General features: G+C 45.2%; 1 protein-coding gene across 1 annotated transcript; it reads right to left on the bottom strand.

Annotated features, from left to right (window-relative positions):
* Window positions 1-62,059: 62,059 nt before the first annotated feature.
* On the bottom strand, window positions 62,060-117,066 carry LOC129384720 (uncharacterized). The gene is made up of 5 exons (XM_072288543.1): window positions 116,959-117,066; window positions 74,889-75,040; window positions 74,290-74,357; window positions 73,267-73,350; window positions 62,060-62,832 (listed from the first exon to the last, which is right to left on the bottom strand). Exons 2-5 carry the CDS (start codon window positions 74,945-74,947, stop codon window positions 62,705-62,707), a joined length of 339 nt encoding a protein of 112 aa, XP_072144644.1. The 5' UTR covers window positions 74,948-75,040; window positions 116,959-117,066; the 3' UTR covers window positions 62,060-62,704.
* Between the last annotated feature and the right edge of the window lie 27,113 nt (window positions 117,067-144,179).

The following is a 144,179-nucleotide window of genomic DNA, read 5'->3' on the forward strand; positions in this document are numbered from 1 at the left end:
TACGGACTGGAGCGCTTTTCAAGAGGCATGCGATGGGAATCTCGCCGAGAACGGGATCCAATCGATAGAAGAGTGGGGAAATATGCTCAATGGAAAACAGCGCAAGTACATTAAAGAAATCGCGCTTATGGCGCAGACGCCCGCGGAAGACGCCCTGATGCTCAAGCTGTAGGAAGCTAGACGCGGGGGCTCACCAAGACGTGGAAGAAACAAAAATACAACAGGAAGCTAAAGCTTAAGATCGCAGAAGTCACAGCGAAAGAAGAGGAGTACGCGGCGCCATCGGCAAGGCAAAGTTGGCAGCAATTCAGCGTATCCCTCAACGAAACCTTGAGCACAGCGAGGACGTGGCATATCCTCAAGGCTCTCATAGATCCGACCAAGACCAAGGCAGAAAACAACAAAGCCATCTACCAGTTCATCCACCAGTTCGAGGGACCAGACTCGGAACTCCTCGAGAAGGTACGCGTTAAGTGCTTCGGGGACACAAACCCACCAGCTTACGTAGAGCGCTACCGGGGAAGAGGTGGAGGAAATAACTTTATTGAGTCCTGAGGAACCCCTCCCCATCCACTCTTGGTTTAGTAGTTGGCAGGGGTCGCGGGCCACACCCACGTTGGGACGGGAAGCCCGTGAGCTTCCGCCCTTTCGTGAGCCCTCTGGACGACCCGGAGCTGGGCCTGGTGGTCGTCGCTTCCCAGGAAGTCCACCCAGTCAGTCTTCTTTGCTTAACACGGTGCCGCTTAACACGGAGGATTGCCAAAGCATGTGTGCTAGCGAGCAGCAAGATTCACCGCAATCCGGACATTGCGGCTCTACGTCCGGTGAATAAAGACTGAGTCTGCCTGTCGAGGGGAACGACCTTGTTTGAAGCATTCTGAGTATAGATGACTGTGGTCTAGTTAGTTTAGCGTGGGGGAGCGGGAAGGTCCTCCTCGACAGCTCATAGGGCGTTTTTACTTCGGTGAAGGTGAGCAGCGGGTCTCGGTGCTCTCCTCCCTCCCTGCCACTTCGCTGGCCACGATCGCCACGGTGCGTGAGTCCTCGCGCGCTTCCGTGTGCCAGCTCGTTGGCGTTGGGAAAGTCGGGGAGCACGTCGGCCCCCATGTGGGCTCGAAACTATTTGAGGATGTGATGACCCGCGGCTCCCTCGCTGCCGAGGACGGCCGCCGCTTCCCGCGATATCAAGCCCGAGGCGAATCTCCTGGCCGCCGATCGCGAATCTGCGTACACGTAAGGACGCTCGGGGTCCCTCATTCCCATGGCTATTGCCACCTCTGCCACCTCGGTCTTTACCCCCTTGACCGATGCTGCGTTAGATATCGTACCATCCCAGCGTATCGAGACGGCCGCGTACCGGTCGCTGCGCCCGTACTGGGCCATGTCTACAAATGCCGCCCGTCCCGGGCAGTTGGCGGTCGATTTCAGCAGTGCTCGGGCCCTCGCCTTTCGGCACCCCTCGTTGAATTGCAGGTGGACGTTTCTCAGAAGCGGTTCTACATTGAAAGTGTCCCTGACCGCCGCGCTGAGCGCGACCTTGCGTGAGTTGCACTCTGCCTCTGCATTTATCCCTGCTTCTTCTAGGATGCGTCTGCCGGCCCTGGTGGTCGACAGCTGCACGACCTGTGCCTTGGTCTGTACTTCGATGATTTCTGCTAGCGAATTGTGGAACCCTTACCGATCGAGCCGCTCCGTCCTTATAGTGACTGGAAGACCTAGCACCCTCTTGATGCTCTTGCGCATCAGTGTCTCTATCTTGGTCGCGTCTCTCTTGGTTCATTTTAGCGCCGAGGCTACGCTATTTGTAGCGTAGCTCCTCATGAGTCACGTATTTACGTGACTCATGAGGAAGGCATGGTAAAGTCTGACGAGATTGCTCTCGCTGAGCCCTCCCCTGCGGTTCGTCACCCTGAAGATCAGCTGGAGCATGTGCTCCGTTTTGGACGTCACTCTCATGACCGTTTGCGTGTTACCGCCTTTAGCCTCAATTAGCAGCCCCAGGATTCTTATGGTGTCCACTCTGGTGATCGGCTGGCCGGCACCCGTGTGTAATTTGGCCAGTTTTTGATAGATCGGCGTCAAATTCCTCATGCCTTGTTTCTAGGGCCTGTACAGCAACCTTTGATTGTGATTTCGGCTGCGACTTTCGCTTGGCCCGGCCCGCCCAGGTCGGCCCCTCTTGAATGCGCACTTGGGAGCGAGAGCTCCCCCTGGAGCGGGAAGGGTCTCTCGATCGGCTGCGCTGTCGTAGTGTCGGCGTTATCGAACGTCCCCGTCTGGGGGCGCTTGCCACGCTGGAATCGCGTGATCTACTCTCCATCTGTAGCGGCTGGCTCTGCAGCTGCGATTTCTTCGCATTTCTGCGTCGGCGCCTCCTGCGCAGCATGACGTAAAGGATTTCGTATCGTTGCTTGCACTTGCCCTCCGCCGTCGGGTGTTGGCCTCCGCAGAGGGCGCACTTGGGCGAGCACTGGTGGTCTTCAGCCGGGTCGTTGACTCTGGAGCCGCGGCACCTCTTGTCAGGATTTGGACAAACGTCGACTCTGTGGCCCAAGTCACCGCACCCGTTGCACACGTCGTTTTGCCGCCTGTATAGCGTGAAGCGTATTAGGCTTACGCCACGCATGACGTAGTTCGGCACTTTCTTGCCGTGGAAGAGCACTACCACCGTCGTTTTTGATCCGCTTAGCTTCCAAGGCCTTGGGATTTCTTTGGTACACGATCACGGCCTGAAGCTGAGCCTCGTTGATTTCGGGGTCCACTCCTCCGATGACCCCATTGCACGTGTTGTCCGGCGCCGCCATGTATGCGGCCACCGGGGAAGAGAAAACGATAACCTGGACATACCCATCACGCGAGAAGAGTTTTACGCAGAGATTCGGAACACAACCAGAAACAATTCCGCGGGTGCAGACAAGATCAATAACGCACTCATCCGCAACCTCAGTGATGAGTTAGTCACAGAGTTAACCGACTTTCTCAACAAACACTGGCAAGCGGAGACCGTCCCCGAGGAGTGGAAGCATGCGGGGGTAGTCATGATTCCTAAGCCGGCCAAGAAACTGCAAATTGAAAACCTCAGATAGATCTCGCTCACGTCGTGCCTGGGAAAACTGTACCAATGAGTGGTGACGCTAAGACTACTACAGTACATGGTGGACAACGAACTGTTTCCCCACGAAATGTTCGCCTTCAGAGCAAAATGATTTACCTAAGACCTACTGCTTCATATCAAACAATTACTCGGGAACGTCCCCAGGAGCAGGGCGAATATAATAATGGCATTGGATATCAAGGGGGCTTTTGACAATGTAAGCCACGAGGCTATTCTCTGGGGCATGAACAACCTGAACAGCGGGAGGAGAGTCTACGGCTACGTCAAAGCCTTCCTTTCAAACAGAACGTGAACGATTGGCCTGGGAGAGCTCCGATCAGAGAAGTTCCTTACTCGAAACAAAGGGACGCCTCAAGGGTCGGTCATCTCTTCCACGCTTTTCAACATAGCCATGATTGGCTTGGCAAAACAGTTAAAAGAAATCGATGGTATACACCATGCCATGTATGCCGACGACATCACCATCTGGGTTAACACAGGCGCGCTCAGAGAGACAGAAGAAAAGTTACAAGAGGCACCCATCTGCGTAGAGGACTACGTCGGAGCAAGAGGGCTAGCGTGCTCCACTGAGAAGCCCGAGCTCCTGAGAGTTTAGAGGGGAAAGCAAAACCACACAGTCCCCACCAGCGACGAGTTAAAGCTCAACGTCTACCTCGAGGGGAAGCCGATACCCGAAAAGACGCTCATCAGAATCCTTGGGATGTCATCATCATCATCATCATCAGCCTGGTTACGCCCACTGCAGGGCAAAGGCCTCTCCCATACTTCTCCAACAACCCCGGTCATGTACTAATTGTGGCCATGTTGTCCCTGCAAACTTCTTAATCTCATCCGCCCATCTAACTTTCTGCCGCCCTCTGCTACGCTTTCCTTCCCTTGGAATCCATTCCGTAACTCTTAATGACCATCGGTTATCTTCCCGCCTCATTACGTGTCCTGCCCATGCCCATTTCTTTTTCTTGATTTCAACTAAGATATCATTAACTCGCGTTTGTTCCCTCACCCAATCTGCTCTTTTCTTATCCCTTAATGTTACACCTATCATTCTTCTTTCCATAGCTCGTTGCGTCGTCCTCAATTTAAGTAGAGCCCTTTTCGTAAGCCTCCAGGTTTCTGCCCCGTACGTGAGTACTGGTAAGACACAGCTGTTATAAACTTTCCTCTTGAGGGATAATGGCAACCTGCTGTTCATGATCTGAGAATGCCTGCCAAACGCACCCCAGCCCATTCTTATTCTTCTGATTATTTCAGTCTCATGATCCGGATCCGCAGTCACTACCTGTCCTAAGTAGATGTATTCCCTTACCACTTCCAGTGCCTCACTACCTATTGTAAACTGCTGTTCCCTTCCGAGGCTGTTAAACATTACTTTAGTTTTCTGCAGATTAATTTTTAGACCCACCCTTCGGCTTTGCTTCTCCAGGTCAGTGAGCATGCATTGCAGTTGGTCCTCTGAGTTACTAAGCAAGGCAATATCATCAGCGAATCGCAAGTTACTAAGGTATTCTCCATTAACTCTTATCCCCAATTCTTCCCAATCCAGGTCTCTGAATACCCCCTGTAAACACGCTGTGAATAGCATCGGAGAGATCGTATCTCCCTGCCTGACGCCTTTCTTTATTGGGATTTTGTTGCTTTCTTTATGGAGGACTACGGTGGCTGTGGAGCCGCTATAGATATCTTTCAGTATTTTTACATACGGCTCGTCTACACCCTGATTCCGCAATGCCTCCATGACTGCTGAGGTTTCGACTGAATCAAACGCTTTCTCGTAATCAATGAAAGCTATATATAAAGGTTGGTTATATTTCGCACATTTTTCTATCACCTGATTGATAGTGTGAATATGGTCTATTGTTGAGTAGCCTTGGGATGTGGATACAGTCAAACCAACAAAGGAGAAACGACGGTGGCCGGTCATACGGTGCTGTCGGCACACATACACTGTCAGCGATTCGTGGACACACGATTGCATAGACACACCACATATTTCGGAGTGTTCGCATTCCTGCATTTTTAGTAAGCTTCTAAATGCACACGCGGGGCAGGGAATACACAGGGGACCTACAAAAACCTGTCGGGGCGCCGCGGTCGCGTCGATGACAGAAAACCGATAACCCCTAAACCTACCTTCGAATTCTTTCGGCTGCTTGCCCGAGTGGCCGGCAATAACTGTCTTGCCCCTATTTCCACAACCTTTTGGCGCCCGTTGATCGGTGCTTCGCCGAATAGAATAATACCGCACCGTGACACAGGGACACTCACACACATAATGTGGGAAGGCTCCTCGCTCCCGTTTTCGTTTTCCCCGGTCAGCGCACCGCCGTCAGTCAGCGCACGTGGGCGCACCGCCTCCGCCGCTGCCGATGTTTCTTGTCGGCGAGATCGGCGTGCCATTTAAATAGGAATAAAGTACTTCTTTAAGCCGAACCAGCTTCGTTCGAGATTTTGTGTTACCTTGTTTAATTCTTTTGCCTGTCTCAAGCATAGTATTACGTCGAGCAGGGCAGCAATGAAGCAACACAACCCTGCTCTCCACGCGTCTTCGCATGCGTGTCGTCACAAATCAGCGCAACGTGGGATTTCGAAACTTCTTCAAAAGCGCAATATGGCGCAGTGTGAATAAACAGCGGCCTCCTAACGTCGCAATTACGGCTTGAGGGTCGTGGTCACTGTAGTTGTGGGTAGAATCGGCGGTATATCTGACAGCGGCATCAACGCGAGACATGCAACTTATAGCAAGATAGAAATTTCTCTCATTGATATGTTTAAGATGCCTGATGGAAGTTCTTGCAATATGGCGGCCGTTGCATTCGAAGGAGTTTCTCTGCGTTTCTACTTGTTAAAAGGAATATTTTTACATGTCTACTGCATGGTGTTGTTTCTTCGTAGCATTCATTATAAAAAAAACTGAATGTAACTTACACCGATTTCGACATGCAGGTTCGAGAAGAACAGTTTTTTTTAGAAATAATTGCGCGTCCGAGCACTGCCTGCGTTTTTACTAATCCACAATTCGTTCGTTCACTCTCGTGATGAGAAGTCAACGAATTGAACATATTTGTTTTCAACCACATAGTAACATATCTCCGCTAAAAAAAATCATTTTCACCTGCTACAGAAAAAAGTAGCATTTTGATTGAACCTATTCAGGGAAACAGGACGTTATAAGAAAGTTACAAAAGCAAAAGGTGGCTAATATCTAGAACAAGTCATTTCACCTATTGTCCCGACGGGAATGCGCGTTATAACATGTGCTGATTGGTTGACAACAGCTTAAGGGCTGAACCCAGCAAAAGTTGGTCATAGATGAGGTCTTTTTTCCGTAGAGCATATGGTATATACGGAATCCTATTCAGAACAGGAGGAAGGAAGTATCTAGAGAGTGACACGTGCGCCGCCGCTGGCTTAGCAATTTCAGACGAATTCACTGACTATTTGCTTAACAAAAAAATCTCACATAAGCAAATACATACAGCAAAAGTAAACATTTGCGAGTACGACGCAAAAGACAGCAAGATTCTGCATATTTGTGGAGAAAGGAATATACAAACACACTTAACATAGAGACTTTTAGACACGTGCCCTATTTCTTTTGTCGTCTGGAAAGCAAAAGACCTACCAAACGTTTTGTATTTCTCTCACTTTCAACACCCCTGTATTCGTTCATCTCAGCCTTTAGTATGAAAAAGCCAGGATTTCTACCAGTTTAGCGAATAAGGATGTAGCGAAATAGCTTTTCAAATTTGTGGTTTCGGTTTCCTCGCCGCAAACGAAATATGGCTTGAGCCGCTCCCGCCGATGAATAAACCAACGCCAAGCCGATGACGCCGCCGCGCCGACTAGAAACCACCACCACGCCGCCGCCGGTGCCAACGGACACGGCGCACACCTCTAGTTCGAGATTGCTCCACGCATACTCCGAAAAGAGCAGCCGGCGGTACTGCCATCGCAGTATACAGGGGATGGCATTTAGGTTCGCTCAACGCAAGCGGCGTAACCTGCATTGAAGAAGGATAAATTAGGAAGAAGACTCACGCAACAGGATTCGGTTCAACACGTGATCGCACGTCAAAGTGCGCCGTTGGTTTTAGCCGACAGTTTTAGAATAGCGTTTGTCGCCTTACGTACTTTAAACGTGAGCAACTTTCCGGGACGTTACGGTGCGCGTCCTTTCAAGTCCTTTAGTTTACCGTACGGAAACGCAAACGTAAAGCAGACGTTCTAGAAGAGGGCGCCGTCTGGTTCCGCGTACCAAACGTACCCAAGCCTAGACGATCCATTAGCTATCATCCTGCTGTTGCTCTGCGGATGCATCTCTTAAGGCCTACGGGCGCCAGAATCACCGAATTATCTCAGAAAATGGATGCGCAATGTGCTCATAACTAACTTTTCAGGTGAGCTTAGAGAAAGCGAAAGCTCATTATAACAGTTACTGGCCATCAACGCGAGTGGAAGAGGAAGACGGACGTAAGCGCTAGGGTTCCATCTCGGCTCCTGCTCTCTTGAATGATTTCGGCAAAATTTTCGCCTCTAATCTCCATCATGTTGTTACCAACGCACGTCTAAGGGGAAGAGGATCACATCGATATCGGACTTTCTCCGGTGGATGGCCTCTTTTCCATTTTATGAAACTTTTTGTGCTCGGACCACGCCGCCACCTTTCTGGCCCTAACGACAAGCCTTGCTCGGCGTAGCGCCGATCGGCGCCACCAAGTGTAGCTGGAGCAACATTCCTGAGCTCTCAGTGACTATGCAGATGACGGTTGAAGGGGGGATCTTCCGCCTGAATAATTTTCAGCAGAAGCTGGATGGCAATCGGCAGTTTAGAAACGTATGTCCGCTAAGGCGGACTTTGCCAACCGCCCTACCGACGGCAAATGGGGGAATAGGCCTAACGCCGGCGCCTCATTCGGAACTCAGGAAAATGGAGATAAGCTCAAGAGCAATATCATCAGGGCGACACGGATGTCTCTCATGCTCAAGAAAGATGCCGAAATTATCATGCGACCCCGCGGAGGGCTGAATATTGCCAAGACAGGACCGACCATGATCGGTAAGGCGATTGTGGAAGCGGCGGGTCTTACCCTTATGCAGATAAGCTCGGACATGATTTGTCCTAACATACAACAAAACATTCTGGTGGCCAGCACGCCCAACCGAGACAACGCTTCAAAGTACACAAGAATCAGGGCAATTGATGGGGCTGGAAGAATGTTTGAAGTCAATGCATACGAGGGCGCCCACCCACCACGTCTAAAGGGGTAATCAGACACATCGACCTCAAGGACAGTCCATCGGACCCGGAGCGTAACATCGTCAACGGGAGAAACCCGCTGGCCTTGGCGGTCAAGAGAATTAAGAACACAGGCACAATCATCATTGCTTTCGACAGACTCAAGGTTCCGAACTTCGTACGCTATGGCCTAGTCCTTGTGAAATGGTTTCTTTATCGCAAACAAGTCGATATCTGCTACGCGTGCGGCAAACTCGGCCATCGTGCCGACGTTTGCCCGACTCCCGAAGAGTCCACCTGCAGAGGATGTGGGGCAGTCAACCCGGACGATCAACACCAGTGCACGCCAAAGTGTGCGTTGTGTGGGGGCCCACACCCTACGGCGGACAAAACGTGCAAGAAGAGATTCCAGATCCCGTACGTCGTCAGAAGGAGACGATTGGAGAGTGCGACAGTGGAAGCTTCGACAAATGGGGCTTCGTCAACACCATATAGCAGCGACAGCAAAAATCACTTCGAGCAACCTCCACCGCAAGAGCCTAGGGGGCGCTCCCGATCCAGGGGACGCTCTTGTTCCAGAACCAGGACCAGATCACGCTCTAGGGGTCGCTCCGGATCCCGGCGCCGAGGCAGTCAAGTCCAGTTCAAGTCCTGCTCGAGGTCCTGCTCCAGGGATCACCCACCCGAGTGCTACCCAACCTGGGCCGAACGAGTTCGAGGAACGCCGGAAAAGGTAACACGGGGCTCACCACCAGAGCATAATAGAGGTAACAACAGACTAGCACAACTTGAGCGCGAAAACGAGATAATAAAGAACACAATAGCTCGACTGATGACAGAAATTGCCGAGATTAAGAAGAGCAGTCAACTCGGCATGGTTGACAAGCAGCCAGCCACTTCCCAGCCAATGGAAATCCCTATGGTTGAGAAGAGCGATATGGACAAGCAACCGGCCGCTCCCCAGCCAATGAAGTCCCCATGGTAGAGAAGATCGATACAGAGAGGCCCGCTAAAAAGAAGGCAATCGCTAACGAGCAAGAAAGCGCACCAGGCAGGGCCAAATCGGAGATTCGCGAGTTGCTCTGCGCTCTCAGTGACAGCATTAAGCAGATAAATGAAAAGTTCTCGCTCCTCCAAAGCAACGTGGCTTCCATGGAGGAGCGCACTAATCAGCGGATCAGCTAAATTGAATCCTTCTTAGAAAAAGTTGTAGCACCTGTGCTGGTACCTAAAGCTCCTACACCCCCAGCAACAGCATCGACTAGTAACAGCTCGAGGGCGATTGGCCCTCCGAAGGTTAGCATAGCAACTCAAGAGTAATACGATGACCACTCAAACTAGCTCATTCAAGATGTGGCAATGGAATTGCAGGGGTTTCCTTCCCAAGAGGGCTCCCCTGCAACAATATATTCGCTCACACGCAGAGAAGCCAAATGTTATCATTTTACAAGAAACATTAACATCTAACGTCACGCTGTCTGGCTACAGGCCCGTAGCAAAGCCTGAAGAAGGACGGGGGATCGCCGTACTGGTTAGCAAAAAGCTGACCCACATCACTCACGACCTTAATATGACCGCAAGTAAAGCCCTAATCATCAAGGCCACGCAACTAGCGCGCGACTCCCCTCTGATCATAGCTGGTGACTTCAACGCGCAGTACCACAACTGGGGCTAGCCATATAACACTAACAAGGGGAAGGACCTCTGGCGTGAGGCTATAAACCTAAACTTTATGCTAGTCACGGACCCAGCGTTCCCCACCAGATGCGTAACATCGTCGAGCCGTGACACGACAACGGATCTCACCTTTGTCAGGAGCATTGCAGCGGTCAAGTGGACGAACCTCTGGGCACACTTTGGTAGCGACCATTATATCTTGGCCACGCACCTCCAAGTCGAGCAGAAGAGACAGCGCATGCTCCTCCAGTACACAGACTGGGACAAATTACGCAAAATTAGGGAAGAGTGAACGGAGAATGAGGACAAGCATAGCCTCGAAAAATTGGTTGTACAGGTTAGACACGACATCAAAGCTACCACCAAAGAGGTTTCTACCGACCTCCCAGTGGAAAAGATGGACAGCCGTCTGGCTCACCTGTTGGAGGCCAAGCAGTCCCTACTTTCCAGGTGGAAAGGACAACGGCTCAACCGCAGGCTCAGAAAAAAGATATCGGAAATCAACAGAACTATAGAGTAGCACTGCAGAGCCCTCTCTAAACAGCAACGGGAGAAGGTGTGTAACTCGATCGACGGGCAGTTGCGCACCGGGGGCACCTGGAACCTCCTAAAGCACCTCCTCGACGAGACGAACACTAAAACCAACCAACGCAACACACTGACGCGCACTCTACACAGAGCCAAGCGAGAATATTCGAGCAAGGAAATTGTATCCAAACTCGTGAAGTACCTATAAGTCACATCGGGCCAAACACCACCTTCCCCTGACTACGAAGGCTCCGAGAACCCTGAGCTCGACGCAGAATTCGGGACTGAGGAGATCAGGCAGGCGCTCCACGCCCTCAACGGCAGATCGGCACCGGGTCCGGACAAGATCACAAACAAAGCTCTACGGAACCTGGACGAGAAGTCCATTGAATACCCAACGGACATCATTAAACAAGCATGAAGCAGTGGTAAACTCCCGGAAATGTGGAAATCGGCCAACACCATTCTCCTTTCCAAGCCAGGCAAGCCGCCTAGCTTTGATAACCTCCGCCCAAATTCGCTGACATCGTGCGTGGGGAAGGTTGCTGAGCACGCAATCTTAAACAGCCTTTCACGCTACCTGGAGGACCACGACATTTACCCACACAACATGATCGGCTTCAGGGTCAGACTCTCGATGTAGGACGCGACGAAGATCATGAAAGCATCAAATTATTGACAGTAATACGCGGGGCACGAGAGCCATACTAGGTCTCGATCTGGAAAAGGCATTTGATAACATTCTTCACTCGTGCATTTTAAACACAATCTCGAGCCTTAACCTGGGGAAGCACTTTCATTCCTACACGAGATCTTTCCAGTCAGGCAGAGAAGCCACCCTTAAGATCCGGAACCTCACTTCAGACATGGTCAAGCTGGGGTCTAAGGGGACGCCACAAGGGGCAGTCATATCCCCAACCCTCTTTAACCTCATCCGGATTGGTCTATCCAGGACACTCTCTGCTATCGACGGTATCAATCACACCATATACGCAGATGACGTTACCATCTGGTGTACGGGATGTAGTGACGGACAGGTAGAGACGGCCCTGCAGCAGGCGATTGATGCTACCGAGAGATACCTTGAGTCCACGGGCCTTCGGTGCTCACCGCACAAGCCGGAACTGCTACTTTATCGACCCAAGCGCAGAGGCCCGAAACCAAAGGGATGGAAGCCCCTCGTCGAATGCGACATATAACTGCGCAACAAACGACGGATGCTATGTTCCGAGGGTGTATCCTATGCAGATTCTCGGCATGATGGTAGAGTCGAGTGGTTCAAACAAACAGACAGTGCTGCGACTCACTAAGAAGACGGACAATGACATCAGACTAATCAGAAGAGTGGCCAACCGACAGCAAGGCCTCGGAGAAGATAACCCTGTGAGATTGGTACATGCATTCATAATGTGTCATTTCACTTATGTCGCGGCCATGTACAGCTGGCAAAGATCGGAGCGGGATAAGATCAACGCATTATTCAGGAAGGCAATCAAGGGAGCTCTTGGCCTCCCCATATACACTCACACGGAAGGTTTACTTCAACTTGGCATGCATAACATGCTAGAGGAAATAGTGGAAGCACAGGAGAGAGCCCAGCTCGTCCGACTATCTGCCACACAAGCTGGAAGACACATCTTACAGGAGCTGCGCGTTCCCCCCAAAGTAATAAAAAACGTTTTGCAGCATCCTTCGAGAGCAGCGGGACCGCATCACTGTCGCCCCGATCCCAGGAAACGTCCATCCAGAACACAACGTGAGAAGACGTCGGGCGCGCACGAAGGCTCTCCTGGAAAAGGCTCGTGAACGGGCTTCGGAGAACAGTTTCTTAGACGCAGCGCGCTACGCCGACGGACAGGCCTTCGCTGTAGTTAGTGTAGATCATGGAAGGCAAATAACTAACGCAATCTCGATCCTCACGACGTCCTCTGAGATCGCAGGGCAGGCTGCAATAGCGATGGCCTTATTGGACGACAAGAGGACATTAATCTACAGTGACTCGATATCAGCTGTTAGGGGATTTGCCGAAGGCACCATATCCGAGCTGGCCCTAGGGATACTAGGAAGCAAGGATATCAAGCCACACACATTGATCTCGTTTCCAGCCCATATGGGACAGATCGAGGCTGCCCCACCTAACCTCAATGAGTCGGCACACGGAGCTGCGCAAGGGATCAACAAACGCGTAGCTACCGGGCAGCTTGACGCTGGGGGTACTCACAATCGGGACTCTCCTTCCTCGTACATCGAAATTACTAAGCACTTTTACTTGGCTCGGAGGATCTACCCTTCCCACATTGCAAACTCAATAGACCTCAGGCTTTGACACGGAGGCTTCTACAGACGGGGGCATACCCAAAACCCCTACTTCTTCACAAGATGTACCCCGAAATTCAGACAACAAATGCATGTGCACTATGCAATGACTTAGCGAACTTACCTCACATGCTCTGGCGATGTCCCGCGTTACGCGGCGTTGAAAGCAACACTTCTTCACGCTGGGATGCTCTCCAACACAGCCCCAACCTCGAAGAATAGTTAGGGGTTTGCCTATGGGCCCGTGACGCGTCGGAGAGGCTCGGCCTCTCTGTCTGGACGTAGGAGCGGCCCGCTGCGCGCTAGTGCGCGCCCTAAAGGACCCTAGTAAAGTTCTTCATCCATCCATCCATCAAAGCGAGTGAGAGCGTAGCCATCACAAGAATTCAAGCATCACAAGCTGGAGCCATGGGTGCGCCATGTACGACAGCGCTATTTCCTAGCGTCCGTAAACATTACAAACGATAAACTCGCAAAATAACGTACGTTATCACACCGCACATAATACATAGAAACGCAATAGCGTTCGAAGCATGCGCAGTGGGGACCACGCTAGCTCTTTACGTACGTGAACTCTAAACTAAACCTGTCTAGTGTTCCCGCTCTGTACACTCTTTAAAAAAGAGTCAAAATAGAGTCACGACTACCTCAAATCTCTTTTTTCAGTCACTGACTACCTTTTTTTCCAATGGGAGTCGCAAAACGAAGCCAGGGCTAACGCATGAAATTGATGACTCCCATGCTGCTTGAAGGGAGTCAATGAAAGGCATACGTGATGTTATAGGTTGCAACTAATGTAGATTCATTCGTTAACTCAATCAAATAACTGATTGACTAAAGCAAAGAAAACAGCATAATATTTAACTCCCCGAGTTCAACTATATAGCCGCCAAAAAGTAAAATGTGTTTCATGCAGTGCTGCAGTACTGAGTACTCAGCATAGCAAGAAATACAAATAGTTTTTTTTTTCATTAGTCAGTTAACAATAATCGAAGCAGGATGGTACAACACCAAACTCCAAAAGTGAGAACACTGGATGATATTTATATACAACACACTGTAGATGAATATATATTTGGTATATAAAAATATCTTCAACTGGGAGAGAGTACATAAATTTTCATTGAACATGCACAGAATAGAACAAAAAGAAATTAAAATATAACATGAATATACACACAATGTCAATAGAACACAAACTGTAAAGTGCACTTCGTAGAGTCATCATGACATAAGGCTAAGCAAATAATACTATATTTATAGAAATAACACCAATTCACATCCGAGGACCACCTCCCCTGCCAGATAAAGATCCAGGCACTCTGGCAATACCTCATCTCCTGGCCGCGTCGCACAGACTACATTGCCTTTAGATGCCTAAATGCATATCTATGTATCCTGAATTCAACAAGTCCCATCTTGTCTAACAAGAAGAGACCCTCGTCCTGAGCAGCAAAAATACCGACAATCTGTGGAAATTGCGGGTCGTCTCCCTTGGCCATTACAAGCACATCTCCCACATGGTATGCCATATGGTCAATAGTGACTGACTTTGCTTGCACCTGCAGGCAGACGTTCCTATATGCATGTATGCAAAACAGATCTTCGCACAGGTTTGAGGCCTGACATGTGGCGTCGGTTGAAGACAATCTCACTAAATTCACTGCTTTGCAAAAGTTGGTGACGCTCTCCAAGTGTCTTGTGTATGATATTGAAGTTGTTTGTCTTGGATGCCACATTATTAAAGTACTGGTGTTTAGCCTCGAACCTCAACACCACATTTGTTTGAGTGGTCCGAAAAGATATATTATACGTGGGTAGTACGCATGGTAATGTAACTTTGGGATTATGCGGGCTCCTGAGTAGCGGGTAACGAATGAACGGAGAGATTCCTGAATTTTCATCTCCATATACACAAGAGACTGTGAGGGATGATCATCAGACAAAAGCACATCTACAACTTCTCTGAATAAGAGGTAACCTCCCAGTCTTCGTTTCCCTCTGGAATTTTAGAAGGTAGAATCTGAGGCAAAAGGCTCAAAAGGCACCACTTCTGTGAAGCAGTGCCCTTTAGGCGTTGCCTCGTACGAAGGTTTCCGTGGGCTGTGGTGGTCGGTTTGTACTATCATTGCGGCCATAGTGGAATGTGCAGACTTCGCCTAAGTCCGATAGCTCAAGAACATTCTCTTGGGGCAGCCCTTTGAGTACATGCTGCACCTTCAAAGATATCATGCATAATGTCAGGTGGAAACTGTGATGTGACATCAAAGTCTGGAAGGCAGTCCATCGCTGAGATCTCGTTTACGCCATCAAGTTTCTTGTACAGAAGTGGATTTATTTTAACAGCTGAGAGGTGGCTTTCATGGAGCTGTTTTGTTCTTATTAGGAGATGCAAGATTTCTCATTTGTGCCATGCAAAAGCGACAAACTCCACCTCGTGAAAAATAACAAGTAAAGCCCCCAAGCCTGTTCATGGAAACGTTATCTCCACAGCATGCTAGAACTAAAACCACCAAGGACACTTCGTATTTCCTTATTCGAACCGTTATGCCTCTCTCTAGCAGCGCCTTTAGTTCATGAAGCAATGGCCGCAGAACAGCCTCCAAGCCCTATTTCTGTACATCAGTATACTTCGCAAGAATGGCAAGATGCATAAATTTCAATTTAGAACGCTATTGACACGTGTACTTATCTTTATATGGCGACCACGTTTCGCCGCCTAACAAATGTAATCGCACAGCGCGGGACGCGCCTGCATGTATCCGAAGTTTCTGGAAAGTTATCGATGCTTCTACCCGCTGTCTGTTGTCGCCGAACCTTGTGTTATCTGATTTCATCGCGTGACGCGAATGGTGTAGAACTTTGTGGAAGGCACGCGGGTCCGAACGATTAGTCTGGAACATTCGACGAGTTCCGTATAAAAGCCGACGCGCCTGACCCGCTGATCAGATTTTCGACGATCGCCGACTGTGCTCGCCGCGCTCGTTGTGCTTTAAGTGTAGCCTGTTTTGTGGGCACAGGTTCGCCCAATAAAAGCTAGTTTTGCCTTTCACAGTGCTGCTACTGTGTTCTTTGACGTCACGACCACGCGACATCTGGTGGAGGTGCTTTTCGTTCATGTACCGTACGCCCCCGACAAGACGTGATCCAAGCCCGGACCGCAAAGAGAACACCAAAGTATTCCTGGACCATCGAGCAAGCCGCCGTCTTCAACAGCTGCCCCCGGAGCACGGACTTCTACATGAGATGACCAAGAAGATTGTGGCCAAGGCAATCCCAATGGCAGTCCCAGCGACCCCCATTGTGCTGCAGCAGCCCAGGGAGCCTCCGACGTTCCGCGGTTCAACATTCGAGGACCCGGAAACCTGGCTTGAGACGTATGAGAGGGTCGCTGCATTTAACAGCTGGAACAGCGACGACAAAGTGCGACATGTTTTCTTCGCATTGGAAGACTCTGCCAGGACGTGATTCGAGAACCGAGAAGCCAGCCGACGTGGGACCTATTCCGAACCGGCTTCCTGCAGACTTTCACAAGCGTCGTACGCCGAGAACGAGCACAAGCACTACTAGAAACCCGAGTGCAGCTGCCTAATGAAACCAGCGCGATCTTTACAGAAGATATGAGCCGTCTGTTCCACCACGCCGACCCAGAAATGTCCGAGGAGAAGAAAGTCCGCCTGCTGATGCGTGGTGTGAAGGACCAACTTTTTGCCGGAATGGTACGAAGCCCACCGAAGACCGTCGATGAGTTTCTTCGCGAGGCCACAAGTATGGAGAAGACACTCGAGATGCGAAACCGGCAATTCGATTGCCGCACGAACTCGACAAACTACGCCGGAGTTCAGTCACTGGCCATCGACGACCTACGCGAGACTATCCGAGCTGTCGTGCGGGAGGAGCTACGAAAGCTGTTCCCATCATCACAGCCTCACGTGGCTTCGATTGCCGACGCCGTGCGTGAGGAGCTCCAACAACCACTTGGAGTAGCCCCTGAATCGCCGCAGCCTGAGCCGCAAGCGATGACCTACGCCGCCGTCGCACGCCGTCAAGGTCCCCCTCCGCGACCGCGCCAGGGCCCTGTCACGCCGCAGTTCCGTCGTCCGCCGCCGCCGCCGCCAGCACGACCACCCATCGCCCAGCGCACCTACGTGAGGAAGACGGACATTTGGCGCGCTCCCGACCACCGCCCGCTCGGCTATGACTGCGGAGAAGCGGGTCACGTCTACCGACGATGTCCATACCGGGAGATGGGACTGCGAGGCTTCGCCGTGAACGCTCCGCGCCCGCAGCAAGGTGAACGCCCCCGCGATATCGCCGACTACCTCGCCGCTACTCAGTGGAGCTCTCGACGACCGTCTCGTTCGCCATCACCAGGCCGCTACCTGTCACTGCAGCGCCGACCATACACTGGCCCAGCCCGGGGCCGGTCAGCGAGCCCATATCTGGAAAACTAAAAGCAGCAACCGATGGAGGTGCGGTTGCTGTTCGTCGAACTTGTGAAGATCCTCCGCCGCCGACGAAGACACCCAAGAAACTACCTCGACGACATAAGGACACGCCGACGTCCCGACGAAATCAGGAAGCCAAGATTACACCGACGAAAGACGACTTGACGACGCGATGTTCCAACTTCAGTTCAACACGGCGCAGCCGTGATCCGACGCCAAGACCTAACTGTAACGCAAGACAAAGAACCACCGACCTTGACGTGCTTCTCGACGGCCACGCAGTCACCGCCTTAGTAGACACAGGAGCCGATTACTCCGTCATGAGTGGACCCATCGCCGCCCAGTTGAGGAAAGTTGAGACTGCATGGGAAGGCCCTCAAATTCGCACCGCTGGAGGACACCTGATTACGCCGACTGGGATCTGCACGGCAAGAATTACCGTTCATGACCGGACTTACCCTGCCACCTTCGTTATCCTCCAACAGTGTTCACGAGACGTCATTCTCGGCATGGACTTCCTGAATCAACATGGCGCAGTCATCGACCTAAAATCGAAATTGATAACGCTGTCGCAAGTTCAAGCGACACCGCCGGAGAGTTGTCGTAGCCACCACGCCTTGAGTGTGCTCGAAGATCAAGTGAGCATCCCGCCGCGCTCCAGCATTATTATTTCCGTCTGCACCGAAACACCCGCTGACGTAGAAGGCGTCATCGAGGGCGACCAACATCTACTGCTCGACCGCGAAATTCCGTCGCAAGAGGCATCGCTCGACTCCAGGGAGGGAAAGCGGTAGTTATACTAACCAACTTCAGCCAACAGTTCAAGCACGTCAACAAGGGCACGACAATCGCATATCTCGAGGAAATTGTGGAAACCAGCAATGCCTTTGTCCTCTCGGATTCAGCCGCATCTACCCCGATGAGCATAGTCCCCGAACCAGACTTTGACGTGAATCCAAGTATTCCTATGTGTAAGCAGCAACAGATCAGAAGTCTTCTCCGACGATACAAAGACTGCTTTTCGACGTCATCGAGGATTCGACAAACACCAGTTGCAAAGCATCTCATAATAACCGAAGAGAGCGCTCGACCACTCCGCCAGAGCCCTTACCGAGTTTCGACGCCAGAACGTGAAGCTATTAGGCAACAAGTCGACGAAATGCTGCGCGACGACATCATCCAGCCGTCGAAAAGCCCGTGGGCCTCTCCTGTAGTCCGGGTGAAGAAAAACGACGGAACCCTACGCTTCTGCGTCGATTATCGTCGACTGAACAAAATCACGAAGAAGGATGTGTACCCCCTTCCACGGATAGACGACGCATTGGATCGGCTCTGCAATGCTAAATACTTCTCGTCGATGGACCTCAAGTCTGGCTACTGGCAAATAGAAGTCGACGAGAGAGATCGTGAAAAGACTGCCTTCATCACGCCAGACTGCCTCTACGAGTTCAAGGTCATGCCATTCGGACTGTGCTCGGCGCCTGCAACGTTTCAGCGCGTCATAGACACGGTGTTAGCCGGACTAAAGTGGCAGACGTGCCTTGTTTACTTGGATGACGTCTTTGTCTTCGCCGGAAATTTCGACGATCACCTTAGGCGGCTTGCGCCAGTATTAGAGGCCATTAAGTCATCAGGGCTCACTCTGAAGCCGGAAAAGTGCCGCTTCGCTTACGATGAGCTTTTGTTCCTAGGCCACGTCATCAGCAAATCAGGAGTACGCCCCGACCCACAGAAGACAGCTGCCATCGAAAATTCCCGCAGCCAAACGACAAGAAGGCAGTGCGCAGATTCCTTGGCATGTGTGGCTACTATAGGGGCTTTGTCAAGGACTTTTCACGCATCGCGGAGCCGCTAACACATCTAACCAAATGTGATGTCGAGTTCAAGTGGGAAACGCCGCAGGCCAAGGCATTTCAAGAGCTCAAACGACGCATGCAGTCGCCGCTGGTACTTGCACACTTCGACGACGACGCCGATACCGAAATCCACACTGACGCCAGTAGCCTAGGCCTCGGTGCCGTCCTAGTCCAGAGGAAAGAACGACTTGAACGGGTGATATCGCATGCTAGCCGGTCGCTGTCCAAAGCGGAAAGCAGTTATTCTACGACTCAAAAGGAATGCCTCGCCATCATTTGGGCTACAGCTAAATTCCGCCCTTACCTCTATGCGAGGCCATTCAGTCGTCAGTGACCATCACGCGTTGTGTTGGCTAGCTAACTTAAAGGACCCTTCAGGACGGCTGGCGCGGTGGAGCCTGAGACTGCAAGAATATGACGTCACGGTAATATACAAGTCCGGAAGAAAACACTCCGACGCCGACTGCTTATCGCGCGCCCACATCGATCCCCCGCCGCAAGACGACGAGGATGACGATGCCTTCCTTGGGATAATAAGCGCGGAAGACTTCACTAAACAGCAACGAGCTGACCCGGAGCTAAAAGGCCTCGTCGAGTACTTGGAAGGGAACACCGACGTTGTCCCTACGGCAATCAAGCGCGGGTTGTCTTCGTTCATGCTACAAAACAACCTGCTCGTGAAGAAGAACTTCTCACCAGTCCGCGCCAGCTACCTTCTTGTTGTACCGTCAGCGCTGCGTCCAGAAATACTGCACGCCCTACATGACGATCCAGCCGCTGGGCACCTCGGATTCTCCCGGACGCTGTCGAGAATACAGGAAAGGTATTACTGGCCGCGTCTGACCGCCGACGTCGCCCGTTACGTCAAGACATGCCGAGACTGTCAACGACGCAAGACACCACCAACAAGGCCAGGAGGATTACTACAGCCGATCGAACCTCCTCGCCGACCATTCCAGCAGATTGGGATGGATTTGTTGGGGCCGTTTCCGACGTCAACATCCGGGAATATGTGGATCGTCGTGGCGACGGACTATGTCACCCGCTTTGCTGAAACTAAAGCTTTACCAAAAGGCAGCGCAGCTGAAGTGGCGAAATTTTTCGTCGAGAACATCCTGCTGCGACATGGTGCCCCAGAAGTGCTCATCACCGACAGAGGAACGGCTTTTACAGCAGAGCTCATCCAAGCAATTCTGCAGTACAGCCAGACAAGTCACAGGAGGACAACTGCCTACCATCCGCAGACGAATGGTCTCACGGAGCGCCTGAACAAGACCCTCGCCGACATGCTAGCAATGTACGTCGACGTCGAGCACAAGACCTGGGATGAGGTCCAGACGCCGCTTAAGCTGGTTTACGGCAGGAACCCGACGACAACGCTCGACGCCATGCTGCCCCACGTCACTGACGAAGAGAATGTTGACGTCGCTAGCTATCTCCAGCGCACCGAAGAAGCTCGACAGCTCGCCCGCCTACTGTTTAAGAACCAACAGAGGACCGACAGTTGACACTACAACATCCGACGACGCTTCCTCGAGTACCAGCCCGGCGACCGTGTTTGGGTTTGGACACCGATACGCCAACGGGGACTGAGTGAGAAACTATTGCGCCGCTATTTCGGACCCTACAAAGTCATTCGACGTATTGGCGCACTGGACTATGAGGTCGTGCCAGACGGAATTTCGCATTCAAAGCGGCGCCGCGCACGATCTGAAGTGGTCCACGTGGCGCGTCTGAAACCCTTTTTTCGGACGCTGACGAACTTCCTTACCTTTGTTTTCTTTGCTACGGGTGTTTTTCTTTATTACTTTCATTTGTATGCAGCATCGGGCCAATGCTTTTTAAGAGGGGGGTGTTGACACGTGTACTTATCTTTACCTGGCGACCACGTTTCGCCGCCTAACAATTGTAATCGCACAGCCCGGGACGCGCCTGCATGTATCCGATGTTTCTGGAAAGTTATCGATGATTCTATCCGCTGTCTGTTGTCGCGGAACCTTGTGTTATCTGATTTCATCGCGTGACGCGAATGGTGCAGAACTTTGTGGAAGGCACGCCGGTCCGAACGATTAGTCTGGAACATTCGACGAGTGCTGCATAAAAGCTGACGCGCTTGACCCGCTGATCAGATTTTCGACGATCGCCGACTGTGTTCGCCGCCCTCGTTGTGCTTTAAGTGTAGCCTGTTTTGTGGGCACAGGTTCGCCCAATAAAAGCTAGTTTTGCCTTTCACAGTGCTGCTACTGTGTTCTTTGACGTCACGACCACGTGACAGTATTCTAGGTGTGCATTCAGAAGTGTATAGTACACAGCCAGAAGCTTGTGCACACCCCTGGCAGAGCCGATTGGGTTAGCTATTTCCACTTCATCCATGTACAGAAGTATGTGAAGTATCTTAGCATTTGTGCAGGAGAGCACAGTGTTTAGCTGCTGTTTCTAAGCTGAACCATCCCGAAAAGTACGAAGTGTAGCACTGCCACCAACTTCAGTCCTCATTAGGTGTTCAAAAACATGTTCACACTGTACAAATTGACATGTGACACTGCCAACTGAAATGTACTGATATGAGGCTCGGTCATCACCTTTATAGGCGCGCTGCTGTGCCTCTGTATATGGAAAGTTGGCTTGAGTTAGCGGAATCGTTGGCACTGAGATCGAATCTCATCAAAGAAGCCAACAAGAAAGTTGCAGTCGAGAACCCGTGTCAAACTTTCTGGCACAACACAGCCACATTCGATGAGTACCTGTTTCATGTACCCGGAAAAATTTTGCAAGAGTGAGTGCACCAGAGATTGCCCTTTCTGAAACAAGCTGTCCAAGACTGAATACGGTATTTTTCGGCTTTCGGATATGTTAAACATCTTTGCCAGGCTTCGCAGTAAAGCCGTTGCGAAGCACTGCAAAGTTGGCGGATCCAATTCTTGGCCAGACGTCCCAGGTTGCGGAGGTGGCTCACATTGCAGACCAGGGGAAGAGGGGCCCTCACTGTCTCCGTCCTCCGGACAAGGTCTGGCAGCTAAATCAGAGGCATCATTGGCATCCCACAATTCTTCTGAAGCTTCCATTGCTGAATCACCGTCACATGCTAAAAGCCATCGCTGGTGTTGACGGTAGACGTGTTTCCGAAAGTTTCCAACGATTTTGTGTTTTGGCAGCCTTCGATGCCACAAGTTATCTTGAAGTCGGGGTCCGACGCGTTTACTTTTCCTAGATGCCAAATCACACGTGTGAATTTCTGTGCAAAATATGGGCATCGCGGGCACATAAAGTTGTAGATGGAACTCATCATTCACTGAAGCTGATGAAGCGTACCCGAGCAGAAAGGCGCAGCCATTTGCGTCGTCTGATAGTAATCACGACTAATGTGAATTTGCAAATTTGTCAGCGCCCATGGGCAGCAAGCAGCTACCGCGATGGCGCAAACAAACTTGTTTCACCGCCTGCCATCAGCTGCAGAAAGTTGCGTCTCATGGCGGGCAGTCGCCTATTTCAGGAGCGGGAAACACATGGCTGCCGTCCCTAAAGTTGAGCTTAGCCAAAATGCGATCGTTCTGCAAAATTTGAGTGATAAGAGTGCAGCGTGGAGTACAAAATCTTTTTTTTCGAATACGCACAGCGAACTATTCAGGACACTGTACAGTGGCTGACTTACGGCTTCCCTATTTACTTCGACAGGATTCACAACTGTGAAAAGCGCGGCAACAGCTCCTTGGAATCGCAAACCACGGCGACAAAAATGCTATTGAAGCACGAGTGGCATTTTTCTCTAAAACCTGGCAGTGGTGGCAGCATGTCGTCCGATCCGCCTTCAGCAAACTGCTCGCCGACTAATGCGGAAGAAGCGGTTTGCCTCGTTTCGCACGGGCCGTCAAAGAAAATTTTGACGCTCACAGGCGCCCGGAAACTCGCCGACTTTCACGAAAACGTGGGACGGGTGGGTTCGCGCACCTGATGACAGGCAGCCATCTTCTAATACAGGTGAGCATAAATGTTCTGCGCGTTATGGAGCGCAAGGAGGGTTTGGCCACTGTTTAATTCATATGGGCAAAACAGCAACACTATGCGTAGCGGAAATGTCGAGCATGATTAGTAACTGTCGGGTTGCCGCGCGTTGAACTGACAGATCGAGTATTAAGAAATTGTCCTGTGTCACTTCACTGTGCTGCCAACTACAAATATTTTTGTCTCGTCAGAGCCAGTACGCTTGAGCTTAAATTGACAAGTGCAGCGCACACATGCCTGTACGAACACAACGTTGCTCAATTATAATATTGCCATGTCGAGAAGCCGCAAGGAAATTAGCCTTTCTCACGGCTTCCATCCTCTGAAAACTTGCGCGGTTGGTTTACTACAAATATTGAGGTCAGGTGTGCAGTCGTACCCTATTCGGTGGGGGAAAATGAAGTACTAACAGCTTCAGTCAATGTAATGGTGCTTTAGTTAGCGTAACCGGTCGTAATATGCCATATTCTGCAAATTTCTTCAACGTTTATCTTGTAAATAGGAAAGACGAGGAAAACAGACTTGTTGTCTCCCTATTCAATCTTTGTCTGTTGTCATTTGTGTGCTGCAGCAATCACGCAGAATTGAAGTTAAACTGAACCCACTGACGAAAAAGATTGTTGGCATTTTCAGCAATAGGACTCTCAAAACCTTGTGCAATCAGCAACGTGGTTCTGTCTGTGAAATCATCTGTTCTTATGCACTGATGTTTGCTGACATTGGTAAATAAGCTCAGCCTTGTATGCTTAATGCGTCCTGTAGTTAGCTCACATATGGGCAGCGGGATTACTGTCGTGCTGTGCTGTGATGGCTCTAAATAACAAACATGTTTGGGACAGTACAACAACCATAGAAAAAGGCTGTTTAAATAATCAATTCAGTGTCCACTGCTTCACACTTAATGTGCCAAACTATCGATAAACCATCTGGCGTTGCTTTCAGATCTTCAACTACCGGTTCCAGTGCTACGTCGACATGGATGAAAGCACCACAGTGCATGATGGAGCACTGATTAATTGGGTTGTCTCCCAAGGAACTCCGAAGCATCAGAGGCACCAAGAAAGCCGTATGCGCCCTGTCTTATGCAATCAGTACTCATGCATTAACTCTGTACAACATTAAAATCTGTCGTACGTTGGAAGGCTAAAATGCCGGTATTTGAGCAATACCTTTAGGGCCCCTCACCCGGCTACGTAAGCAATTTGTTTATATACTGGAAGTTGTTACGTGCCCTCTTGGGGCGTTCTACTGCAAAAATTTTCAAACTGGTTCATTAACAGCTTATTGTAGTGCCACGAACCCATGATTTCAGGAGGCGAGCGTCACCGCCAGAAAGTCACTTGCCAAGCCACTAGTGGAGAAAAGGCTGCATGTTGTTCCATACATACAGAAAGGGGTCCACGATATAAAGAAAGAGGCCAGCAAGTACAAAGTACCTATTATTATTTTTCTTCGCTCCACAGAAGCTTAATGGCCTGTGCTCATGCATCTGAGACCCACAGAAGCTGACCCTCCATGGTAGAAATTATACAAGGCCACATGTGACTTGCACGGTCGGTGTGGTGTACGAAATTCCACCTAATCACAGCTGGGTGCATATTGGCCAGATAGGACACTGCATAACGATTTGGCAAGGGTACATGAGCTGTCTCTCAAGAATAAGATTAATGCACAATTGCCTTTGCGCCGTGATTCCCGCACGTGTGAGCTAGATCCTTTCCATACACGCATTCCTGGTAAAGCAGGTTCTCTGGCATGGAAATTAATGGAGGCCTGTTTCATCAACATTAAATGTGACGTCTGTGTCAACGATACATCTGTGGCTTTACACAGCACTGAACGACAGTTTCTGCGCTGTATGATTGGATAATAATGCAAACTTGTTTGAGTATTGTGTGCAAACATATGTGCGCTTTCATCTGCTTTCAATAAAGTAGTAGCAAGTGACACTCATACCTGTACTAAAGCTTTTCTCTGCCCTTGGTTGCATCTTAACTTCAGGGAATGAGCTCACGGGAATTTAGTAAAGAAATAAACGCATGCCATAGGGGAAATTTCAGTATGTAAATACAAAAGCTTTTTCTCCTAATATTGTTATGTATTTGTATAGTCCTAGTTCCTCTTGTGTAGCATGCCACTGTCCTTGTTCAAAATTCGAATGCTCTGCTACTAATAGATGTGACAAATGAGGTGTATTTGTGAAAACATAAAAACAAATAGTTTCAATACATTTTAAAAAATTTCGCGCGGTCTAGACAGCCCAAATATAACATGCTATATGAAGAGCATAAGAAGCACACTCATGTTAGTGACTCCTCAATCGTTCCATACCACCTTTCAAAGTCTTACCAGACCTTAATGTTTGCATCTATCTCAGTAGCTCAGATTTATGTAATGCTGAGCGAAAAGTCATCTTCCTGTTTGAAATAATGGCCACGTTTCAAAAAAAGGAATTTATAATAGATAACATGAACTTTCAAAGGCGCCAACAACTTAGGAAAAATACATTGATTGTGGTATTCATTCATTAGCCACCAGAAATGCTATATGAAGTTAATGTTTGGATAAACACAAGCAGTATACTTTGTGTATTCGAAAACCAGAATGTTCCAGTATACTTTTGTTTTATCATATCATCCTTGGCTTTTTTCTGGCCTACTTTTGTTGTCTCTTTATGTTCCCAAGACTTAATGCTAGTCTGGACTTGGCACTTTATGACCCAGTTTTTGTCCTTCGCAATGCAATACCTCTGTAGTCACCTATAGGTCGACAATGTAGCTAGCAACAAGTTTCCCTCAAAAGGAATGTTTGTAGGCGCATCATTCTGATTGCTTTTTTCACTTTGGTGGGGGAGCTTTTTGCTCATGATACCCATGTTTGTGAAGGGACCAGTAATGCGCCTTTCTTGTGCTTGGTACCAATGCGAAGACGGGAGAGGGGGGTCATGGTGTGCTGGTAAGGCGGTGTTTGTGTTGGGGAGTGTAAAATTCATCGCCAAATTTAACAACCCATTCATTCTGTAATCAGTCTTCGTTGTCAGTGATTTCTGCTGCTTGTACATCATTATCCCTGAACAGCAATGGGGTCCATTTGCCGCTGGCAAATGTGCCCATATTTGGCTTGTCACTAACTATAGTAGGTAAATTTGAGCGCGTGGAGTGATAGTCTGCGATACCATATCTTTCGGTTTTCTAGCTCTGTATTTGCTTGTTGATTTCAATGAATACTTCTCTTTTTAAGGCTGGCTGGTAGTGCAGTTGAACATGTGAAGAATGCACTCAAAGGACAGTACAACGAATCAACGTATACACTGCGTCTGATACCCATTGACATTGCTGCACACCTCCGGAATGTAACAGCAGGAGATGTGTCACATAATCTCCGAAAGAAAATAATTGAATGGATTGCCTACCATTTGTCTTCGCAGTCAATGTAACTTACAACACTTACCTGAATGCATAGGTCAGGAAAACAATGAGAACTCACTCACACTCACCAAAATTGGACTCAACCGGGCTCATTAGGGCTAAGACTCACCGAAATTTGACTCAGGCGGGCTCGCTGAGACTCACATTCAGAGATCAGTCTGAGCGAGTCGACTTGTGAGTCAGTTTGCCGACCTATGCCCAGATGTAAATATAGTTGGGATTGATTGTACATAATGAGAATTCCTTCCACAGTAAATGTCTCATAATTATGTTTGGTCACACATTTTTCTCAACCTCGTATTGCAACATGAATGTTAAGCAAATGTTAATTGGAAGGGGCATCGCCCTCCGTTCTCATGTGGTTACGTCACTAAGGCAAGTGGAAGGTGTCTGTAGCGAAAACACGTGTTTGTTGTCTAATTCATGACTATAACATAGTTGCTGCACAGTTCCCCTTGCAAACTCTCAATAAGTGAGGGGAAAAATTGATTCTCTAAAGCTTTGCATTGGGGCAGTGAGCAATATCCAAATTGTCTAGTGCCTTTTAAGCGTGCAGCAGTGTGTACGCCATTGTTGGCAGAAAATATTTTTATCACTGACAATTTGTTGACTAGTCTTCAATTATAGTTCACTCGTTTTCTAACCCGCGAAACTTAAATATTCAATGGCTATGTTGACATTGCAGCCCTGCGCCCATTTTTTTTTTAAATTCCAGCTAACAATACGAACCCTAACATTTCCAGCGCTACATTTGATGCATGTATACAAACACCAAGTGAATTAGATGGCAAGACAGTTGTGGCTAGCTGAATTCATACAGCACTGCGTGTGTCATGTGGAATTTGCGGGTTTGGTTACCACCGGCAGCATTTATTCTACTTACATTCCTCCTTATCCACAAAAAACAGTCACGAAAACTACAGAAAGGTTAACACTCAGTCATAATTAATGTTGTGCTTGAATATAGCAATATCCTCCATGGTTTCATTGCCATGGGTCTTGGGTTAATGAGGGGGCTAGAATGATGCATTGGCTAAAACTTCCTTAGCTCCTGGTTACAGTTCTTGTAGGTAGTGTACATCACAAAAGTAAACGAGTACATAAACAGAAGTGCCGACTGTAAACTGAGATGCTATTGTCCTATGTGCCGAATTTACACAAGCGAGTGAAACAGCTATCTGAAAAACTGCTGGAGATAGAAGCAAGAAAAACAGACAAGTGGGTAGAAAATGGTGAACAATGCAGAACATCGAGGTTCACAAACAAATTTAAAGTTGCATCACAAATGCCAGCCATACGTGTGGCTTCCAGAAAAACTTTAGCTCTTTTTCTGATAGGGCAATAAGAAAGGCATCTGCAAGGTCAGGCTTAAGATTTGGTATCTTCACTCCACATAAGAGGTTGCGTACGAAATTTCTTTCATGCGGTGCTTGTCACATGGGGCAGACTGCCAGATACCTTCATGAGAGGTTGTGTGAACATGCATATAATCTGTCCATGGCAGAGTAGGCTTTTTGGCACATCATACTAGCATGTGTGGCTGCACTCCTTGGTTCGAAAGAATGTCAGAAAGAATGTCAGTTATTCACAAGCACAGGGATTGTCGTACCCATATCATAGTTGAAGTAGCACAATTGGTGTGGGAACAGAGTGCATGCATCAGCAAGCCATTCATTGCCGTATGAGAAAAGGAGTTCAAGTTTCTGAGAAGTGAAACCTATGGCCAGCATTTTTTATGCAACTACATTTCTTTGTGTGTCCCTTAATGGTCTGCTTTGTTCACCTTTTTAGTAATTATTTTTCACATAGCTACATGACTATATTGTGTAAATTCGTCAATAAAACCTCTATTGGTAGTAAGTGCTTGCGTCTACGTCCTCGTTTAACCTTTGTACTGTACACGCAGGATAATGGATTGACAAGTATCTCAATAAGCTGTCCTGCTAAATTCTTATAGGAGACGCTCTTTCAAGCTTGTATTCATGGCTGATTTTCCCTTGTGTGCATGTTTTAGTAATAGCTCATTTGAAATATTAATTAAAACATTTCATAAGATCTTATTTTGTGAAAGTATTTTAAGAGTTTCTGAACTCTGGTCATGATTATCAGTGTATCTTGGCTATTGCGGGACAAATTGATTAAATGTTACCCCTGTCCTTTCTCGAATCCATCCGATCAATGCTCTAACCTCATTCTCGTCACGCCCCTAATGCTTTCATGGTGGAGTTTACTTAAGCTCTTCCGTCTTATGGATCACAGTTCAACTGTTTGATATTATTTCATGGGAATTGTTGTGCTACAGTGCTGTTGCATCTTTTATTTCTTGTGTATTGTTTTATGTAGAAAGCTGATGCATGCTTTTGTAAACATCAGGTACCCAAATAATTTGTACAATGTTGCTGCAAGGAGCCTCCTCGACTAGTGCCCAGCACTGATGGACACATCGGACTCTGGCCATGTAAGAGCATTTTCTCGTAACTTTCCTTCATTTTGATTTCTTTTGCACTTTTATATGTTAAGCATATCCTGGTCGCGGCGGCCGCATTTTCATGAAGGTGTAATGCAAAAACACCTGTTTATTTAGATTTAGGTGCACATTGAAGAACCCCAGGATGTCCAAATATGCGGAGGCCCCCACTACGGCGTGCCTCTTAATCACTCAATGGTTTTGGCACGTAAAACCCCATAATTTTTTTCTTTACGTTAAGTGTGCTGCCAAAGCCTTTCTTAGTACTTTGTAACGTTTATGACCATCCTTGCTTGCGGCTGTTCAGGTCTGTGTGCTTGTGATTGAGTAGAGATGGGGTGGTTTTAAAGCTTTGTAGCTTAACTAAATAATAAGGTGCCAACAGCACCTCTGCATTTGGTATGTAAATTGCATGCTCAGCTAAATATATATTTGGTTAAATATTGTTTGTGTACGTGTAGCCGTTTCCATGCATTAAAGTTTTCACCAACACCAATACTGAAAGAAATTATCAGCTATTTTGTTTAAAGGTGTGCTAAAATAGCTCAGTTGGTACATTTTGGAACATGAAGGAAATAGTGCTAAAAGCAAGCTAAGATTAGGGCAACTCCATGCTTGATTATGTACTGTCTTTGCAGTTTCGTTCATAATCTGAAAACTGGAAGTCATTTAACTGTTGTTTAGGCATGTAAATTCAAATGCTTTTATTTAATTCCAGTTCACGTGGTATATGAGCCTAAGGAACAAATACAAAAATATGCCAGAGCGAATGCCACCAGGATGCCCTGAAGTCGATGCGGAAAAAGCAAAAGCGAAGGCAAGAAAGGCCGGCGAAAGTTCTGGCTCATGCTCAACATCTAAATTTTGAAGACAGGTGATAAGCTGCACGTTTGCATGCATATTTTATTCATTAGGTCAACTGACTCTCCCTTCTTCGTGATGTGACTTAGTTGAAACATTTAGTTGCTTCTTTTGATGTACTTGTTCATATCATTTACATTTTTTCTTTAACAAATGCAAATATGCAATCAGGCTGTAGCAGCTATATCTGAAATGATGTTATCTGAGATTTTATAGGTGATCAAAGGAGCAATATATGATATCGCATTCCCGCCTTGAACCTAGAGTGAAACATTGGTTCAAGATGTTGTCGTAGATGCATTTCCAGACCACTAATACAGCATCCGTACTGTAATATATGTTGATATACTTGCTAAGATGTAGTGCAAGGTGGGTGGCTATGCTACTCTGACACTTGAGTTGTTTTAACCCTTTATTGATGAATGCTGCATACAGCATACCAAAAAAATATTTATTTTTCTTGCTGATTTTTGGCACTGAGTAAGAAGTTTCTTGTTAAATGTCTTGAGCCAACACTGAATGGCTGAGAGCAAGTGTCATTTGTTGGTTTAGAGCAGGAACACAGGATGGGAAGGAAGTTAGACATGCGACTCGCTTTCTTTTGAAAGCACGGTCAGAGGAGACAGATCGGCATGAGATCTCCGGCTGTAGTGATGTCAGACACACAATGTGAAGAAATGTGCACCTATAGTATACATATGCAAAGAGCTCTCTGTACAAATTCCAAACGCAGCCAGCAATATGTGGCTTGGGGAAAAGCCCACTTCCAGTTTTATTCCCCCATATTGCTAAAGGAATTTCTGCAAAATATTATTTCTTTTCGTTGATTATGCTTATTCTCGATGTCTTTTGCACATTTAAGTATAAAATAATTTGTTTTGTATTTATATGTGCAGTAATTAAAGGGTTAAAACTGAAGTGCTTCCAGTGAATGTGAATGTATAACTTTACGGACTCTTGTTGCAATGTGTTGATCATTCCACAGTCTTTGTGTGACCACGAAATAGGAACTAGGTAGAATGAAAATCACTCAGCAGTACCAAGAAAGAACCTTCAGCACTTATACGGTACCGCAGAATGCACTTCATCGACGCTGTGGCTGTGGTGTCCTTTTTATTATGTGGTCGTGATCCGACAATGGAGAAATATTTCTGCTTTGCAAGTGCGTTGCAGTATTTCAGTATTATAATTTCTTGCTGCAAAAGGAAAGTCCAAGTAATACGTTAGGATCATGTGTTATGAGGCAGTCGATAGATGTGGTATGTCACAACACTGAGTTGCCTGTAGCCACTGTTTTTCGCTATTTTGTGTGGCGTTGTTAACTTTACAGAAGATAGTGGCCGTTATTTGATCAATAAAGAATACTACTTAATTCTGGCCCTTATTTAGAACTTTGTATCATCTTTGTCAAGCGCGCAACTCGCTTTTGATGTTACTGAGATGGAGTGACTCCCTGCAAAGCAGCAGGGTAGTCCTGGTAATGATGCTGTCACTCACACTTACGCAGATTGTTTAATAGGCAGTAGCTCAGTGCCATTCCCCCATAGAATCACAGCTTGCATTTCATTCATGTATAATAGAAACATTCTGCACATTTCATGTGAAAATGTGACATTGCAGGGCATTATGCTTTAAGTTCACAGCAGTGAGCCCCATTATTTGGAGACAGTTGTCTCAAATTACAGCGAAGTGAAGCCATGTACATTTAAATCGGTTCTGCCTACTGCGTATCCACACTAACCCAGTGTTGGTGTTGTCAGTTGTTGCATGATCTTGGGTGAATATGCTGGGCTTCTTTTCTTTCTTTGTCTTTTTCCTGCTTTTCTTTTCATCAATGATTTTTTGCAAGTAATTTACTCATCACCTCTGTAGCACGCATAGAGGCCTTTGGGTGTGATTATAGACAAATACTTAGAAAAACCTTTAGGTTTCCTGTTTTATGCAGAGGATTACTACTTTTCTTGTGCATTTACACTAGTAGTACAAAATTACTGGGTGACATTACTCACGTTCTAGAAGTATAGGAAGTTCTTTTAAATGATAACATGCAGTGCATATGTTGCTGATGCATAAGTATGGTAAATGTTTTTCTCCTTCCCTTTAATTTTCCCACTGTTATGAAACCAAACTTTGTTATACTGTTTCTGTTATCTCGCACTTTCAGGCTGCTGTGAAGCCAGCATTTGAAGTAGATGAGGTCTTCATCTCCGAGACAACAAATTTTATGAAAAAAGAACTCAAGAAGGGAAACCCCAACATGGACAAAATAGAGGACGCCATGAACAGGACCACAGCTGCTAGGAGAGCAAACATAGAACAAGAGGGCATGAGTCTTGCCGGTCTTCTAGAGCTCTATCCAGCTTTAAAGCTAGAAAAGGAAGTGAGTGTACCTAATTGTTCAGCACTATATAGTTTGTATTGTGAAATTTCTTCAATTGCCTCATTGGTAATCTTTATCTTGCATTATCATAGCTGGTTAGTTCAACTACCTTAATAATAGCTTTAGTCCTACTGGAGAACCATTACCTGAGCCTTCTCTAAGCAAAAGTCAACACCAGAAAACATATATCCAAACATGTTCTTTACCCTTAGGTTATCTGTCTAAAAATAATTATTTCTATATACAGTAAACAAGGTTTCTTCACACTCTACTATAATGATAAAGCACATTGAGAAATGCAGACGTGTAAATTAAGAAACTGCTGGCACAAACTGTTATTCTCACTCTGTTCCTTGCTGTTCCTTACTGTATGTGATCACAGCTCGACCCAAGAAATTGTCACCATTGCTGCCTACTCTTCCCATTTTGCTGTCTTGTGGCAGCTTAAATCTCCTAATTTATTTAAACTGCACTCTTTTTTACACTTGCTGCTACATAGCAGTCAACTGCCTCAGAGCTGCTCTTGTAAAATCTTCTGAGCACTAAGTGTTACAAGCATTCCTGAATGGCAATCACTTACATACCAGGAAGTAACAGCAAATAACTGCATGCTCCTGCTCCAGCGAAGCTACTTCAATCGAATTAAAAAGCTTTGTGACACTAACTTTGTAACAGTCGTGCCACCACTCACAGCACACAGCATTTCTTTTTTAATCCTCATGGAATGTCAAGTTATCAAAGTTACATTTCTTGATGTTCAGCTTTCGATGATTTGTTATCCAGAGGAGCCAGCCAGCAACTTCACATTTCTCAACAACTGTCCTTTACTCTTCTGCAAGACTGTACTTCACTCATTGTGGCCCCAAATAATCACATTGTCCTAGCACTGATGTCTGCAAACTGACAGTACCTTGGTACTTTTGACCATGTTCCACATTGTTTCCATGAACTGGTTTCAAGCTATGTTTTAATTCTTACAGATCTGCAATGAATGCTGTCGCCTAACCGGTGTACCACCTGAGTACGCATTGCTAAAAGCACTGAACGAGCATGGCGACCATATTGTAAATGCAGCCAGGCTCAAGTGAGCAGCGCAGTCACCTCTGTGCACTGTGCTGGCAGAAATGGCTGTGGAGAACAGAATTGCGAGAAACTGTAAGTCTTTGTGGTTCAAGGTCATGCGTTCTTCTAGCGGGCCAAGCGTACAAATTCTTTTCCTGCAGTGTATTTTAGTGAGTGCATTGCCAGTGTTTTTAAGCAGCTTTGGACAAATAGAAGTTTCAGGAGTCCAGGGATATATGTGCCATATTAAAATTCTTCTGCATCAGCACACCTCATAATGTAGGGGCATAGTCAGATCGAGCACATTTTGGCTCCTATTACACTGTTAATCGCTTTGCCATATAAAGTTCGGCTAGCTGTGTTCACTGGCAATCACCCTTTCAGCCATAATGCTGTCTTATCAATATGCAGCTCTTAAATATCCTGATAACAACTAAGTTACAAATATAGAATATGGCACTGATTATGAATGTAAGCTTCTACTAATGCTAAACGGACAATCATTGTAAGGCAAATAATGCCAAAGAACAGTATCTTAAAAACATGACACCATGTTTCACAAAAAGGCAGAAGTGTTGCTCTGTATCATCGCTGTTATTTAGTGGTTTTGTTTTCATTAGAATGACCTTAGATCAATAACAGTGTCACCTACTTCTCTAACAATTTTTATTTATTTTCGTGAAATAATGCAATTAAACTAATAAATTTCACATTCAACTTTTTGTGTAAGGGTGATGACTGGCCTGACGTCACTTAAATATCTTCCTACAGGCTGAGATTTCTTCTGAGTTTGCTTTGTATTTGCAGAAAATTTTGTGCATATTGAGGCCACACACAGTCATGGCTGAAGGGATGTTATGTGTTGTTCCTGAGCTATATTTCAGCTTTAGTTAAGGAAGCCACAAAGCTATTTGAACATAAAACCTATTTTCATTGAATAGCTTCTGCTGACTGCTAAGGAACCGTAGAGGGCATTATAGCTGCAGTATGGTACGCAGCATAAGATTCACTCTCAACTGCTTGTTTACATGACACTAAAGTGAAACGCACTACTGGTCACCAGGAAGCGTGGCAGAAAGGACAGACATGATACCATTCATTGTTTGTTATTGTAGCTTAATAATGCATTTCACTTCAAGATGTATAACAAGCTAGCCCCGTATTAAGGTAAGAACAGCGCTAAGGACACAAATTGAAGGCAAACAAGAAAATGACACATTGTGATCTAACATTTTTTTCTATGCGTCCTCACGTAATCCATGTCCTTAGTGCTGTGTCTGCCTGAATAGGAGTAAAAAACTAGCTGATGTGTTCGTATGAACTAGCCCTATCCTTAAGCTTTCCAAAATTAGGATTACATATTTCTATGAATACTATGGTAATTTGAATCAGTGTCTGTATTTTGTGCCTTTGAAGTACATAGTTATTGCTAAAGTTTGCCTAAAACAAGAAAAACAAAGAGCAATGTGAAATAAATAAGGAAGGTTTTCATGTTCGATCCAACCATAGAAAGCCTATGGTTCAACAAACATGTTTCACGGTCAACCATTGCCAAGGGTGGTGTTAGTTAACACTCCCAAGGTCATATCTAATAAACGTACATAAATGCTGAGCGAGGTGAATAGGAGAAAATAGCCTCCACCGTAGCCTAATTGATCTAACATCACATGTATAAGGCAGGTTACGTGGCAAATTGTTTGTTTGTCGACTTTTCCATTTTCTTAATTAGTTGTGCATTTCAAAAAATTATATTTAATTTTCCCTGTGCTTTCATTTGGTCTAGATATTCGTTGGCTTTATACAGTCTTGATTAACAAAGTCTGGCCCCTTCGTTCCCCTTATTTATGTTTGAACCACTTGCAGTACACTTCCAGAACTGAGCATCATACATCAAATGGCTAAACAACACATCTTGCAAGTATCCTTATTGTAGACAGCTATATTGAGTTACTATTTGTTCACTGCCCATTTAGTACTGGATGGTGCCACCGAGATTCCTGAAGTGTACTGCTGTATGACTGTACGAATCTTATAAACTGTTAAAGCTTGCAGTTTTGTTGCACTTGCTAATTTACTGAATAATTACAAGAAGCGAAATTGGTCAGCAACTGCAGCACTTTCACTGGTGTCATTTTTCTCTTCAGATGCAAGAGGCGTGGGCGCTCTGATGGTTCTACCATTCCTTGTCAATGAGCGAGTGGACGACATCTTCACAAAAATGGTTAGAACCTTGAGCTATCAGCATGACTAAGTACATAATATCCACATGGGGCCACAAAAATGATGTAGAACTGCGGGGAAATTTGGGAGCTAGAAAACCACTAAGATAAACAATTGAAGTCTAGCCTTAAATTGAAATTGCCTAATTTTGTTAAACTTAATTATTAAGGCATAAGAAGTATCAAGTAATTTATCCTCGTGCGCAGGCACTTTATCTATGCCATTCTATGTACTAGGATTATTAGGGTGACCTTTTGCTGGGCTTTGAAAACATTGAAAGTAACTAGGCAAACCATTCATGCTCTCTACCTAATAGACATTATCAAAGAAATTATATTTTGTTGTGCGCTCCTTCCATGGATACACATATGATCTTGCAAAATTAAGTTATAGAAATTGAACTCCAGCATATTGCATTTTTTGCAGCACACTAATATGGGCACTTCGGCTTTTGAAGTAAATGCTTAGAACTGTTCTGTGCTAATTTCTTGTAATACCGTATTTTACTTGCATAATTATCTACTTCCATAATCATCGCAGCCATGAATTTTGTCCTCAAAGTTCGATTTTGTTCCTTTCCTATGTAATGATCGCACCCCGAACTTTCCGCAGCGATATGTCATGCGCCAAGTCCAGCTAATGATCATCGCGCTTAACATCTGTCGAATGCTGTCGAATGCTACGCGAACAACTCTTCAAGACATACCTAACAGTCTGCACGCCCGAACATTCTTAAGCAGATGCCCCGTTTCGTTCCTTTTATCACTTTCCGCACTTGCATGAAAAAAAAGCTACAACCAAGCTCGCCTTGGCTTTATTATTTTTAGGATTCATAATGGTTGTGGTCAACGACAACCAAAAAATTTTCTTTTGAATTCTTCTCACCTGCACTCGTGGGCACTCAACAAATCGCGAGTGGCAACGAAAGTAGCCATATTACACTCATACGTTAGAAGAGTACCCTATTCATATGCCGATGCTTGTAACACAGCTACGATATTCACCCACCCATAGTGGAAGCATGCCGTATCAAGATAGTAGTGAAGACAAATGCCGCAGTTTCTTCAGGGTGCCCACCATGCGTTTATGTCACTGGCAGCTAAGCGCGCCCATCTCTGTTTCTGTCCCCTCAAAGAGGTCATGGCTATGTTATTGCCGCAAACTTGCCGATAGTAACAATATTATGCATTACTGATACGGAAGAAACTGTGTCAATGCGAATAATGTACTCACGAGAAGAAGAAAAAATCGCATTCGGCGTGTCTGGCTTGCTCCGCAAGCCACCATTTTTGTTCTGGTGTCCCGTACTGTTACAGTGGCAGCCGCCTATTTGTTGACCTGCTGTCATCCCGCAGCAAATGCGGGATGAAAAAAAATGCTTTCTTTTTGCTGGAAATTTAACCCGCGTAATGATCGCACCCTTGAATTTGCAGCAATGTTTTGGGCAAAAAAGTGCGACCATTATGCAAGTAAATACACTATAACAAACCATTTCTCCCTACTTCAAACAAAAACTTACACTTTTGATCTTTTGCACTGCTTAAGTTTTCATTTGGACAACCCTTAACTAAAATAAAAGTCAGTTTTTGATATGTCACTGAGCAACCCCATTTCTTTTTGAGCACCAAGAATTTACGTTATTTATATGTTTGTTTTGCAGACACCAGGACAGGAGTTTGCCCACCCCAGATTGCTGTACACTGGCGACAGCCCCATGTCTTCCGAGGCCATGTGTGTAAAGTGTGAGGATGTATGTGTTGATGTACTTGACTTCACTGCTGGTGTAGTACTGTTATTTTCTATGTACTGGGCGTTCAACATCGAATGCAGATGCTCTCATTGCTAGAGCACATGATGCAAATAAAAAAAAAAGCTAGGCACCAAAGCACTTAAAGTCCTAACAACATTGAAAGCACGGTCAGCTGCAGCAACTAAAGAAACAGCAGCCAGTGTTGCGCAGGCTGAGAAAGCTCACTAAGTCACCAAAGTCTGAGTGTTCTTGGGATGCACCTTGCTGTATCCACGTAGCCTCTTTTTTTTTTTTAATAGTCAGGCTGTCTCCCTGTTCTTAGCCTTGGATTATACAGCTGAGGAGTGCAGTAGCCAGCCAAACCTAAAACTTTCTCTTGCATTAATGTTGTTCATAGTTAGTTTTTATTATGGGGACATAAAGCACATACTCACCAGTTATATTTTTTTATAAACAAAATTACTTCTGGGTCAGTATGCGTTCCTTGTTTGCAAATGACAGGAGAGGCAGTGGCTTGGTTCTGTGCAGGTGAGGTGGCGGAGAGCGCATGCATGGATGTCAAGCAGGCTGTCGTGTCACTTCTAACGCTTAGCGTATCATCTGAAGATGCAGTGATTTTAGTAGTAGTTGCGTTGGGAATATAGTAGCTATAATGAATGCCTAGTCTTAGTCTATAGAATTACCGATCGTCTCCTGGTGTTTGGAGTGTTATCAAGGCCAGTGACATTTCAGCAGAACCGGAACGTTTCTTTTGTGAGCTATACATACTTGCAATTGTATAAATATATGCATTTTCTGCCGGTTTTAGTTCTGTTTTAGTTCTTTTTTTTGTTGAAAATTGCTTCTCCATTGTGTTAGCGTTACTTTTGCTTGTTTTCTAATTTATTACTGGTATTTATTGTTTGTCATTACGAAAATGCCTCTCCTGCTAGTATGCCTGCAGTATGGTTAAAGAAATAAATAAATAATGTCTTGGAAACAGGGTTGCGTTTGGCGACTTCGTGCTGATGCTGCTTTAGAGACTTTTCGAAGTTTTCAGATTTGCCAGTGTACAGTGAATCTCATTTTTTGCATAGCAATTTATACACGACACCAACGAAGTTCTTCACGTGCACTATTTCATCACTTAGCTTGCTGGAAAGGACATGCGCTACACAAACACTGCAGTCATTCAACACTCTGGTAAAGGTCCCGCTCATGCCACCTGCATACAGGATGGTAGCACGCTTGCTTTTCTTTGCCACCATTTGGCGGATGGGCGCCAAGGCATAACATTCTTGCTCACTTAGCAGTTACAGAAGCTGGCCGTTACTTGCAATGTCATTTCGCACCAAGATCAACTCTGCTTTCTGCCTTTAGGGCTCGACCGAAAATAGAAAAGCAAGGTTCCTAGCTATGAGGCGACCGAGCATGTGGTCGCCCTTAAGGTTTACAGAATCTTGGGAGAACGCTAACATAACCCCAGTCCATAAGAAAGGGGACGCCAAGGACTAGAAAAATTATGGACCGATCAGCTTACTGTCCGTTGCCTTCAAAGTATTTACTAAGGTAATCGCAAATAGAATCAGGAACACCTTAGACTTCTGTCAAGCAAAGGTCCAGGCAGGATTCCGTAAAGGCTACTCAAAAATAGACCATATTCACACTATCAATCAGGTGATACAGAAATGTGCGGAATATAACCAACCCTTATATATAGCTATCATTGATTATGAGAAACCGTTTGATTCAGTCGGAACCTCAACAGTCATGGAGGCATTACGGAAGCAGGGTGTAGAGACGCCGTATGTAAAAATACTGAAGTATATCTATAGCGGCTCCACAGCCACCGTAGTCCTTCATAAAGAAAGCAACAAAATCCCAATAAAGAAAGGCGTCAAGCAAGGAGATACGACCTCTCCAATGCTATTCACGTGTTTACAGGAGGTATTTACAGACCAGGATTGGGAAGAATTAGGGATAAGAAGTAACGGAGAATACCTTCGTAACTTGCAATTTGCTGATGATATTGCCTTGCTCAGTAACTCGGGGGACCGACTGCAATGCATGCTCACTGACCTGGAGAGGCAAAGTAGAAGGGTGGGCCTAAAAATTAATCTGCAGGAAACTAAAGTAACGTTTACCAGTCTCGGAAGTAAACAGCAGTTTACGATAGGTAGCGAGGCACTGGAAGTGATAAGGGAGTACATCTACTTAGGGCAGGTAATAACCGCGGATCAGGATCATGAGACTGAAATAATGAAAAGAATAAGAATGTGCTGGTGTGCGTTTGGCAGGCATTCTGAGATCATGAACAGCAGGTTGCCATTATCCCTCAAGAGAAGAGTGTATAACAGCTGTGTCTTACCAGTACTCACCTACGGGGCAGAAACCTCGAGGCTTACGAAAAGGGTTCTACTTAAATTGAGGACGACGCAACGAGCTATGGAAAGAAGAATGATGGGTGTAACGTTAACGGATGATAAAAGGGCAGATTGGGTGAGGGAAAAAACGCGAGTTAATGACATCTTAGTTGAATTAAAGAAAAAGGAATGGGCATGGACAGGACATGTAATAAGGAGGGACGATAACCGATGGTCATTAAGGGTTGCGGACTGGATTCCAAGGGAAGGGAAGCGTAGCAGGGCGCGGCAGAAAGTTAGGTGGGCAGATGAGATTAAGAAGTTTGCAGGGACGACATGGCCACAATTAGTACATGACCGGGGTTGTTGGAGAAATATGGGAGAGGCCTTTGCCCTGCAGTGGGCGTAACCAGGCTGATGATGATGATGATGATGATGATGATGATGATGATGATGATGAAGTACCAGGAGGTAGTTTCACCAACTCTTGCCATGGTAGTCATGTACACCACCATTGTCAGTCTTCAAATGACTAACCTAGGAAGGGTAATTGTTGCCATTCAAAAGGGGTACCGCTGACTACCAAGGGGTACTTACATGGACCACTGAGGTAGTCACATCAACTCCTGCTTTGGGAGTAATGCATACACCTCAGTAGTTCTTGCGGGAGCGTCACCGGTACTAAGGGAGTCGCCTGCACTGTATTTCCAAAAGAGTACGTGTTACCACCCAAAAGGTCATCCTATGTGCGACGAGCAGATACACCCCGAAAAGAGTCAGTGGAGACTACTTTTTTCAAGAGTGATAAATTAGACGTTATAAGACAGCGTGCCGTCTAGGGCATCGTGCCAAACATATCCAAGCCAAAGCAATCGATTAGTGACCAACCTGTGGTTTGACCATCATCTCACCCGCAAAAAGACGGCGCGCTTCGGCGCCGCCTTCCTCCCTCGCGCGCGCGATGTAGCGCCGCAATCGTCGGCTCACCCTCGCAAGCTGTCACTTGTACAACCAGCGTACGGTGCACAGTGACGATGTTAGCGTGCTTGAAGTTTATACTGAACTTCATGGTGACGGCAGAAACGCGATTGGTGTGTGTTTATAATTGCTATCACAATAAAATTAAATTGTGGGCCTGTAGTGCCCAAACCTTTATCCGATTACAAGAAATTCACGCGGAGTGGAAGACTCTGAGTTAATTTTGTCCACCTGAGTCTCTTTATCGAGCAATTAACTATATGTGCAGGACATTCTTGCGTTTCGCTTGCATCAAAATGTCACCACCGTGGGCTCTATTGAACCACCGACCTGGGGCTCAGCACCGCAACGGCATAGCTACGGCGCTTCTTTGTTGGGAGAGAAAAAAGACGTTGAGAGTTACTTATATTTTTTTTGGCGACGGCATTACGACTTATCTTATAATTTGTTGCGTCCGGATACATAACTTCATATATATTCACGTGTCTTTCACAACTCTACCTTAACCAAACTTGCTCTAAGTTGTACTAATCATAATCCACTTTATTCCACTTTAAGGCAGGTTAATCCGCCATAATTCACCTTGCTCCCATTTGTAACACTGTTAGTCCCCCATGCTCTCAATTGTACCAACCTTAATCCCCCTTAATCCCCTTAACTTCGCCTTCATTTGCTTTACTTCAAGTTAAGTCATTGTATTTAGTTATTTATGTATTTATTTATATATCTAGGAAATACCATCGACCTATATTAGAGGCCTTGGGCTGGAGTGGGGTGCAGAAATAATAAAAACAGAGAAAACGTACATTGCAACACGAGAACCAAACAACGAGGCTCCACCAGAGTCCAAAACACAGTAGAATCGAGTACTTTACCCTGACTTGTTCTATCTTACAAGATGCTCATGATTTTTTTTTACTATTAGTTCACCACAACGCCAGCTTTGCAGCCTTATGGCAAAAACAATGCTCTAGCGTTAATACGGGCCGATCTTTTAGAGAGTGGAGTAAAACGCCACGCCTCAAAGCTCTAGCTGTCACCAGGGAATTGAGAATTTGACAAGCTGGCACGTGACAAACACGACAGATATTTCAAAGGGCAACTTTGGTGCGAGAGAAAGATGCATGCGTTCGCGACCGGATGGTTCCAGCTTTGGGCGTACGCGAGTGCGGGCAAATTTGTCAGATATGATGTATAGAAACGTCGCTCTGATAACTCCGGGGTGAACAAGGGCCCCCGTGACGTGAATGCGCGAAGTTGTCGAGACGCCACAACCATCACATTATCAGCATTTTTTCGCAAAGTTAGTGGTGCGAAGAATTGGCATGGGTTTAGAGCGTTCCTTCATGTCATGTGTCCCAAATCGCTGTATGCTGCCGCCGGGACCCCGACACGCCGTACGACGCACCGCACGCATTTTCGCACCACGTGCCTCTCGCCTAATACAGTGGCAAAAACCACACTGGTGCTCTACGACAGCACGATGATGCCCGATATCAGGAGTGCTCCTTCGCATTGTTCTCTTGTGACAGCTAGCGTTTTGCGGGGCTGTCGTTGATGGCGGCCGGATGCCATAGGTGTAGGAATTGGCGCTGTCCTTTTAGATTCGATGGGTAGGTCGTCATTTTATGCGCAAGCCAGACTCTCACTGACGCCGAGATGAACTACCTATTTATATGCATATATCATGAGAAGCCAACGGAGACGCCAAGGACAGCATAGGGTAAATTACTTGTGCTTACTAATTGAATTAAAGAAACGATCAATTATTTGCAATGAAATGGGTGAAAAAAAACTTCAATGTAGCCACAATTGCTGCCTTGGACAGGTAAGCCCAGATATATGTACTGGTGCTCCATTTTGCCGAAGTAGACACATTGATGCACTACGCTGGTAGCTGAAATGTTTTGAATGCACAAGCATTGGTTTTACCAGAAAGACTTGCCCACATACCACCGCTGGCATATATATGCACTTGCTCTTTATTCAGTAGCATTGAACTTAAAGTGTTCCCTATGTTGGAGCGATGTGTAATACCAGTGTCACACAACCACGCTTGATCGCGATTAAGCCCGATCCGGATCGAAATTATCGATGCGATTCCCTCAGCCGCGCAGCTTGCGCAAAGGAGCCAATCACGACCGAGAAATTCGATTTGTAACGGACTGGATCGCGGTCAAAAGGGCCCCGTGTGAAACCGGCATCAAATAATGCACAGACGTACGCTAGGAAAATGTTTTGCACAAGGACAAAGAACTGCGGCATGCCCTGTTGTGCGAAGCGCGCGAACAGAAGACAAATCGGAAAAAAAAAACAAAAAAAACCGCGCGACCTCTTCGAAAACTCCATGCGCACACATGGCACCCGCACGAACTCGGCAGGCGGCCGACTAAGTAAAGCACGAAGGGCGCACAGCGTACAGTCCGACACATGTCCCAAACTGCAAACAATCGTACTACCTGGAGCATGCAAGTTATTTTATACCAAGGGCGCACCCGACTCACGTACGCAGTATCCACAAGCGAGTTATGCAGCGTACATGCTGTATCCATTAGCCGAGTAGAAAAATTGATAACAAGCAGAAAGCTACAAGGGGCTCAATATATTACTACAATTTGAGGCGTGAAACAAAATTGAATTTGGCCGTTTCATATATTGGACACAAGTTTCCCGTAAGACCATGAAATACCCATCACCTGGGTAAAGGGAGCGAAAACACAATCGAGAAACTGAAGCGCAAACGACGCGCACTGACAGAATTTTGCGTGCACCATATATACCGTATATGGTGCACGCAAAATTTTGTCACTGCGCTGAAGCGCGAGGGAATAGGGCGGTCACTTCACCTCACCTTTTGGGATACCGTACTAGTACTGAATCATTAAAAAAAGTCCCTTTGTGCAAGTTCTCTTGTCTGCAACACTCTTGCTAAACGGGCGACTAAAATACCACGATGACGGCTCTATTGCGGAGATCGGCAAGGTGCGCAGAGACAGCAATTTTGCCGCCTTTCTTCGCATTCTGCAAAATGCGACTTTCTTGTTAGGATCACGCATAGCGGCCCATCCCGACGCTAGGGACACACAAGCACGATTTCTTCCCTCTAACTTTCGTCTTTATACTGCCCTTAACTCCGTAATTACAGCGTTATTGAACAGGCGCCTCACATAACATGACAATGAACTTGAAGAGCTCATTAGTGTCCTCCACTCGGCGCCCTCCAATTGAATACACTACTGATTTCCAAATGAAAACCATACAAACAGATCACAGAACCATACTAATCACAGAATGGCGTTTTCTTGACAGCAATACACTGCAACACTTACATGACAAAGGGCAGTGGCAGCACATTCAGAACAGCCGCAAACATGCCTCAGCGCCATGCGAGTGCGATAACGCAACTATGCCCGGCTTCACGAATAACGTGGCCGCATTGGTCCCATGCCAAATGAAAACACTACCGATTTCCAAATTAAAACCATGCAAACAGATCGCACAACCAAACTAATCACAGAATGTCGTTTTCTTGACAGCAAAACACTGCAACCCTTACATGACAAAGGGCAGCGGCAGCACATTCAGAACAGCCGCAAATACATCACAGCGATATGCGAGTACAGTGACGCAACTATGCCCGGCTCGCCCAGCCGCCCGGCATGCTGCCCGGCATCCCGAATCACTTGGCCGCTTTGGTCACATGATGTGACGACGGTAACGCCACCTTGCGCAAGGTTAGATCGCGTTGATGGGTTGATGAATATTGTACAAGCCGCTAAAGAGGCTGACGTCCCGTGGTGTGGCGCCTTGGTGTGCGCGTCTTGCGTGTCGTGCGCGTTGCGCTTTTGTAGTTCTCGACCAGTGAATCATGTTGCGCAGAGCCAGACTCCGCGCGCTCTTCCATTGTTTTTTAGCCACTCCATCTGCAGCAAGAGTGGCGAGCTGGAAGCTGCCACTGGGCGGTCCGCAAGGCCTCATTTCGGACGCTTTCAGTGCCGCGTCATTGTGGTTACAGCATGGTAAAAAACAATCGCCGCTTCTATATAGGTGCAATCACACCACCCTCTGCGCCCAAGCGTGGCGAGCCTATAACGACGAGTTTCAGAAATATTAAAGCGAATAGCTTTCTGCCCCTGTACGTCGGATGTTTTCGTAGTTCAGGCGTCGGTGGTCGGTCGTCGGACTGTTGATCTGCAAGGAAAACGCTCGCGCGTTCGTTCGTTCGCTCTCACGCTTACTATATTTTGCTCTCTCGCTCGCTTTCTCTAGCGTTCTTTTTTTCGCTCACTCGTTGGGACTAATCGCTTGCATTAACAATCATGGACGATGGTTTCTGCAAATTTTTTTATGTACATTTTGCTCACAGTATAGAATTCGTTGCCACACTTCCTACGAAGCACCGTTACCAGAAACGACTGTACCGATTTGACCCTCCGTTGGCACCAAAAGTGATGTTCGCTTATTAACTCGATGCTTTTATTTATGCTGCATGTGACTTGCATGATTTAGCGCTCTGGAGCCAAGCTCCAAGTTCTTCATGGGTCTCACGGGGCAGCGCGTCGTTTGATTATTAATGTACGCTTACTGCATTGCATATGCATAAGATATCACCTAAAATTTCATATGGAGTTAAACACACTCATTATACACATATATATATATATATATATATATATATATATATATATATATATATATATATATATATCCAAGTGCTCGGACTGTTTATAATAAAACAACAGTTCTCATCATTCAGACGACTGGGCAAAAAATGTTACCTTTATACGCACGAAAACTGTACAGCACTCGTGCATCAGCAGTAAAAAAACATTGAGCCGTTCAGCGGTAAGGTATTCACACCACTGCACTGTGAATAAGAGGAAACACGGCAAAGCTGCCTTGGCCAGCGGGAATTTTGAAGCATTTGCATGTGACGCTGCTCATTTTCCAGGAGCTCGTTGTCACATTTAGTGATGACACCTCTGATATGCAAACACGCTGGAAGGAACCGGGTAGTCATACAGATCTTTCTTCCTGTTGAAGGCTCGGCCGGTTACCATTGCCGTAAGGGCGGCTTCGATGTTTCTGTACTCGCGCTCTACTTCCTCCTGGCGCAAAACACTTTCGCTTGGGATGCCACGTTCACTTGCCATACTTCGTCTCTTCTGACGTGAGGTTAACACCACAAAAGAATTTCTTTTTCTTGCCGCACTCATTCTGATGTAGGTCGAATAGAGGAGCAATTGACACGACGAGTGCTGTTTGACAAGCGAGGAATTCTCCCGCCAAAAACGGCACTGTCGAAAACGTACCCGGTACGCTTGATAGCTAAACAGATAGAGCGAGTTATGTGAAGTCGTTTTCAAAACGTATTCACTCCTCGTTTTTAAGTTGTTTGGCTTTCAACGTTTTCGAAACGTATTCACCCCTCGTTTTTAAGCTGTCTTGTTTGGAACGTCTTTGATGCGTCGATTTTGGTCAAAAATCTGTTTCAGACGTTGAATCCCTTATTACGACGTTTTCAAGACTTTGTGTGCTACCTGGGTTGGTTCGTCAGCCAGTTGCCGGGCCCTCTGAATTGGTTGTCGCATCGAGGCTCCTTTAGTACGGCGTCGAGTGAAGCCACCACACTTGCGGAACGATGATCGAAGATAGTGCAGTCCACGGTATCACTGCCGCGAGGCACTTGGAAGAAAGTCAGTGGTCCCTTGGTCGTTGTTGTGGCGGTGAAAATCCACGGCAATACCTGCAAAAGCAGTAGCAGTGGCTTAGGCATCTTGTTCGTCAGGCAGTTGCCGTGCCCCCTCTTGGCGGATAATGGCAGATTTCTGTCCATGACCTGGATCTCGAAAACACCGTATTTACTAAACCCGCCGGTTTGTTCATATGTATAGTTACGCCTTTCGGCTTGTGTAATGCCCCCCCCCCCCCCCCCCCCCACGTTTTAATATTTGATGCACTCTTTGCTTTGTGGCGTCAAATGGTCGATATACCTCTGTTATGCGGCTGATGTGATGGTTTTTTCACCGACATTTGGAAGCCAGTTCACTCAGCTATCTGCAGCTCTTGACGTTTTTCAACGGGCTTGCCTTCAGTTGAACTCTTAGGAATGCAGCTTCGACCTTCGAGAAATACTGTTTTAGTACTTCTCCTGGCGTCCAACATGATCCTCACAAAATGGGTGTCGTGAGTTGAGTTGAGTTGTTGTAGGCTACCGGTGGGATTAGCCTTGCAGTTGCTGCCGGCAATTCCTCCACCGTAGCGACACTTAAAATAAATAAATCGCATAATCAAACACAGACCTCATAATCACAAATGTTCACTCCTCAGTTCCCCATGCGGAGGTCAAGTCCGTGTCCTGTAGGTAATTAAAAAGAAGGCGAGAGACATCCTTCCTACGCAACGGGTTACCGCGCGGGAAAACAATGTCCTGAAGAGAGCTGTGAGGAACTCCTGTCTTCTTGAGGGACCCGAATAACACCCTCCTTTCCGCGATATACACAGTACAGCACATTAGGTAATGTTCTATGTCACCGCACACACCACACGTTGAACATAATGGTGATAACGTCAGGCCAGTCTTATACATTCACGCAGGGGTACGACCAGAGCCTGTGCGAATGCGGAGCAGTAAGGTGGCTTGGTGTTTTTTGAGACCCTTAATCACACATGGCTTGTGAGGTGAGCTCCACAAAGAACTGATGTGGCACAACACTGCTTCTCTGAAGAGTCTGTTGTCGTCTTGAGGCACTCTTCTGAATGGATTCCCAGATAGGGTTCTATGGGCTAGGCTGTCCGCCATCTCGTTGCCTATGACACCTATGCGCGAGGACACCGATTGGAAACGTACTGAGAAGCCTTTGATATGGCGATTGTCCACCGAGCGTAGGGAGCTAAGACACAAGGCATCAGTAGGGAACCCGTGCTCTAACCTTTGAAGGGCAGATTTTGAATCTGTAATAATGGCAACAGGTTGAGGCGTACAAAACCGTAGTTTCTTTAGAGCTGCCTCAATGGCAACGCTTTTGGCCGTTGTGGAGGACACAACTGCAGTGAAGCGAACAGACCAATCATACTTCAAAGAGGGAATGTGAAAAGCAGCTGCAATAAATCCTTTAGCCTTCTCCACAGAGCCATCAGTAAAGATTTGAAGATGACGTGCACATTCAGTCTCAAGATGTTCCAGTACCAGCGAACGCGTTGCCGCATGAGGAGAAATCCGCTTAGCGCATACGTGAGGAATTGTTAACGAACAATCGAGGCTTGCGAATGACCAAGGTGATTTCAACCTCCTAGTTCGACCTCTAGCGTCAAGCCCCAGGTAACCAAGAGTATTTAGTGCCAAGTACGCTCGGGACTCAGAACACTTTCGAAGGCGCTGTAGAAGGGCTCGGCCGGCTGCCGTCTGTTTGAGGCGGCCATTTTGTATCAATATCCTTTGTGAAGCGACTAGGCTAAGAGGTCTCGATAGAGATTCATAAAGTGCTGCATTGTTAGGAGCAGCCTGCGGAACGCCAAGAGCCCTTCTGAGGCCCTTTCTGTGCAGAACCTCAAGTCGTTCCAGCTGTGATATCGAGGGGAAAATAAAGGGAGCTGATACATTATTCGACTTCTCACTAGTGCATCGTGCAACCTGATCATTGAAGAAGGGTGATTTCCCCATTGTTCACTTGCGACTCTACGGATCATATTGAGACGCGAAGATATCGATGTCACAACCGAGTCCACAGCACGTCGCCACTGTAGGCGGTAGTCAATAATGACGCCCAAAAAGCGCTTGTGTTTCAATTGTCGAAGCCAAGATTGTTCAAGGTCTATCTTCAGCCGCGCGCACCTTCTTCCTCTTACTGGAAACAAGATGAAGCAAGATTTTTCCACCGAGAGAGTCAAACCATCACCTTGAAGGTAATTTTGAAATGCCTGTCGAGCTATCACAGCTAAACGCTTGTGTTGATATCCGGTTAACCAAAGACAAATGTCGTCGACGTATATCGACATATGGACATGCTTGCAATGTTTTGCACTTCAGCGGGAAGACCAGCCATTACAACGTTATAGAGCGTTGTGGAAAGAACACTTCCCTGAGGCACACCACGCGATACCGCCCTTTCGGTGCTTGTGGTATTTCCTAACCGCACTTGAATTTTACGATCACTGATAAATGAGTGAATGAATCGCAGAAGATAACCCTGTACCGCCGTGGCCTGGAAACTATTTAGTATTAGGCTCTGAAGGACGCTATCATAAGCATTTGATACGTCTAGGAAAATAACTAGTGTTGAAAGGCCGAAAGCTCTAGCACTGCGGCATGCCCTGTTGTGCGAAGCGCGCGAACAGAAGACAAATCGGAAAAAAAAACAAAAAAAAACCGCGCGAGCTCTTCGAAAACTCCATGCGCACACATGGCACCCACACGAACTCGGCAGGCGGCCGACTAAGTAAAGCACGAAGGGCGCACAGCGTACAGTCCGACACATGTCCCAAACTGCAAACAATCGTACTACCTGGAGCATACAAGTTATTTTATACCAAGGGCGCACCCGACTCACGTACGCAGTATCCACAAGCGAGTTATGCAGCGTACATGCTGTATCCATTAGCCGAGTAGAAAAATTGATAACAAGCAGAAAGCTACAAGGGGCTCAATATATTACTACAATTTGAGGCGTCAAACAAAACTGAATTTGGCCGTTTCATATATTAGACACAAGTTTCCCGTAAGACCATGAAATACCCATCACCTGGGTAAAGTGAGCGAAAACACAATCGAGAAACTGAAGCGCAAACGAAGCGCACTGACAGAATTTTGCGTGCACCATATATACCGTATATGGTGCACGCAAAATTTTGTCAGTGCGCTGAAGCGCGAGGGAATAGGGCGGTCACTTGACCTCACCTTTTGGGATACCGTACTAGTACTGAATCATTAAAAAATGTCCCTTTGTGCAAGTTCTCTTGTCTGCAACACTCTTGCTAAACGGGCGACTAAAATACCACGATGACGGCTCTATTGCGGAGATCGGCAAGGTGCGCAGAGACAGCAATTTTGCCGCCTTCTGGAGGCAAGCGAATGCATCCTATGCAGGTATCGATGGGATCAGCCACATGGGTGGCGACTTCGTAAAGTTTACCCTTGGATTGCAGACTCTGGATGTTGTGGTTGAGATCTGCACGACCCATGTCTGGTGTGCTGATTGGAACGGTATTGTTGATAGTATTTACACGACAGTCCGGCAGCCGGCAGCAGTGCACTTTACATCGCACACTAAATCTACGCCTGTTTCAGATACGCCTACTGCCAGTACATCACTGATGCTGCCTGATATTCCGGAACTGGCATAGCGGGACGTGTTTCCTGCATCGACGACGAAAGCTGCGCATCACCAGAGGGCAACGGTTCACCGCTGCTACATAAAGACGCTGCAAGAAAGTCGTCGTCCGCGGTCCGGCATTGCACACTAAATCTGCGCCTCTTTGAGGTGAGAAATTTCCAGCTGCATTTGCACTAGTTGAACTTCGCAAGCTATGCACTGCTGCCGGACGTACTGTTCTTGTCTTTGATGCTTTGCTAGTGATTTCATTTGTGTTGACTAACTTTGTCTAAAGATGCGCGCGATACCGCCAAAGCCATTGAAGTATTACGACCTGAATTGAGAAAGGAACTTCGAGAAATAAAAGATGCTTTGAAGGAAGTGAAAGATCTCAGAGAAGATATTCAGTCAGTAATGAGGCTAAACCAAGAACTCAGAGCTGAAAATGATAGACTGCACCGCAGGACAGAGGAGGTTGAGCAATATCAGCGCTCAAATAATCTGGAAAGTAAGGGTGTTCCGCCTGATGTTGAACCACTTGCCGCAGTTAAGAAAATCGGTGTTCTCATTCAAGAAGACATAACTGCCGATGACGTCGATATCTGTCTCAGAGTAGTGAGGGCTCGTCATGACCAAATTATCATAATTGTCCCATTTGTGCGCAGGACAATGAAGGCTGCTGTTTTAAGCAAGACAAAGAAAATCAGAATTGATTGCAAGGACTTGGACAGCCAGACGTCCTCTGCAGTATATGTCAATGAACATGTGAAGAAATACGGCAAACAGCTTCTCTGGTTAGCTACACAGAGAAAGAAGGAAATGCTGCGGAAATTTGTTTGTGCATCGGGGGGCAGTGTCTTCTCACGTAGAAACGAAGGCTGGCCTGTACTGCAAATCAGAAACGCTAACGACCTCGATAATATGAAAGGAAATTTCGTCTGCCATGTATCAGAGGTTAGTTTACCTTCTCTTACTAAATAATGCATTATTTCCTCTGCTAATGATGTTGTCCAGTGTATTTTTGTAATTTTGAGTTGCGTTTTATTTTAGGTTTTCAAGAAATGGTAACAGCCAGAAGAAATCACCATCTTATCCCACGCGTCATGGGTGAGAGAAATCTTAGCAGGCAATTTCGCATATCTCATCACCATACGATGCTCCTGTCCTTATTCATCTTATTATTATTGTTCGAAGGGTAATACCTTTACATAGAGACAGAGTAATCGCCCAAAGGCGAGACATGGCTGGAGGAGACAACACACACAAGCTTCCTTTGTCCGTATCGCACTGTTGCGCAGTTACTCTGTCGTTACCTACCAACAAGCCCAAGTTCCTCATCAGTTACATTTACTAATTATTTGGTATTAAAATTTCATTGACACAGCATTCAAAGTACAGAGGTCCACAGGAAGACAGAGACTTGAAATGATGAAGAGCCGTAGAACAAGGAGCATCGCTGGAGCCACTGTTTCCACAAAGAGAAGGAGATAAGTTTTTTGTCAAAACGTTGGCCCCAGTACAATTTCTTGTTCTATCACTATTTACGGTTAAAAGAAAGCATTAATGCTGCAGTATTGTGCATTATGGAATAAAAATTAGCAGGGTGAAATGTCAGGAATGTCAAAATTCTTGTGTATTCTAATGCTAGAGCGAACAAATGCCCATATATTTAGTCCTTGACAACATAACTAATAAGAGGAGTCAAACTTTTCCTGCCACTTATTTTCAACAAATAAATCCACGAACTTTATCGGCTTTCAGAGACGAAATTAGCACAATAAATTGGACTAACGTTCTATCTTGCTCCTCTTCTGATCTCGCCTATGATGGTTTAATTGATGCCCTATGTTCTGTGTATAAAAACATTTTACTTACAAAGTTTTTAAGAGACCGAGGCGGGCTCGCAAACCTTGGATTTCTTCCGCAATACTTCTTATGATAAAAGAAAAAAATAGGTTATATCGAGCGTTTCTGATAAAGCGAGACACGGATAAATTCAAAGCTTTCAAGGCATACAGAAACAAACTCACTAACATACAGAAACAAGCTAAACGTAATTATTACTTCATGATCTTTGATGGTGTCATTGATTCCAAACAAATGTGGAACAAACTAAATTCTATCATATCTGCTAGACAAGTTACTAATGATATTTGTGAGCTCTCTATCAACAATGAATTATATAAAGGAGCCGTTCTAGCAAACAAGTTCAATGAGTATTTCACCTCATTGGTTGACAGTACTCCAAATAGTGATACATTAGATTCTTTGCCTCCCCCACTGACGGATTCTTTGTTTGCGAATCCCACAGATGCGCAGGAAGTCATCAGTGTTTTTCGCAACTTCAAAATGAGTAAAAGCGAGGACATAGATGGCCTAAAATTGGAACCTATAATATTTGTCCTTGATCTTATATGTGCCTGCTTAGTTCACATTTATAACCTCGTGCTTACCAAAGGAGTGTTTCCGCAGAGAATGAAAAGCGCTAAGGTAACGGTTATATATAAAGGCAGAGACAAGGACGTTTTAGGTAATTATAGACCCATATCAATTTTGACATTTTTTCTAGGGGCTGCGAAAAACTTATTTTCATTCGACTGTCTAAGTTTTTCAATAGACATAAGGTTATTACGTCGTCACAGTTCGGCTTTCAGCCAGGCCTGTCTACCGAAAGTGCCTTACTTTACCAAAAGGAATTGATTCTAAGGAATATGGAAGCAAGGAAACTTACCCTAGGAATATTCCTAGATTTCTCGAAGGCATTTGACAGGATAAATCATTCTACTATGTTAGAAAAACTGCAATGTTATGGAGTCCGTGGTGTCATTTTAACTTTAATCAAAAGCTATTTATCTAATCGGCAACAGTGCGTCTCAGTCAACCGATAGCTATCATCACCCATGAAAGTTAAAAATGGGGTACCTCAAGGAAGCATATTGGGACCCCTGTTGTTTAATATTTTTATTAACGATATTGTACAAATTGACAGCTCTGTAGATTATGTAATCTACGCGGATGATACTAGTCTACTTTTTTCTGGTGAAATGGCTGATGACCTCATCGTGTCTGCAAATGAAGTGCTAAATAAAATATATGCCGAGACTATAGCAAATTCACTACATATTAACTGCTCTAAAACCAAAGCTGTATTGTTCCGTGCGAAATACAAATTATACGACACGACTCTCAAGCTAACCCATAATAATACCGAAATTGAATTTTCCCAAACTGTTAAAACTCTCGGTGTTCTCTTCCATTAACATATGGCATGTAATCACCATACGGAATACATTAGCCATAATCTTTGCAGAGTTTTAGGCGTGTTGCGTCGGTGTCACAATATATTACCTGTAAAACAAGAACTATTATTATATAACGCTCTTTTTTCTTCGCATTTACACTAATGTCATCTGGTTTGGTCCACAGGCTCTAAAGCATCATTAAATAATCTGGTCCTGTTGCAAAAAAATGCCCTGAGGTGTATTGAAGGTGTATCGTATAACGCACACACCGCTTCATTATTTATAAAGTATAAAATTCTTCGAGTGAGCAGTTATTACGAATACAAGCTCTTGACAACCTTTAAATCAGAAATACGCAGAGGAGGTACCCTCTTACATATGTTGGCCGATTTGCGACCAAATCCGGCCAGTCGCCTCACCCGACATACAGAGAATTGATATGTACCATGTCCTCGTACTAATTATGGACTGCAAGCATTACATTTCTGCCTTCCGAGTTTACTGAACAAATAGAAATTGACAATTGAAAGTTTACGTAATTTGCCCAATACTGATATACTACATAGAATGTCCTGAAAGTCCTATTCATGAAATATCAGGTCACTTTTGTGATGGTTAATTAATGTCATGCAATTATCTCTTGCGTTGTTATTTAATGTTTTTTATATATTTCAGAGTTTTATTTCGCTTTTGCTGTGACGGCCCACATGTGTGTTCCCTTTGTATTGTCGCTCCCCGTTGCCTGTAATTTTGTAATGAAATGTTGTTTTCCGGGTGATGGGGCCAGTCAAGCTGTTAAAGGCAGCTTTTTTCCCATCACACCTAACCACGTCCATGTGCACTTTCATGTACTTGCCATGTGGTTGAATAAACTCAAACTCTAAATCTAACTCTAACTCTAAAGGCACAGAAACAAGATGTAGAGAACCAGATTGTTATTTTTCACTACCCAGTTTGGCCAGCTTCATTCCGAGCTTGCACTTTGTTGCATTAACGACAACTGGAATTCGTTAATTGAAGCAGCTTGGTGATTTACTTATGCTAAGCGATGTTGAAGTTGTATTAATGCAGCTTAATATGATGCATGTAAAAATATACAATGACATTTTAAGATGGCTGGCTTGCAGTTGACTAGCAGATCACTTGATGGTATGAATTCAGGTTTCAACCAAGCTTCCATGTACAAATCAGTTGCACATTATTTTTTGTCATTGCTTGGATTTTCATAAACATAAGTACTGTTTCTTTTTCGTCGGGCTTCTAGTTGTGTTGTAGGACCTAACTGTTTACTTTTATTTGTATTAGTAGCCATGATACATAGACAGCTCAATATTTATTGTAGATCGTGACATGATAGGACTAAGAACATTTGTGCAAATTCGTTGTAGGTACGCCTTCGCGGCTCCTACCCCTGCCTCCTACCACCACCCTGTCCTAGCTACGTCCACTAGGCAGTTGGAAGCCTTTGCCGGCTACTGCCACTGCATCCTGCCACCACCGTATACCTACTATGTCCACTAGGGAGTTGGCAGCCTTAGAGATGATGCCAAGCAGTCTGACAGCCGACAGAAAGATTCAGGTAAATACCTGTAACTAAGCGGCGTCTTTCTGAGTGAAGTGGCTTGTAGCCAATGAGCAATGAAAGAATTAACTTCGAAGTAGTTTAGACTCTCTGCTATTGGGGCAGGAATGCTCAAGTCCATGCATTTTCTCTTAGCCGCCAAGATGCCATGTCTATTAGACGAAACGCGATGTAAATTTTGAAACTAGAAAGGACTATTTGTACAATTTTTTTTCTTGCTTAACACACAAAATACTATGGTAAAGCTTTACCAATTTAAAAACAATACAATGTACTCTCATACATGGTATTTGGCATAAATGTACTAGGGCTGCCTCAATGGTAAGTATGCCAATAAGCGTACACCAAAACTGACTTCTTTTCCAAGTTCATCCTCCTCTCTCTGCACTGCAGTATAATGTATCTTTCTGAAACCAGTTCTTACCACGTGGTTTCCGTGGTAACCAGTCCTACACACGTGGATTACATAAATTTGCAGCTTTTGCTGTAGGCGAGTTCTTTTAAAATAAAGTTCATAGGTCTTTTTTTTCCATTTTTATTAAGGCATAATAAACTGAGCAGTGGCTAATAAGCAGTTCAGACTTCGGTGTAAGGCCTCTCTTCATTGTCCTTAAAAATTTGGCCCTCTTAATGAAGGAACCAATTTTTTGGCTATGTGATTTATGATGCATAGCTTGGTGCTTTACACAAAATTTGACACAGTGTTTACACAAGTAAAAATTTGTTTGCTTTGTGTGTTGGCTGAAATTGAGATTTGTTCTATATTGAAGGGCCTCCAGTTCTGAAAAAGAAATTCGAAGTGGTCGTGTGTCAGGTTGGGACAACTGGCATGGAATATTCTACTTACACAAATAGGGAGGGCCATGTACACTTGACTTTATGTTAAGATACTATTATTTATCCACAAACGACAAAATGAAGGTTTCCATCCTTTAAGCAGCTCTTCACATTTATTTACACTTTTGCACATATATATACCTTGAGTCTGGTGACTTGTGTCTGTTTTCATTATCTGCTACGTGCAGGTGGTAAACTTTATATTTGCCCTATGGTGCAGAATATTTTCGTGCTTATATATATGGACCTGTGTTTTTCAGTTTGCTTCGAAATCTTACCTAAGCCATACCACACACTTGGGCCAGGCCTCTTGCGAACGACGTATAACCAGGCTCAACGCATGAGTGTCGAGTGAGTCCTGAGATCAAGGCAACCTGCTGTGCAACCAGCGCGCTACATTTCGTGACCCCTTTACATGTTCCATCTATTTCACAGGTGTACTCAGCTCCATCTATCCAAACAGCATCACCAGCTGTGATCACTTTTCGAATTGTGGATGAATGTTGGGGTGGAGTGATTTGAACAGACATTCTATTTGTCTCTTCAAATTCTTTGCAAATACTTCTGGTATTATAATTCATATGTTTCTTTAGTCATTGCGCTATTCATTGCGCTACATCGGCGTAGCACCCAAGAACTGTTGACCCGGAGGAAATATTTACCCACGCTCTTGGTGACGTACTCGCAATCGACTTGAGACTCTATTATTCTAATTAGAGCGTTCTTCCCATTTTCTACGTACGCCTATAGTGCAGCTCCTTTCTACCATGCGATTGTCGTCATTTTTTAGGTACGTGAACCTGAATGATTTTTCACGCACAACGCTGCACTACCGTAATATAGAGACGCCTCTGAATTCACCCTTCTCCTTTTGAGAAGCTTCTCGGCACCCCAAAGAGAGCCATCAGCTGGCCCGTTTTTACAGCGAAGCTGTATAATGTTACCCTGGGGTGGTGCGCGATGTCCGGCCGTCTAGGTGTCGCGTCCAGAGGAAAAAGTTTTCGTCTCCAGTTTCTCCTGATTGCTCTGCAGCTGTCAATCATATCTAAGAAAATTATGCTGAAACTGGCCGCTTAGACGATTCTATTATTACTGCGAGTTTCATTTCTTTCCCATAAAGAGTTAGTTCACAGTCAAGTTGTAAACGTTACACAATTCCCATCTGCTGTCAATACATGACCGTTTACGAAGGAAGTATGGTTGTATGGTTGCATAAAGCAGCTCTAACCTTTGTTTTATCCAAATTATACCAAAACAAATTATGTGGCAATTAACCACTAGGAGGAATCTAAGTTTAAGCCGAGTTTCGTCTACTTTTCTTATTGTAGTAGTTCACAGGCAAGTTTTAAACATTGTGTAATTCCCGTCTGCAGTCAATACATGGGAATGCCCGTGTTTTTCCGTTAGAATAAATCTCTAGTACTTCCAAGTTTCGTTCAGTTTGTTAACTAGGAAGTATGCTCAATCGCAAATTACAAAGAAACGTGTTTTGTTTCTGGCGTTCCTTTGAACGCACCATGGTCAACGCATATTGTCGCACGCGAAAAGGCTCTTACAACCAATGGGCGTTGTGTGAGGTAGTTAACTCACGGTTGCCTACTCTAACTCATAATAATAATAATTATTGTAATAATAATAGTTATACCTGCATATACATAGATGCGTCGATGGAGGTAAAACACACGGCAGCTTGGCTGCTCGTCCTTCTTCACAGAGCGCTAGGGCTGGTGGATTTTTTTGATGACGTGGCAGTCTAATCTGTGACCACTTAGTCAATGCCTCCTTTTAACAGTAATATTGCAATAGCTTGTTAGCGCAGCTAAAGAACACCATTACCTGCAAGACATTGTAAACCTGTTGCGGAATAGAGCATGATGTTTTCAAATCTCGCTTTTTGTGTGCAGGATGGAGATACCATTTCGCTTGATGCCAGGAAATCATCCAGGAACAATGGTCTTCAACTTCATTTATTGAAACACTCATTAATTTATTTTAGTAAATTGCAAATGCGTTGCACTTTGACTCATTTGGAGAGCGATTGTCCCGTTAGAGATATGCAACAACGAATTGATGACCTGCCCTGCGCATGTTCTACGAGCAATCGTGTTCATGTCAATATACAAAAACTGCACGGCGCCAACAGGTTTATCAAGTGTAGTCCCGCTTTTCGCTGTGGAATATTTATTCTCAGAAGATGATCTGAGGCTGATATAAATTACGCAGCGTAACATCAAAACACTCATTACGTCATAAAAAAGGTCTTGTCAGGCCACTACATTCTTCATCCATACAAGCGCCTTGGCGCAAAATATTCCCCATTGTGGGGGTGCATTATTTCATGGTGGAGTAGAATGGCGAGCTGGCGTCACAGTGCATAAAATTGTCTTCAAACTAGTGGCATGCGTAAACCAGAAATAAAGTGAACTCTGTGTTTGCCTTGATTTTCGAATTGGTAAAATTTTCACGTGGCGAGACGCCTGCAGTTGAGTTCGCTATAGATTATGGCATTCTAATTTTTATAAAAGGTTGTTGCTCTGCTCTCCAGTGTAGAAGCATTGCAGAGTCACTGAAAACCATTCGTGATAATACTAAGTGGTGGGCCACAAAATGAAATATTCGTGTTGGTGTTGATGCCAATTTAAGGTTCAACTAGGTGTGTTTTGCTCACTAGACAGAGAAGCGGTCTGTCACACAGATTACGCGTTCTTGACGACATGAGGGGAAAAGGGATGATTCTGTCATGCTGAGGAACGGTTTGGGTTGAAACGCTCAATGTCATTTACCCGCACACCGATTGAGAGGTGCAACTGTTGAGGCGTTCTGTTTCGTGAGTTTCGGCTGATACATACCTACTTGCAATTCTACCAGCCTCATAAAACCAATACTGACTTCGCCTAAGGAATTAGACGAAAGGCTGGGGTAAGACTGAGGTGCAAGACTGAGGACATAACTGAGGATCGGCGGGGTCTAATGCATACACTCGTAAAGTTCAAGCGGTTGTCGAGAGATATTCACTACCAGCACTGCTTCTAAAATTAAAAACGTTTATATGCTAGTATCTTGAGTATGCTGGCAATTAAACAACTTTCTCTAGCGTCCATACCAAACGAGTAAATATTGAAATTTGTTATAACTTTTATATCAACAATTTTTTACTGTAATGTTTCGCGACACCGTATTTCCCATGAAGTAGTTTTAGTCCCCCGGAGGTCGAATAGAAGACGCCTAATTTTAGAAAGTTTAGGCTCATGGTCGTCAAGAAACGCTCACGTTTTTGAAAGCACTCTAACGTAACTGTATACGACACCCTTTATTTGTAGTTTGTCCAGTATTGACAAGTCCAATAATACAGTAACAATATACTGTTCACAACACTGCGCTGCTTCAAAGCGGGGTTGAGAAAGCTTGGGTAAATTCTCACAACCAGTCCAACTATCAACACGCATCTAACGCTGCATACGCACCCTTGCACTCATACAATTATTGCATAAGTTTACCTATGGTGGTTCAAATTCTTTTGCAGTACAAAACTCAATGATATTTGAAGCAGACGCTGCACCGCACCGACATGTAAAAGGTCATATTGCCAAACACTCAGATTCGTCGTTGCATTGTGTTCCTGTTTATCCTGAAAATAATGGCCAAGCAAAGATGAAAAGCAGTGACGAACGCGCTAAATACTTTCCACCGTATTGGTAATGGCTACACTTTCGTTTTCTTACGTACAGTACTCGAAACAAATCATTTCCTTATTTTGGTGCGAAATGTGGACTGTGGACCCGGAGAAAAGTAAAAGACTCCGTGCCAGAAGAGTGTATCGCCCAGTTTGTGGACACCTTTGGCGTAGTTTCAGCACAGAGTCCGAACCTTTGCCGCGACGGTGTTGGTGACTTGCAGTTCTAAGAACTATGATTTAGATGCGTTAATATATATCGTCAAACGTGATTTTCACGATATAAAAATACCATTATTGCAGTGAAGCATTCTTAAATTCTTGTTTTATGTTTCGATTTCTATATATACAATGTCTTTCTTCCTTGGAAAGAAAGTTCTAAAGATATAAAGTGGGGTACATCGCACATATCGTCACTTTAAGCTGAAAATATAAGGCAGTGAACATCATTAAACATAATATTAAAAACCTACTAAAAGGAGATATTCAATAGGAAACAGAGATACGGTTCAGGTGAATATGTCACTGGCTGCTTTTACCGCGCTACAGACCGCACCTACACCCTCTATTCCAGGCCTGGACACCATAGTAAAGTGCTGGCTACTGGTGATATCTTTCAATAGAGTTCAAAAACGGACATCGGGTGGCAGCGAGAACCACACAGGACAGCAGGCTAGTGTACGGCGACGTACGACATACGTTCAGTCTGATTAAACAGCGTTCTCTTCTCGCAGTCGCAGAGATGACAATGTTGCGAAAGGCTTTCTGCAAGGCAGCATAGTCGTGTGCGACAGCGATAACATTGCATTCAGTAATACCTCCACGAAGGTAATCACAGATCAATCTTAAAAGAAGGACACACCTGGGAAATTGCTTGTTTTATTCAGACTCACGTGCTGTCCCAAAAACACATGCGGACGTCTTTGGGGAAGGATACGGCCGTATACAAATGCAACACACACTGACATAGATCGCTTCCCAATAAACAAATTCTTGGAACCAATTCACTCTCAACATGTACGCGAAATGAGAAAGTGACTGTTTCGTTTAATTTTGAATGTGACATGTCATTTCAAAGCTGCTCTATATCGTCTATTTGAAACTCTTTTGCCATAATTGAACCTTACGCCATTAGCCGGCATATATTGACACCTGTAGTTACTTGTCAATTCCTCGGGGACTGCATTCGACCCACTAACAAGTTATCACATCAAGGCGCGCCTGTTTGATTTGTTACTGACTCGAATGATATCCTTAATTCCATGTGTTGTGTACGTTTTCCAGGAACTATCTATAATCAGATTGCATGCACGACACCACTTGTGCAGTACTTTCTTGAAGACACGCGGGCACTAGCGATTATGCTGAAACCTTCGACGACTCGTGTACATAAGCCGGCGAGTTTGACCCGCTGATCAGATTTCAACTATCGCCGACAGTTATGGCCACAATGCGCCGTTCAAAAAATAAGGAAGCCATTGCTTGCTTCCTCGGGAGGATATCGCCCACAGTGGTTGTTGTTATTGCGCGCAGAGTGGAAGGCACACACTGTCTTAACGTGGCCAGAAGATGGTTTCGGAGTTTGTTCCCAGCAGAATACAGTCTTCACTCCCGATAAATAAAACCACGCCAAATTGGCGTTAGCGGTTCGTGGGAGGAGCCTATAGGCAGCAATTTCAAATTGAAAATCCGAATGAAACGAGCGCTAAAAGTGCAGTTTTTTGTATGTCTAACCACAACGGTGAGAGTACCCGCAGTTACATTGATAAAAGAAAGAATTAGTCACCATGCCTTGGCCGTTTTATGCATCTGCGAACATCATACTGCCGAAGAAGAGTTTGCCCTGTATGTATATTGTAAGCACTATAATGTACTTCATCGTTTTCATGTGCACATAGCCACCATCATTACTGATCTTCAGGTGCTTCCTCGCGCTTGAGCTGGCGAGTTTCCTTTTTGGAATAAAAAGAGCTTTACAGTTTCGTCACTCCCGGTCTTCTTATATATTCATGCGTTGGTTTGTAGGTGACCAAATCTAGGTCTTGACGAATTTGACGTCTGGTCGGCAAAAGGCATGTAAAAAAAGGGAACACTGACCAAGGAAAATATTCGTGGAACATAAAAGGCATTTGGCTCGCCTTGTTCACCAGACGTCCTAAGTAAGCACAAGCACTTCACATAAGACAAAGGAAAGCGGATGAGCTCAACATAGAAATGCGAGACAATTCCCTGAACGTAGTCTCATATCGCTTTTCTGGACAAACTTTAAACAAGGCTCCCGTGTGGTAGCCAAAACATTGTTTAACTTTTCCAAAAGTTATTGACTTTGTCAGGGTTCCACTTTTTTCACCTTATTGAGGTGATGTATATTCTTCATTTTGGCACCATAGGATATGCCTTCCTTGATTGATAAAAAATCTGAGTTTCGTATAGATTTTCTCCTGTTATTGCATGTTCAACAGAGTGTCAATTTTCAAGGCCATTTCGCATCCATTCGTATTATACTTTAATTTGAACTTAAAATACCGCCCTATTTTTATATGACGACGACTTGAAAAAAATTTTACGTCAATCTGCTTTGTTTCTCACAATTGTCGCCTTGCTCTTACCCCATTCGCTGCCGCCCTCCGCGCGTGCGTGCGGGCCATCCGTACCGCGCATTTTTTTCACCGAAAGTGCGTGCGCGTGCCACACGCTCGCCTTTATGTGCGTCATGAGCGCCTTAGCAAAATATTTCCTCCATGGTTATGAAAATACATTTATTGACATTGGAGAAATATTTACACTACACTCGGGGAATTCTTTTCAAGCCACAGGCGTTTTACCGTGTGAAAAATCTTGAAGAACTCAGGCATGTGAAGAGCAGCACCGCATTTTTCGCACTCCCAGCGGCTTTCACATTCTTTTTTGCCTTTATCCTTACACACCTCACATTGGTTTGAGGAAGCTCATCCCTGTCGCTATCAAAGAAGATACCCAATATCTCAAGCTCGGAGAGAGCACGCTGTCCACTAGACGCTGCAATTCCTTCTGCCGCCAGATACAATAAAAAAAACAAAAACATAGCAAAGTGCGTTCAAACGACACAGCTTTGTACTGTAATCTATCGGTAATATATCCAAGCATCATCATAGAAGATGATAAGTACTGCCGTCTATCAACAGCTTCAGGACATTCTAAACTCGGCAACCCGGCGAATCGCCGGCTTCGGCAATACTGCCACTGCACGTATGCCCGTTCATTCTTCGGGTTTGACAGCAAATGGATTCAGCTAAAATGTGTGCTTGAAGAAGAGCGCTGCTGTATTAAAAGTGAATAACTGAGCTCCGGCGCAAGTAACAACCGAACTTGAGGACTTAACCCTACAAAGTGAGCTGCAGCACTCGAAATGTATTATTCGTCATCCGGACACAGCTCTTTGCTGTACAAGTTGCCTGCCACACCGCAGGTGTCTTCGAAATTTGCTAAGCAGGACTCTGGTACGTCTTCTGCCATATCCTTGGACACCAGTAGTAGGCACCCTGAAAGAAGAGGTAAATCAAGAACTTACATCTGGTAGGCAATAGATACGTTTAGGGGGGGATGAATGTATAAAGAGGGATTATGTTGCACTGAGTTCTGCACGAGCTTCGCTTCAAACAGTACGGTACTTTTACTGCTAGTGCATTTCAGAGCTTTCTCCAGCAGCTCGTGAGAAATCCAAGATAACTCGGATCCTAGCCTCTAATGCCACCTGCATACGCGCCGATCGCCGCGATAAAACAGTGTGCCGCTCGCAGCGCCTACTTCAGGCGCTCGCCGCCAATCAGCGATGAACACCGCGAATAGCCGGGGCCTTACGCCAACGTAGATAGAGACTTGCAGCAGGAAATCTTCAAGCAATAGGTCAATAATGAGTTTCTTGGAGCTTCTGATGGATACATACCGAGTAGAAATTGTATGGGAGAAGCAAAAGTGCAAGGTTGTTGTAAAAATTCAGCGTGGACTTAAAGAAATAGCCCATCCGTCTCCATTGGTGTTCAAACTCTCTGGCAATGGCATAGAAAGAAAATTAGAGTACACTGAATTAGGTTTTAATGTATATCACATCTGAAGTGGGCATATTGTCTAAGAGACGGTCCCTGGGTTGATGTACGCGGACAACATAATGGTACGAGAGGACTTCTAGATATATTTACAAATTTTTCAATATTTGTGTCTACGCAGTGAAAAAAGTCGGCCTTAGATTCGCACACATAAATAAGGAATTGTGATCTGCAGAGGCGGTAATTAAATGACATAAATTCAACAGCCAGTCTCAACCAATGTTATTCAATATAAATACCAGTGCTGTATGCATAAAAACAACCTGCTCAACCACTCTCCAAGACAGCATAGGAAAGAATGGGGTAGCGGAGTGAAGAAATAATGGATCGGGACACTTTGGGGTGCAGTAAATATGGGGTCGTGTGATAAACATGGAAAGTACGTAATCATACCGGCCTAACAATGCAATTTTGAGCTTAAAATATGACATCTTGGCAAAGTCGGAATGTAGCCAAAGATAGGTAGGCCTCTTGGCTCTGGAGACCCGCGATAGAACCACAAAAACGGCAGGTGGTGGGTGACAACGGTTGGGCCTCGTTCGAAGTCGGAGAACCCCGATACAAAGCTAGTTTTTAATAATATCTCAGTAACATGATAGCAATAAATGGGCGGTAAAGCAGAAACATATCTGCGCCTCGCAAGCATGAGGACAGGAAAGAGAAAGAGGTCCAGAGAGATTCCAGCCTGGCGCAAGAAAACAGAGAATATAAATAGGCAGGCAGGTCTTATCGAAAAGAAAGTATGGCAGTATATGAGATGCAGAGGACGCAAATTAAAAAGACCATATAGATATACAAGAATTGAAGAAAGGAAAAAAATGCGAAAATTTGTATAAAATTATGAAGAAGAGCGCACGGACAAGGCGACCTGAACCGTTTATACGATGCCTGTAGTGGGACGAGTGAGCCAGCTCGATCGCTAGTGTTTGCCAAGAGGGATAGCTGCTCATGCATCCAGCTGTTCCTGCTCTGCGTCGCCTGTGTTCTCGGTTACGCTTGGCCCAACCAGCTTAACTGTTCAACACAACCTTTCACAATTGTTTCATGTGCTGGGTCTTCAAAATCATCTGCACCCTCAAACTCTGGTCCTAGTATGTGCCACCAGTCATGCCTCCGTCGCTCTTCGGTAAAGAGATCAAGCGGTATTCAGCGGTACCCGTGAGCTGTCTTCGTACGAACGGGTCACCTTTCACAATCGATGGGTCAATGCCAAGTTAAACAACGTCATCTTCTACCTTGAAGGCGTGTCTCATGAGGCATATAAAAATCACGAAGCCGACTTTCAGTCCTGGCTAGCCTTCAAGGCCAGCTTCGCTAAAATTGCGGCCACCCCACCATCCGCAAGTTGTGCACCCAGGAGTGGTCAAGACAGCGCGCGAGACAACTGAGTGAGACATTCACGAGTCACGTTGAAGAGGTTCTAGACCGATGCAAGCGTGTGGATGCTTCTATTCCTGAAAATTTCAAGGTGAAACGCATATTTAAATGCATTGCCAATGACATTCTGCAAATGTTAATCGCCAAGAACCCATGTACTGTAGCCCTGCTCATACAGTTGAGTGAAAACTCTAATTATTTGAGGAGGCAGCGAGATCTAACATGGCACCCCTCAGTGGCTGACGAGGCCCTCTCTGCTATCTGCCTCTTCTCTGTTCGCTCCTTCTTCCTCACACAAATTTAAGCATTCGTGCGGGAACTAGTTAGTTGCCAGCTATCCCTACTACGATTCGGTGGGTTGCCTCAAAAGCACCAGCTGCCGCTAACGCCTCTTACACTTCTCACCCTGACTCTCCGGTGGGTTATTGAAGATCAAGTTGCTGAGGTTGCACCAATAAACATCAGCAATGCCCTGCCTCCGCTCCACTCACGCATCCCTCGCCGCGCGACCTCTTCGCCAACCACTCGGTTGAGATACATTCACGGCCGTTGCCACTTGTTCATCACCCCGTCAATCGACATTTTCCAGCCTTTGTATATCTTTCGCGCGGACAATACAATCGGCCCATGTGTTATGCGTGCGCTACAGCCGAACATGTTGCACGAATCTGCTGTCGCCGCATGCTGTCCTCTAACGGTTTTGTGCAAACACCTCCCTACGGTGACGTGTAACCTTTCCACGACGCTTATTTTAGTTAGCAGTCGAGCAGGCCACCAGCCGAACGCCCGTTACTTGCAAGTCGTTCACCTCCCCCGCGATGCCGCTCGTTGTCTCCCATGCGTCGCCGTCCTCCACCCACACAGGAGAAAATGTAAGCGCCAGAATTAAGGAGACAGGAACAGCGTCGCCATCAATCTGTACAAGTCCTCCATTGACAGCTTCGAACGCTGTTGATCTAATTGTTCGCTTCGTACCTGCCGTTGCTCTATGATACTTTTGCATCCTTGTCTGTAGTGAACGAATGCCTCTCTCGCGCTCTACGAAAAGCGGCTGCACCATTTGGCCGCTTTATCTCCACACAGCGAGTGCTCAGCAAGCTCAGCCTTCAGCAGCATACACAGCTAGAGTTTCTATTAAGGGCGTTCTCGAAATTGTTGAGTTTGTGGTTCTAGCGTCTGGCTCTCACGACGTATTACTTGAGTGGGACTTTCGAGAGGAAACGCCTTCGTTAAATGCCTGTGTGCGGCAGTTGTACTATCGGCTCTATGTGACGTGTCTTTCCACGACGCCACTTCTCTTCGCGCTAAGCTGGTACTTGGGGAAGACATCTCAATAACGCCGTACGCGTCCGCCACTGTTCCCGTTTTCTCTGACATTGCCTCCGAAAGTCCGTATGCGCTGTTTCCTGCTGTGCGGCTCAAATTTGCAGTGCTGCGTTTTAAACACAAGTATGATATTGCAACTAGCCGCAACGCTTGTCTTAATCTGTCCCGTTCACCTCTTCGGAACCGTTCATAACCCGCAAAGATATTCCGCCATCTCCCTACGCTTGACATTTCAGCTCGCTTCAGCGCAGAGTTGTCTGCAATCCGCTTTCCATTTTTGCTCCGCCATTAAGTGACGTATTCACTAATTTATTTGCCGATTACTCCATTCATTTCTTCAGACAATTTATACGAACATAATGTAGTCCTCCTTAGACCATGCAATGTACCTGCAATGTTTGAACAAATGATGCCGTATGTTATGGGAATATGTTGTATTCAGAAATTATTACTATGCATAAGGTTACTGCAGTAACGAGCACCTGTGGCGGATGTAAGGCTCTGGCGTGCCTTTGGCTACTTCATCGCCGTCGCCGTCCTCTGACCGACCGTAGAGGAAGGAAAGCGTTGGAGAAGCCCTGGCCAGCACGGGCGTGTTGGCGAAAGTGTGACGGAAGTCACGGGCTGTTTTCCTCATTGACTCGTACCCCAAACGTCAACATTGCCATATGAAGCGCGCGCCTGAACTTCTCGCTGCTGGTCGTGGCCCTTGAAAAGCGAGGTAACATTTATTTCTCTGCTGTCTTTCTCGCAGAACATTCTTATGGTGAGACAAGCTGATGTTAGAGCTAGGTGAGTAAACTTCACGGTTTTGTTTAGAACCTTTAAGCGGTGAGTGTCAGGCAGCCACAGAGACACTCAAGTAATTAGGGCGCGGGTCCCTACATCTTCTTCAATGAGACACGGAAAAGAACAGGAGCGTGCCTTCAACGGTAAACTTGTAGAGAGGTTTAATAAGCTCTGTTTGATGCGCTTCGGCATCACACGCTTCCTGTGGCTTGTAGCAATGGAAGTTCAAAGCTCGCTCCTACCTGCTCTGCCAAGCTGATTGTAGGTTCAAAGAGAGATGGCACGCCAGCATGGTTTCATTTCCGGCTTGAAAACGTGACGTCAGAGCATCTCTTAATTGGGTTCTTCCGTTCATGGTAACAGACATTTCACTGTCTCGTGCCACTACCCCTCTCCCACTTCTCTCCCCCAGGCGGGACTGTCGACCTGGTGAGTGTTATGAGGGACAAGAAGGGCACCTCACGTAGGGTTTAAGTCTCAAAACCTGCACAATAGTAGAGGACAGTGGCATAGACCTCTTAGTGCGTCTGATACCACACGCGCCCGTTATGGTTAGGCAGAATATTACGTTGGCTAACATCCGCGTCGGGTCCCGCGTCTTGCGGTCACCGACGGGCTCGTACATGTCGAGATGCCCTTCGACACCCAAACCATCCGTGCCAGAAAGTCTACTTGCGGCTCGTGGACGCAATAGTATCGCAGGAACCGCTCGCTGCCTCTCCAGCGTCACTTCGCTGGCCATCGTGGAGCAATTAAGAATGCGACTGCTTCGAAAGTACGTGTTTGGTGGACAAATCCGGTGCGCTGTGATGGTTTACCGTGGCATCTTCACCAAGAAATATGTTACAGGAATAACGTGCCTGCAGAAATTATTAATATCTACAAGGTTACAGCAGCGACAAGCTGCGGCGACGGATGCAAGGCACTGAAACGTCTGGCTAGTGCGTCGCCTTCGACTTACCGACAGTAGCACCGACAGTAGCAGTACCGACGCACCCACAGTAGCAGCCCTTTCGTTGTTCCATTGCAATATTTTGCATGGTCTGAAATGAAGCCCCTCTTTATGCTTCCTGAACGGCGTCGTTATGTTCGCCCTCGATTTCAATACTCCTCTTCTCCCCTTAAGCAAATGTTAACATGTTTGACCAATTCAGGCTTGTAACTGATCCTGAAAAAATATTAGTTCGCCGCTAGCAAGCTTATGGTCCTTGATCACATAGTATGCCAAGAGAGAATCCTTCCATAACCACTAACTTTGTTTGCTGGGGCAGAGTTTACAAAGGGTAAGATCCTCAAACAGCAGCGTGCCTTCATCGGCCTCTGTTCTTGCTTAAGGTGCTTTGTTCGCAATTTTAAGGTGACGGCGGTAAGGATCGTGTATCGCAGAAATTGCGGCTTCAGCGTGCTTCATCAGCGTCCAGCGCCGAACGTTGTTTCGGCAAAATTATTTTCGAACGACATATAGCCAGCTCTCCATGGGGCGTAAGAAACTTAGTGAACTAATTGTATTTCTCAAGCTAAAATATGTAGCAAAATCGCAAAGTACGACTTGCTCACCACCTAAAGACATGATAGCTCATTGATTGTAATTTGAATATACGAGGAAACACAAACATGTTACGTGAAAACTAAAACAAACCCCATTTTCCTGCGTTTCTACCATTCATGGACCGGGGATGGCGTACGCCATTTGCGCGCGCCGGCGTGTGAATATCTTTGAGCCCACGGAGAGGCGCGCCCGCTTCCTTGAAACACTTCCAGATATTGCTCACCTCCGCCGCATCTCGGCCTATGCAAGAGGCCGCGTTACTACCAGAAAGCCCGCCTTCTTGCATGGCGTTTGCCGCGAGCGTTTCCCGGTAAACCTTACGGTTACTTACCCTGCAGTTACCAGGAAGCGTGATAAGTAGTCAGGGATATTCCAATGCTATCGCGTTCCACTCTTAAAGGCGAAGCATAAGCGACCTCGAAATTTTTGCCTCTGTTATATTACCTGTGACACAACTCATAAGAGGTGCCAATGACTTATCATTCCGATCATCTGCACGAGACACCATTCCGTGGCCTTGCACCGCCCTCTCAAATCTCCGCAGATACCGTGAGACTAGGACCCCACCACCTAAACTGAAGTGCATACCGATGCCAGTGCTATTTGCCTTGGTACTGTTTTTGCGCAAGGCCGACTTCGGTACTCTGAGTACGTCGCCGCTTAATGCAGTCGTGCACTGCTCAATGCATAACACAATTACAGCGTCACAGAAAAAAAAAACATTCGCCGAACAATGCATATGGTGGCGGTTAAGCGAGCGAAGCTGTTTAAGTGATTAGGTTTTCCATTTTAAATCGTGCATTCGCACACACATATACGTCTATATATTTCTTTTTTCGAAACGCTTGCGATGACGGCTTGTTCTTTGGTCGTGCGCATACTGCGTGCTCTTCCTACTTTTATCATTTATGTTGACGTTGCAACTGTGTCAATAGTTGACCTCTGCAGTGCACAATCCGGTCCTTACACATTACGGCGGCTACCGCGTGCACATTTCCGTGTTTTGCGGTAACAAGTACCGCGCCTTTGTATTGCGGGCAGAGGAGAGTAGACGCAGCCGGCAGCAACGGCGGCCTAACGCGGCAGCACTAGCCCACTGCGCAGGTGCGGCACGCAGAGACATCTCGTCTCCTTTCTTTCGTCTGCGCCATACTATCGTTCTTTATCTTCTTTGTTCACTTTACGGACGTAAGCCAGCCCAGACACCCCCCTACAATATCATGCATTGCCGTCGTCTTCTTTGTTAACTTTATGGATGTTAGACAAAGCCGATAACCCCCCCCCCCCACTCTTTGAGACCACGTATACGGCTCATTCATACAGGTCAGTGAGGTAAACAGCTTCGCTGGACAATAATTACTAGCCATAATTTGGGTACTCGGACTGTTTCTCCTTATTTAAACGACTTGCTTTTCAATGTGGTACCTGAGCGCCAAGCTCATTCTTGGTTATCCTTTCTCTTTAAAAGTGCCGCGTAGACGCCTTGCCCACTGGACTCTTCACATTCAAGAATACGACATACATGCAGTCTCCTGCTGAGGCCGCTAGCACACTGACGTAGACGATCTGTCATGCTCGCCATTGCCAGCCGACACTGCTTCCCTCTCGACCTGTGAAGCGCTGCGTCCGTGTACATCGATACCTTCGCATCAGAACAGCGCAAGGATCCCTAGTTGGCGTCTATTTTGGACCTCATTTACTGCTCAATTGCATCTCTCCCATCTCCTGTTCCCTGTATCGCCAAGCTGCCCATTTCACTGTCCGAGATAACCTCTTGTATCGACGTAACTATCAGCCCGATGGTTTGAAAGGGCGCCTTGTTATCCCGAGTGTTTTACGTTCTGATTTGTGCGTATCTTTCGACGGCCAGCCACAAGAATGGGCGTCTTCAAGACGCATGAGCGCCGGCGGCACCGTTACTACTGGCGAGTCCAAAAGCCTTGTCGAAAAATGTGTGCATTCGTGACCGCAATGCCAATGCCACAATTTCCCGCCTCATCAGGCCTATGGTGTATTACGGCCACTTCCATGCCTCATAATTAGGTTGTGATTTTGGCCCGTAAAACCGAAAAATGTCTTCATTTGTGTCAAGTTCGTGCCTTCTACGGTGTAAGATTTGACCTTTACCGGCTGCTACCACTAAATCCCGCTGGCAAACTATGGATCAGTGTCGCCGTTCATCGCATTACACGATAGGCTGAAACCGCCGCTCTACCTGAAGACACCGCCAGTGACGTTGCATTCTTTCTAATCCATCGTTCCATCCTTTGTCATAGCCGACTTCGGGAACAGTTGAGCTACAAGGGCACCATGTGTTATTGTGGCCGGTGGTCGAAGCGCTGCTTCCTCCATGCCGCGTTTTCGCGTTGTTCACCATACCGCAACGGCGTACCGTGCTTAATCTAATATCCTTATGAAGAGTTTTAGTGGAATTCTGTGTGGTATGCTCGCAATGTACGTTAACATCATATCATAAAATCCGGAACATCACTCTCCCGCTTGTCACGTACGCATATAATACGGCTACACAAAATACTGCGAGTTTTCGCCCATGTTTTGTCCTGTATGGGCGCAATCCTTCCTATATTATCGATACGGTTTTCCCCATCAACCAGACGTACCACAACGTGCTCCCGTTTCGGCCGTCACCAGATATGCTGAGCTATGCCGCCAACTAGCACGTAATTTCTCCTCCGACAACCAACAACGACAACAATGCAATCGTGATGGCGCCAGTACCAACCCGAACTTCACTCCCCGCACACTTGTCTTGTCATCCGTCCCTTGTACCCCATCTGGGACTTAAACTAAACTACTCTCGAAGTATGGTGATCGATAGCACGTTGTCGAGCCCACCTTTCCAATCAACTATCCCATGAAGGCACTTGCAGCGACATCCGACATGCGCCACCGTGCACGCCGTGGACGAGATAATGTTCACGTTTGGCGCCTGAAATAATAGTATGACCTGTTTGTCTCGCCATCGCAAGTCGCCAGGATAAAGCGCTTGTGCACCGGGGGTAAATGTAACGAAGAAGAAGCGCGTACGGACAAGGCCAGCTAAAGCGTCTATTCGATGCCTGCTGTGCAACCATTGAGCTAGGCAGATCGCCAGTGCTTTGCGCGAATGTAATCCTATCGGGCATCCAGCTGTTCCTGTTCTGCGTTGTCTACGTTCTCGATTACGATTCACCCTACCTGCTGAACTGCTTACAATGATCGCAAAAGGACAGTGTCTTGGCATTTGAGGCATGAGGTAGTTAGTTCTCTGAGCATACAACTATAGTGATGCAAATATTTGCCACATAATGTGGCATGCCCCTGCTGCAGCAAAAATCCGAAGACCACTCAGCACATTTTAATGAAATTCGAAGATAACATCCTCCCTCCATAGGCGTTGGGACTTGGAGCGGGTGGAAACATTCACTGCTCAGCAGATCGGATAAGAAAGAATCGTTCATAGTATTGGTGGGAAACAATAAAGAAAAAATAGATGGGACCATATTGGTTACTGAAATGGGTAACTCAACAAAGTAGTTATGGATATTTTAAGGACTAGGGAAATGATTCAGGCAGATAAACGATATGGTGGAGTGTTAAGTATTCATATATTTTGTTGATAACCTCAAGCAGGCTAGGTGACTGTCGCCATTGTGTTTCAAATGGAATACCGATACATCAACATAATCATCGTTAGGGCAGCTGATGCGATAGCGCGGCTTCCGATAGTTGTAGCCATATTTAGTGCAGCTATTGCAATCTACTGAATTGAAACCTCAATAACACCTGCACAGCTCATTTCAACAAAACAGCCTACCGTAAATTTTGTCTGCCGCAATAAAAATATCTATACGGGACATGAATAGCATAACATACTGTTCTGATTTATCTTATACCTCCGTGAACTTCTGCTCATATTTAAGCTGTATTACACGCCAGACTGTTCCACATTTCGAAGCGGCCTAATAGTCGGCTTAACGGAAATCACAACAGTGAGTTTCGTAGGGCAGTCTCATCAGTGAAATCACTGGAAGAAAACAGTCCTATTTAACTTCTCAGACAGCAGCTGTTGCTTGTTAATCATTGTGCCATTAATCATAGGCCGCTGCATTATTCGCGCAAAAACATCTTGGCACATTCTAATAAAATTGTACACGCTTATTCAGCCACTGTTCCGCACGTCGTTCGCGGACGCTTTGACGGAGGGAGCGCTATGAGTGCAGAACGACATGCGAGGAGGTCAGGCGAGGAGGCCGAATGGCGCCGAACAAGCAATTGCGGGGATAAAGAAACCACACAACAGGCTTGGACCAGCGTATTCGCATACAAGCCGCCCTGTACGCCTGAGTAAAGCTAATGTAAATAAACTTTGAAACATTTTTTGTTGCAAATGAACCAATAAAGCTTCTCTATAGCTTATAATACACTATGCGTATCATGCTATTCTGGAGTTATAAAACTGTTGTAGCAATATAAATCAAGCCCTGCAGTAACCAATATGGTTACTGCAGGGCTAATCCATATATATATATATATATATATATATATATATATATATATATATATATATATATATATATATATATATATATGTACGTATGTGACAATAAAGAGAAATTCCGCTTTAGCTTACAAATACCAGGGTGACATCTAGTACTGCTCATATTTCGGCTAAATTATTATAAGAATTGCCAGGCTTGTTGGCTTGGTTCTCGTTCTTACTGACGACTGCATTTATTTAGTTTTCTAAATTAACCTCAGACTGCCCTTCATAATGGTTATTCAAACAAAAAAATCATTGCGAGCAAGAATGAAGCCCACTTCCTTACTTTCACCTTCGTAGGGGCCTTTAACAACAGCGCAGGTTCTATAATCCGTGTACAAATATTGGGCTTCGAATTCCTCTTCAGCATCTGCAAAGATATATAAATTTTGTTAGATTCGTACGCAATGCGATAAAAGCTATCTTAGCCAGTGCATGTTTACTTGCTCAATATCCATCTTGATAAAAGAGAACTCAGCAAACGTTATTGACGGTATATCCCACCGAATTGCCGCCATATCCTTGTGGCCTTCAAATAATGTTATCATAAGCTACCGAAATCTTCTGCTACACAGGGTGGCTGCCCTTTTGCAAATAGTTAGCTTTACATAATGTAGAATTACTTCATGAGGTTATCTAGGCAATTGGCAAAATCCAAAGGGGAACAGCTGATAATAAGTCTACATAAATGTGTACATATTATATATATATATATATATATATATATATATATATATATATATATATATATATAAATGTACGTATGTGTACGTCTGTTGATGGCACCACACACGTCATAGTGCGTCTCAGTGATGCTGCCAGCACTATGCAGTCAATCTGCGGAACCAGCATTCTTGGACACGAGCAAATTAATTATAATACACGAAAAAGAACCAATGTCTAGCATGGATAGCGTCAACTATGATAACAACTTCTACAAGAATTTATCGATGGCGTCCCGGGACAAGAGAAATACGCAGACACCACTCTTGTCCATTTACTCTAGCACCAAAATGCGCTCCAATTTAGTTTCCCAATATACCTAATAAAACTTGTTCCAGGAGACACGATTTGAACACATATCTTAGTTCGTTACAGCTCTATGGAAAAGAATCGTGTTCGCCAGTGTTCACAATTAGCTAAATAAAACATTTAAAGGTGTTTTGATATCCGGCACTAATGCAAATAAATACTACTGTTACCTCGGACGTCAGTCACTGCTTTGAGCGCTAATGATGCCATCCTTATCTCTAAGCAGAAGAATTCTAGGTCGATAGGAAGTACCATTGACCTATCAGCCCTTACTTACTGTTGTCGAAATAAATGATGATTCTGTCCGGAGTGGCGCCCGGCTTTAAGTGGAAAGTGACATTTTTTCTGAAATAGCGTGAAATGTAGAGGGATTAACTGCCACGGATATTTAGGCAGCTCACAAAAGACATATCAAGCTTTTGTCCAGTTATTTCTGGAGTAATAAATTTTTTCTTCAATCTCTAGAAACAAACTTTGCAAGCTAATATATTTCGAAAGCATATTTACGTTCTTGCTCCAAATCCAGAAAAGAATATGCATTGGTAAATATTCCTTAGTATGAAAGTGAGAAAATGCTATAATGAGGGTAAGGTGAAGGGTTGTTTCTTCTTGCGGAGCTCATATCTTGAATTTCAAATACGAAAATTGTGTTTCATGTAGTGTTTTTCCTCCCGTTTCGCTTTTTTCGATGATTGTATGCAAGCTTAATGTATCTGACTTTGCTTATGTTTATATACGCAGATTATGTATACTTCCACTGCATGCTGGTGAACTCTAATAAGCTGAGAAGCCTAGTAAAGCTCACTCAAGCTGTTCTTCGCATGCCCTCGCCTCTCTGAAGTGCCAAATAAATGATGGGTTGATTGATTTCAATACTTCTCTGTCCCGTGGTGCCCCTTGAACAAGAACACGTATGTTGCCATTTTTGGTTCCATATGATAGTCTGAGCGTATGGCCTCCGCGCACTCAAACAGGCCATCGTTGTCGGCGTCTGAGATGGCTAGCACGTCCTCCAGGTGAAGAAAGATCTGCAAACGTGGAACATTGTGAGATGTTGTGGTAAAATTTTAGGATACTAAATCAGTGAAATCTTTATTGCCGTAGCAGCTATAAGAATGTTCGAGACTCATTCATGTCGCCGTTGCCACCGTCGCTGTTGCAGTGCTGCTCTGCTATCGACAATGCATGCTTAGGTTGCGGACGAAGGGTTAAAGATTTGGCTGCGAAATTGACAAAGGGAAGCGCATGCACCGCCAACGGTACGCTCAGCCTCCTTGGTAGGGAGAGAAAAATAGCCTTCTGCCTCCTGGTTGATGATTGGGCGTTGTGCGCCCGTACAGTATATCCACAGCAGCGTAACCGCTGAGAAGCTGTGTGTGTGCTCTGGTATGACCACTAAACGTGGATCTAACGTTATCTAAGTTTTCAATAGGCGCTGAATAATGCCAATAATCTTCAGTCATCAGAATAACGGCGAACTCTCGCCTCTGCTTCGAGTTCTCAATAAATTTGACTTCGCCATGCCATCTGCTGGCCATCCTGGTTAGTTCAAATGGTAGAGCAGCTGGGCCGGAAAGAGGGTGGTCCCGGTCTCGAGTTCCGGACCAGGAAAAATTTTTCAGAGCAAAGAAATTAGTGCGCTTGTTGATCTTCTGTGGGGCATAAATAGCCGCACTGCTTGGTGCGGACTCCGCTTCTTCGCCATCCGCTAACCATACCGCTAATCCGATAACCATGCAGTTCAGCACTTTGTCGTAGCAGCTGGAACATATATAAGCAGCTTGTAATCACGTAATAAGGGAGACCTATATCTCCTAATTGCACCAAAGGGGCCTGATTGTTATGAATCATAAAAAGCCAACTAGCAATGACATCAAACACAACACAAAGGAAATTACTTGCGCTTACTAACCTAATTAAAGAAATGTAAATTATTTGTATTCAAATTGGACGAAAAGACAACTTGCCGCAGGCGGGGGTACGATTCTACGTCTTGCATTACGCGTGAGAATCTCTACGAGTCGACCTAACACGTAGCCATTTTTCCATCCACTCCCTGGGGCTAATAAGGTGTTTATGTTTTATCTTCCTCAGCCTGACCTAACGTGGTATAAAACAATGCGTTGGAGGGGTAGTTGTTGCGAATCCATGAATAAATGAAAGACGTCGTTATCCTGTCGTCTTTCTTGTGTCTGTTGTTTTGCGCTAAACAAAGTATTCGTGGTATAAAGCGCCGGAATTTTTCAGACGCGTTCTACCTTGTGCTTGATGGTCAGGGATGTTGGTTACTGCCGGACGCATCTTCTTCACGCTCCGCCGGTTTTCGCTCCTAACACCACGACCCCTGCATTCGTTGTAATTTGAATACCACCATTCGCTTGCTCTCATCGCCTGAGCTACGGGGATGTCAAACACCAAAGCCCTCTCTAGTTCCTGGCCCTTTTCGCAAAAGATTTTATCTCCCCTGTCTAGGTCCCTTGCAGAGTCATTGAAGATGGTTGCCGCAGCTGCGGCGAGGCCTCTCTGGTTGGGTTCGTTCCCGACACCTGCCCACCGCACCTCCTCTAGTCCAGCGTTTCTTCAGCGTTCTTCACTGCCACCTTCAATGGAGTGTGGTTTTCTTTAACGCTTGCCTTCGTGTTGTCCATGCCTGATTCTGACGGTTCGATGCTTGTGAATCGGGGAAACAAGCATACAACCTCCACAAGCTTCACCTCACGGCTTCTGGCAACAAGGTCCATTTGCAACCGCAAGGAGTATTGATGCTGACAACCCTTCAACGTGCCCAACTTCAGCCTGCAGTACGTGTTGCCGCTTACATAACCGGCAATAAATATAAATTAAACGCGTCATAATACAGAAAGACAAGAACCGGGCTATTTTTGTGTCCATGGAGAACGCTGTAGCCTAAAAACTGGCCCAGCTCACTACTGTCACCATTCAAACGACCTCCCACCAAGTCGCCATCTATCTTGTACCCCCACACAATTTCTGCTGGGGAATTGTACACTGAATCAATGGCCACACGAGAGCAGTAGAATTAATGGCCAGCCTGGACGCCCCTGGCTTCACGATATTGTCTGCCCGGATGAAATCAAACGCAGGAATGCCTCTGACAACTTTTTATAACGATACCATAGACCGTGCCCTGTTACTGGGCAATACACCATTGCAAGCCACACCATTCCCGTGCACAACATTGCACAATCTGGCTTCAGTTCGGTCACAGGGCGTATGTTTGCCCGACGCCACAACATGATCGAAGCCCCATTGGCGTTGTCACTGTGGCGTAGAACGCTGCCCCTCATCCATGTACCCCGAACCGAACTGTGCCAACTGCAACGGCCCTCACCCAGCTACAAAGGGTGGCCATTACAGATCCAGCCTGCTCACGTTTATAGGCTGCAAAAGTAGCTACTGATCAAGGTACCCGACTGTACGGCCGTGCTACACGCCCACCACCTTCATCGTTTTCACCAGACGTGGTCTATTGAATATCCAACTCCCTTTGTTGCCGTTCGGTGCCGTTTGCCCAGCCGCTCTAAGAGCAGGACTCCTGACTCACCTCGCCGACGATCCATATCCAGAAACAACAGAAGCCACAAGCCACGCAGCAAGTCCTGACTTCAACATTCCAGTGCCAACCCAACGAGAATTGCGGGTCCGAGGTTCATGTCAGAGACCACCGCGCCTCGGCCTTGCGTAAGTTGGTCTGCCACTTCAAACTCTGTTTCTACCCCTATGTTTCCACAAGTACTAGCTACTTCAACTAACCCACCAACACTACCATCATCGACTAACCCAAACAGTGTAATGCCGATTTCACAGCCAGCCCCCTACGCAGATAGCTGAACCTACTGACGCTGACCGTATGGCTAGTTTAGCAAAGCACGTCACCTGTCTTCGGCAGAACCTTGACAAGCTCACCACATTACTCGAGCGACAGATAGTGCAACCAGCCTCTACCGAGAATTGCCTTACACGCCTTGAAGTCAATTAACAAACTCACAGACATTGTAGCCGAACTCGCATCCTGCTGACCAAAACGGGCGCACCACCTTCCCATTGCGGGATGCAGCTAACCTTCGTCCAGTCAGGTTAGCCTAAGTAGCAGTTTTGGCGAAAGGTAAAGCACATTTACCTGCCGCACGAAGCGCCTGTGCGGAACGCATGATGTGGCAGTGGAGTTGCCTTAGCTGCAGAAAGAAGCACAGCAGGACTACAAACACAAAACTTCAAACACGCATTTCGCCATCAGTCGCCATATTTCTTCAGGAATACTACACCCTTCCTATTCTTCCTGGATATAAATTAAGTGCTGCACATAAAGATCACCATCAGGACCACCTAATGGTTACGCTAGATAGGCGTATAAATGTGGTGGTCCACGTTACATTGGATAACCAGGACACTCCACGCCCCTCATTCCACTTGGGGATATTCTCATGACTCATCCAAAGGCCGCAAGCTCCACATGTTGATCCAGCAGCACAATCTCACTCTAACTACGGATCCATCGGCACAAACTCGTCTTGGTACAAGCATTTCTCTGAGCACGCGCCCAGATTTTAGCCTTTATAATGGCTGTCGTTCTTGCATCTCTTACAACTTTGACGAGCACTTTGGCAGTGACCACTCAATCATTGCTGCTCAAATAATTAAAAAATACTTTGTTGGGGATGCACGAGAGAGACGACTGACGGACTGACTTGCCTTCTGCGCTTCCTCTAGCACCACTTCATTAGCCGACACACTCGTCAACTGGGTGAAGGCACTGCGAACCGGGTTGGATCATCACATACGCACGACTGAGTGCTCCAGGCATAGATACGCACCTTCTACACCTATGGGTAGCGCGCGAAAGCTTAACCAACTGGTGGTTGTGCCACCAGCATCATAACAGGAAGCTGAGGCTGCGCATCACAGAACTCTCTGCTCGGGCAGCCCTATGGAAAATTTACCATTGCTCTTCACGAATCTCATGCTTGGCATGATGAAAAGTGTGTTACGCATTAGGTAAAATATGGTGGGTATGATCTAATATATCGCGGTTATACTGGGTGGCAGCTTTCATTGCTTTCAGCTATAGCTTTCATTGATTAGGAGAAAGCGTTTGATTCAGTCGAAACCTTAGCAGTCATGGATGCATTGCGGAATCAGGGTGTAGACGAGCCGTATGTAAAATTACTGAAAGATATCTATAGCGGCTCCACAGCCACCGTAGTCCTCCATAAAGAAAGCAACAAAATACCAATAACGAAAGGCGTCAAGCAGGGAGGTACGATCTCTCCAATGCTATTCATAGCGTGCTTACAGAAGGCATTCAGAGACCTGGATGGGAAGAATTGGGGATATGAGTTAATGGAGAATACCTTAGTAACTTGCGATTCGCTGATGATATTGCCTTGCTTAGTTACTCAGGGAACCCATTGCAATGCATGCTCACTGACATGGAGAGGCCATGCAGAAGGGTGGCTCTAAAAATTAATCTGCAGTAAACTAAAGTAATCTTTAACAGTCTCGCAAGAGAACAGCAGTTTACGATAGGATGCGAGGCACTGGAAGTGGTAAGGGAATACATCTACTTAGGACAGGTAGTGGCCACGGATCCGGATAATAAAGCTGAAATAATGAGAAGAATAAGAATGGTCTGGGGTTTGTTTGGGAGACATTCTCAGTTCAGTTCAGATCAGTTTACTATTATTAAAATACAATGAATTTGTAAGAGACAATATACAGACGATCATGAACAGCAGCTTGAAGAGCAGGTTGCCATTATCACTCAAGAGAAAGGTGTATAACAGCTGTGTCTTACCAGCACTCAAGTACAGTGCTGAAACCTGGAGGCTTACGAAAAGGGTTCTACTTAAATTGAGGAGGACGCAACGAGCTATGGAAAGAAGAATCATGGGTGTAACGTTAAGGGATAAGAAAAGAGCAGATTGGGTGAGGGAACAAACGCGAGGTAATGACATCTTAGTTGAAATCAAGGAAAAGAAATGGGCGTCGGCAGGACATGTAATGGATGTAACCGATGGCCATTAATTGTTACGGACTGGATTCCAAGGGAAGGGAAGCGTAGCAGCGCGCGGTAGAAAGTTAGGTGGGCGGGTGAGATTAAGATGTTTGCAGAGACAACATGGCCATAATTAGTACATGACCGGGGTAGTTGGAGAAGCATGGGGGAGGCCTTTTCCCTGCAGTGGGCGCAAACAGGCTGCTGCTGACGTTTATACTGTGCGGGTGATGGGTGCAGCGATATATGGGGGACGTATAGATGGCATACTTACTGGGTTACTTGTCTCCATGGTGGCCGTGCTCAGTGAATGGTGGGTGTGCTGTATGGACGGTGGGACACATACTGGGTATGCTGTGTACACGGTAGGTGAATGATGAATGTGCAGGGTGAATGGTGGGTGGGCTGGTTGATCGGTGTGATACATACTGGATGATTTCTGTAAATGGCGGGTGAATGGTGTGCGTGCTGGGTGAATGGTGGGCGTTCTGGGTGGATGTTGGGATACATAGTGGCAGGCCAATTGGCGAATGTATAGGACAGAGTGAATATATTGGGTGACCTATGAAGTAGTAATGGCATCTGATCAACTTCTGAGGAGCAGTTTCAGGCATAAGGACGTCTTTTAAATATCTGCCATTCCACTGTAGACCGGTGCTGACGACTACGTGGTTCCTGCTTTCATCGCCTTGCGCAGGCTTCCATGTGCGCCTGCACTTCTATTCAGCCTAATTGTGCCTCCCCCTAGGCACCCCTATGCCTGCGTTGCCTGGCTTCAAGGGGATGTAAAAGGAACCAGTGACCCACTTGGTCCACTTCTGAGTAGCAGTTGCGGGTAGTAGGACGTCTTGTAAATGTCTGCCTTTCTACTGCAGATTGGTTTTTTACGTTATTTTTTCCGATTTTGTGCATCAACCTGCGGCTGAAGCTCACTAGTGTTTCTGGGGTTATTGCCGGCGCTATATAACATGCCTTCAAACGCTGAAATGGCTAAAAAAGTTGGGCAACTTGAATCATTGCTTAACATGAAACGTGATAACCTGGTTGAAGACCGCGCTTCTAAAATTTCAAAGCAGCTTGATGACCAGGGTCTTTGTAGCCTTACGTCTCTGACTGGCAGTGAGCGATTCATGAGTGACCAATACTATAAAGTGCGGACGACTGTCGAATAATTGGTAAGTTCTAACAAAGATTAGAGGGCCGTAAATGATGCGTTCGCCAGGAAGATTGCAGACATGGAGCAATACTGCCGGCTAAAACACATTGAAATCAAAGGCATCCCGTTCACACAGGGCGAAGGCTGCGCTGTCATCTTGAAAACTGTTGTTGAAGTTGTTGAATGCCGCATTTCATCGACAGATATCGACGCAGTTCGCGCTGTTTTCATTAAGACAGCAGAAAAGAACATCATCGCATGGTTTTCCTCGCGTGACAAGAAAAAGGGAATTACTTCGGAAAGCTCGAAAAGCAAGTTTGCGTACCTCTCAGATAGGTCTGACTAGAAGTAAGAATAACGCTGTGTACATCAATGAGCACCTGTACATTGACAACAAACGACTATTCAGCAAAGCGCTCGCCCTCAAAAATAAATGAAATTGCGTTACCTTTGAACAGAGAATTCCTATATTAAAGCGCGCACGACTGATGACAGCCATATCTTCAGGACAAGTGCCGAGTTAGGTCTGCGCATCTTCACGTAGATATCAATCTTGCCATTTGTCATTTTCTTAATCTGCGCCTGACAACATCCCTTTATAGCATTGCTCTGAACGGCGGAAACAAAATCGTTGCTCGTTGATTTTAACTGCTGATTACTACGCATTACTACGAAGTTTATCGAAAAACCAAGATGGCATTACTGCTTTTACTGAGCCACTTCGTCATTCCTTTTCATTTTTGTACATTTCCGAAACTTCGCTTGGCTCTTCTGATGGCAATTTATATGGTTTTAGGTGCTTCTAATGCGAATACTCTCACCGTAGTTCCGATCGGCATGGTGGTTCGGATATTTTCATGTTATCGAAAGTCAAGTACGAACGTAGGCTTGTCTTGTGTTTGAACTCATGTAACTGTGTTTCAATGTCCATCCAAAGTAACCTGTTGCCTTCTTGTAATCACAATGGTCTAATCATCGGTTGCATTTATCGCTGCCAATATTCATCTATTCTCGGTTTATTGCACAATCTTTTCAGAATTCTCCATATATATTCAGCTGAAAGTAAAGAGATTTTTATAGGGGGGTGGTATTATCAACAATTTATTGGGTACTGATAATATTTCAGTAATATCACATAGCGATTGTTTTGCTGGATTTGGGCTTGACTCTTGAAGTACTTCTCCTGCTTCATTTTTCGCTTCTGGAGCTAATAATCTTCTTGGTCACGCTTTAAGCAATACAACACCAGCTCTAAGTGCAGGTGTCATTGACGTGCCTATCACAGATCATCTTCCCATTTTTATTACCTTCGCCACAGAAAAACCGCTGTATGAAGCTTCCTCACATCTCACTTCCAGCTTCGAGAGGCATAACTTTCTTAATACAATAAGTAGTGCCAACTTGTCAACAATTAGCAGTCTATGTGATCCTGAAAAGGCACTCAATAAATTGAGCTTAATATTTTTGAAAGCTGTGTACGCTAGGTCTTCAGCTGTGAAATGCAAAAAAAAGTTGAAACATCCCCGTAACCCTTGGATAACAAAAGATTTGTTAACCAGTGTGCGTAAAAAAGATCATCTCTATAGGAATCTTACCAGCCCTTCAATGTAAATCTAGCACATCGCTATAAAAGATGCAATACCATGTTGAACAATCTACTGAAAAAATCAACATGGCTTTATAAACATCAAACCTACACTGAATCATCTGTTATAGCCAGCTCATTGAGGAATTACTTCTATTAAGTCTACAGTTATGGGACCTATCCTGTTCCTTTCCGTGTAACCATTGCAATCATACATCTTTTTTCTCTTTCCTGTCTAAGCCGACAAGGTGTGATCTGTTTTATTACATCTAAAGAAACACTTGCACAGGTCTGGATAATATGTCTGCCTATCAGATAAACCTTGGTGCCCCTTGTATTGCGGAAACGCTGAGCACACGCTAAGAACAGTTTACACCCTTTTGCGTGCCCCTTCTGCCACACAACGATAATCGTCATCTGCCTTGATGCGTTTCCTTTCTTTAACGCTGCGACCCCAGAACTTTCCAGTAACGAATGGCACGCGGGTTATCAGAAGGGGCACTCCAAATGGTGTAAACTGTTCTATGCTGATAACGCGCGTGCCGTTCGTTACTGGAAAGTTCCGGGCTCGTAGCGTTAAAGAAAGGAAACGCATCAAGGCAGATGACGATTATCGTTGTGTGGCAGAAGGGGCATGCCAAAGGGTGTAAACTGTTCTTAGAGTGCAGTATAATTATTGTAATTTCAAATGCGATACCTTTCCCAGTTCGCTTAAGAAGAAAAAGGTAATTCCTGTCTTTAAAGAAAGGTAACTAATGTCTGGTGTCTAATTATCGCCCAATCTCTTTTTTCTCGTCCGTTAGTAAACGTATAGAGAAATTGTTTCTGAAATATGTAACAGCTACCTAACAAAGTATAACTTGCTGAAACCTTGCCAATTTGGTTTCGGTCCTGGTAGTTAGACCAGCTTAGCTTTTGTTGCATTAACCGAATACACAAAGTGTTCTATTCATAGCGGTAAATTTGTTGGCTCCATATTTTTAGATTTTACTAAAGCTTTTCACATACGTAATCATACCATTTTATTTAGCAAACCAGATTCTTTACATATAGCAAGTCCGGCTTTACCTTCTCTAAAAAATTACATGACCCTGAGCAAACAGTCTATGTAAAGGACGCATATTCCGAGTCGGAAGTTATTAATCAAGGGGTACAAGAGGGCTCAATGCTCGCACCGTTGTTGTTTTGCATATACATTAACGACCTACCTGTTGTTCCTAATTTTTCTATCGCTATCATATATGCTGATGATACCATCATTTCTATGTCAAATAAATGTTTAACAATCCTATTGTATAAATTGAGCAAGAAACTGTCGAACGATCTAGAACGTAGTCATTTTAAATCATTTAATTTTACATCCTCTCATAACTCGGTTCATAATATTTAAAAGAGAGCAGAGGATGGTGCCATTATCCCCCTAGTAAACCTCGACAGTGGCCTTATACCTGCAGTGGACTGTGGGTCCTACCTCGACACAAAATTTGATCCTAACTTGAAGTTTACTAATCATAATGCGTTTATTGAACAAAACCGCTTCCGTCATAAGGGCACTTATTAAATCACGTGCATTTTTTTTTCAGAACACGTATTATTGTCTTTAGACATTGCCTTCATCTGTGGTCCTATCGCCTATAGCATTGCTTCCTGGGGAAACACATATAACTGCCGCCTCTCTTCTATTGAACAGATGCAGAACCAGGCTATGCGCATAATCAGCTACAGTTCCTTTTACTGAAATGCTATCCCGCCAACCAGGCTAACATTATACTATCTGTCTATGGTTTGTTTAAGTATCATTTAAGTATTCTTTTTTAGTAACTACTTAAGAAACAGTTTGCTACTAATTTGTGGACTACAGATTACTCCCTAATACCAACCACACTAGATTCGCGCATAATTTCAACTTTTTTAACACCTACTATGAAAAAATGACATACTCATTTTCAGCCGTAAAAACCTGGAATGGCCTACCATATTCAAACATGAAATAACGTTTTATTTTTGTCAATAGTTTCATGCCAGATAACTTGTCCTTAGGTATAATTATGGTTTTTGATATGTGTGCTTTTTGTTCTCTTAGCAATGTATTGGCATTACGCGCGTTCATTTGTTTTTCTTCTACTTTATTTCTGCTGCTGTAACCCCGTTTTTGTATACATTTGTTTTTTGTAGTATCTGTTACCTATTTATTGTTAGTGGATAGAGAATAAACTGAAACTGAACTGAAACAGTAATGATGACAGGTACATCATATGATGTGTTTTTAATTGGTTTCCCAAATACTATCCCTGCAATCGCATTCGTTACTTATTTCAACGTACGTACGCAAGCACTTTACTAACGCTTATTCAACTATTTCATGATGCTTAATTCTTAATTTTTGCACAATGCCAAGTTTGTGTCTAGTAATAATGTTTTTTTTAATTGTTGTAATGATTTCAGTAATTTATGCTGTTTTTTTTTCACAAGATGTCGCTGGTTTGCTTTCAGTTATAGGCACTGTGAATTTGATAACTGCTTCAGCACTGCTTTTGCGTCCACCATTTCTCGTGTGCAGCACATGAAAATAAGCAATCATCTCAATTTCACTTGGAAACACTGATGGCGATTGTAAAGCGTGCTAGACATGTGTGTGCTTCTGCAATGCAATGGCTATGGTAAACTGTATACCCGTAAGCATGTGGGAAACACCACACGGTTTCTCTCAAGGAGTGTTGACAGACCAATGACATGAAGGGAATCCTCACGGCCAACTGAAGATTTTTCAAATATCAGCAATGGGTACAAATGACAATCATACACGTGTAACATAAAGAGAATACGATATTGTCACGTGGTAGTGACGGTGAAGAAAGAAGCAGTACGGTGGAATACAAAACTAGCTTTTATTGGGCGAACCTGTGCCCACAAAACAGGCTACACTTATAGCACAACGAAAGCGGCGAACACAGTCGGCGATCGTCGAAAATCTGATCTGCGGGTCAAGCGGGTCGGCTTTTATAGAGCAGTCGTCGAATGTTCCAGACTAATCGTTCGGACCCGCGTGCCTTCCACAAAGTTCTACACCATTCGCGTCAGGTGATGAAATCAGATAACATAAGTCTCGGCGACAACAGACAGCGGATAGAAGCATCGATAACTTTCCAGAAACTTCGGATACATGCAGGCGCGTCCCATGCTGTGCGATTACATTTGTTAGGCGGCGAAACGTGGTTGCCCGATAAAGATAAGTACACGTGTCAATACCCCCCTCTTAAAAAAGCATCGTCCCGATGCTACAAATATAAGAGAGCGAAACACAAAAGGACACTTCTTAAACATAAGTAACAAAAAAGAAATAAAGCCCAAAGGTCAGTTATGCGAAGCCACAAAGTTCGTTAACGCTGGTAGTAGGGCTTGAGTCGCACAACGTGGACTATTTCAGGTCGCGAGCGGCGCCGCTGTGATAGCGAAATACCGTCTGGCACGACCTCATAGCCCAGTGCGCCAATACGTCGGATGATCTTGTACGGTCCGAAATAGCGACGCAAAAGCTTCTCGCTCAGTCCTCGTCGGCGTATAGGGGTCCAAACCCAAACACGGTCACCGGGCTGGTACTCCACGAAGCGTCGTCGGAGGTTGTAGTGTCGGCTGTCGGTCCTCTGCTGGTTCTTGATTCGCAGGCGGGCGAGCTGTCGGGCTTCTTCGGCGCACTGGAGGTAGGTACGGACGTCAAGGTTCTCCTCGTCCGTGACGTGAGGCAGCATGGCGTCGAGCGTCGTCGTCGGGTTCCTGCCGTAGACCAGCTTGAACGGCGTGATCTGTGTCGTTTCTTGTACCGCCGTGTTATAAGCGAATGTTACGTACGGCAGGACGGCATCCCAGGTCTTGTGTTCGACGTCGACGTACATCGCTAGCATGTCGGCGAGGGTCTTATTCAGCCGCTCCGTAAGACCATTCGTCTGCGGGTGGTAAGCCGTTGTCCTCCTGTGCCTTGTCTGACTGTATTTCAGAATGGCTTGGGTGAGCTCCGCTGTAAAGGCCGTTCCTCGGTCGGTGATGAGGACTTCTGGGGCGCCATGTCGCAGCAGAATGTTTTCGACAAAGAATTTCGCCACTTCCGCTGCGCTACCTTTCGGCAGTGCTTTTGTTTCAGCGAAGCGGGTGAGGTAGTCCGTCGCCACGACTATCCACTTATTTCCGGTTATTGACGTCGGAAAGGGTCCCAACAAGTCCATCCCGACCTGCTGGAATGGTCGGCAAGGAGGCTCGATTGGCTGTAGTAATCCGGCTGGCCTTGTCGGCGGTGTCTTGCGTCGCTGACAGTCTCGGCATGTTCTGACATAACGGGTGACGTCGGCGGTCAGGCGCGGCCAATAATACTTTTCTTGTACCCTCGATAGTGTCCGGGAAAATCCGAGGTGTCCAGCGGTCGGATCGTCATGTAGGGCGTGCAATACTTCTGGACGAAGTCCTGACGGGACAACAAGAAGGTAATTGGCGCGGACTGGTGAGAAGTTCTTCACGAGTAGACTGTCTTGAAGCGTGGAGGAAGATAATCCGCGCTTAAATGCCCTGGGAACAACGTCGGTGTGCCCTTCCAAATAATCGACGAGGCCTTTAAGTTCCGGGTCCGCTCGTTGTTGTTCGGCGAAGTCTTCCGCGCTTATTATTCCAAGAAAGGCGTCGTCATCCTCGTCATCTTGCGGCGGCGGGTCAATGGGGGCGCGTGATAGGCAATCGGCGTCTGAGTGTTTTCGTCCGGACTTGTATGTTACAGTGATGTCGTATTCTTGTAGTCTCAGGCTCCACCGTGCCAGCCGTCCTGAGGGATCCTTTAAATTCGCTAGCCAACACAAGGCGCGATGGTCGCTGACGACTTTGAATGGCCTGCCATATAGGTAAGGGCGAACTTTCGCTGTAGCCCAAACGATGGCGAGGCATTCCTTTTCGGTTGTAGAATAATTGCCTTCCGCTTTTGACAAGGACCGGCTAGCGTAAGCTATCACGTGTTCATGTCCATCTTTTCTCTGGACCAGGACGGCGCCGAGGCCTAGGCTACTGGCGTCAGTGTGGGTTTCGGTATCGGCGTGCTCGTCGAAGTGCGCAAGTACGGGCGGCGACTGCATGCGTCGTTTGAGTTCTTGAAATGCGTCGGCCTGCGGCGTTTCCCACTTGAACTCGACGTCACATTTAGTTAGCTGCGTCAGCGGCTCAGCGATGCGTGAAAAGTTCTTGACAAATCGCCTGTAGTAGGCACACATGCCAAGAAATCGACGCACTGCCTTCTTGTCGATGGGCTGTGGGAACTTTGCTATGGCAGCTGTCTTCTGCGGGTCGGGGCGGACTCCAGATTTGCTGATGACGTGGCCTAAAAATAGAAGCTCCTCGTAAGCGAAGCGGCACTTTTCCGGCTTCAGAGTAAGTCCTGATGACCTGATGGCCTCTAGTACTGTTGCCAGCCGCCTAAGGTGAACGTCGAAATTTCCGGCGAAGACGACGACGTCATCCAAGTATACGAGACAGGTCTGCCACTTCAATCCTGCTAAAACCGTGTCCATTACGCGCTGGAACGTTGCAGGCGCCGAGCACAGTCCGAATGGCATAACCTTGAACTCGTAGAGGCCGTCTGGGGTGATGAAGGCGGTCTTTTCGCGATCTCTTTCGTCGACTTCTATTTGCCAATACCCAGACTTGAGGTCCATGGACGAGAAGTATTTAGCGTTGCAGAGCCGATCCAATGCGTCGTCTATCCGTGGGAGGGGGTATACGTCCTTCTTCGTGATCTTGTTCAGACGACGATAATCGACGCAGAAACGTAGGGTTCCGTCCTTTTTCTTTACCAGAACAACAGGGGATGCCCACGGGCTTTTCGACGGCTGGATGATGTCGTCGCGCAACATTTCGTCGACTTGTTCTCTTATAGCTTCACGTTCTCGCGCCGAAACTCGGTAAGGGCTCTGACGGAGTGGTCGAGCGCATTCCTCGGTGATTATGCGATGCTTGGCGACTGGTGTTTGTCGAATCCTCGATGACGTCGAAAAGCAGCCTTTGTATCGTCGGAGCAGACTTCTGAGCTGCTGTTGCTTAATCATAGGGAGATTTGGATTAATGTCGTAGTCTGGTTCGGGAACCATGGTCGTCGGGGTAGATGCGGCGGAATCCGAGAGGACAAACGCATTACTTGTTTCCAGAATTTCCTCGATGTACGCGATCGTCGTGCCCTTGTTGATGTGCTTGAACTCCTGGCTGAAGTTTGTCAGCAACACTTCAGTTTTCCCTCCATGCAGTCGAGCGATCCCTCTTGCGACGCAAATTTCACGGTCTAGCAGTAGACGTTGGTCGCCTTCGATGACGCCTTCTACGTCAGCGGGTGTTTCGGTGCTGACCGAAATAAAAATGCTGCAGCCAGGCGGGATGCTCACTTGATCTTCGAGCACACTCAAGGCGTGATGGCTACGAGGGCTCTCCGGCGGCATTGCTTTATCTTCCGACAGCGTTACTGACTTCGACTTCAGGTTGATGATTGCGCCGTGTTGGTCCAGGAAGTCCATACCGAGAATGACGTCTCGTGAACACTGTTGGAGGATAACGAAGGTGACAGGGTAAGTCCGGTCATGGATGGTAATTCTTGCCGTGCACATTCCTGTCGGCGTAATCAGGTGTCCTCCAGTGGTGCGAATCTGAGGGCCTTCCCATGCGGTCTTAACTTTCTTCAACTGGGCGGCGATGGGTCCACTCATGACGGAGTAATCAGCGCCTGTGTCCACTAAGGCGGTAACTGCGTGGCCGTCGAGAAGCACGTCGAGGTCGGTGGTTCTTTGTCTTGCGTTACAGTTAGGTCTTGGCGTCGGATCGCGGCTGCGTCGTGTTGAACTGAAGCTGGAACGTCGCGTCGTCAAGTCGTCTTTCGTCGGTGTAGTCTTGGCTTCCTGACTGCGTCGGGACGGCGGCGGGTCGTTATTATGTCGTCGAGGTGGTCTCTTCGTCGTCTTCGTCGGCGGCGGAGGATCTTCGTCAGTTCGACGAACAGCAACCGCACCTCCATCGGTTGCTGCTTTTAGTTTTCCGGGTATGGGCTCGCAGAGCGGCCCCGGGCTGGGCCAGTGTATGGACGGCGCTGCGGCGACAGGTAGCGGCCTGGTGACGGCAAACGGGACGGTCGTCGAGAGTTCCACTGAGTGCCGGCTAGGTAATCGGCAATGTCACGTGGGCGCTCCCCAAGCTGTGGACGCGGCGCGTTGACGGCGAACCCTCTCAGTCCCATGTCGCGGTATGGGCATCGGCGGTACACATGGCCGGCTTCTCCGCAGTGATAGCAGAGCGGGCGGTGGTCGGGGGCTCGCCAAATGTCCGTCTTCCTCGCATAGGTGCGCTGGGCGACGGGTGGGCGCGCTGGCGGCGGCGGCGGACGACGGAATTGCGGTGTTGCAGGACCTTGGCGCGGTCGCGCAGGGGGGCCTTGACGGCGGGCGACGACGGCGGCGTAGGTCATTGCTTCCGGCTGCGGTGGTTCTGGTTGCACCTCAGGAACTCCAAGGGATCGGTGCACCTCTTCTTTCACGATGTCGGCGATAGAGGCAACTTGAGGCTGCGACGAAGGCAAGACCTTGCGCAGTTCTTCGCGCACAATGGCCCTGATGGTCTCGCGCAGATCGTCCGTGGCCAGTGATTGAATTCCTGCGTAGTGGGTAGAGCTTGTGCGGCGGTTGAATTGCCGGTTCCGCATTTCGAGTGTCTTCTCAATGCCGGTGGCCTCGCGAAGGAACTCTGCTACGGTCGTCGGAGGGCTTCGTACCATTGCGCCGAAAAGTTCTTCCTTCACACCACGCATGAGCAGGCGTACTTTCTTTTCCTCGGCCATATCCGGGTCGGCGTGGCGGAACAGACGGCTCATTTCTTCCGTAAAGATGGCAACGTTCTCATTTGGTAGCTGCACTCGGGCGTCCAGCATAGCTTCGGCCCTTTCCTTGCGCACGACGCTTGTAAAGGTGCGCAGGAAGCCGGTACGGAACAGGTCCCATGTTGTGAATGTCGACTCCCTGTTCTCGAACCACGTTCTCGCGGCGTCTTCTAGGGCGAAGTATACATGCCGCAACTTGTCGTCGAAGTCCCAGTTGTTAAAAGTCGCGATTCGCTCGTAGGTCTCCAGCCAGGATTCTGGGTCTTCAGTTGCTGCTCCATGGAAGGTCGGTGGGTCCCGAGGTTGTTGCAGGACAACGGGGGTCGCTGGGGCAGCCATTGGGGTTGTCTTGGCCACGATCTTCTTGTTCTTCTCAGGTAGAAGTCCGTGTTCCGGGGGCAGCTGTTGTAGACGACGGCTTACTCGATGGTCCGTGACTACGTTGGTGCTGTCTTTACGGTCCGGGCTTGGATCACGGCTTGTCGGGGGCGTCCGGTACATGGACCAAAAGCACCTCCACCAGATGTCACGTGGTAGTGACGGTGAAGAAAGAAGCAGTACGGTGGAATACAAAACTAGCTTTTATTGGGCGAACCTGTGCCCACAAAACAGGCTACACTTATAGCACAACGAAAGCGGCGAACACAGTCGGCGATCGTCGAAAATCTGATCTGCGGGTCAAGCGGGTCGGCTTTTATAGAGCAGTCATCGAATGTTCCAGACTAATCGTTCGGACCCGCGTGCCTTCCACAAAGTTCTACACCATTCGCGTCAGGTGATGAAATCAGATAACATAAGTCTCGGCGACAACAGACAGCGGATAGAAGCATCGATAACTTTCCAGAAACTTCGGATACATGCAGGCGCGTCCCATGCTGTGCGATTACATTTGTTAGGCGGCGAAACGTGGTTGCCCGATAAAGATAAGTACACGTGTCAATATTAACAATGTTTCCACGTGTGATAAAACTAAATGCCCAACTGAAATTCTAAAATAACTGAAGTATAGTGTACTGTGAGGCAGCCACTATAATAATGTCCGCTGTTGCCCAATCAATCTGCAGGCTGTAGATTATCACCAAAAATTTCGCAAGTTAGGCTGTTCACAATTCTTTATTTCAATGCATTGTCTAGGCCTCTACATCCGTCTGTGCAGTTTAGAGATGCAGCCATTTGAAGAATAAACCAGGTCGGCACGTTGCGGCGTTTTCTAGTGCAAACACCAGCAAAGTCTGGTGCTACCTAGCATGTGCACCAGAGTGGTTTGGTGTCGTCTGGTGTACATGCCAGTGTGGTGTAGGGCTACCTGGTGAGCACGCGACAGTAGTTTAGTGCAATTTGGTGTGCGTATCTATGTTGTGTGAGGCTTGTCTGGTGTGCTTGCCAGTGTATTGCGGTGTAAACGTAGGTTTTGCACACCAAATATTGCTTTAATTTATAGACGACCTTTGCGGGTTTTGTATGAGTGCTTTTGTTGCTTATTTACCTGTTTTCAAATGAGCACAAGCAGCTGAATTTATTTCTTTTATTTATTTCAACATACTCCAGCCTCGTAGAGATTTTCAGTAATTGAGAGTATAGAGTGCAAATTTAGGAAATAAATAAAGTGAAAGTAAAACAAGCTGGAATGTAAGAGCAGTGGTGAAAACATTAAACAGCAATTCAGCAGGCCATAAAAAATTAACGTGAACCATTAAAGTATTCCACAGTTCTTCAGTGTGGACAAGCACAGTATTTAAATGTCTCCGGGCAATGATGAGAAAGCATATTCAGACAGGATTGTGGTAAGTGGGTGCGGTGAAGCAGCTGAATAAAAGAAAATGTGAGAGGTACACAACATGGAAAAACTTCAATGATTCCGCGTGGAGACTGGAAAAGAAAGTGGCGAGCAGAATATTTCTAAAGAAGGAGTCATTACAATTGAAGCAATTACATGTGAACTGTGCCTGCAACCTATGACAGAAAACATGAGCTGAATTATGATATAATGTACATTAACTATACCACAAAAGTTTCAAGGCCCGCCAAGTTACGCATATTGCAGGATTGCAGTATACATGATGAAGCTGTTGTGTATATTGGTGGTAAACCGTAACTATATATATATATACACACACACACACACACACACACGCATATATATATATATATATATATATATATATATATATATATATATATATATATATATATATATATATATATATATATATATATATATATTGTAAAGAAGATGAGGAACGTGCGCGCAGTCAGCAGCATCGGCAGCATCAAGCGCGCAGCAGAGGCTCGAGCTCGGGGACTGTGCTCGGTGCATCGTAGAACCGGCCGTCGCTACGAACCCTAATAAACCTCCTTCATAAGTGGTGGAGCCGTGCGGGGTAACGTTCCACTCTGCCATCCTGGAACTCCGTTCTCGGACGCTACCCTCTGCCATGCCGGACGCCGACCAGCAGACTCTTCCATCGCCACCCGTCCCTTGCGCTGGCACCGTTCGCCAGCGGGAGCCTCCCATCTTCAGCGAAACCGACGACAACGACGTTGAAGAGTGGCTGTCGTCCTACGAACGGGTGAGCGTTCACAACAAATGGAATGACTCGGACAAGCTGGCTTACGTGTCATTCTACCTCGCGGGCGTGGCCAGTCTCTGGTTCAGAAATCATGAAAGGGATATCCGAACGTGGTCGGCGCTCAAGACGTTGATTACAGAAGTATTTGACCAACCCGCCGTCAGGAAACTCCGAGCCGAGCAGCGTTTGCGTACACGCGCACAGGACACGGGTGAGACATTCACCAGCTATATAGAAGACGTTCTCGATTTGTGCAGGCGCGTGAACGCTGCCATGACGGAAGCGCAAAAGATCAAGCACGTCATGAAGGGAATCGACGATGACGCGTTCCAAATGCTTCTGGCCGAGGACCCGCGCACTGTTGGCGACGTCATCAGCTTGTGCCAGAGCTATGATGAATTGCGTAAGCAGCGAGCTCTGACAAGGCGACATCCCACACCAAATGCGGCATCACTCTGCAGCCTTACCACCGGCCCAGAACAAGCCTCCCATATAACGCAAATCAAGAATTTCGTCCGCGAAGAAGTCGCACGACAGCTATCTCTGGTGTCCGTCACTCAGGAGTCTGTCAGCACTTTGCCGTCTCATATCCGTAACGTGATCCATGAAGAGGTCGCGGAAGCGCTGCCGGCTGTTCACCAGCAGGATGTCGTGGCTACACCAGTCACTTATGCTACGGTTGCTGCAATGGCCCCTCGCACTGTGCCCGGGCGTCGCTTCCAGCAGCCTGTGCACCGCCCTCCACCTCCCGTCCCCTGGACCACCACTGCCGTCGCTAACCCGTGGCGTACGCCGGACAATCGCCCTATATGCTTCGCATGTAGGTGTCCCGGTCATGTCGCAAGGTTCTGCCGCCGCCACTCGCAGGCGTTCGATGACGATCGCCGAGCGCCCTATGTGCCGCCTGATTCAAATGCGCCTTACGGACCTTTCGACCCAGCACCAGCTCGCTCCCAGACTGATCTCCGTCCTCGCTTCGAACGCCTCCGGTCACCCTCCCCACGTCGTCCATCGCTTTCCCTTATGCGTCGACGACCCGTCTCTAACGAAGAGGGAAACTAGACGACGCAGTTCCTGAGGCAAGAACTGCGCAAGTGTCGACATGCCGAAGCCCTCCTCCTTTACCTGCCAATGTCATTGATGTGCTTATCGAAGATGTCGCTACAGTCGCCTTAGTCGATACCGGTGCCGCTATTTCAGTTATGGATGCCAGGTTTTGCCGTTCGCTTCGTAAAGTGACGACGTCTCTGTCTGGATTGTCGCTCCGAACGGCGAGTGCTCAACCCATTCACCCTACCGCTGCTTGTACTGCCCGTGTGATCATACAGGCGTTTTGTACACGATTGAATTCATAGTTCTCTCATCGTGCTCCCACGCCGTTATTCTAGGATGGGATTTTCTGTCACGCCACAATGCCATCATCAATTGCGCTCGGGCTGAAATTGAACTTTTCCACCTTGGTGACCTGGCCTCGGTCGATGCTCATCCTGCCGCTAAAATTGTCGTGAAAGAAGACACCTGTATCCCCCCGTGCTCGTCAGCATTCGTACCAGTCTTCTGTAGTACCATATCCGATGGGACGGTCTTCTGCGTGCCCTCTCATCACTTTGTTAACCGAAAAGCGCTTCCTTTGCCCTTTGCAGCTGTTGACCTTGCCGCCGGTGGGAGCACGATGCCCATTTACAATCATCTTTCATCGCCGCTATCACTGCTCCGCCGCGAATGCCATGGTTACGTCGAGTCGGTCGATTCAACACGAATTGTCTCCGTCCTCGACGAAGTGTCTTCTACTGCCGCCCATGAACTGTGTGCCCTCTCCGTACCAGACTCAACATCGACTGGTGTGTTCAGCCTATTCATCGCCGAAGATCTGACACCTTCGCAGCGATGATAACTTGTCGCAATCCTTCAGCACTTCCGCCTTTCTTTCGATGTTGCGCAAACCTCTCTTGGCCGTGCATCGACAGTCAAGCATTACATCGACACTAGCACTCACTCAGCCCTGCGACAAAGACCATATCGCGTGTCCGCTACGGAACGTCGCGTCATTGCAGACCAGGTCGATGACATGCTCCGTCGAGGCGTCATTCAATCTTCCCAAAGCCCATGGGCCTCTCCCGTGGTCCTCGTCACGAAGAAAGACGGTTCCATCCGCTTCTGTGTTGACTTTCGGCGGTTGAACAAGATCACGCTGAAGGACGTCTACCCATTACCACGCATCGATGATGCTCTGGACTGTTTGCAGGGAGCCGACTTCTTTTCTTTGCTGGATTTGCGGTCAGGCTACTGGCAGGTTCCGATGGCAGAGGCCGATCGCCCGAAAACTGCCTTTGTTACGCCACACGGCTTGTATGAATTCACCGCCATGCCTTTCGGACTTTGCAACGCACCTGCTACGTTCGAAAGAATGATGGATAATGTTCTGCGTGGCCTCAAATGGAAAATATGTCTTTGCTATCTTCACGACATTGTGGTGTTCGCCCCTGATTTCCCAACACACCTGCTCCGCCTCCAGCACGTACTCACTTGCTTGACCAACGCCGGGTTGCAACTTAACTTGAAGAAGTGTAGATTTGCTGTTCGTCAGCTAACAATATTAGGCCATGTCGTGTCAAAGGAGGGCATTCGCCCGGATCCCGAGAAGCTACGCGCTGTTACTGCGTTCCCAAAATCTACTACTATGAAAGAGCTACGCAGTTTTATCGGCCTCTGCGCTTAATTCCGGCGATTCGTTAGAAACTTTGAGTCAAATATATCGCTTCTCACGCGGCTCCTTGGTGGCACTAGAGATCTCTCATCATGGTCTCCAGAGTGTGACGACGCCTTCACAACCTTGCGCCGTCTTCTCACGACGCCACCCATTCTTCGCCATTTTGACCCACAAGCGCCAACCGAAATCCATACCGATGCAAGCGGTGTAGGCCTTGGCGCTGTGTTGGTACAGCGGCAACCTGGCCACCCAGAATACGTCGTCGCATACGCGAGTCGCATGTTAACCAAGGCGGCGACCAATTACAGCGTTACAGAAAAGGAGTGTTTGGCCATTGTGTGGGCGCTTGGCAAGTTTCGCCCATATTTATACGGCCGATCTTTTGACGTAGTGGCCGACCACCACGCACTATGTTGGCTGTCGACGCTCAAAGATCCATCGGGCCGCCTTGCCCGCTGGGCATTGCGAATCCAAGAATACGACATCCGCGTGGTGTACCGTTCCGGGCGAAAGCACTCCGACGCTGACGCGCTATCCCAATCACCGCTTCCCCCGAAGGCCAGTCAAGACTCCCCCTGCGAGTGCACGTTATCCTCTGTGGACGTTGACACTATCGCTGCTGCACAGCGTAATGATCCCTGGACTGCATCTCTGCTCGGCCTTCTCTCGGATACGTCGAAAGTTCCAGCGTCACGTACGCCTCGGCGTCAAGTGCCTCATTTTGCGATTCGCGACCAGCTACTGTATCGACGCAACTATGCCCCAGAGGGACGCACCTGGTTACTCGTCATTCCGAGAATCTTGCGAGCAGAGCTCTGCTCCTCGTTCCACGTCGACCCTCACTGTGGTCATGCGGGTGTCATCAAGACCTACGAAAGACTTCGCCACCGCTATTACTGGCGGGGAATGTATAATTTCGTTCGAAAGTTCGTCCGCTCTTGTCATGAGTGCCAACGCCGGAAAGCGCCACCACACAATACCGCCGGTGAACTCCAGCCTTTACAATGCCCATACCGACCCTTTGATCGCGTGGGCATAGATCTCTACGGGCCGCTTCCGTTGACTCCTGCCGGCAACAGGTGGATAATCGTTGCGGTAGACCACTTAACCCGTTATTCGGAGACTGCTGCTCTACCAAATGCTACAGCGCAGGAGGTCGCCAATTTCCTACTTCCTCGTTTTCTCCTTCGTCATGGAGGTCCACGTGAACTTTTAAGCGACCGAGGCCGCGCCTTCTTATCTGAAGTCATCGAACAACTGCTTGCTGAATGCGCTATTGTTCATCGTAAATGCACTGCTTATCATCCACAGACTAACGGTACCACGGAACGCTTTAATCGAACTCTTGGTGACATGCTCGCCATGTATGTCTCACCTGATCACTCTAATTGGGACCTAGTTCTTCCGTTTGTCACCTACGCCTACAACACCGCGACTCAGGCCACTACCGGATTCTCACCCTTTTACCTTCTTTACGGCCGTCATCCTTCGCACACCATCGACACCATTCTGCCCTACCGGCCGGACCCATCTGAACGCCTGCCGATCTCGGAAGCCGCCAGACAAGCAGAGGAATGTCGCCAGCTTGCCCGCCGATTCACCTCGGACGACCAGAACCGCCAAAAAGCCGTTCACGATGCCCAGAACTCGACTCCCACTTTTCTTCCGGGCGTTCTCGTCTGGATCTTAGTGCCACAACACACGCCTGGGCTCGCTTCCAAACTCCTTCCGAAGTACGATGGTCCATACCGCGTTCTCGAGAGAACATCACCCGTTAATTATCTGGTTGAGCCGCTAACGCTGCCGTCCGACATGCGACGTCGTAACCGCGAAGTCGTTCACGTTCAGCGTCTCAAGCCGTATCACAATTCTACCATCCTTCCAGAAAACTAAGTCGCCAGGATGGCTCCTTTATTTCCGCGGGGCCATTGTAAGGAAGATGAGGAACGTGCGCGCAGTCAGCCGCATCGGCAGCATCAAGCGCGCAGCAGAGGCTCGAGCTCGGGGACTGTGCTCGGTGCATCGTAGAACCGGCGGTCGCTACGAACCCCAATAAACCTCCTTTATAATATATATATATATATATATATATATAATGACTCGAGTAGGGCTTTATCTTAATCGGGCGACCGCGTTTCACCACCTAACATATGTCATCGCACCGCGCAGGACGCGCCTGCATGTATCGGAAGTTTCTGGTATGTTAACGATGGTTCCATACGCTGTCTGTCACCGAACCTTGTGTACTTCGATTGCATGTACGCGTGACGCGAATAGTGTAGAACTTTGTGGAAGACACGCGGGTCCCAGCGATTACTCGGCAACATTCGACGACTGATGTATAAAAGCCGACGCGCTTGACCCGCTGATCGTGTCCTCTGCTATTGTTGTCCTTTGAGTGTAACTTGCTTTTGTGGGCACGATTTCGCCCAATACAAAGCTAGTTTTGCCATTCACCGTTTTCCTCTCTTCACCGTCACTACCACGGGACATAATTTATATATATATGTATATATACATATATGTATATATGTATATATATATATATATATATATATATATATATATATATATATATATATATATCTTAACTACTACACGCACAGACAAAGCAACAGCGCTCGCATTCGATCCCATAGAGGAGATGAGTATATATATATATATATATATATATATATATATATATATATATATATATATATAGAAAATTATCAGTCATAGCACTCGTAGTACAGCCCTCTGGGCCGTTATTTTTTTCGAAAGTAGTTCTATTAGGGTTATTATAATTACACGAAGGTATTTCGCCCTCGTCAGCAGCAGTCCTTGAGATAGTTACTCTGGCTAGCTTCCCACGCTATGCGTGCCGCGCTCGCACCTGTTTAAGCTTTGCCAAGACGCTAGAGCTATACTATGTCCGCACAACCTTGAGCGATCGTAACGCACGTTTTCTGCGCTTGGCCGGCAGAAAGGGAGTCTTTGTTCCGGCCGCAAAGCCCTCCATGTCTCAGTAAGGTGCCTGGTGGTGGTCTCGTGCAGAATTTTCCACGTCTCAATAATTTCTCTTGTCGTATTCGAGTGCTGATTGCCGCGTTATCGTTTGTTAACGAAGCTTTCCTTAAAGTCTAAATATTTTAAGGCAGTTTACAGTACAGATTACAGTACCACATTACAGTACATATATATATATATATATATATATATATATATATATATATATATATATATACATCCAGGGTGCGTCACATTACAATTCAATTTTCTTACTTAAATACCCTACTGTTCTACTTTTACGACGAGAACGGTAACCCCGATTAGTACTCCACATTTGCCTTGGCGCAAGCAGATGTACGGTGGGAAATAGTTAAGTAATGGTGCATATACAACTTCGTGTGTTCTATGCGTGTTTTATCTTATGACCAACTTCCACATGTTTACGCAATGTGAAACTTTAGAAAACAGTTAGTTTTACAATATATTGATGTAATTGCTAACGAATGCGTACTTTTCCTACGCTTCGTAGTAAGACATGAAACAAAATAATTACCGCAGTGAAAGTTTATGCTTGTAGGTTTGATAAAATCAATCTTTAGGCATGTGCTGAAAGCCGCACAACCTTGAGCGATCGTAACGCACGTTTTCTGCGCTTTGCCGGCAGAGAAGGGAGGCTTTGTTCCGGCCGCAAAGCCCTCCATGTCTCAGTAAGGTGCCTGGTGGTGGTGTCGTGCGGGCGCTGCCCTCTCGGTGAGCGCATATTCCCCTCATCTTTTAAAAAGTTCAATATTTACAAGAATTTGTCTCGCAAACCATACTTAGTTCAAGGGAATTTTCCACGTCTCCATAATTTCTCTCGTCGTATTCGAGTGCTGATAGCCGTGTTACCGTTTGTTAACGAAGCTTTCCCTCAAGTCTAAATATTTTAGGGCAGTTTGTCGTGTGCGTATCATGGCCACGCACGCTTATATCGCCTTCCGTTTCGCTACCGAGGGTGCGCTTTAAAACCACGGCGCTGCAATTTTGCTTCAGAAACTTTCCTTTCCTTTCTTCCTGTCCCCCCTTAAACTGGCTCTCTTAACTACTACACACAGAGACAAAGCAACAGCGCTCGCATTCGATCCCATAGATGAGATGAATATATATATATATATATATATATATATATATATATATATATATATACATATATATAGAAAATTATCAGTCATAGCACTCGTAGTACAGCCCTCCGGGCCGTTATTTTTTTCGAAAGTACTCCTATTAGGGTTATAAATACACGAAGGTATTTCGCCCTCGTCAGCAGCAGTCCTTGAGATAGTTACTCTGGCTAGCTTCCCACGCTATGCGTGCCGCGCTCGCACCTGTTTAAGCTTTTCCTAGATGCCAGAGCTATACTATGTCCGCACAACCTTGAGCGATCGTAACGCACGTTTTCTGCGCTTGGCCGGCAGAGAAGGGAGGCTTTGTTCCGGCCGCAAAGCCCTCCATGTCTCAGTAAGGTGCCTGGTGGTGGTCTCGTGCGGACGTTGCCCTCTCGGTGTGCGCATTTTCCCCTCATCTTTTAAAAAGTTGAATACTTACAAGAATTTCTCTCGCAAACCATACTTAGTTCAAGGGAATTTCCCACGTCTCAATAATTTCGTCGTTTTCGAGTGCTGATTGCCGTGTTATCGTTTGTTAACGAAGCTTTCCCTAAAGTCTAAATATTTTAAGGCATCTTACAGTACACATTACAGTACATATATATATATATATATATATATATATATATATATATATATATTTCCAGGGTGCGTCATTACAATTCAATTTTCGTACTTAAATACCCTACTGTTCTACTTTTACGACAAGAACGGCCACTCCGATTAGTACTCCATATTTGCCTCGGCGCACGCAGATGTTCGGTGGGAAATAGTTAAGTAATGGTGCATATACAACTTCGTGTGTGTTATGCGTCTTTATCTTAGTGACCAACTTCCACATGTTTACGCAATGTGAAACTTTAGAAAACAGTTAGTTTTACAATATATTGATGTAATTGCGAACGAATGCGTACTGTTCCTACACTTCGTAGAAAGACATGAAACAAAATAATTACAGCAGTGAAAGTTTATGCTTCTACCCTTGATAAAATCAATTTTTAGGCATGTGCTGAAAGCCAGCACTCGTGCCTAACATTTGTGTTTCATAATGCTCGATGTTCTTACGCTAAAATATACTAAACATTATTTGAGAAGCAGATAAACATTCCGCAGTATAAAGGAAAAAAAAAGCTATTTACTGAACACGAACAATGTGCTTACAGATGGCTTGGCAATTGTGCAACTCAGAAAAGCAGACACACATTCGCTCAGTAAATACGTCACTTTAGCAGTAATGTTGCAAAAGAACTTCATTTTTAGTCAGCAGATTGTTGCTCATATTATCTTTTGTACCATTGTCCGGAGAAATGAACGGGAGCATCCCACATACACATTCATTTGATGCCAAAGCATAATATCAAACTAACAAGACACTGTGTGGTCATGTTCTTTGAGTTCAAGTTCAAATTATTTTTTTCTTCATGATATAGAAACCACAGGCGATGGAGGAATAAGATGCTGGGTACCTATATACACACCTGAACATAGTAACCTTACGCGGCACAACGCATCCGACTTCTTAATTGATGTCGAAACGATGCAAGACTTACCGTTGTATAATATCTCAATATGTTTTAACACTAAAATGCAACAGTGCATAGATGAAAATTTTCTGCTTTGAACAAACGATATGAAGAAATGATATACACTACTTCAGACAAGTAGAAAATTACATTTGCCTTTAACATGATGCAAGGCCCTACGCACTGGAAACATTTTGACAAGTCATGACATGAACTGTCGTCGCAGTGAAAGTCGGTCAAGGCTTTGTCGACCTGTGTACGTGATAGTGGCCTATTATGATCCCATTCTGTCCCTTTTCATATTTTGTTCTCACGCTTTTACCTTTGTCACGCTCTTCTTTCCGTCTTTACGTCCCCTTTCCCTTCCCTCAGTGAAGGGTAGCAAACCGGAAGTTTTAACTCTGATTAACCTCCCTACCCTTCTCTCATTTGCACCTGTCTCACTGTCTCTCTTGACAAGTCATAATGAGATTCACGTACCGCAGCAAGTTTAGAAAATTGTGCTTTGTAGTTCGGTGACCGTGGCTGGATTGCTTTGATATTGCAAAATTACCACTCACGCCAGTTTTTAAAGAAATAAAAATCCAGATTATTTCACCCCAATAACGGCATTTCACTGTCAATGAAATACATCTTTAAAAGGGCACTCATTGAAGAAGGCGAACAAGAGACAAATTACACAATCAGTATGCAACGGCATAGAACCGCATTGTGGGTTATACTGCAGATGCAGCTAAATCACAAAGGATACCCTAAAAGAAGCTATGCATAAGCAGTTGTGTCTATTCGCTGGTATGCACGGTAGCTCTTGACTACAAACACATTGTGCACCAAGGCACATTTCTGACACACACAACACAGAAAACGTTCGCCCTGCAAAGGCATGTATTTTTCTTTTCTGAGGAATCTTCGTGAGTCGCACAATAAACACTGAACATATGGACGACAGGAGCGCGACCCGCGCACATTCAACACACCAACACGAAAGCACTGCTGATGACGAACGTGTCACCAGCGGCACAAGAGCGATGAATCCTCGTAGATATGATACATTCCAACTACAACATTTGTAATTAGCACGGAAAAATCGTACCCTACACATGTGTACATCAGAGATTGTGTGAACAATTTATAATCCTACAATGGAGGTCAACGACCACAGCAAGTTATCTAAAACGAAGTGATGGCACAGGCAGCACGGGCAGTAGCGCAAGACGTCGTGGATGGTCTTCAAATCAGCTGAGAGAACTCCAAGTGGTTCAAATCACATCCCAGTGACGGCCTCCTAAGAATAGCGTAACCAGATATTGAACGCCATATTTTTGTTGTCTGCATGTCGGGGAGGCTACCGGAAATCGTAGAAACGTGATAGAATTTCTTTGCGCTAAAGTATGGCGAATAATATAGACTGTGCGATGGTTATTTTTGTATTGGAATATCTATGTGTAGTTGGGGGAAACAAGGCACAAGAAAGAGCGCACTCTTTATTGTTTTAGGCATCACGGAGGCGAGAACAACCTCACGAGTCTACACGTAGCGCCACTGGCCGCCCCATTGCAAACGGGCCACTCATAGCATCCATCCACCAATCCTGCTCCTCTGTTTTCATCGTGTCATTCGGTTATGCGAGCTGCCACGATGCGTTTGTCTGGATGTGTTTTCCTGTTTTCTGTAATGAAATATGTCAATTCTCGTGCAGAAAACTGTCAGAGGATAGCTTGTGTCTCGCTGCAATCTCGCCGTATCCGTAGCACGCCAGGCGAATGCTGACAAACAATGTTTATATACATCGGAAAGAAATAATGCGTATTATTAGCGTGCCTCAGCTAATCCACAACGTATATTCCGAAAACACCCAAAGAGGCCAGCGTATGCTCAGATAAATGCACAGAGAGATACATAAATGAATGTATCACGTAGGTTACAACCAAATCCGCAAAGAAGCTGATAAGCGTCCACAATAAGCCATTACAAAGCATTCCCCAAGTTCGTCTCAAGGCACAACCCTTCTTTATCAGTGAGTGCGAGTGATCGCGCCTACACACTTATCAGCAGCTTTTGAAAGGCAAGGCACCTCCACTTTTGCCCTAACTGCTTGGCCAACCGTCTGAGAGCTTGCGTGGGATGAAAACACGGGGAGTATTTAAAAGAATATTTTTGGCAGTGCTCAGTCAGCTGGCCAGTGCCTGGTAGAGCATTTAGAGCATTCCGGTGCTCACTAAGCCACTCATTGAGTCGCCTGCCTGTTTGCCCAATATAGCACTTTCTGCAGGGCAGCGGCATATTGTATACCGCTCCCAAACTGTAGCTAGCAAAGCGGGTGACATGCTCCTTAGTGCATGTACCTTGGCTCCCGGCTTACCTTACCAACCTACACATTCTTGCGAGCTTTAGTTGCGCTGAAAAAAAAAACACCTACAGCGCACTTGTGGCCACGTTTTCTTTGGGTGGAGGGGCACCCCGTGTGCGTATGGCACAGCAACAGGGCGCCCATTGGGGACGTGCGTTATTGCACACAGCGGCTGCCGCGCCAGCTTTTACCTGTTTGATGAGCCTCTTAGTGACTGGCACCAAGGTGTCATCGGGATACCAGGCCCTACATAAACGACAGGCTTGTTGCTGAACGTTGCAAGAAACGTGGTGCACACAATTTAACCAGAGCTTCTCTCGGGCAGTTAGGAGCGATGCCTCTTTTAACTAACTTGGAATGCGCCAAAAGGTATTCGCCAATGTCTTGGGATGGTATGTATGATATGGAATGCGTCAATGTCTTCTTGATGGTAGTAGAGTACATGCAAAAAGACTATCAAATATGAATACGAATATCGAAGAATTGTAGCTGACCATCTACTGGCAATTCATCTGTGAACTTAAGTCCTGCTGCACACTTTTCAGAAACACCCACAACGTTATTAACAACAAAGCCAATCGTGTCAGCACAAGCCATTGACACTACCTAAGCAAGCCAACTGGACGGGAAAGAACGCACTTCCCAGTGGGCGCCCTGTAGCTGTGCCATGCGTACACGGGATGTTCCACCGCCAAAAAAAGATGGCGAACAAGTGAGGTGTAGGTGCTGTTTTTTTTCAGCACCACTAATGCTTGCAAGAATGTGCAATTTGGTGAACGACGCCTGCAGTCAATGTACATGAACTAAGCGACGTGTCACCCGCTTTGTTAACTGCAATGGGGGGGGGGGGGTAAACAACACTCCTCTTCCCTGATGAAAGTACTATATTAAACAAAAAGACAGGTGCCTGAACGACCGGTTTACGGAGCAGGGGCACGCTCTAAATGCCCGAGCAGGACCTCGCCGCTTGGCTTACCAGTGCCAAACAGATACTCGTAAATGCTGCCCGTGCTTTCAAAGCATTCAAGTGCTCAGTCGAACCAGACAGCTAGATAGGGAAATATTTGAGACATTTTGCATATTGACAGCTGTTGATGAATACGTAAGGACTGCATCACTGGCACTCACTGATAAAGAAGTGTTGTACAGTGGGAATAACTTGGTGAATGCTTTGTAATGGCTTGTTGTGTGTGCTTCGTTTGGCATTCAGTTGTCTCCTGCATTTGTGCATCAGTCTGCGCAATAATTTGGGCACACTGGGGTCCCTTTGCATTTTTTTCTGAAGAAAGCTTGTCAGTTCATGTCTACTGCTGTGTCTTGTCCCACTTTTTTCCTTGAACCTTTTTCGTGCTAGTGACTTTGTCCCCGGAGCTGCATCAAACCCAACTAGCCCAACTTCTTGTGTCAATTTCACATTAATTTATCTTATGTTTCCTGAATAAGGGCCCATGGCGAGCTTTTCACACATATAACAAGCTTGAATTTCTTGAAATGATACATGAAGGCCAGTATTCACTGTGCTGTATTTACTACAGTGGCGAGGTGTTTTCTAGTAAGCTTGCTTTTTTGCTCTCTCCTTTTTGGTATTCATCATAAGTCATGCCCATTCATGCAAGTAGGCATTGTAGCTCTTACGAGTCTGTGTCCAGTTGCATTATTGTTTTACGTTCTGTCTATACAGTACCGCCTCTCATAGTTAGCTTGTAGATAGTTCACTCTATTGATGCTCTGCTATTAAAGAAGCACGCAATTTCGCCCACCATCCAAAATACCCTGCTTGGTCTTGATATAGCGTTTGCTGGCGATTGCGATGTTGCTCATCAAATGAATTTCATTTTAACAGCACCATACAAAGCACCTTCGTCGCACTGGTGTAATTTAATAGTGATAATCAACCAGCACGCTCTAATTCTACAGCTGTCAAGAATTAATTCTATTATCTGGGTCTTTTTCCATGTATTTGGTCAGCACAGTGGCAGCCTTCTAGTTGATTTGCTTGGTGCTGTACAGGTCAGAATATGTTCAACCAATAGTCCATATTATAGTGCTATCGATAAGACTTCGATTACTGTGCGAGCGAATTGAAAGCAATATATGTAATCCTAAGCGTAATTTTCACAAGAATACTAGTGTCTGGAACAAGCACCATATACTCAAGGTAACTCTTATGGTTTTATGTTACGTATGCAAGTTCCTATAGCTAATTAGTCTTAGTAAGCTAGTGTCTTACCTACATGAAACAGCCTGCGTTGTGACCTCTCAAGTCAAATGTATGATTTATGAACCTGTTTGTCTTTGTTGTGCGCTTACATTTCTGTGCGGTCTTAACCATTGCAGCCGTTTTACAGCTAAAATATTACAGCAATATTGAAGCTAGCTTGCACCCAATATTGCTGCAGTATGTCAACAGATACCTGTCACAATGTTTGTGCATATTCTAAGAACCTGCCGTATCCACTAGCTGAAATTTCTAGCGTCGTTCTGAGTTTCACAGTCAGTTCAATAATTTGGAGGACAAAATTAACATTTGGACAGAAGGGAGACCATGCAACATGACCGGTGGTAATGACTGACTATTTTAATGGAAGAAATAAGAACAATAGCATTGCATGCGTGCTTATATTGTGAACAAGTTATTTCAGAAGGAAAATTTAATTTCTAATACAAAAGCATACAATCACGATAAACAGGATTTGCATAAAATGTTGACACAGATAAATTTCTACCCCTTTTGACCAAGAAAGGACGGCTTTTTGGATGCATTGATAATTGGGGCTGGCTCACACGTGTGTTAGTTCTGTGGTGTGCGTCAGTGATATCGCTTGTGAATTTTTCACCGTAGGTAGAAACAGATAAACATTTTTGATCCAGCCTGAAGCCCTATCGCGGCAATGCATGCCTATTCGGACGAGCGTATTGGCATTCTCAGTAAAATATGCTGATTTCTTTGGCACATATTTCGTTACTGGCTAGTCTGTTCTGCGCGCACTTGCCAACACGTGATACGAATTCAGAACACTGCCTCTTACACACACAAGACAAGTTTAGTGGTATCATTAACAAAGCAAGCCTCGCTTTCATGCTTGCTTTCCTCAATTCTCTTGTGGACGTTATGCATATGGATGCGTGTACTTGTTTATCATTAATGGGTGATTGAGATACGCCGTTTAAGCATTGTTATAGCTCAGTTTAGGACATACTTGCTTGTGTGGGAAATTTCACGAATGTTATCAATGGTTCTATCCGCTGCTTGTCGCCACGCAACTTTGAATAATGTGCTTGCCTGTGTGTGCTGCGCGAATTGTGTGGACCGTTCGGAAAGACATGCGAGCACCAATGATGATTCTGGAAGGTTCGATGTCTCTTGTATAAAAGTCGATGCGCTTGCCCGGTAGGTCAGATTTAGACGATCACCGGCCATGTTCCCCGCAATAACAGTGCTTTCATTGTAACTTTTGTGCGTACAAGTTCACCCAGTAAAAGTTAGTTCCATCATTCACAGATTTGCCGCTTTATTATTCCCTGTCATTACTACGCTCGTTTACGTATGTACTTGTTTATCTTTATTGGGTGATCTCGTACGTCGCCGATGAAGAAAATGTCGACGTCGCCACCTATCTCAAGCGCGCCGAAGGCTGGCAGCCACCCCTCCAATCTTCGAGGCGGCTACGTTGAATACGAGCCCATGTAAACTGTTTGGTTTTGCATCCCATACGCCGACGAAGTCTCTGGGAGAAGCTATTGCGACGCTATTTTGCACTCTACAAACTTGTCCGACGCAATGGGGCACTGGACTACGAGGTCGTCCCAGACGGTATTTCTAAATAACAGCGCGGCCGCTCCTCACCTGAAATAGTCCATGTTTTCCGCCTTAAGCCGTTCTACCAGAGTTGACGAACTTTGGGACTTTGCTTATTTCTTGCTTTGTTACTTTCTTTTCTTGCTAACTGTTTTGTTTTTCGCTTTCCTGTTTGCAGCATCGGGACCATGCTTTTGAAGAGGGAGGCATTGACGCGTGTACTTCTAGATCTTGATTGGGTGATTGCGTTTCGTCGTCTAAGAAATCTTATCGCTCAAGAGAGGACGCGCTTGCACGTATTGGAAGTTTCTTGAAGCTTATGGAGGGTTCTATTCGCTGTCTGTTGTCACTGAAACTTGTGTAATCTGACTGGTTGTCTGCGCGACGCGGATTGTGTAGATTTATTAAAAGACACCTGGGCACGAGCAAGATTATTATGATCACCGACTGTCTTCACCGCTATCGCTGTGCTTTGAGTGTGACTTTCTCTTGTGGGCACAAGTTCACCCAATAAAAGTTATTTGCGTCATTAACAGATTTGGCGCTGTATTATTCCCTCTCACAAGTACTTGACAATATCCTGCATGCATTATTTTTCACTGGAAATTTGCCTTCATAGCAGTCCACAAGCGAATTGAGGAAGGAACCAGGCAAGGCAGATTTGCTTAACGATACCGCCAAGTTTGTCTCGTGCCCGTAATTGGTAGGTTAGTATATTCCTTTCAACATTTGTGTGGTTGGTGAAATGTACAAGGGGCAGATTGGCTGGTGCATCAACATATGCGCAGGAGAGCACCACGATTCACTCATGAGACTTTTATGCTCGTCTCAATTGACTATGCTTTAACACGGCTGGTGATGCTCGCCAGATATAGATTTTTCACCTTCGTTGTGCACCTACGGCTACCAATTGATCAAGAAAATCACTGAGACATCCCACTTTAAAAAAACATGGTACATTTGTCAGCCAGCGCTCACGATGATCGCATGGCTAAGTGGAATACCTTCGAAATGAATGGAATAAAACTCATTTCGTGCTTATTTTTTCTCTTTTTCTGCAAGTAATGTTTTTCATGCTTTTGTACATTTGTATTGCAACTTGTGCCCTTTTTCTTAAAGAACACTTATGCAGTGCAAGCTCACACGCCGTGTTAATATTACCCTTATCCTTGCATCAAAATCAATGTTGAATTGACTGCTTGGTTTCCTGTGGTCTCTCTCCTGTCTCTTGAATGTCACTCAAAAGGTAAATATGAATGCACACCAAGTTGCTCACTTACTTGTCATCATCATCATCATCATCATCATCGTCAGCCTGGTTACGCCCACTGCAGGGCAAAGGCCTCTCCCATACTTCTCCAACAACCCCGGTCATGTACTAATCGTGGCCATGTCGTCCCTGCAAACTTCTCAATCTCATCCACCCACCCAACTTTATGCCGCCCCCTGCTACGCTTCCCTTCCCTTGGAATCCAGTCCGTAACCCTGAATAACCATCGGTTAACTTCCTTCCTCATTAGATTTTCTGTCCATGCCCATTTCTTTTTCTTGATTTCAATTAAGATGTCATTAACTCGCGTTTGTTCCCTTGCCCAATCTGCTCTTTTCTTATCCCTTAACGTTACACCCATCACTCTTCCTTCCATAGCTTGTTGCGTCGTCCTCAATTTAAGTAGAACCCTTTTCGTAAGCCTCCAGGTTTCTGCTCCATAGGAGAGTACTGGTAACACACAGCTATTATACACTTTTCTCTTGAAGGATAATGCCAACCTGCTGTTCATGATCTGGTAAGTGTGAATAAGCTTGAAATGTTTTGAACCACAACATCATTACCATTCATGGCACTTCCTGTAAGTATTGTAGTACTCTTTTGAATACTTATACAGCGTGTTAATACGTGCTTCATATCAATGCAGAAGTTAGGGCTTGTTGGCGATAACTCACCTTGACATCATGACAAATGCAAAGGCATCCAACCACTAAGATACATAGAATCGACGGGCGCTAGACATCAACTGTAGGTCTTAATGACAAAATCAGCAGCAACAGAAATATAGCGCAGAAAGCCGCATAACGATGCAGAACGCGGAGTTGTCACTCGAGAGGATACTAGCGCCCCTTGAGATATGCCTTTTCCTTGTGATGCAATGCCAGAAAAGGAATAATCGCACATTTATCAGTTTCGTTGGCAATGCGCTACGTCCGGAAGAATTGTCTAGCTTGCTTGGGAAAGCTGCGCAGGATACGATAACTTGAAAGTCAGACTTCCAAGGCACAGCCTGCCGTAATCTGCCAAATGTCCACCCCCTGCCGTTGAGTTAAAAGTGGTGCGATGCTCTCTCAAAGTTTCACTGACGCTTAGACCGGTCTGACCGACATAACATTTTCCACTTGAAAGTGGCATCCTATGCATCACACCCGCTCGGCCATTCTTGTACCGTGTAGTGCGCTTTGTTGTAGAGCCTGCCTTAGAAGCACTATTCACGCACGATGTTGCGCATGTGTGCAAGGTTACCAGGCGCCGAAAAAACGACCAGGATGGCGTATTTCTCAGCCACCTTTTTCAGGCGTTTGGTTTGGTCATGAATGTATGGCACAACTAACGGCCGCGCTTTTTTTGCGTTCAAGCTCATTGTGGCATATGTCTGGCTCCCTAAAGTTACTTTATTCAGCTGCCTGCCTCCTATTTTGATGGAGGCAAAACCATAGCAAATCACAACCAAGAGAAAAGACGAACACAGTCGACACACATGTTTGTGTCGCGTGTGTCGTCTGTGTTCTTTTGTCCTGGTTCTGATGCGCTATGTTTTTGTCGCTATCATGATGTACCAACATGCTCAACGTGCAACTTAGTCAGTTTTATTCTATAGAGGCCAACAATAATGCAGGAAAGCCAGCATTGTACAGCTGTAACACTTGGAGCTGAAGGCTGCATGCAACTTGAGGGTAACAAGACTTCTTGAGAATAGTGTCTGTGCAGGCTTTCTGCAAGACCCCTTTAACAATCTTGGAATGAGGTGAAATATAGCTAATGACGGGCTTTTTCGACCGCGGAAGCTATGAATAACATACCTAACGGACAGAAAAAGTGATACCAATATCGAGAAACTCATGGCACCGCTCTTCAGGTAACTCAGACATGAAGTTCAGCCTTTTGCTACGAAACCAAAGCACCAGGCACTTGGTTCACAAGCTATTAAGAATGCCGAGGAATCACAGCCTTTAGAATAACTCAGTAATAATCAACAATATTTGGAAAGGTGTTAAATCTTAGATGAGCATGCTGTGCCAAGGCATGTGGAAGTGTTTGTCACGATTGAATAAAAAGATATTTAAACTGGAGCAATACCTGATCCAATACGAATGCCCTCTGCTTGATGCCAATCATCGCCAAGCTCGCGCAAGAACTCTACGCACAAAATATGGCAGTCTGCCCACCACACTATACACAGATGCCGCGCAGTACCCCCAAAAAGCAGGCATGACGGCCAGCGTTCTCGACTATAACCTACAAGAGGTGGTCACGATGACGGTCCGCACTGCAGCGCCCTCGTATCGGAGGAGACTGTCATCGCCTTGGTCATCACCTCTAGTGTGACCCACGAGTACGTCACAATTATTACTGGCTCCCAGGCAGCTTGCCGTAGCTACGCAAGGGGCAGGATATCTTCAATCGCCCACCGACTCTTCAAATAAGCCTCCCAATTCCCAAACGTTGAATTAGCGTGGAGTCCAGCACACGAGTCCCTCCGTTGAAATCAGCGTGCGCAAGCTGTAGCCCGAGCTCATGCCTCCCGGGCACCACAAGAGAGGGATACTACAACGCCATACTACAACACCACAGATTTAACAGACGATAATACCCACCTCCACACAAGACCCTCTCACGTGAAGACGCCGTAAGATGGCGACAACTACAAACCAATACATACCCCAATTTAAGCAGACTACACGCAATACACCCTACACTATATTCATACAAATGTCCCCTTTGTAATGATTACGTCTGCCTATATCACACCACATGGGCTTGCCTCAACATGAAGGCGGCCCCGCAAATACCCAACCCCACTCCCAAGCAGTGGGAGGCCGTGCTGACTAGTTGCGATCCTCGTAACCAGCAGCAACTGGTGCGGTGGGCTCGGGAGACAGCAAGAGCTGCAGGAGCCCTGGAATAAGGGCGCCTCCCGCACAAGCAGAAATGCCCCTGCTTGTCCTTTCTTTTTTTAATAAATGTTTCTCCTCCTCGTCTTCCCATTGCGTGAAGGGTGGGGCTGTGGTGAAAAGCGACTGCTGTAGCGCACAGGTATAATGTAAAAAAATCTATAAAGGCAATTTCCGAACCAGCACGATTTTGAAAGGCAACACCATCAACGTCAACGATGTTTACACGGACAGTGAAAAATTCTTCACTTGGCAGAAAGGAGTAACAGAGACCTTCGACATCAGTAGCAAAGGTGTATAGTAGCAGCACAGGATACTCGTACATGGAAAGATAATCTAAGATGCTCTCCGAATTGGGCATGAGGTAAGGTTCATTGTTAAGGCACTGCGATTTCGTCTTATCACATAGAGCCAAAGCTTTCTTTCTTAGTTATTTCCGTGAGCATTCTACTGCAGGAAATACTTTGATACTACTTATTGAGCTGTTAACGAGAGGACTACCTTCGGAAGCACCACAAATCCAACCTTTTATGAGGCACAAGTTGAGGTAAGTTTTTCTCAAAAGACAGTGAACTTGGATGAAGGATCCTTTCAGGACGCGTTGACTGCTTTATGTCTAGAATACTGCATAGCAATGCCAGCTTTAAGGCTTTAGACACCAATGAATTTTCGAAGGAAAGTTACTTAGCCCTACTGGTGTTTGATAAAGAGGGTGGGTTCATGGCGCTTCCTAAGGTAGCCTTCACGGAAAAGCTCGTTAAGGAATATAAAGAATTTCATGCGCGTCAAGCTCTCATGGAAAGAATTAAGGCAGAAAGCTTTGGCTCTTTGCGGTGAGATCAACTTGCAAAGCCTCAAGAACACTATAAACGCTGCAAAAAAGGAGCTCCTGGATGTCTTTCTAAAAATAATCGCACCAAAGAAGGATGCCATTCAGAGCTGTTTGCGACTGACCAAGATACACGGCAAGAAACCTTTCTAGATTTTAACAAAGGCATCTCAAGTTGCTTCAACTTTATGACCCTTACCTTGTGTCCAAGTTGAATAGTGTCTTAGGTTATAGTATCATGTATGAGAATCCCTGCAATCACTACACACCTTTTCTATTTATGTAGTAGATCTTTTTTTGTATTCCATTCCGCAAACGAGCTTTTCTTGTGGTCTCCTTGAAATAATCAATGACATTGGTCCTTTTTGTTTTGAAAATTCCACTGGTTATACCAATGACAACTTTATGAAAGCTTTAGGATTTTATCTGTGCGCATTAGCAGTTGATTTTAGTCATGCCCCCGTCCTAACTAGGGGACTTGTACTGATTGATGTATTGCTTCTGTTTAAAGTGATGTTTTATACACTTATGACAAACACATTTCTGGATGCCCTGACAAAGCATACGCAGCTAAGGCTTTACACATTGTTAGGTATGCTGATAATTGCGAGACTAGAAATGAAATAGACTTTATACTCTGTGCTAACCCTGGCATCATACAAGATGTGGACGTGCCCGGCAAGGTGCGCTGCAGTGACCATAGGATGGTAAGAACTCGAATTAGTTTAGACTGTAGGAGGGAACAGAAGAAACTGCTACATCAGAAGCCGATCAATGAGTTAGCGGTAAGAGAGAAAAAAGAGGAATTCCGGATGAAGCTACAGAAGAGGTATTCGGCTTTAACTCAGGAAGAGGACCTTAGTATTGAATCAATGAACGACAATCTTGTGGGTACCATTAAGGAGTGTGCAATAGAAGTCAGTGGTAGCTCCATTACACAGGATAACAGTAAGCTATCGCAGGAGGCGGAAGGTCTAATCAAGTAACGCCAATGTATGAACGCCTCTAACCCTACGGCTAGAATACAACTGGCAGAACTTTCCAATTTAATCAACAGGCGGAAAACAACTCACATAAGGAAGTATAATATGGATGGAATTGAACATGCTCTCAAGAACGGTGGAAGCCTAAAGTTTGTGAAGAAGGAACTAGGAATAGGCAAGAGTCTGATGTATGCGGTAAAAGACAAAGAAGGTAATATCATTACTAATATAGATGAGATATTTCAAGTGGCTGAGGAGTTCTATAAAGATTTATACATTACCAGTGGCACCCACTACGATAATTGAAGAGAGAATAGTCTAGAGAAATTTGAAATCTCACAAGTAAAGCCAGAAGCAATAAACAAATCCTTGGGAGCTATGCAAAGGAGAAGGCAGCTGGTGAGGATCAGGTAACAGCAGATTTGTTGAAGGATGGCGAGCAGATTGTTCTACAAAAACATGCCACCCTGTATGCGCAATGCCTCATGACTTCGAGCGTACCGGGATCTTGGAGAAACGCTAACATAATCCTAATCCAAAAGAAAGGGGATGCCAAAAACTTGAACAATTATAGACCAATAAGCTAACTGTCCGCTGCCTACAAAGTATTTACTAAGGTAATCGCAAATAGAATCAGGAACTCCTTAGACTTCTGTCAACCAAAGGACCAGGCAGGATTCCATAAAGGCTATTGAACAATAGTCCATATTCAGTGTCAATTGGGTGATAGAGAAATGTGTGGAATATAACCTACCCTTATATACAGCTTTCATTGATTGCAAGAAAGCGTATGATTCACTCGAAACTTCAGCAGTCATGAATGCTTTATGGGATCAGGGTGTAGACGAGCCGCATGTGAAAATACTGAAAGATATATATAGCGGCTCCACAGCCACAAAGAAAGCAACAAAATCCCAATAATGAAAGGCGTCAGGCAGGGAGATACGACCTCGCCAATGCTATTCACAGCGTGTGTACAGGAGGTATTCAGAGACCTGGATTGGAAAGAATTTGGGATAAGTGTTAATGGAGAATACATTAGTGACTTGCGATTCGCTGATGATATTGCCTTGCTTAGTATCTCAGGGGACCAATTGGAATGCATGCTCACTGACCTGGAGAGGCAAAGCAAAAGTGTGCGTCTAAAAATTAATCTGCAGAAAACTACAATAATGTTTAACCGTCTGGGAAGAGAACAGTAGTTTACGATAGGTAGCGAGGCACTTGAAGTGGTAAGGGACTACATATACTAGGGCAGGTAGTGACCGCGGACCCGGATCATCAGACTGAAATAATAAGAAAGAGAAGAATAGGCTGCGGAGTGTTTTGCAGGCATTCTCAGATCATGACCAGCAGGTTGCCATTATCCCTCAAGAGAAAAGTGCATAACAGCTGTGTCTTACTGGTACTGACATACGGGGCAGAAACCTGGAGGCTTACGGAAAGGGTTCTACCTAAATTAAGGACACGCAATGAGCTATGGAGAAAAGAATGATGGAGGTAACGTTAAGGGATAAGAAAAGAGCAGATTGGTTGAGGGAACCCTGCGAGTTAATGACATCTTAGTTGAAAACAGGAAAAAGAAATGGGCATGGGCAGGACATGTAATGAGGAGGGAAGATTAGAAGTTATTAAGGGTTACGTATTGAATTCCAAGGGAAGGGAAGCATAGCAGGGGGCAGCAGAGAGTTAGGTGGGCGGATGAGATTAGGAAGTTTGAAGGGACAACATGGCCACAATTAGTACATGACCGGTGTAGTCGGAGAAGTACGGCCCTGCAGTGGGCGTAAGCAGGCTGATTAATAATAATAATAATAATAATAATAATATTAATAATAATAATAATAATAATAATAATAATAATAATAATAAGTCAATATTATTATCCGTTAAAGGCTCTTGTAACAAGTCAACGTGTCTTCCTTCACGGTTCTGAGCGCTTAGACTGTGTTTGTGTCCCAGTACAATATGCGGATAGTGTCAAGTACCTTGGAGTATACTTTCAGACTGACTTATCATGGAATATTCAAATGGCTCGAATTTATGCGCGATTACGTAATGTTGCATGTGTCCTTTACTGTAGAAGGAGTTATGCACATACCAAGATTAAAAAAGTTATATTGCATGCTTTAGGCTACTCGCATATAAGGTACGGCATTCGCTGCTTTTTTATTACAGCGGATTTTGGAAACATGAAATTGACAACCTATTAAAAAGCATACTAAAAAGTGCTGCGTACAACCACACCACAGATAACTTATTTCGAGATTTAGAAATGCCCGATTTCGATTGAAATGCTTAACTTACCCAGTGTAACTAACTGTAATAACGTCTATAGACTTAGAAGTTGCCAAGAATGTGGAAAATGCATCTACTCTACCAACCACCGCGCACCATTTTGATCATGACGCTATTGTTGATATTCTCAGAGAGTGAGTGACGCGATGAAATCAGAAACAGAAAAGCAATAGTTTGGTTTCAATAAACGATCACTTTCGCACTTGCTTATATTTTTGTCTACTCTACAGGACCGCTGGTAGCCCATATTCATAGAGTGCAATGGCTGAGCTTATCTAAAGCGCATTTGTTAGGCAGCCATTCCTGCCAAGAGCCTCGGCGTCGGTGGCGTAACCGAGTCAACGTGCACAGCGAAAGATGAAAGAGCGAACGTGGAGCAGGAGATAAACATGACGATACGGCGGAGACCGCTGAGAGTCGGCCTTTCAGTGACGTGAAGAAGGGAAAGTGGCGTGATGCGGAACCACCCGACCGCTCAACGTTTACGCGTATGTGGGCTCAGGGGGACCGCTCGTTTCGTTATATCGTCTGCCCGCGTTGGTTCTCGCTCGCGCTTGTTTGGTTATGTTGGTTTGGTATTGTTCGCACTTATTTTAATTGCCACGGTTGTCCATTCTTTTGTAATCTGATTGTTTGCGCGATGCGAATTGTGTAGTGCTTTCTGGAAGCCACGCGGCGCCAGCGACTACACTCGTGCCTTCGACGAATCAATATCAAAGCCGACGCGCCTGTCCCATAGATAAGGGTTTCTACGATCGCCGACTCTGCTGCATGCCTTTCTCAGGAACTTTGCCCCAATATATCGAGAAATAAAAACACGTACAAAGCTGCGCTCAAAGTTCGCATTATAGTGGATATCGTAGTCTTCATTGAAGTCTTTTTCTAGACGGCGCAACATGTTAGCAGGTATCAACAGTCTTATGAGAGGAGAAATTATTTCACCTGAAATGCATCCGGTAGATCACGACGTGTAATTTCGGAAACCCCGTTTGCTTCAGTAGATTGCAGCAGGGATAGCGGACCTACAGTGGTCACAACGAAAAACCATACTGCTCCCATTTTGGCTTCTTGATGCTACGTTCAGAGCAGCCGTTCCAGAATGGTTGAATATTGCGTGGCTTTTCAGTGTTCTAACACTTATAGGGCTGGCTGGACAGCTCAAACATCCAGTCACAAAGCACTCATTCTGTCAGACTTAGGATAGAAAGTCAGCATGATACCATAGGAGCAAACAAAAGCGTACATTTGCTGGACCTCATTAGAGAGCGTTAAATTGAAACCATGTTTTCCTTTTATTTTCCCGAAAATGACATTAAAACATAATTGAATTTTACTTAAGTCGTGTCACTCATGAAATGTTAATTATAAAAGTGTCATGGGGAAATGCATAACGAATATCATTTTCATATAGAGGCACTGCGCAAAGAACTAAAACAAGTGTGACATATGTTTATTCACTGAGATAACGCACCACCGCTATGTTCCTTCATACATATAGAAAGAAAAACGTAACTGTTTGCTACGACAGAATGGAAAGCAGATCATTTCTGTGAAACAATTACCTTTCCGTGGTGCGTAAGCAAGCATGCGCCATCATATTTGAAAAAGCTGCGAACTACGCTGAGCTGTTATGCTACCTTATTGGTTGCACGATGATTTGACATGGTTTCACTTTCTCTTATTGTTTTTCGTGCAAGCTCAATGTTATCCCGCGAAAACTTCCAGCTGCTGTACGGTTCATGTTCTGTATGCTCGTCGACTAACTAGTCTCGGTTGTTTAACTTTCTGTGTCGTTGCTGTGACTTCTATTTTTTTCTATGATGCAGGTTGTCTTTTCTATCGTACGTTATCTATAATGAAGATTGGGCGTACTTTGTTAGTTGCTCCTCCACTGTAACGTCCGCTAGATGCATTTTTAGATCATCGAGTAAACAAACAGTGATAAATGCACACATGACAAACTAAGTATATAAATAAGTAAACAAACTGCTAATATATTAACATAATTCACAGAAGCATATAATTATCCTGAAGTTCAGAGTATTTTCGGCTGAAACATTTGGCTCAATTTATGAGGGACAAACTGTAGAGTAATGAATAAGTAGCGTTCTTTTTTATTTTGACAGTACCTATGTTTCAGATGGCAATCTTTCTCCCCTCTGCCTTTCTGGTTGCAAGGAGCACCCAGCCTTTTTTTTTTCATTTACTTCTATGTATCTTGTCTGTGTACATGGGGCATGCGCCTAAGTCTACCAGTCGTTTCGACACGTTGCGATCCCACCGGCAGGTGCCGTGTCATAATTTTCAGTGCGCCTTGCGGGAGAAAGTGTTCTGATAATGCACTTGCACTTCTTGTACAGACATTTCTTTTCCGAGGGCCTATGGTAAAGAGTCGATATAGGTGACTTTACGACGGCTTGGTACTGTTTGTTCGCAATTCTATGTGGAGTTTAAATGAGGGAATCAAGCGGCTGAATGCGTCTTTGTGGATGCGTGGGCATGTACTTACGTTAAACTGCTGAATAGCCATATGCAGTGCATTTGTAGCGTTTGCAATAACTTCTGAATCCGTTAATTTACAGTGCATTCATTTATGGTTTTCAAATATCGGCTTCCAAATCACCTCACAGACTTTGGGGACCCCAATCACGTGTTCCCGTGCTATATGCTTAGCGTGCTAGGGACTTGCGTGCGGTGTCCTATCAGTTACAGCATTTGAAGCCAGGGCTCCGCCTTTTTCTATTTTTTTTTCTTTTTTCCCTCTTCTCTCGCCGTGCTACCGTGTGCGGCTATTGGCACCAGGTGGCTTGTTTTTAGTCATTCGACCATACAGTTTATTCTCTACACATGCCTAGAGAGTAATCTATTGCTTCTAGAACTCTCTAATATTTCATTGCTTATTGTTCTTTGCTTCTCCAAGCAGGTATGCTAGTTATCAACGACTATACACTCTAAAAATGTTAACGCTCTTTAGGGTGTAAATGACTTGCCCCATGGGTGGCACGCTTTTGGGTGTATTGCTACACCACAAGCAAAGGGAGCTAAGTTGCACTTCACATACCAAAGGGTGTGAAAATGACGGCACCTAGACTTTAAAACATAGCTGTAAAACAAACTACAACCTTCATATATGGGTGTAAGAAAGAAACCACTCTTTCAATATGGGTGTGGCATGGACACCACCCTTGCAAAAAGGTGTTATCCCTGCAAGTATTTTAGTGCTCACTACACCTGTATAGTTAATGAACCACCTAAGTATTTTAAATGCTGCCCAGCCTAAGCTATGTAACTATCTTGTTCAGTATGTGAGCCAGAATGTGAAAGATGTGGCCACATTGCTTCCCTGATTGAGCATGTAGTGATACATTTAATGCGAGTTCCTTTCAGGCAAGACATTCCAGGTTTCGCTATAGCAACAAGGCACACACGCGATGCTTTTCGTCATTTTCCACAGCAGTAATAGTACCCTGCCACCAGGCAGCACACCGTAATAGCAAAGCATGCTTCACTAAGACACAGGATGTCATACTTCTTGGCACACCAGTATTTTTCACTCCATGGAGAAAGCACACAACCAAAACCATGAAATAGAAACTCTCTCCACTTTTTGTGCTAAAAAATTATAGCATAAACACCAGCTCAACAAGGAGAGAAATCCACCCACAGCTCTCTGTTGTAGCACATATTCAATACAAAAAACCATAACCAATGCATGTATTGGTCACGGTAACCAATGCAGTACCACAGAAGCTTGGATTTATTTGTCAAGCAGACAGTCATTGCAGTATTTTAAGCACAACTCTTATACCCCTACTCATTACAATAGCAGACTAGCGCGCACTAGCTCATGCCGAAGTCTCCGTCTTTCCTCTCATTAAATTCTACCTATTGCCTCCACTGGATGCTTCCACTAGTACATAGAAATCTACAATGATCATAAAGGTAATACTGAAAGCCAAAGAATAAAGTGCACCAAAACACTTCTACTCCGAATGTTTCAGCATGTGCAAACAAAACTGTGTATGTATTTCATCATCATCATCATCAGCCTGATTACGCCCACTGCAGGGCAAAGGCCTCTCCCATACTTCTCCAACTACCCCGGTCATGTACTAATTGTGGCCATGTTGACCCTCCAAACTTCCTAATCTCATCTGCCCACCTAACTTTCTGTCGCCCCCTGCTACGCTTCCCTTCCCTCGGAATCCAGTCCGTAACCCTTAATGACCATCGGTTATCTTCCCTCCTCATTACATGTCCTGCCCATGCCCATTTCTTTTTCTTGATTTCAACTAAGATGTCATTAACGCGCGTTTGTTCCCTCACCCAATCTGCTCTTTTCTTATCCCTTAACGTTACACCTATCATTCTTCTTTCCGTAGCTCGTTGCGTCGTCCTCAATTTAAGTAGAACCCTTTTCGTAAGCCTCCAGGTTTCTGCCCCGTACGTGAGTACTGGTAAGACACAGCTGTTATACACTTTTCTCTTGAGGGATAATGGCAACCTGCTGTTCATGATCTGCGAATGCCTGCCAAACGCACCCCAGCCCATTCTTATTCTTCTGATTACTTCACTCTCATGATCTGGATCAGCAGTCACTACCTGTCCTAAGTAGATGTATTCTCTTACCACTTCCAGTGCCTCGCTACCTATCGTAAACTGCTGTTCCCTTCCGAGACTGTTAAACATTACTTTAGTTTTTTGCAGATTCATTTTTAGTCCCAACCTTCTGCTCTGCCTCTCCAGATCAGTGAGCATGCATTGCAGTTGGTCCCCTGAGTTACTAAGCAAGGCAATATCATCAGCGAAGCGCAAGTTACTAAGGTATTATCCATTTACTCTTATCCCCAATTCTTCCCAATCCAGGTCTCTGAATACCTCCTGTAAACACGCTGTGAATAGCATTGGAGAGATCGTATCTCCCTGCCTGACGCCTTTGACGCATGTATTTGTGCATGCTTTTTTCAATGTAAACACACACTATTTACTTCAATTTCTGTATGCTCCATTTCAGGCCAGTTACCTACTTATACCCAATAATTTGGTTTACTTCTGGCCGTGTGCTTGCACTAAATATCCTGCAGGCACAGTTCAATTAAGCTATCAGAACAAGTCAGCTGGCCCCAGGTTACCTGCCTGAACAGGATGATTGTAAAATTTGCAACGAAGTATAAGAAAACAATTCTTTATTATTTTCTTGAAGAGAAGTGGGTACATAGTAAATTACATTTTAATATTAAAAAGCAAAGCAAAGAGGAAAACCATACTCAATGCACAAATATGTTTACCGAATATTGGCACAGGCCTAACTAAACTGTAGGTAGAAAACAGTTTCTATTTAAATAAGCTCACAGCAAACCAGTCCCAAAATATTTTTATTATTAAAACACCGCATCTTATGACATAAAGTACAAGATTAACTACCCCGTAAGAACAAGTCTGACGCATCTATGTTATCAAAACATGACTAGTAAGGACCAGCGAACGCTGCACGACACTTCAGCGTGAAAACTAGTAATGATAAAGTCATACAATCAGCTCAACTGAAGTTATAGAAAAATATTGCAAGAACACTGACTAAATTTTGGAGTACATAGTGGAGCGTTCGCAAAGTCTTGAATCACTTTGTGGTGGTGGCGCACCGGACAACTACGACTTTTGCAACATACACACTAAGACTAGAGAAATAAAATAAATCAAAGTCCAAAAACGTTATGATTGAAAGCCCACTGTGAAAATCAAATAAATAATTTTAAGCTCTCTTAAAGGTGTTAGCCGTTTGACTACTGGCATCGTTGGTGTTGTAACACGTTGACCGAGGAGGAGCCACTCCACTGCAACAAGAATGTTGAATACTTTACATGGGTACTCGATGTTGAGCAACCAGTGTGCGGCAATCAGCGCAGCTATGCCTTCTTCGGCGTTTGAGACACTGAAGAGGATTTATCGGTCCACATGAAGGAGGTTACTCGCATATGTGAGGTCTGGGCCATTGTATTGAATGCATGGCGTCACCGGGACATTTCCTCCCTGCATAGTGGTAAAAAGTATGGTTAAACTTAAATGATCTGTAAACATTCACGAAATATTTTAATATGTACAATGTTTGTACTACGAGCCATTGATTTTGAAGCTTCACAATCACAAGATATTACACATTTAAGTAGGTAGAACTATCAGCTTGGTTACAGTGCTCATTTGTGGCAAAAAATAAAGTTGACAAAGCCAACATGCAACATTTTTTATTGTAAAAGGAACGCATCTGGTGACATGCAGTTTTTTTGTGGAAAGTGCATGGTGCAAGAAAAAAAATGTTGTGCGCACCGATCCTGCAAAAACAAAAAGAAGCACCCGTTGCTATTAGATTAAGATTACCAATAGCTCTCTGCACCATTGTTGCTTTCCTCGTGCATGAAGTTATCTTAATGCGTGTGCACATACATACACACGTAACAGTCAGGTGGGACAGCTGCAGAGTTAAAATTGGGAACTTTCAATTTTCGAACTTTGAGCTGAGCTTCGAGGTATGTCGGCTTCTCCATTCTGCAAAAGAGTCAGGATAATTGGCAAAAATAACCTTGTCTGCAATGCTGCAGCTAAAACAGAGCTGATATCTTGGTTTGTCACTGGATACAGAGTACCATTACACCAGGATACAGAACTTACTGTTTTACCACCTATTCAGTAACATCAGCGCAATAAATATTTGCTTACGTTTTGTAGAAATAGAATATGCACCGCTGCACATTCCCGGACATTGTGGGCCAGAGTCTGAAGTACTGCCACAGTCTGTATATCTGAAAAGATGATGCCAATGCTTCAAAATTAGACTCTTGCATTGCTCAATTAAGCCCCTCACATGCTATGTGTGGTTAAATTGCCTTGAAAGTACGACAATACAACAACATTTGAAAAAGGCCGCTCGAATGACAATAGGAGTTACTTCACTAAAACTTTCCTTGTGAACCTATATTACTACACTTTTTGCTTTGTTATAATTTAACGTCCAGACCTAAAAAAGCGCCGTCGTTCTGCATTGGTGAACCATTCAGCTAATAACAATTGCTCTTATTTAAATACCTTAAACAACGCCAAACTGAAATGACAAAACAATTAGGTGTTGCTACTTGGAGAGCGCAATTTAACACCTACCGTAAAACTGATTAAGTACACAAGTGGTGGAGAATCAAGAGTTGCTTTAAGGGAGCAAAAAAGTTGAAGTGAGGAACGCATTGTGTGCTTAGTTCTGAACACATATAGTGATGCAATATGTACGACCGTGCATACACTAAACTCAATTTGCACTAATAAACATGTCAATGATAAATAAAATTATTCCTCCAACAGAATCAAAGCCACAATTTAAGCTCATTTCTTTGAAAACAAAACGTACTTCTGTAATTATAGTTTGGCTTATGAATTATTGCACTTGTGTGGTTCCGGTATCTTTCTATCAATCTGCAAAATACAGACTAAACCCTTGCACTAACTGCTAGAATAATGAGAAAGGTTACCCTCTGCAATGTGTACGAAACTTAGTAAACTATATAGTATTTAATTATTGTACATACGACGTGTTCGAAGTCTTGCTGTGTCCACTTCAGAGGCTTCCAGCAGCAAGCGCAGTACTTGCTCCCTGGATTTCACACGGTGTTTCAATGCAAGTTACATTGTTTTATATATCCCAGTAGATATCCTTGGCCTCACTTCTTCCTTGACAAGTGTTTCGATGTCCTTAATAAACTGCAATGAATATCAGATTATATTGACATATTCAGTTTACCTGCACCAATTAGGATGGATAACATTCAAAGAGAAGCAAATTCATAGATTAGAGGACCTCCACCTGCAATATATTTTATTAGTGTGACTGGAAAAGAGACAATCACAAGAGGTACCATAATGTTACAACAGACGCTACCGTTTTTAAAGCGGTCTATTTGTTTATTATTACGTATTGTTTTAGGGCACCTACAACCCTTGCCAGAAGCATTGTAGTAGGTCACAATTAAAGTTCACTACTGAGAAGAAAAAGATGCCGTGAAACACACAATTTCATATTACACTGCATACCAATGAAGATCACAAATATATTATGCACGGGCGGGACAATTGCCCCTGACAACAAGACAGTGGCTAGTGTTGAAAAAAAAATCTGAAACATCATGGTAAGAAAATAATCCTTTACTCAACCAAGAAACTGTGAAAGCAGTACAGATACGACCAGCTCAAGGAATCTTTTCCACTGATGCCTTGTGCTAGGAAAAATATGCATTTTTTAATAGTGATTATTCGGCACATGTATTCATGCACTTTCAAGGAATGGTCCTACTGAGTGGCAATGCTGCTTGACTCTTATACGTAGTTGCTTTTATCTATCTGTGTTCTACCGTTGAAGATGCAAAAAAAAAAAGGAAAAAGGTGAGACATTTACGAAAGGACAACAGTAAGGACCACCACAGTGAGTGAACAATATCACTTAACTTCTCGTAATGCTTAAAGCACATTACAAACTGTGCAGCTTGTTCCTGGACACTCTAATTGGCCAATATTTATATAGTTGCTGGATACCATGCGGTACAAAGATCTTTAAAATCCGGCATAGATTTGTTTCATCAAGGGTTTCTTTTAAGGTCATCATTATATCCAATCATTATCCTATTAAGGCGGTCATACTTATTGAATCAGTCATATTATTTTGTTAACTAGGCGAATGCAGCACAAAAAGACAGAGGCAATAAAAACACAGTACACAGGACTGTCACTGAACTACAGCTAATTTTATTGCAGCCAACCACTTTTTGTGTGTGCACATATGCCTACTATATTTCCACAGGCCAACAGTGACGAGAGAACGAAGGTGAATCTAATCACCCTTAAAACAAAGCCTTTTTATGGAGTCTAAAATAATTTGTGCGCACACACAGGCTTTTGGTGACACTCAAGAAATGCACAAAAGGACAAGCATTTCATTTACTTACAAGATATACCACAATTTTCTAGGTGGCACCTCACGTAGAGGCAAACTGACAAAAGTAATGCAAGATCAGCAAAAAACACAGGTGAAGCAGAAATCTAAATGAATGATTTGAGATATTCTATGTCAGTACCACTTAATGCGATAGAAAGTTGGCTGATTTGTGCAGCTGTGTCTGGCTCCTTTGAAGAAAAAGGAATGAATAATTTCAGGTTCCGTTCTGTTCCTAGCCTTCTTTAATAACTGTGTCCTGGAATGCCAGCGTACAATCTCATCGCTAACAGAGCTCCGCTGAAAAGCCTCCTGTTTTGTTACGAACATTCACATTGTGTTGCTTAGCCCTTTCATTGAAACACCTCCCAGTCTGTCGTATATATTAGTGGTCATAGTTCACGGGAATTGGAAGTCCATCGCCCGAGTCCTGCGATTCATCATGCAGATTGACCATGGTTCCATGTTAGTCATGGTATAGCGTTTTGATAATTTCCACAATGCCGGGAAGACCCCTTGAGCATTGAGCTTTGGCACTATCCTCTTTATGATATTGGATACCCAATGAATATAGGGGATCACATGAATGTTCTTTGCTTTTCTGAAGTATCATAAGATTCAGGCTGTGTAATCTTCGGTTTCAGTGCCTCGAAAACTGAAGTATGACAGATAGTCTGCTTGTTTAGGCAGACCACCTGATTATCAATTCTCTCTGGCATGACAAGACCACATTACTTGTTTGGGATTGAACAGAGACAATTTATTAAAATACTTCGCTTAACAAATTTCAAATATGCACTATGAAGAGATTGCAGGGTATTGTATGCTATCGAATTATACTCCCAGCAAATGTGGCCCTGTGGGAATTGCAGCCTCGTACCCACATGCTAAAGCTTATTGTTTGCTGGCTGTTTATCTGACTATTTTAAGCTGCTTTCTTAGACTAAAAAGCGACAGCATTATTAATAATGGGGTTGATGACCTCACTCGAAGGCCCCTTTAATACAGTAAAAAAAAATCATCCATCTGCAAACTTCAACATGTCACTCTTGCAGTCTAGTCTCAAAATGAGTGAACACAAGAAAGAATGCCGCATACAACAGCTGCTACGGCTGAACCAATAAAAATATACTTCTTTGTAAATTCAAGTTTACCTTCTAATCGTACAATTAGAGAATTCAATAAAACTAAGAATTCTGTGAAATTCTCACTAGTTAAGCCTGTATCATTTGTAAATTCTACTTCATCGAACTCGTCAACATCCACTCAAATTGCTCTCAAGAGCTCTCAAGGTCGCTTTAAATGAGGCCATCAACCCCATTATTGATGTCACTGTCTTTCTCAGTAAAAGTGGTGTGAAATACAGAGTTGAAAAGCCAGCAAACAATGAGCTCCAGCTTCTGAATATGGGGCTGCAATACACAAAGGACCACATTTGCTGGGAGTGTAGCCCAACGTCAAATAAGGCCCTGATATATTTTAATAGTGCACATTCTGAGTTAGTAAAGCAAGATATTACAATAAATTGTCTCAATTCAACCCTAAACGTGTCACATGATCATGTCATGTCGGGTAGTGTTCAAACGAGGTGGTTCGGCTTCAGGAAGGGGGCTATCCGCCACACTTCACTCCTGTAGTTTGCGAGGTGCTGATAGCCCGAAGGTAGTGATACACCAGAAAAAAAAATAAAGATCGAACATTCATGTGATCCCCCATATTAACCGTGTATCCCATGACATTAAAGCCCTATGTTTAAGTTGTCTTCTCGACACCATGAAAATTGTCAAAACTCTGCGCATTGAAGATGAATGAATCATGATCACTCTGCATGATGAATCAGAGGACTCTGTACAAGCAATGCGCTTCCAATGTTGTCTATACGGAATTCCCATGAACTGTGGCCACTAGTATATAGGACAGGCTGGGAGGTGTTTCGATGAAAGGGCACAACTTGAATATATGTAACAAAGCAGTAGGCTTGCCAGTGGAGCTCTTTAAGCAATGATGTTGTCCGCTGGCTTTCAAGAGCATAGTTTCTATAGAAGGCTAGGCATAAAACGATGGATGAAACTGTTGACGCTTTTTTATCAAAGAGGCCGGAGACAACTGCATCAGCCAACTTTCTATTGCACAAAGTGACACTGAGATAAATTATCTCATAGCGTTCATTTAGATTTTTGCGGTATCACTTTTTTTGTTCGTCATGTCATAGTTTCGTCAGTTTGCCTGTACTTGAGGCGTCCCCTAGAAAATTATGGTTTATATTGTAGGTCAATTGGAATGTCGTCCATCTGTCACACATTTTTAGTACCGCTTGAAGTGTGCGTGTGTGCATAAGTGATGTTAAGGACTGTTTAGCTGTGCTCTGCTGTAATGAAAATTAGATACTCATTTTATCTGTTGTGGATGTTGGCCTGTTGAAAACTGATATAGTGTAGGTGTACATAAAATTTGTTCGGCTGCATTAAAATTCAGACGTAAGCCAGCGCTTCTCCTGTGCTTGACCGTTTTTTTTGCGCTGCATTTTCCGAAGTTAATTACGAAACAAACCCAAATCAAGTTTTCTTTTGTTTATTTTCCGTTCCGCAATTCTATTGTTTTATAATAATGCTATTAAAAGATGAGGCAAATTGAAGAAATGATTGCACGTTGGTATAACTGCCAGGTATAACACAGGAAAACCACAAACAGGATGTTGTAGCTAGCAAGCAAACAAGGACAAAAGCAGGGGAGATGGATACACACCTGGGTCACATCCTTTCTTTTAAACATTCATTTTATGCAACCTATACCAAATTAAGCAGAACTGACTTGCCCAACTTACACTGCCCGCAACTAAGGTGATTATGCTCCCCCAAATTATAACTAAGCAGTGCATTTCAATAGACAAGTACAACAACAAACATTAAAAATGAGCGCTGTCATGAACAGAATTAGTTTATCTTGTGAATACAAGCCAATCTGTATCATGATGACCACTGCTGCTGTACATGAGCTTGCCTGGTATTAAGGCACGCACAGCAGGTATATATCTCTCTTGAAATAAAGGCATAACTGTTCACTTTGTTGCATGTATTGCCCTATTGTTTCTGGATGCCAACAGGACACCTTGGCTATTTCAGAAAACCCGCATTGATGGTAATACAGCTGCTATGGGTTGCAGTGTAGTCGCTTACAATGGCAGAAAGCTCAGCTGCTGAGGTATTTGGTAGAGATTGATTCTAGAAAAAGGCCTACGGACATGGACACAAAAGAGAAATACTTGATGCCGAGAGGCCCAGTTATACTTGATGGCCAGCGACTTGTTTAGAACATGGAAAGTTCTAAACATGGAAAGAACATAGGTGAAAGCAGTAACGCCAGTGAGTAATTTCGGATGCCGGGAGGGCTTACCAGTTTTCTTCTGGTTACACAGGTTGTCACATCAAACGTATCGCTTGCAGGAACCCCTTCAGTGGCCACTTCGGATGACGAGGTGTGCTTGATGAATGTGACCGAGGATTTCTGGACGTGCCAAGTATCAACCGAACACGGACTTTTTTTTTCACTTCGAGTGTGCAACACTGTGTACCGGGGGCAACGGCGGTCACTTACTGCTACAAATTCATCGTAGCGGCAACGCGTCGGCGGGGTTTGGAACCGGCGACATGGCGCGAGCGCTTACCAGTTTTCTTCTGGTTACGCAGGTTGGTCCTGTCACTAATTGTATAAAGCGGAAGTATCTTGTTTTGCCATTTCCACACAAACTTTGTTTACCGTACTATGCTCTCGTCCATCCAGAACTGCCCGGACAAAGGCCCAAAACAAACGAAAATTTGTTCTTTTTCGGCGACCCGCCTTCTACCTGCCGCTTTTATTGTTGTGTGGGGGGGATATAGAATTAAATCCAGGGCCTACTGAACAACTGCTTGCGCAGTTGCTTGAAGGGCAAAATGCTATCATGGCCAAACTAACGTCTTTGGAAGAAAAACAGAATAAGCTCACTCTTGATGTGAGAGATTTGAAAGCTCGTTTTCTTTCGTTGGAACTTAAAGCTGAGAAAATTGATGGCATGAATACTGCTTTAACAGCTATTGAAGTTCAGCAGCGCCAGGATCACGAGGCACTGGCGACAATTACCAAAAAGACTGATGACATTGAAAATGGGGAAGGACGCAACAATTTGGTATTTTATGGTTTTACGGATGCAGTTGCAGCTGAGACAGCTTTAAAATCTCAGGAACTTGTCGCAAATTCGTGTACCACAAGGCTTGAACTTACCGATGTCAGCATTGAACATGCGCATCGAATATGGCCGTATCGTGAAGCCATACCACGTCCAATAATTGTTACATTTTCTTCTTTGAAGGCTTGTCAATCTGTGCTGTCAAGAGCACATAAGTTAAAGGGAACATATTATAGCATATCGGAAGATTTCTCGCGTATTGTACGGGACAAGCGAAAGAAATTATGGGAGTTTGGAAGGGAGCACAAGCAGCAAGGAAAGTAGGTTATTTCAAAGTTCGATACGCTGCACTTAGACAGCAAACGCTATCAAGTGGATAGCGCCACAGGGTGCGTGGTCCAAACACTGTGTAGGCCTAGAGTTGCGCAGCCGCTTACCGTTATTTTTATCAACTGTTAGAGCATAAAGAACAAAATCGACGATCTTTATGGTGTTTCTATCGATACGGCCCTCAATCATTTTGAGCAAAGAGTCGTGGCTTGATTCTTCAATTGCGGATTCTGAAGGTTTTCCTACTGGGTAGCAATGCTTCCATCGCGACCGAAGTGCAAGAGGAGGAGGGGTGTTTATACTTGTAAGTTCCGATATACCTTGTATATTGCTGGATTATTCTGCTACTGATATAAAATTCCGCTGCAGAATCGGAAAGGTGTCGGTGTTGGTTCATATTATAGGCCTCCTAGCATATCATTCAAACAGTTATTCAAATTGTCTGAGTGTTTGAAACGATTAAAGCAGATCATTTTATGATAGAGGGTGATTTTAACCTTCCACATATTAATTGGTCAAGCAGTGAACCAAGGTATACTGCCTGAGGCCGACTATATGCGACTTTTTTACATTCTGCACGAGTACACGTTTAAACAGTACATCTGTGAGGCATCTCGAAATAACGGTACAGGTCATGTCCTTGACTTACTTCTTTGAAATATGTCTAGTATTGTATCGAATGCCCATGTTTTACCCGATGTTAGCGACTACAATATAGTTGTGGCTGATGTAAATGTTGAGAATATATCTGTTCCCAAAAAAGCTGCCAGAAAGGTGTACGCTTATAGTAGAGCAAATTATGACGTAATTATTTCGGAATTTGAAACCTACTTCCCCACTTTTTGTACACTAGCAGCTGAACTGCATATTGAGCAGTTATGGAACGTGTTTAAAGAAAAACTATTTGATCTGCGTAAAACTTTTGTTCGCATTAGAATCTTGTCAGCTAAACGCACTTGAGATAAACCATGGTTTAACACCCGGCTGCGTACTCTACTTTGACGTATAAGGCGAATGTACTGGAAATTAAAAAAAAAATTATTCTTTGGAAGACAAGTGTCAGCTAAAAATGATGAAATTTAATTTTCAAAGTCTAACCCAACTAGCTAAAAATTCTTACTTCTCGAGTCTTGGTAAGAAGCTCGTGGAGGATTCGAAACAGTTTTGAAGATACGTTCGTCTCAATGGTAAAGAAAATACATCTATTCCTCCTCTAAAATATTCTCACACAATCGTTGACGATGATACATCTGAGGCAGCCATCTTTAGCAACTATTTTTCGTCCGTGTTTAGTCAAAGTTGTTCACGTGTTGTTAACATGGTTTCTTCAACTGAGGCCAAAGTGATACTTGAGGTCACTTTTAGTGCGCCTGGTATTCGAAAAATTTAGAAAATGTCAAACCAGCTAAAGTGTGTGGCCCAGATGATATTCCAGCAGCAATAAGGAACTGTTCGCCAACGTTATCGTTGTACTTTCACTGTTTATTTCAGAAGTGCTTAGTTGTGAAAGCACTACTTCGTGATTGGAAGTTAGCACGTGTTACACCTCTTCATAAGAATGGGCTAAGAAATGTCGTTGAGAACTACAGGCCGGTGTCATTAACTGCTATAACATGTAAAATGTTTCAGCCTGTCCTTTATAGTTGTATAATGACACATTTCGTTAAACATCTTTTCGTTATCTTCTGCATCCTAGTCAACACCAATTTCGGCAAGGCATTTCTTGCTCAACGCAGCTCGTTGAGTTCACGCACGATTTGGGTCTAGCAATCGGTAAGCGTAATCTAGTTGACTATGTTTTCTTGCACTTCAAGAAAGCATTCGATGTTGTTCCTCATGGCCTTCTTATTAGTAAATTACGGGGCTATAAACTGAATGAATCTGTTATTGCTTCGATAGCCGAGTATCTCTCTCTAAGACAGCAGTCGGTAGTTCTCCACTGTTGTTCCTCCGGATATGTTCCCGTGACCTCCTCCCGTGACCTCAGGAGTGCCCCAGGGCTCAGTTCAGGGCCCTCTTTTGTTTCTGTTGTATATAAATGATATTACTAGTGGCCTCAAGTCTTTGTTCAAAACGTTTGCCGATGACTATGTAGTTTACAGGACTATAGAGAATGAACGTGATTCGGAATACGTGCAGCATGATTTGAATGTAATATCATCCTGGTGTGCCCATTCAGAAATGTCATTGAATGTTAAAAAATGTGTTCACGTCACCTTTACAAGGAAACATTCATACCAGTTGAACAAGTTTACCGTAAATAGCGCTACTTTAAGCACGGCCAATATTATAAATATCTAGGAGTTTACTTAACGAGTGATTTGAGGTGGACTAGGCACGTTCCCCACATCAACGATAAGGCTGCACATGTTTTGGGTTCTCTAAAAGAAAATTTCAGCGAACTTCCATTTAACTTAAAAGAACAACTGTATTTCACTCATGTGCGCATGCATGCGTTTGCTCGGATCCGTATATCAAAGAGCTAGCCCATACGCTTGAAAAAATACAGAATAGGGCAGTGCGGTTCGTTCTAGGTAATTGGGATCGTCAACTTAGTATGAGAGAAAGCAAAAGTAAACTTAAATGGGAAGATTTGAAACATCGTAGACGAAACCTCAGGTCGATATTTTTTCTGAATATCTACCCTTCTAAAACTGGAATCGATAAGGAGAAGTACATCCAAGAGCCGTCCTATATATCCCAAAGAAGGGGCCACAGTCTCAAAGTAAATGAATTTTCCCTTAAAGGTGACATCTTGCGCTAGTCAGTTTTTGTTAGATGTATAAGGGAGCGCAATGATCATAATTTAAAATTAATTAAATTATGGGGTTTTACGTGCCAAAACCACTTTCTTATTATGAGGCACGCCGTAGTGAGGGACTCCAGAAATTTCGACCACCTGGGGTTCTTTAACGTGCACCTAAATCTAAGTACACGGGCGTTTTCGCACTTCGCCCCCATCGAAATGCGGCCGCCATGGCCGGGATTCGATCCCGCGACCTCGTGCTCAGCAGCTCAACACCAAAACCACTGAGCCACCACGGCGGCTCGCGGAAGGATCTTCCCCCTATGATTGTATCCATTGTGTCGAATGATGATTTTTACAACGCTTTGGGTAATTAGTTTATTTATTGGTCTCAAGTATCATACTTATTTTTATGTATCTCCCTGCTTTAATGCATGCAAATGCGCAGCAAGTATCATATAAATAAATAAATAAATAAGCAGGGCATTGCAATAATGTGTTCCAGTACCCATTGTAATGTGCTCACAGTAATTTCGCTATTTTCGTCGGCTCTCCTTTTCGTTAGACCATTCGCAAAGGCATGAAAGAGTGTCCCTACTAGTAAAGCATTTAGCTGAAGCTTTCAGGCATTGTATTTACTTATGCGACGCTTGCGCGAGTAGGACTTACAACCTGTTGATACCGCATGACAAGTATGTAACGACCACTACTAAAATAGGTTAACTATCTATTCTGCATTCTTTGTGGCTTTTACTACCATTTTAATACCATGTGCCCTGTGGTGAGGCTACATTCACATTCATTACCCCCAAATTTGTATGTACAACCTTCACACAACTATAATTTAAACGAATTTCAAGCTACAATTGCAATTAATTAAATGTATTTTTATATCAACATACAGATCAAATCAGTGCTCAGTCAATTATTTGTTGCTCTCATTGATTTTCGCATTCACAGACCTTTCTTCTACTGTAACAGACGACTACAAAAAGTGGCATGCACCCTAAAGCTGCCACAAGTAAGGCATTATGGGAAATCGTGAAGGAAGGTTCTCCATCGTCTGCTTTGCTTGTAGCGTTCATCATAGAATGTTCCTCATCTAACTAGAGTCAAGCCTTTCTTTTACCGTCTTAGCTAACCGTAGCACAACACGTTAGAAAGGCAAGTGCATGTCCAAGAGCCTTTCTTCTATCGTCTTAGCTAACCAGAACAGGTTAGAATTGTAGGAGGGGGTACAAGAGTCTTCGTTCTTAGTTAACTGTAGCACTACAGCTTGGATAGGTAAGAGTGAGTCGAAGAGCCTTTCTTTTAGGCGTAGCTAACTGCAGCACAAAAAATGAGAAAGTGTGAGCCCATGTGACCACAAAATGACGTACGGCTAGCGCAGCCACCACATCTTCGTGAAGTCAGTTGCCCAAGTGAAGTCGCGCTCTGGCATGCAGCTCGTCAGTTGTGACCAAGTTTTGATTAAAACATGAAACACACAGCGAACACATACTGCAGAGAAAGCAGTGGCGTAGATTTTAGATAGGAAAGATTACATAGATAGATTTTACACTACTACTTTGTCGTATATTGGCTGTCCGAATTTGCAGGGACATTCTGACCAGTAAAGAGCAAATAATCTCATGTGGGGCTTGTACTAATTTGTTTTTTTTTGCACTACAATATGCTTCGTGCCAGTTAGAACTCTGAAAAATTACTTTTGAAAGGATATCTGTAAATATGTTGTTTGAAAGGTTCTGACAAGCTGCTAGGGGTCACAGAGGGATTGCACACAAACATATTGCCTGCCACTCACGCCTTCTTTGTAGCATGTGCTGAAAAATTCTTTGTATGTACGAGCAACAGCTTCAAGGTTCCTGCCAGTGTGCTCTTCATTTTCAAGATTACGCAAGACCGAACTGGTCCCTGAAACGCTGCGCAGCCCTCATAGATTCATCGTGAAACTTTGTGCTACAGAAACGGAGATGAAGAAAAAGAATAAGATACACAAGGAATTCACATGACAGATTGTTTTCAAGCCTTTCGAGTGTTTCGCATGTAGATGACTGTTTAGACATTTTTCACAGATAGTATAGCAAAAAGACCCATCAAAAAAAGAGCTAGGCCCCAGCTGACCCAACCCATCTATATGCATAGGTCCTGCAGGAACATACCCTGTCGACACATTACAAAACTCTTTCATGTGCTTTGAAGCGCAATACAAGCTCAGGGGCTCCGGCTGGCTGGCATCACCACAACCTGGCACGTACAATACTTACAGAGACCAATTGGAGGACGCTATTTTCCGAATGGTCAGATGCAATGATTGCCAAGCAGACTTTTCACAGCACCTCGTGGTGGCCATGGTATCTAGCTATGCAGCACCATGGTCTTCTGAACAGAAACTGACTCACACAGTTCCCATAATGCCCTTGGCACAGGCTATTTCATGTAGTCTATTAGGTGATGGAATAAACCTGAAACCTAATATGGGCATAGAGCAAAGAAATGTTAGGAAACCGAAATCTGAAAGCTTGAGATGTCTGTAGGGAATAAACAAGGCGCCATCATTAAACTAATGAGAAATAGTAGGAAAAGAGGGCACGTCGTGACAGCACTTCAATTTACAAAGTGGCGTGCAATGGCCTTACCCGAGATGAGTCCATTAAATAAGGAAACTTTTGTTTCATTTCGATGACGCTCATTCTGGCCATGCTTGCCATTCGTCTTTGTGATGTCAACGCCATGCTTGATTCAATTTCTTTCTCATTAGGCAAAGATTTCCCCGACTAGGCAGCAGCCGTATTTCATGTGCCGCGAAGCTGGTTTCATCTTCTTCGAATGGGAAAACCGTATTGGTGCTCTGTAAAAGCAATGCCAATGCAGATGATCCTAAATGTTTCTTGGCGGCAACAGTTATGATTGGTATCATGTCAAACGAAATTACTTTTTTAAACACATGACCGACTATATTGAAAGCGCTTCTTAAAATAACCTTCAAAATTCATTCTTCTTGTCGCCTCTTCAGTAATGAACGTATAATTTTGCAAAAATCTCATCTAGTCGGAGGCACCACGCGCTTAACATTACACCTTTTTTTGTAAGCACTAATACTTTTAGGTGTAGCTTTTCCCCTAAAACAATTGAAACTTAGAATTCGCTAGCAGGAAGCAACCGTTGTCTCCCATTGAACTAATTCTTGTCTGTGCTCCCCCAATATTGCGCTTAACATTTGTTCTTTGTGGCTTGTTGTATTTCTTTTTTGTAATATATTGTATTATCCACTCCCGCTATAGCCCCACCAGGGGCTGCAGTATGTGAACATGAATAGAATAAATAAATAAATCTTGTTCAATAAACTAAATCATACGTCTGTGAACAAAGGATGTTATCTAATTTTAACAAAGACTTCACTTTGTAATAGGCATGCTGTGACAAGATTGCCTGTTGAGACCACATTGAGATGCTGTGTAAGGTGAATTATTTTTAAAATGAAGCATCTGTGTTTTTAATGAGAAGGAACGGAACTGAGCAGCTCATTTTTGGTCATTACAACTGCAAGAAGCGAATAGATGATGAAGCCAAGGAAAGCGTAGGGAAAATTATTTGTAATTTTTTTTCAAAATGAAGTGCAGAAATTGTAAAGGGGAATGAAAGTCCACGGAGAGGCGACCGGCGTTGGGTGGGAAACAAACACACAACCTTTGCATCACGCGTGCAATGCACTAACCGCATTGATACCACCACAACATTCCATCGTCCACAATGGAACCTCAAATTGTTGACGATGGACAGCACAGTGGTTAGTACATCAGGTGCATAATTGTGGGTTTATTCCCCACCCATACTTGAATGTGTTTATATCAACTTTCATCTCCTTTAGTTTTATCATTCGTACATTTCAATCAAAAAATTGGAGGACACTTCAGCTTCGCCTTTAAGAGCAGAATTCAATAGATCTCCGACTGCTTCGCACCCCTCCCGGCAACTGCAGGTTATGTAATCGTAATGTTTACTGGGTAACTCTGGTGGCAAACGCTATGTATGAGGGCTAGCTTTGTGGTAGAAACACGGCCTGTTGCGTAGGTTGATCCCAGAGATAGTGCACTACCGCGCCAAAAAAAATTACATCATTTTTATAATTTAATACATCATTTCATATTTCAGTCCGAGAAGATTAACGTAAGAGGTATCCGCTGTCAGTGTTTTCTTTCATGTCATTTGTTATCGGCTGTCATTCTCAAAATACGAAGTCACAACTTTGTCAAGAATGTGAGAGAAGGTATGAAAAAGTTTACTGATAGAATGGCGTGGCAATAATCGCATATACTGCATGTCATATAGCAAGACGTGTCATAAACATGAACCTAAATATATATGGGATGATTATCCCTAGCAGACAATGCCGCCAATGCCGGATTTTCTGCGACACGGGGGCCCTTAGCGGATTGCATAAAAAACTACAAATAAGTTCCTGTATGCTTTCGTTGGTTTTATTATATGCTGGCTTCTTCCAGTTGAATGAATGTGTGTGGTTTAGTGGCGCAGGGGCCAGATATGGCCAAAGAGCGCCAAGACAATGTTAGTGATTTAGCGGTGGAATGGTGGGTTCTGTGAAGAAGATGTGACTTGGCTGTAAAGGGGCCTAAAAATAGTCGCTGTAAAGTGCGTAAAATCTACGGGCTATAAAATTATGGCGATGACTAATGACGAATACTGTGAACACTAGAATGCATAGGAAAAAATGATGCAATGTACGAAATATGTGAGATGCTAAAATTTTCTAAGAGCACTAGTGCCTCGATAGATCCCTTGAACCCAAGGGACGAGAGGCATGTGCTATACGAAACAACTATCACAGCGCTATCCTCTATAGAAAGGAGGCGCTACGAACATGTGGGGCTAAAAACATGCAGTACAACATCTTTCAGGAAACTTAGGAATGCGTTGGTGTCAAAGAGTGGTTCTGGACCAAGTAACATAACAGGATGAAGGGGGATGTGTTGCCCGTATGCTAGATAAAAATGTTTCCTTCTCTCAGATTCGGCTGCCCTACACTCCAGGAGGACGTGGAGGACGGTCGGCCTCTCCCCGCATCTACCGCAGGTTGGAGGATCATTTTCAGTGAGTAAAAAGTTATGTGTGCCAAATGTGTGTCCTATTCTGAGGCGACAGAATAGGACATCTGTTCGCCGTGATTTTGTTACGGAGGGCCAAGGACCTAACTGTGGCTTTATCACGTGCAGTTTGTTATTTACTTCTGCGTCCCACTTACGTTCGCAGTGGTTTCACAGTTTCCTTCTTAAAAACGGCTTCGGGTCTGTGACAGGGACCGAAGCAGTAGGATAAACTGTATGCAGTGAAATTGATGTGGCCAACTGGTCTGCTAGAACGTTACCCTCGATGCCCCTATGTCCAGGCACCCTGCATATAATGACATGCTGGTTAGACATATACGCTCTACAGAGATTGGAATAGAGCTCAGTAATTACGGAGTTTCTGTGTTTACAGTGTGACATCAAGGCTTTTACGACGCTTAAGGAGCCTGTAAATAAAACTGTTTTTGAATATTTGATTTTCTGATAGGTTTCACAGCCGGCAATAGTGCATGGGCCTCAGCCGCAAGTATACTTGTTTCAGGGTGCAGTACACCGGATTCCGAGAAGGATGGACCAATGGCTGCGTAGGACACCCCAGCATGCGACTTAGAAGCGTCTGTGTAAAACTCTGTGCACGAATACTTGTACTGGAGCTCCAAGAAATGCATTTTGATATGTGTCTCTGGCGCATGTTTAGTGACCTCTACAAAGGATGTGTCACATTCTATCAGTTGTCACTACCAGGGCGGTACTAGCTTAGCTAGAGGCATTAGGTGCTGTTCGATGACTGGGACATTCATTTCCGTGCTAAGTTCTCTTGCACGCAGTGAGAAAGGAAGTCTCATAGAGGTTCTGTTATGTAAAACTGTTTCACACGTCAAGTCGTTAGCAGTTGTGAAACACGGATGTTCCTTATTAGAGCGAACCTTGAGAAAATACGTTAAGCTGATGTTTGTTCTCTGAAGATGGAGTGGCCACTCATCTGACTCTACATATAGACTTTCGACAGGGCTTGTCTCAAATGCGCCAGTGGCCAGACGGATACCCAGATGGTGAACGGGGTCTAACATCTTAAGCTCGCTCGGTGCGGCAGAGTGATATGCTACGGCACCATAATCTAACCGTGATCGAACTAGGCTCTTGTAAATATTCAATAAACACTGTCTGTCGCTACCCCACGTTGTGTGGGATAGGAATTTAAGCAAGTTCATTGCTCTAAGACATTTTTCTTTAAGATGTTTTATGTGAGGAATGAAAGTGAGCCTGGAGTCAAGAATAACACCTAGGAATTTGTGTTCTTTGTTGACAGAAATTTGTTGTCCGCCCAGTTCCACACAAGGATCTGGGACCAGGCCTCTCTTTCTTGTGAAGAGAACACAAGAACTTTTGTGGCGGTTGACCTTAAATCCGTTTTGGTCTGCCAATTTGGGCACTTTGTTTAAGCCCTGCTGTACCTGTCTTTCGCATACTGTGAGGTTGCAGGATTTGAAGCCTATTTGTATATCGTCTACGTATACGGAATAAAAAATGGCAGGTGGTAGTGAAGCACGTAGTGTGTTCATCTTAACGATAAATAGAGTGCAGCAGAGCACGCCTCCCTGGGGTACACCAGTTTCCTGGGTAAAGAGACGTGACACTGCATTGCCGACTTTTCCACGGAAGGTACGATTGGACAAATAGCTTTCAATTATTTTCAACGTATTTCCGCACATGCCCATTCCCGACAACTCTCGTAAGATCCCGTAACGCCATGTTGTACCATATGCCTTCTCCATATCGAGGAATATCGAGAGGAATACTGTTTGTGTACAAAGACATCGCGAATATATCCTTCAATGCGCAGAAGATGATCTGTTGTTGACCGCCCTTGTCTGAAGCCACACTGATAGGGATCGAATATATTGTTGAATTCAAGGAAGTGTATGAATCTGTGATTGATCATTTTTTCAAAGAGCTTACACAGACAATTCGTAAGAGCTATCGGACGATAACTTGCTGCCAAGGAGGGGTCTTTTCTCTGCTTCAGGACAGGAACCACAATCGCCTCTTTCCACGTAGATGGGAGGTGTCCCGCAGCCCAAATAGTGTTGTAAAGTGTGAGTAGTGTAACTTGTGTGTCAGTATGTAGGTTTCTCATCATATCATACATGACTCTGTCAGGTCCCGGTGCAGTGCTTTTGCATGTGTTCAAGGCAGCTCTCAACTCGGCAATACTGAGAGGCCGGTTATAGGGTTCATTCAGTCTGGATTTTCTAATTATTGGCTTACATTCTTCTATTTGTTTATATTTGAGAAAGGACTGAGAATAATGGGTTGAGCTCGACACGCTCTCAAAGTGCTCCCCAAGTGAGTCTGCCTGATCTTGCAGGGTATCGCCTTGTGTGTTTACCAGAGGAAGTGAATATGTTTGGCGCATTCTAATTGTATTTACCCTGTTCCAGGCTTTGGCCTCATTTGTAAACGAGTTAATACTCGATAAATACTTCTGCTAGCTTTCTCTTCTGGCCTGTCGGTGGGTTCTCCGACCTTGGGACTTTACTTTTTTAAAGTTGACAAGATTGTCTGCAGTGGGCGAAGCGCGTAGCAACCCCCACGCTTTGTTCTGATTCCTACGTGCGATTTTGCATTCATCGTTCCACCACGAGACATGCCGTTTGCATGCTGAGCCGCTTAATTCACGTATGCATTTAGATGCGGCATCTATTATGAAGGCTGTGAAGTACTCCACAGCAGCATCGATTTCTAAAGAAGACATGTTATCCCATGATATACTAGTTAAGTTTCGGAATTTCTTCCAGTCTGCTGTGTCAATCTTCCACCTGTAAGCCTGTGGTGAATATTCGTTTTCTTTAAGTGTTCTTAATAATATGGGGAAGTGGTCGCTTCCGTAAGGATTGTTCATAACTTCCCATTCGAGTTCAGGCAGTATGGACGAGGAAACTATGCTCAGATCAATTGAAGAAAAGGTATTGTTTGCAAGGCAGTACTAAGAAGGTTTCTTCTTATTCAGAAGGCAAGCACCAGAAAAAAAAGGGAACTGTTCAACAAGAGGACCTCGCGCATCTATACGTGAGTCGCCCCACAGGGAGCTGTGCGCATTGAAATCGCCAAGAACAACATAAGGTTCTGGCAATTGATCTATAAAGGATTGGAATTCGTGTTTCGTTAACCTGTAATGTGGGGTTATGTAAAGAGAGCTAATGGTGATGAGTTTGTTTAGGAGAAGAGCTCGAACCGCCACGGCTTCAAGGGGCGTTCGTAGCTGTAAACGTTGACACGCTATGCTTTTATGAATAAAAATGGCAACACCGCCTGATGATACGACAGCATCATCGCGATCTTTGCGAAACGTGACATACGGTCGGAGAAAGTTTGTGTGTTGTGGTTTTAGGTGTGTTTCCTGTAGACACAGCACTTTTGGTTTATGTTTTTGTATAAGCTCTTGCACATCGTCAAGGTTCCTAAGAAGACCTCTGATGTTCCATTGAATTATGTGCGAATCCATATTTGAAGTAAATCGGTGCTGTGTAAACAGAAACACTAGTGGTGCATTAGGTTACAGAGCTCTTTCGAAGCCCTGTAACCGGGGTTTTGCTTTTTCTGAAGCGTTCGAGGGAGCCTCGCCGCTCCTTAGGCGCTTGGTGCGCGTTGAGGGTAGGTGTAGTGTCCATTGCCTCTAGTGAGGCACCGGACACATGCTCTTGCGAGCGAGAAGTTACTAGCGAGGGTCCCACCTTGGTGGGCAAGACCCCTGCGCCCACCAGCCCGGAAATCGATGGGGCTCCCAGAGGGGTTTGGCTGCGCCCGCTGTTGCCAGCGCTGGAAGGGGCCGGGGAGGTTGGGGCAGCCTCGGCTGCGCCCACCTTCGGGGTCGCTGTGTTGACGGAGCAGCGCTAGCTGCAACCGCCGCGGGGGCAGATGGCCTAACTGGCGACTCACTGCCTGTGGGTCGGACAGCCGTCGGAGGCCGTTGGGGCGCTGCCCCCTTACGCGCCACATCGGCAAAGCTGCTCTAAGACAGGTATGACACCCGCCTACGTGCCTCATTGAAAGATATGTTTTCTTTGACTTTGATCATCACAATCTCCTTTTCTATTTTCCAGGATGGGCAGGACCGCGAGTATGCCGCATGCTCGCCATCACAGTTGACACAATGTGGAGTGTTCTGGCATGTTCCGGAGGAATGTTCATTGTCACTGCACTTGGCACAAGTCAGCCGGCCTCGACAGTTCTGTGAACTGTGGCCGAAACGGTGGCACTTAAAGCATCTGAAAGGATTGGGAACGTATGGCCGAACACGAAGTTTGATATAACCGGCCTCGATGGACTCTGGAAGGACACTTGAGCCGAAGGTGAGTATCAGGTGTTTCGTCTTGATCTCTTTAGGTCTCGCCTCATCTTAATTCGCTTAACATTTATGACATTCTGTTCACTGAAGCCCTCCAAGAGTTCAGCTTCAGTGAGCTCTAGCATGTCATCGTCCGAGACAACGCCGCGGGTGGTGTTCATGGTACGGTGCGGGGTTACTGTTACTTGGGTCTCCCCAAATGACACAAGTTTCGGCAGTTTCTCCTACTGCTTCTGATCGTGGAGCTCCAGGAGGAGATCACCACTTGTCATTCTCGACGCGTTATATCCTGCTCCAAGAACTTCAGTTAAAGACTTCGAAACCAGGAACGGTGAAATGTTACGCACTAGTTTGTCTGGCTTTTCTGAGTGGATCACATGGAATCGAGGAAAATTGTGGACTTGCCGTCCGAAAAACTGAAAAAGATCTTCGGTGCGCCCTCGTTTCTGAGGGCGATCAGGAAGTTTGGGGAAAGAAGTTTCCATGAAAATATATAAAAATTCGGCAACAGCGCCGACCGCCCACCACGGAGCCCAACGAAGGGACGCGGCAGAACTTGCATGCAAGTCTGCATGACGCCAGTCGTACGCCGTCACTATAACCGAATATGGTGTACCCAAGGTTGGATAGCCAGGAGAAAGGAAGTAATACGAAGAGAGAAGGAGACAGGAAAGGCCAAAAGGGAGAGATCAAGACGAAGATTCGAGGAGGGAGAGACAGGAAAAGGCGACTGCCGATGTCCTCCAGGTGGGTCAGTCTGGAGGTGCCGTCTATGTGAAGCCGAAGCCGAAGAGTTGTGTTGCCTCCGCCGGGGGGCCTTAAAGGTCCAAGCACCCAGCTTCGGCTCAACCCCCAGGATCCCCTTTTCCCCAGACACGGCTACGCCGCGCACGGCTACACGCGGGAGGTTCCAACGCTCGTGTGCTCGGGTACGTGGTGTCGGAACACACCAAACGCCTGCTGACGCAGACGCCCCTGCGGGGCTTCTTCTAGTTCTGTTATTTCAAACAGATATCGATATTTTCTCATCTGGTAAGTAAGCAGTGTTTGCCTGACACTGGAATGTAAGATAGAACATTACTGCAATGCCGTGTTGCAAAGAAAGCTTTGCATTCCCTAGACAAAGTGTATTAATGTGAATGTGAAAGAAAAATAAAGCCAAGAAAGAAAACACACTTCTTACTTTTGCCAGGACTGCTGTAACAGAGCTTAAAGAGAACAATTTGTTTAGGAATAAAGCCATCGAACAATCAGGAAATATGCAAACTAAAAAGAAATGCAAGGTTCCGTGTTTAAAATTTAGCACACAAACATGAAAACTTAACGAAGAAATTGCGAGGATTGCTTATTTTGGAAGCACGAGGCAATATACCGGAAAGTTGCGCATAAGCTTACATGGGCAGAAAAATTGTTTATGTAACAGCTAATAGATCAATAGGGCTAGAACAAAACTGATGCAAGATGCTGGGCATATAAATATCATTGTGCTTCAAAATCAAAGAAACATGGCTCTTTCTCATAAGTCGCTACATAAGGCTCGCTGACACTTCTTGACCACTGCTGTACAGGGTGCCCCAGCTAACTTGGACCAAGATCTTAAATATACTCAAGAGCTCTAGAGAAATCTTACCGACTGCGCAATAGCCGTAGGCGTATGTAATTACGGTCAGTATTTTTTTCATTATAAAGTAATCCTTAATTACTTTTAATAGGTGAACATTAATTAGTGTTTGAATCGCAAACATATCAATTACAAAGTTGTAGGGCACCTCAAATAACTTCCGAACCAAGCAATTGGTTAGTGCTCAGCTTAGTCTCGTTGGTATTTGCGAGAAAAGCAAAAGCGCGCGGAGCAGCCAAAATACAAAAAAGATACGAGCTCTCGCGCCTCTACAAAAGCACTCCCAAGCGAATAGCCACGGATACATGGCTTTACTATGGGTGGCACCTCGATATTGGGCTTCACGCTAGGTGATAGTCGCGGCATCACGAGAACACGCCGCTGACGCATTTATAATCAGCGGAGCCTTGTAAGATGCGGCGATAAGGGAATGCAGCCATATATCTTTCAATGGTTGCTTGTAGGCGCTTGAATAGCGGCGGGTGAGTGCGCATCTATTTCATATTTCGCGTATTTTACAGGCTTTTGTTTTTTCTTGGAACAAACAACCAGTACCACTTCAGCACGAAATAAATGCTTGATACGGAGGTTATTTAAGGTGTCCTAAAACTTTGTAATCTATATGTTTGCAATTCAGGCAATAATTTAACATTTCACTAATTAGAAGTAATTAATTAAGTAATACTTCGTGATGAAAAGAGCACTGGCCGGAAGTACATACTACTACGGCTACTATGCAGTCGGTATGATTTCAGTAGAGCTTGCGGGTATTTCTTAAATCTTGGCCCAAGTTAGCTGGGACACCCTGTATATGCCTTGTATGTACCAGGCGTTCCATGTCACTTGGGTAAAAGTTCAAAAATATACAAGTGCCACGTAGCTGGACAGAACCAAGGTC

Source organism: Dermacentor andersoni, chromosome 6 (genome assembly GCF_023375885.2).
Source record: "Dermacentor andersoni chromosome 6, qqDerAnde1_hic_scaffold, whole genome shotgun sequence".
Taxonomy (NCBI): Eukaryota; Metazoa; Arthropoda; class Arachnida; order Ixodida; family Ixodidae; genus Dermacentor; species Dermacentor andersoni.

Excerpts from the sequence above, each read along its gene's own strand:
- LOC129384720 (XM_072288543.1), bottom strand. The coding sequence starts at position 74,947 with ATGGAACCAAAAATGGCAACATACGTGTTCTTGTTCAAGGGGCACCAC. Across the intron at positions 73,351-74,289 it reads CATCATTTATTTCGACAACA|ATGCTGAAGAGGAATTCGAA; the intron begins GTAAGTAAGGGC and ends ATATCTTTGCAG. Across the intron at positions 62,833-73,266 it reads AGGCCCCTACGAAGGTGAAA|GGTGCCTACTACTGGTGTCC; the intron begins GTAAGGAAGTGG and ends CTCTTCTTTCAG.